The sequence below is a fragment of the Apteryx mantelli genome, unplaced genomic scaffold, assembly GCF_036417845.1.
Source record: "Apteryx mantelli isolate bAptMan1 unplaced genomic scaffold, bAptMan1.hap1 HAP1_SCAFFOLD_49, whole genome shotgun sequence".
In the NCBI taxonomy this organism is placed as follows: Eukaryota; Metazoa; Chordata; class Aves; order Apterygiformes; family Apterygidae; genus Apteryx; species Apteryx mantelli.
In genome coordinates this window covers 855,618-999,796 of record NW_027118784.1, presented here as the reverse complement: position 1 = coordinate 999,796, position 144,179 = coordinate 855,618, and the positions used below count along the sequence as shown (strand labels likewise).

The 144,179-nt window shown below is 44.7% G+C and overlaps 1 protein-coding gene and 1 long non-coding RNA gene across 2 annotated transcripts; one reads left to right on the top strand and one right to left on the bottom strand.

The window, feature by feature from the left end:
* Positions 1-58,900: 58,900 nt before the first annotated feature.
* LOC136996595 (uncharacterized) lies at positions 58,901-65,805 on the bottom strand. The gene is made up of 2 exons (XR_010887608.1): positions 65,043-65,805; positions 58,901-62,066 (listed from the first exon to the last, which is right to left on the bottom strand). It is a non-coding gene; the product is annotated as an uncharacterized lncRNA (long non-coding RNA).
* A 9,479-nt stretch (positions 65,806-75,284) lies between these two features.
* On the top strand, positions 75,285-107,991 carry LOC136996588 (transmembrane protein 164-like). The gene is made up of 7 exons (XM_067317485.1): positions 75,285-75,741; positions 83,242-83,291; positions 85,119-85,185; positions 94,405-94,483; positions 99,765-99,865; positions 100,260-100,606; positions 107,974-107,991. The coding sequence occupies exons 1-6, from the start codon at positions 75,373-75,375 to the stop codon at positions 100,464-100,466; spliced, it is 873 nt and encodes a 290-aa protein (XP_067173586.1). The 5' UTR covers positions 75,285-75,372; the 3' UTR covers positions 100,467-100,606; positions 107,974-107,991.
* Positions 107,992-144,179: the final 36,188 nt, after the last annotated feature.

Below are 144,179 nucleotides of genomic sequence, written 5' to 3'. Positions count from 1 at the left end.
ACTGCATTATCTGCCTTGTAGTGCCCAAGGTGAACACTCTGGCCTTGTCCTTAGTCCATGGAAAGCTATCAGCCATGGAGACAATCCTTCAAAATCCTGGAGGACCAGGATTAAGGAACATATCACAGAGTGCACCTATCTCCGTGCCACCAAAGCCATGGCAGAAGTTTTGTACTGTGGAGAATTAAATAGCCGTTAAAAAAAAATACATGACAGAAACTAAACACTTCATAAGCTTAATACTAATGCTATATCTTTCTTGGTTTGTATCCACTTCTGATGTAGAACTCATTATTAATAATGAAAAAAATGCTGATGAATCATGAGTCTGTCTTTGTTTTCCCAGGTGTGTAAGCTGTATATTGCATATTGGCACCCGACAGATCAACATGGAGAATGTAAGCAGTGTGAAGGAATTCATTCTCCTGGGCCTTTCAAAGAACCAAGGGGTGCAGAAAATATGTTTTGTGGTGTTTTTGTTCTTCTATATTGTTACTGTGGCAGGAAATCTGCTCATCGTTGTCACTGTAATTAGCAGTCAACGTCTGAACTCCCCCATGTATTTCTTTCTCTGCCACCTGTCCATTGCAGATCTTTGCTTCTCTTCTGTCACAGCTCCCAGAATGATTGCTGACTTCCTTGTTGAAAAGAAAACCATTTCCTTTGGGGGTTGCATGGCACAGCTATTCATGGAACATTTCTTTGGCTGCACTGAGATATTCATCCTCACAGTGATGGCCTATGATCGCTACTTTGCCATATGCAGACCCCTCCACTACACCACCCTCATGACCAGGCATGTGTGTGGCTGGATGGCGATGGGTTCATGGGTGGGGGGCTTTGTGCACTCCCTGGTGCAGACCCTCATAACTGTTAGCCTCCCTTTTTGCAGCCCCAACAAAATTGACCACTACTGTTGTGATGTCCACCCCCTACTACAACTGGCCTGTACCGACACCTATGTTGCGGGCATCATTGTCGTTGCCAATAGTGGAATGATTTGTTTGGTCTCTTTCTTCATCCTGGTCACGTCCTACATTGTCATTTTGTTATCCTTGAAAAGGCGAACGTCCGAAGGGCGGTACAAAGCCCTCTCCACCTGTGGGTCCCACATTACTGTGGTGATTCTCTTCTTTGGGCCATCCACATTCATCTACATACGCCCATCCAGTAGTCTCTCGGAGGACAAGAGCGTAGCTGTGTTTTACACTGTCATCACACCCCTGCTGAACCCTCTCATCTACACGCTGAGAAATGAGGAGATGAAAAGTGCCATGAGAAAACTGTGGAATAGAAAAGTTTGGAGTGAAAAGGGTGAAGTCTAGAACTGTGGTAACATTTTCTCAGGAGCTGAGAAAATCAAGTCTCTCTCACTATAATTCCATTTTGGAAAATTCACTGAAAGCTCCCTTTTGAAGAAAAGCTTGGTTTTAGCTGTTGCAGTAATTAGGAAGACACTGAAAGTTCATGTTTTGATTGGAATGGCATTGCAAACTCTGCGACTAGCAGGGATTCCCTTTATGTTCTCTTTTTGAATAGCACAGGCCCAGGGCTGGGGCTTCCAAGCACTGTGGAGACACCAGCAAATAAATAAATGAATGCTATCAAAAATACTAAAATGTGTTCCAGGCAGAGCATCCCGTTAGTCCGAGCTCTCCCGGGTGTAATCTTTCTGTCAGACAAACTCCATCTACTCTGCAGTCTACTCAGCTAGGAAACGATGGCCCAAGGTGTCTGCAAGACCTGGAAGGTCACCTGCTGCTGGAAGCAATTGTGCCAAAGGCTTCCTTCCCCTTTACTTTGGAGTAAATGCCTTCTTAGGAGCACTGCATTGTCATATGCTGAATCCATGGGTTAGCAAGTAAACTGCTGATATTAGATGCTGGCTGGGTCATTTGCTGATGCAGATGATATGAGGAGAAGCTTCTCCCCTTCCCATTCCAGTGCAACTCTCTGCCTTTCTGCAGTAGTTCACCAATCACTAATGCCCTCCTTCCTAACCGTCCCCTCTGCCCTTCATCTCTGCCTCAGATTTTGCATTTTACTGTTTAAAATAATAGAGAATCAAAGATCCGAGTGGAAGATAAATTGCTCACCATAGGAAATTGTCACCACCAAAGAAAGCATTGGGGGGCACAATTTTATGTGTCAGTGAAAAAAAAGAGTTGTTTGGGAATAATTCCTGTACTCAAGGTCTGCACACCTTCTAGCCCAACAGGGCACATTTACAGGCCCAGACAAAGGAAGAAACATGTATTCCAAGGGAATAGCTGGAGCAGCTACTACTGCAGGAGGGAAGAGAAGAAATGTGAAGATGGAAGATTAAATCATCTCAGAGGCAGCCACAGCTGCCACAGGGAGGTTAGTTGTAGCAGCTAAGGTTCTCCACAAGGACGAAGGAGCCACGAGGAGCCACGGGACCCTGACTCCTACCTTGCCAGGAGGAAAAGAGCAAATCAGCTGCGTGAGGGAGAAAGACATCTGTGTAATGCACTCCGAAAGTAACTAAAGCACTTTCTTTTTTCTTCCTTCACTTCACGTTCCCTATAAACACTTGCTTGCACTTGCGTTGCACCTTAACATGGCTTAAGTGTGATTCAAGATAAGAAGGTGTTGCCTGCACAGGAGAGTGGCAGATCTACGGACCAAACCCTGGGACAATGTCGGAAATGCTCTGGTTCCCCGAATGTCCTCTGCTCTATGCAGGGGGTGGCAGAGTGGGTTCCCATTTCACAGGCATGCACCAATACACTGCGGACGTCTCAGTGTCTTCTCCTCACCGTGGTGGGTTATGTGGATGGCAGCCAGCAGGACGGATAAATCCTGATTCTCAAGGCTTAGAGGGATAGTGTCCCTCAGGCCTGGGCCAGCATGTCCCTCACCCAGCATTCACACTCTGTGGACACAGCTAAAGGTGGGACCATCCCCACCTATTTGTAGCAGTCTAAATTCTTCATGCAATGAAGGACAGTTGTCTAGCTCAGCACCATTGTCAACAGAGAGGGACAGGCGCCTTCAGAGGTTGGTCTGTCTCACCGTAGGTGGGGCAGGTAGAAAGACAGATGGGGCCCACTGACCCCCTTCATACTGCAACTGCTGAGGGGTTAGGGCACACAGCCAGTTCAAGCTAAGGCTTATAATTTAAAAACTGTTTGTTTGGGGGTTTTTTTAATGTTTTGGGGAAGAACGCCATGATTCTTCTGATTTCCCTTCCATCTGCCGGATGCTAGCAGGCAACAGTGGGACCATAGTTTATGGAAGGCGTCAACAGCAACAACAACATTTAATTCCTCTACACATTGGCCCAGATTCTTATAATGACTTAATATGAGGACTAACCAGCTGCTTCTGTATTTTGCATTGCCTGAGTAAAAATACCTGGCAAGTAGTGAGGCCTGACCATAAACATTTTTAAAGTCTTGAATTAATTTCCTCGTTTACTTCTTGTTTCAAACTTGTACAGATCAGATGTCTAAGTGATAACAGTCATATAGCACAGTTATGATATTTATTTATGCTGCAAACGTGCAATGGTAAGAGTAAGTTAATAAGAAATAAGAAAGCGTATGTGAAATATTGGCTTAGAAGGGAAAAAATATCTGACACGTGTAAGAGACATCTTTACTCAAAAAATGTTTGATTGCAAGGGCAATGTGAACACAAAATCTTGCAAATGCAAAAGCCATTCTGTGATTCTGTGATTACCCCAGTGGCATCACAGGTGTGTTTATGGGGATTTCCATAGTCCAGAACTTGGCTGAGGTGTACAAAAACCTTACTAACACATCGTTAATGCAGATTATCTCCAGTATTCACCCATGTACTGTAGGAAAGGTGGTCTGAGGAAATACAAGCCTGCTCTTTTGGAGACTGAGGTCGCAACCCAGAAACTCATGAGCAATAACTGGAACCAATCCACACAAGATGTAGCCCAGTACAGCACATATAGGACAATGACTCTCCTGCTTCAGGTTTCCTGGCATCCCTTGAACATGGTCTGATTTCACTTAGGGCGCCTTAAAGACAGTTTGTGCCTAAAGGCACATCTCTGCTAAACAGACATGAGGTAGGTGTCCACTTTACCTCCTCCAGAAGGATCTACACTGATAGTTGAAGTGATGTTAATTAGCCAGCTGCCTTGTGTCATGATGTGAATACTGATGGTTGCACAAAAATGCATGGACATTCTACCAGAGTCAGAGAGCAATAGTAAGGACTAGTTCTGTTGAATTCCTTCAGAGGGTTGAAAAAGAAGGTACGTTCACTGCTTGAGCAGAATTCCTTAGGGCATGACTAACGTGTTGAGACTCAAATGGTAACATGCACTATCCTTCTCAGTCAGTTTTTCATTTCCAAATCAACACTTCAAAAGTGGATGTTTAGGCAACCTAGTGACTAGTCTTCCTTTTTAAAAGGGGCAAAGATCAGAAATACGAATCTGGAGGATATTTCCACCAACTCCCTCAAGCAAATAAACGGAGCTCGCTATTACACACTTCAGTAATACATTCTGAGTTAGACATCAACTGCCACTCCTTGAGAGAAGCATTGACTTTGAAAGGAAACTTTCCCCAAAAGGCATAAAAGGGAATACATTGATATTGAACATACCAGTGATCGATATGGATGTATACTGATAACACTGTGTTTCTAATGCCATCACAGGTGGCTTTATTTTGTGCTTCAGGTCCTGTCTACGTGACCTATATGAAGAACAAAAAAAATGTGACGGAGTTTATCTTCCAGGGACTCACACAAGATGATACATTAGCAAAAGTATGCTTTACATTCTTCTTAGTCTTCTATGCCACTATTATTCTTGGAAACCTGCTTATCATCATCACTATACAGAACAGTCAACAGCTGGACTCTCCCACCCCATACTTCTTCCTGAGCTGCTTCTCCTTTGTAGATATCAGTTACTCTGCTGTCACAGTTCCCAAACTCATTTATGACCTTCTTGCTGAAAAGAAGACCATCTCTTTTGTGGGCTGCATAGCACAGCTCTTTGGGGTCCATCTCAACCATGGGGAGGCAAAGAGAAGTGTTCAGGAGGGACTTTTCAGGAATGTTGTTCTATTTTTAGCGTGGCTGTTCAGAATGGAACTGAAACTAAATTCAAAGTTATCTGTAGCTCTCATCTTTCTTTGGAAATTGTCAGTCAAAAGGATGTGAGGATATTGTCACCAGTTAAACCCGAGCATTTGGGGTGGTATTGTGGCTTTTACCTTTAGACACCTTAGAGCTGTGTAAGTCTCAGTTCCAGGCTTCTCCTGGCATTAGGAGGAATAACTAAGTATTTTGAAAGGTTATGCTTTCCCACTAGCTCCTACGAGCTTCAGAGAGTGGTGTCTGCTCACGTTTCTACACAAAAAAAGTGATGGTGGTGCTAAGCTTCCAAGAGAAAGCAAATCCTTCGGAATGGCACAGCACAAGCAGGTTTCATCTCACATATCTTGGTGTGCTGACATGAGGTGCCTCAACTTGAGAGAGCTGCTGAAGACAGCAATAACCTTTGAGGGGACTGAGATTCATTGCATGGTAAAATAGGAGCATGAGAGGAGCAGGATGCTGTACTAGGTCTCTGCCTTACAGTGAAGGGTGACATACACTGTACTAGGCTTTCCAAGGCTCCCAGGAACACTGATGGACACAGAGGTCGTTCCCTGATGCCAGGCATTAACTCCGATTTTCATCAGTCTGTGCCAACCTGGTGTCTCTGGGAACGCTTCATTTAAAGGAGCTCTGCTAACACCTTTCCAAGGCCTTGACCTTATGTCATAGCTGAGCTTTGTAATCTGTCAGAGCAGCAATCCAAGCACGGTTAAATACCATAGTCAATGTTGGAGCCACAATCCAGATCAATTATCGGGACATTTTTCACCGCTTTATTTAGAGATCGGATGAAGTTTCATACTTTGGCCAGTCATCTGGTGCTTTACACTATAAAAGTCTGAGGAATAGGTATCTCAGTGGAAATATGGGGATCCAATATCTCTCCATACTCCATACGATATAACCTAATTCCTAGCTGAACACTGAAAATTTCCCTAAAATTCTTAACAGTACTGTTCTTGATTCATCGAGTTTTCCTCAACTCTTTGCAGCAGGGAAACCCCCAAATGCCCCTAGGACCTCCTGACTCTGGGCAATGCTGTTCTACCACAAAGAGACTTACTTTAGCATTGCTGTCATGACAAGTGATTCAAGGCAGGGATTTTCCCAAATCTCCTCCTGGAACTGAGATTTGGGGAAGGAAAGAAGAGGAACAGGATTCTGGATGGTGGATCAGAAGGCTTTCTTAGAAAAGCAAACTGTAGATTTGAAGAGACAGCAGCAGCTCTTTAACATTTTAAATTCCCTAATTTTGTCTGGGTTTCTCGAGGTGGAGACTAAGGGATAGGTGAATGCAGGGCTTAGATGAATGCGGGGCTTATGAAAATCTGTTCTTTTTGATGATATTTGTCAGAAAGCATATTTAGGTTTGAGATTGTGATTCTTGATTGAAACATGCTGCCGGTTCTGCTGATGCTTAGCTCTAGATGGCTTTGACCATCTTAAACATCAGCACAGAGAGAGGTGTGCAGACATGACTCATTGCTGTGCAGGGAAGCTCTTTGATGACAACCTACCTGTCTTTTTCTGGAAGAGTAGTATTGTACATTGCTCTTCCCAGAGACCTGTAAACATACACAGTAAAGTAAAATGATGCCTGTGATTTCTTTTCAAGCTATTTCTTTCCTTTGAGCTGGGATTCCACTGAAAAAGACAATTTTGGACACCTCAGAAATCTGGTTTAAAATCTCACTTCTCTGTCCAAGATAAGAACAACACAACATTGATACGTGTAAAAACAGTGAACTTCACATATCTGATGATACTTAATAATCAGAAACAAGAGATAAACCTTGAGCTTCAGGCTCTGCAGCAACAGAAAGATGACAACTAGCAGGACCATAAGGCTACATTTTCACATTCTTTTTCCTGCATTTTAGGACCATCAGGCCAGCGGGATAATAGTGCATATAGTCCAAATGCTTTTACTACCCCGTGCATATTCTAATTTTAGCGTTACTGAGATAAACGGCTTCTGAGATAGTGATGGCCTTTAATCATCACTACTTGATCAAAATTCAGACTATAACATACTGAAGATAAGTTTTCTCCCCAGCCGTGTGTCTTTGGGCAAAAATAATGATGTTTCGCAGTCATATTGCCTCTCTGTAAAATATGCTGGCAGCCGTTTGAAGAAAAGAGACTTGTAAAATCCTTCTTTAGAATCACAGAATCACAGAATCGCTGAGGTTGGAAGGACCTCTGGAGATCATCTAGTCCAACACCCCCTGCTCAAACAGGGTCACCTAGAGCACATTGCACAGGATTGCATCCAGGCGCGTTTTGAATATCTCCAGAAATAGAGACTCCACAACCTCTCTGGGCAACCTGTTCCAGTGCTCTGTCACCCTCACAGTGAAAAAGTTTTTCCTCATGTTCACATGGAAGCGTCTGTGTTTCAGTTTGTGCCCGTTGCCTCGCGTCCTGTCGCTCGGCACCATTGAAAAGAGTCTGGTCCCATCCTCTTGTCACCCTCCCTTCAGATACTTGTACATGTTGATAAGATCTTCTCTCAGCCTTCTCTTCTCCAAGCTAAACAGGCCCAGCTCTCTCAGCCTTTCCTCCTAAGACAGATGCTCCAGTCCCCTAATCATCTTTGTAGCCCTTCGCTGCACTTGCTCCAGTAGTGCCACATCCCTCTTGCACTGGGGAGCCCAGAACTGGACGCAGGACTCCAGGTGTGGCCTCACCAGGGCTGAGGAGAGGGGGAGGATCACCTCCCTCCACCTGCTGGCAACACTCTTCCTGATGCAGCCCAGCATACCATTGGCCTTCTTGGCCACAAGGGCACATTGCTGCCTCATGCTTAACTTGGTGTCCACCAGCACTCCCAGGTCCTTCTCCGCAGAGCTGCTTTCCAGCAGGTCAACCCCCAACCTGTACTGGTGCATGGGGTTATTCCTCCCTAGGTGCAGGACCCTGCACTTGCCTTTGTTGAACTTCAGGAGGTTCCTCTCTGCCCACCTCTCCAGCCTCTCCAGGCCTCTCTGAATGGCAGCACAGCCCTCCGGTGTATCAGCCACTCCTCCCAGTTTTGTATCGTCAGCAAACTTGCTGAGGGTGCACTCTGTCCCTTCATCCAGGTCATTGATGAAGAAGTTGAACAAGACTGGACCCACTACTGACCCCTGGGGGACACCGCTAGCTACAGGCCTTCGACTAGACTCTGCGCCACTGATCACAACTCTGAGCTCTGCCATTCAGCCAGTTCTCAATCCACCTCCCTGTCCACTCATCTAACCCACACTTCCTGAGCTTGTCTATGAGGATGTTATGGGAGACAGTGTCGAAAGCCTTCCTCAAGTCAAGGTAGACAACATCCACTGCTCTCCCCTCGTCTACCCAGCCAGTAGTTCCATCACAGAAGGCTATCAATCAGATTGGTTAGGCATGATTTCCCCTTGGTGAAGCCATGCTGACTACTCCTGATCACCTTCTTGTCCTCCACATGCTTGGAGATGGCCTCCAGCATGAGCTGCTCCATCACCTTTCCAGGGATGCAGGGGAGGCTGACTGGCCTGTAGTTCCCTGGGTCCTCCTTCTGGCCCTTTTTGAAGACTGGGGTGACACTGGCTTTCTTCTAGTCTTCAGGCACCTCTCCTGTTCTCCATAACCTTTCAAAGATGATGGAGAGTGGCTTAGCAATAACGTCCGCCAGCTCCCTCAGCACTCGTGGGTGCATCCCATAGGGGCCCATGGATTTGTGGGTGTCAAGTTTGCTTAAATGATCTCTAACCCGATCCTCCTCCACCAAGGGAAAGTCTTCCTTTCTCCAGACTTTCTCTCTTGTCTCCAGGGTCTGGGGTTCCTGAGGGCCAGCCTGAGCAGTAAAGACCAAAGCAAAGGAGGCATTCAGTAACTCTGCCTTCTCTGCATCCTTCATCAACAGGGCACCCACCCCATCCAGCAAAGGGCCCACATTTTCCCTAGTCTGCCTCTTGCTACCGATGTCTTTGAAAAAGCCCTTCTTGTTGTCCTTGACATCCCTTGCCAGATTTAATTCCAAACGGGCCTTAGCCATCCTCATCGCATCCCTGCATACTCTGACAGTGTTCCTATATTCCTCCCAAGTGGCCTGTCCCCCTTTCCACTTTCTGTAGACTTCCTTCTTCTGGTTGAGTTTTGCCAGGAGCTCCTTGCTCATCCATGCAGGTCTCCTGCCTCCTTTGCTTGACTTCCTACTCATAGGGATGCACCGCTCTTTAGCCTGGAGGAAGTGATGTTTGAATATTAACAAGCTCTCTTGAACACCCCTTCCTTCTAGGGCCCTAACCCATGGGATTCCTCCAAGTAGGTCCCTGAAGAGGCCAAAGTTTGCTCTCCTCAAATCCAGGGTTGCGATCCTACTTAGTGCCCTGCCTCCTCCTCGCAGGATCCTCAACTCCACCATCTCATGGTCACTGCAGCCAAGGCAGCCCCCGACCTTCACATCTCCCACCAGTCCTTCTTTGTTTGTTAGTACGAGGTCCAGCAGCACACCTCTCCTCGTTGGCTCCTCCACCACCTGTGTCAAGACGTTGTCACCAATGCTCTGCAGGAACCTCCAGGACTGTTTGTGCCTAGCTGTGTTGTCTTTCCAGCAGATATCAGGGTGGTTGAAGTCCCCCATGAGAACCAGGGCCTGGGATTGTGAGGCTACTTCCAGCTGTCTGTAGAAGACCTCATCGACTTCCTCTTCCTGATCAGGCGGCCTGTAGTAAACACCCACAACAGTGTCACCCATGCTAGCCTGCCCTTTAAGCCTTACCCATAAGCTCTCGACTCGCTCTTCATCCACCCCTAGGCAAGCTCAATACATTCCAGTGCTCTCTCACATAAAGAGCAACTCCACCACCTCGCTTTCCTGGTCTGTCTTTCCTAAAAAGCATGTAGCCATCCATGACGGCACTCCAGTCATGTGAGCTATCCCACCATGTCTCTGTAATGGCAATGAGATCATGGCCCTGCGACCGCACACACACCTCTAGTTCTTCCTGTTTATTCCCCATGCTGCGTGCATTGGTGTACAGGCATTTCAGAGAGGTGATCAAGCATGCAGGTTTCCCAGGAGGGATACAAGAGGATCCCCCATAGCCACATCCCATGCGCACTTCCCTGGCTGCATTCACCTGCTGGAGGTGTCCCGACTTGAGGTGTGTTTTGCCAACTACCCTGGCACTATAACTCTCCCCTTCCCCCGTCTTTCCTAGTTTAAGGCCCTCCTTACCAGGTTGGCCAACCTGTTGGCAAAGACACATGTGCCCCACTTAGTGAGGTGGATCCCATCTCTCGCCATCAGTTGTCGATCTTCAAACAGGGTCCCATGGTCGTAGAAACCAAAACCCTGTTGCCAACACCAGCGGCGCCAGCCAGTCGTTAACTTGGAAAGTCCGTCTCCTCCTCCTCTCATCCATCCCCCTCACTGGCAGGATTGAGGAGAAGATGACCTGGGCTCCCAGACCCTTGACCACCAAAATGGATGCAGCACAACCCGTTGGGACAAACCTCCCTGCGGGATATAGAGCCACAGCTTCCTTCCTGGGCCCAGGAGTCTCTCCAGCACATGCTCGGTTCTCTCCATTTTTTCCCTGGAGCCTCTCCCAGATTTCTGACTTGCTGATGCTGCTCACTGGTGGCCCTTACTGCTGAGAGGCTGCACTGTAAGCATGACAGTTTCTTGCAGGCCAGCAGGTGGAAATGCCCTCCCTTGGTCCCACCGGGCAGTGAAGATGGACTCCAGAGCCAGGAAACCCTCTTCGCAGCAGCACCAGCAGCACCAGCAGCACAAGCAGCAGCAGGACTTGTTTTCTCTGTCTGTGCCAAGTCTCTGCTACAGCCAGCAACTTGGAAGAGACGGTCAGCAAGGCAGGGCCAGATGTGGAGGAAGCTGTCATGGCATACTCACTTCCAGAGCATCAGAAGCAGGAAAAGAAAAATTATTTTGAAGACACATGGCTTGGAACCCTTCTCTCTCCAGGGCCTGTGCTGAGCCACAAATAGAGGTGCTGAGAGCTTCTTCTTGGTGTGGGACAATTTCATTATGGGGCAGTGGTGGATGCCTTCTGCGGAGGAGGCAAGTGCTTTTGTAGGCCCTTCAGCAAGAGGATTCATCTGTTGCTCGTTCCGAAGGGGAAGGAAACACACAGCCACACCACCAAGTCCATACTTGTCAGTTCCCAGCACACTCTCCTCCCTGAGATGCAGGTGCAAATCCCAGGCTAAGAGGCTTCTGAACCTCTTGAAGCCAAAGAGGGCTGCACTGATGCTCCCGTCGTCCGGGGCAAGTGCACTGCATTGGGTAGCACTGCCCTGCCAGGGAGTGCTGGGCAAGCACCTAGCAAGCAGCAGCCCTACTCGTAGGAGCACTACCATTCGACACCAGTGCTAGCAGCAAGGAGAGAGAGCAGGAGGGAGGGCTTTTCAAGTGAAAGGGTAGAAGATGCAGAGGAGCAGGAGCGCCTGGGCAGCAGCCCTCTCTGAGGGGACACAGTGAGTCAAATGTAAAACCAGATCAGCAAAGGTTGTGCCCCTTGAGGGATGCTCACAGTTTTACAGCTCGGGTGGTTGTTTCCTTCGTAAGCGCTTAGCTGCCTTGGAGCTTCTCCAAAGTCTGGGGTAAAGTGTGTGTGGCACCTTCAGCTGTTCGCTCTCGGCTCTTCCTGCTGCATCGCACAGCACTGCACTGCACAAAGGGGAAGGGCAGGAGCGCTCTCTCCTCCTGATTTTCTTGCCTGCTGTTTGCTTGATTTCTGTTTGCAGCGGGCAGAAGCAGGAAAAGAAAGACGACGCTCCCACGGCCGCTTGCTCTGCGATGGACGTCTGCCAACGGCCATCTGCCAGGGCAGCTTTTGGATCTGCGCTCAGAAGGGCAGGCTGTGACCAGCCTCTGGCAGCTCTCCGTTGGGAAGAAGGCCCATTACCGCTGCCGATCCAGGCAAGCAAGCCTGGCAAGGGAGTTACCATTGCCCCAAGCCGATTTCTTGTGTTACAATGCCAGACGCGAGCCTTTAAAGCAGTGCAACGAACACGCCGGTCGCATCCGTGGCGAGGGCGCTGAGCCTCGGCGGGGCGAGCAGGAGAGCGCTGGGGAAGAGCAGCGCCCTGGGCTGGAGCGCCGCGGCTGCGGGGCGCGCTAGCACAGGCTGCGGCCGGGCGAGGCGGGCCGGGGCAGCGGCGGGGCAGAGCGCGGGCGCCGGGCGGCGAGGCGTCGGGGCGCGGGGCCGCTGCGCGGAGCCGAGAGCGCGACAGGCGCGGCGGGGGCGAGGGTGCGGGGGCAGCCGGCGCCGTGGGCGCTGCAGCCCCGGGCAGGCTCGCAGCCTCGGCGGGGCTCGGGGGCGCTTCCCGCCGCGAGGGCGGCTCCCGGCGCGGAGCGCGGCTGCCGGCGGCCCTGGGGGTCGCGGCGGGTCGCGGCGGGTGGGCGCCGGGTGGGCGCCGGGCGGGCGCTGCGGGCGGGGGTGGGCGCCGGGGGAGCCGGGGGCTGGCGCGGCTCCGCTCGGCTCGGCTCGGCTCGGCTCGGCTCGGCGCGGCTCGGCGCGGCTCGACTCGGCTCGGGACTGCTCGGCTCGGCGCGGCTCGGCTCGGCTCGGCTCGGCTCGGCTCGGCTCGGCGCGGCCGCCCGGGCGGAGAGCTGTGCCGGGAGAGCCGTGCCCGGCGGCGGAGCGGCTGCCGGGGGCGCTGGCGGGCCGAGAAGGGGGCTGGGGCCGAGGCGAGGGGCCGAGAGAGCGCGAGCGCCGCTTGCCGCCGAGCGGGCGGAGGAGAGCTGCTGGGGGGGGGGCGGCGGGCAGCAGGCAGCGCTGCGGGCTGAGACGTGCCCGGGCGCGGGGCGCCCCGAGCACAGCAAAGTGCCGCTGCCTGGGGAAGAGTTTTCCTCCCCGACGCTTGCTGCAGGCTTGTTTTCCTTCTCTGAGAATCCCTGGGGGCGCGAGCAGGTCCGGAGAAGAATGACCTCTGCGCTGCCTTGCAACGTTGCCTAATAGACAACGGCATAGGCAGCAGCACAGGCGGCGCCAGAAAAACTGCCTGTCACCGTTTGGGCAAAGATGGTCGAGTTTTCCATTGCTTTCTTTTGAGAGAGGCACTGAGATTACTGGGAAGACGTCCAGATGTATGTAGGTCAAAGGCACTGAGGACCATTGGTCTCCTAAAAATGCCAGGCACGAGACTTTCAGGCAATGCACATGCGAAAGGAAGGCCAAACACATTGATCTCAACAGATCACGTATGTATACGCAATAGGTATGGAACAACAACAGCAACAAATAGCCAGTAAGAAAGCTTAAAAGGATTTATATGAGCTTTATTGGTATAGCCTCGCTATATTTGGATATATATTCAAACAGATGTCTTTATATTATAACTACAGGCTCTCTTCACTGAATTGTGCACTGAGGACTAAACAGCAAATAATGAAAAAGAATGGCAGAGTAGAAGCACGCTTCCTGTTACTGAGCACGGGAGAAGTTTTCAATTTCTTCCTTCATTTCCTAAAAAAAGATAAAAAAAAGATAAAAAAGGAATAATAATTGCCAACTAAACACAGGCAAACTTGCTATAAGCTGGAATAGAAATGTAAAATCCTGTAGCTAGCTGCTTTGTATGAAATGAAAGTCTGTGTAGATGCCTTCCAGGTGGAAGTCAGCAACTCGTATGTAACACAGACTGCTAAGCAGGAAAGAGAGGAATAGCGAATAAGCAGGATATCCACAGTGCGCAAGGAAGAAGTGCAGAACAGTGACAGGAAGTGCTGTGTAAGCAAAGTACCTCTATCAACTGCGTTTTGTCATCGTCTTGCCGATGGCGGAAAACACACTGGCTGAGCACCAGGTGTAGTTTTTCGAGGTGGCGGATGTTGCAGCCCTTTGTTGCGTCGCCAACGACATTCAGCAGTTGCTGAAGAAAAAAGGGAGACAGTACAAGTTTACGTTAGCACCAGATCATTTGAATAGGCTCTCGATGTGTTCAGACACAAAAGAAAATGGTCCCACACAACTCGCATCCTCCTTCCTTGTATGGCTAAATGAAAAAGGAGTGAAACGCCCAAGAACAGACTAAATATCGCAGCAGATTTCCATGGAGGAAATGAGCTCCTGTGTCCGACTTGTGAGAAAAAGCAAGGCTCCAGTTTCAGCTAGCATTGTGCTGCTCCTCAGGCTATCAGTCACCTCCACGATCCTAACTGCAAGTGAACTTCTCTGAGAACAGCGGGAACTGCCATGGCCCATTTTGTAGCAAAGGACAGCGGCTGCCACAGCAAAGCCCCTCTTGCCTTGGATGAGCTTCTGTGGCTGCAATGCAGGGCCCTGCGAAATGCATCTTTTGAAGAGAGGCCACAGAGCCTCTAGAAAGAGGACTGCCAGCTGGCAGTGGGAGCCTCCTCAGGTGCTTCTGTCTCCCCGTTAGCTGAATGTTGCCCATGCCTGCAGCTCTGCTGGCAGAACGGATAGCTCAAGGGTCGTCAGCAGAGCGGGAAGCAAAGGTGGATCAGTGAGCTCCAGCCTACCCTGAGAGAGAGGCTGGTTTCCTTCTCAGCAGGGGGTGAGCGTTTCCTCCTCTTCTCTGCTAGGCTCTCTGAGGGAGATGCGTTCCTCCTTCGCTTTTGTCTGCAGGCAGCTGCACGGAGATAGGAGAAAAAGCAAGCCAGAGCATTAGCTAAGCAGTTCTGTCTGCAAATTCTAGCACCGTCGTCTTACTCGGTGCACAAGGGAAATGGTGAGAGGGACTGAAGTACCATTGTGCTGGCTCACTACATGCATGTGTTGAGGGAGAGAGGGCAGCAAGTGAAGGGGGTCCAATTGTTATTAGAATTAAAAAGCGCAAGAACTATTAGATTATATCATGCATAAAAGAATGCCCTTGACGATTTTGTGCACAGAGCAGACTGTAGACCGAAGGCATGAGTACAAAGCAGGGTCATAAGCTCAGGTGGCTTCGTCTCTCATCACAGGAAGTAAAAGAGGTGAGAAGCAGAAAAGTCTTTGGAGACAAGCTCTCCTTCCCCTGTGTTCCAAAAGCAGAGGTTGCCTAAGCCTCACAGACAGACGGCAATTACTTGGTGCGGGGGTGGCGGGCAGGAAGGCAAGAGGGAGAGGAAGAGAAAAAGGAAGCAAAAGCAAAGGAAAAATCCTCACTGTTTCCTATTACCATAAGAACTTGTGCAGTGTTCAGCAACTGCTCTAAACAACATGTTACATTTGAGGAGTTAGCCGTTGCGGGGCCATCGAGGCCAGTGTTTTACAGTGTGAGCCAAGCTCTGTGGCTGGGCTTTATTTCATAAGCACGTTGAGTGACTGTCCTGGGGACTGACCTCACATGCTGCACCTAATTTGGAAATGGAATGCCTTTGGCATAAAGCCACCGGCATCACCAAAACCAGGTATGCCATGACAAGAGGGAAGATATCAATGTCATTGGCACCTTATCCAAAAAAGGAAAAAAGAAAAAAGAAAAAAGGAAGAAAGGACTTGCCAGTAGAGAGGGGTGTACTGGACTCTGCAGGCACCGCTGGCCGTGTCTCATCCCCTTGCTCCTCGAGCTGCCTGTCTTCCTCCTCTGTCAGCAGTCGAGGCTCAGGTGGTGATGCCGCAGGCAGGAGGACTTCCCGTGCCTGACAAGCTTCAGTCAACCAGAAAAGGTTAGCCAAGTGATGATACTCAGACACAAGCAGACTAAACCTTCATGCCAGGAAATCTATTACCAAAGCAAATGCCGAATGGCTGCTAAGCTAGAGATAGCAACGCTGTGTTTGTAGAATAGCCTCACCTGCTTTCTTTTGTGGTGCAGCAGGCTTAGCAGCTTGCTGGACAAGCAAGTCCTCGAAAAACTTTCTCCCTTCCTCCTCGCTAGGTGACTGGACATGGAAAACTTCTCCGTAAAGCTCAGAAAATAAAGCTCGTACCTGAGGTGGGAGGAGAAAAGACAGCGCAGCCGTAAGCCCCCCCCAGATTTGTGTTCTGCTCCACAAAGATGAATGCCTTTTCCAGTGAAGCTGAGGAATGCTTTGAATAAGGGAGAGACTAGAACAAGTTTGCTTCTTGGCCTTAAAGGCGAGATTGTAGTGGGTCGGCAGGGCAACTTAGGGCATCTTCTTTAAGGAACACCTCTAGGATTAAAGCTCTGTGAAGCGACCCGAGGTTCCAGTGCTCCAAGGGAGGACACTGAGCATCTCCTAGGTTGCCTGTTTTGGATTTACTTGCCTTGCTGCCCTTCAGGTTGAAGCCTTGTGGCAACTGCAGAGGGAAGAGATGCCAGCAGGGTGCCCTAGTAATGCCGGTGTTGAATGGCTTAGGAGAGCACAGTATTTGGGTGCTTAATGGAGTGATAAATTAACGTGAGACTGAAAGAAGCCGGGAAGGCAGTGAGAGAAATACCTCTGCCGGGAGATCTGCATGGCAAACATCCGACGTAGCGAGCAACAGCACTGGAGCATATGCTGGAATGCCCTCTAGCAATGTTGTGAGCGTAGCTCTCAAGGTGAGTCCAGCAGCCTCCCACCAGGCATGGATACGTGGAATATAAAGGATGCTCGGTGCTGTCCTCTGGGCTTCTCGGATCAACTGGTCAAAAGGAAGTTTGGAGAAGACTGTTGAAGCGGGCAGCAGAGGCTGCTGCTGAACAACAATGTATCAATCAAAATTGCCTGCAAAACGGGAGTGCACAAAGTGTCCAAACAAGCCACCAAGAATAAGGTAACGTTGCTGCTTGGAGCCAGTTCCTTCAGCCTCTCCACAGCGAGAGGCAGGCCTGAATCTCTGCCTGATTTCCAAACTGCTTAGATGTCAGGTAACTCGCCCAGAGCCTCACGCCCGGTGCGAGTGGTAGTGTGCTTGAAAAAACAGGCCCAGCCCTTCAGCAGGGTCCACATCAGCCTGGGGCCACTGCTACACCGCTCGAATGCAACAAGCGTGTTCTTGCCTCTTCCCTGCGGTATGATGAGAGAAGAGGAACCCTTTTCTTCCCCCCTCCCAAGCCTGGGTTGCATTTCAGCGTTATAAAGAGGGAGGCTAGAGAAAGGGCAGGACGTGCAGTCAGGCTGAGGCAGAGGCGCCTCCTGGGAGCTACAGAGCCTGAAGAGGCAAGGGAAACAGCTCTGGAGAGCCCGCTGTCATGAGCAGCAGCTCTTGCCATGCAGAGGGCTTTATCAAGAGCATCTTGGAGCTCCCTGAGCTGCTAGCAACATCCTTACTGTTTAGCCGGGAATGGAAAAGATGCTCATGCACAACGTCCTTCTTCTCCATTGTTCAGCGTACAAGAAAAGTGTTCTTTCAGCGCGAAATAACCACCACAGGAAGCAGAGGAAAGCCAGGCCACCACCATTAACCGCGGGAGGTCTGCCTGCTTCCCCTGAGTCTATTCATCCTGTGAGACTGCAGAGAGAAGAGGTACCTGTGCGCATCTTTCTTCGGGTGAGGTGCTGCTAGCAAAGAGAGCCGGCAGGTCCAGCACGTGAACCGCAAACCTCTCCAGCGCGTGTATTAGTGCAGGCGCCAAGTGGGAACTTTGCCCGTACCCGGGCTCTCCAGCGATTAAGAACCTGGGCCTGTGACATGCTGGCTGGCAACAAACATTGCTAGGAGCGTAACTGCAAAACAAGAAGTTTGCAAAGGAAGTGATCGATCAAGACACAGATGTTAAAAGTATCTTTCTTTGTCCAGCACACACTGGTCTGGATCTCTTCCCCCCAGCCGTGAGGCTCTTATGTTCATTATGTCTTGACTGAGCAGCCTTGAGGCCTCTGCCTTGGTCAAGTTTAGGTGCAGGGTTCCACTGGAAATGGAGAAGGCGGTCAGGAAGGAGCAGAAGAACCTTGTGGGAAAAGAAATGCCGTGGGCTCTGAAAGGCCTTAGCTGTATCTAACAAAGTGCAAAACATTCCTGTGAGTCCATAGAACTGGAGAATATTTATTAGATCCCTTCATTCAGATGGTTTCATCTTTCCTTGTGTGCTCTCTCCTAGATTGCAAATACAACTTTCTCGTGGTTTTTGCTCTGTTATCATGGAATACGTCTGTGAATAGCACTTTTTTTTTTTTTTTTTTTTTTTTTTTTGGCCATCCCAGTACTGCAGGACCTTTTCTGACTCAGGCCAAGGAGCCTAGAGACTGGACCAAGTTCTGTGGGTCAGAAGCCTTCCTGAGCAGCACGGTAAGAGAGAGTGAGAAAAATTACTGATGCAGCTGGGACCCCAAAAGCTAACTTCTCCACTGTGGGACTGAATTATTTTCACATTGCAATATCAAAATATGAATGTAAGCATAGTGGCTTAAAGACAGCAAATGAAGCCTTTTTTGCAGGGTTTTTATTATGCCCTTTTAGCCGGCCATTCCTCAGTTTTCTTGAGTCACTCCTGCATTCCCAATCTGGGAAGCTAGGTGACTCCACAAACCCACGTTGCATTTTTTTAGCTAAGAGGAGAGACAACACATTTCTTTGGCCTTGAATCCTTGAAGAACAGCATGCATGAAATCAGCATGCCCTAATTGTCTGTGGATGTCTTTGGTGGAGGAAAAGGAGGCTGGCTCCTTCCGGATGATCGGCTGGAGCTACTTGCTTTCCTACAACTGTAGCACCTAGTTATATCTCCGTGCTTCCTGCTTGCAGTTTTTGATACCAAAGCACCCTGGACTAACTCTTCTGTCCTCCCTCATCTAACGCCCCTCCCACTTGCAACGGCCACGGCCACGACAGCTTGGAAAGCCCCAGCAATCGGAAGAATTTCAATGAAAGGACACGGCCAGTTACCTGTTACAGTTAAGGAAGGTTTGCTTTTGCTGGCCAGGCCTTGGAGGAAACGGCTCATCTTCAGGACCAGAAGGTGACTCCTCATCACTGTCCATGCAGTCATTTTCTAAGAAATGAGTGGTACCATGAGAAGGCAAGAGAGGCTTGTTAACTTTCCCGAAGAGTCTGCAACCTTCTCTTGCGCTAAGACAGCTTCTAAATGTGAGCTGAAACCCGGGGCCTTGTATTTCTTCGTCTGAGGGGCATATGCTGAATGCCATTTTCCAAAGCCTTCAGTCTCTACAGAGCTCTCCTAAGTGTCTGGATTTGCGCAAGCTATGTTTTGCTAGCGGTGAAAGCTCCTTTTCTCCTTGCAAACGGGAAAGATGATGCTGACAGCCTTCAGAAACTGGATGCTCGAGTGGAGAACATAGAGTTCTGTACTGTGAAGTGGGAGGAGTTCCCGGCTCTGCCCTCTCTACCATTCAGTTTCACCTCATCCTGACTGAAAGGTTTGTTTCTGTTGCTTGCACAAACTAGCAGTGTTTGCTTTGGGAGAGTTTTACGGCGGTGAAGGCAGTGAAGCCCTACCTGGCTGTTGGTCCTGCTGGAGTGCAAGTGCTGCGTGGGGAAATACCCTCTGCACGCCTTTTAGGAGTCTCTGTAGCGTGTTCTGAAGCAGTGGCTTGGAAAGAGGTGGCAGTGGTTGTCCAGGGGAAGCCACAGCCCTCTGTGAAGCTGGTGCAGTCTTCTGCATAGCCACAAGAAAATCTGTTGCTGTGATTTCAATGGCAGCAACATCGATGTGCAGCTTGTGACTGCTTGTGTGGATCTGCGGATAGTGTCGATGCAAAGCACAGAGGGCAGCTTCAGCGCAGAGGGCTTGAATATCGGCCCCGCAGTATCCTGAGCAACAAGAGCAGAATCCAAAGGGATGTCAGTCTCAGGCAGCAGAAGGGAGTCAAGGACAGGCTTTGCAAAGGGACACTCTCAAAGTCTTTGCATGTGGCCCAAAGGGGAAGAGTTTCATGGGCAATGGCAAAAGAGTTCCTGCACTGCAGAGCAGTGCCCTGATGGGGAGCTTGCATTACGGGAGGCCCAGCGCCCTACAGCCTGTGCTTCGGAAGTAGGCCTCTGAGCCAACCTTAGCTCCTGAGGAAGACGCCCCCCAGAGCCTTCCATGTTCTCAGAGGCAAGGGAAGGCAAGGAGACAGAAGCAGCTTGGGTACTGCCTGGCACAAGCTCAGACGCTGTCAGGAGCCAGGCGCAGGCAGGAACCCGGTGTGTTTTTTCGTCTTACCGACGCATTTTTCAGCAAGCTCCTCAAGCAATGCGTCCAGGGGCTTAGGGCTCCAGTCTCTGGTGTGGATCTTGAAAATCTCTTTTCGAGCCTACAAACCAGGTGGTCACGCTGTGGTTTGTCTTAAGCCTCTTTCTCAAAAAGAAAATAAGCAGTGCGCAGTCCCCCTCCCCCCGTCACATTCCCGTAATTGCTTGTCTTCCTCTGCTAAAACTAAGAAATGTTTACATTCTAGTAACACACTGCCTGCTTTTCAAAGCTCGGTACTTTTCAAGTAGATAGGAAGAGTAAGTAGAGTAGCAGGAGCAAGAATTCTGACTCCAGCTGCTATCCTTGAACGAGCAAATGTCAAGCTGTGCCTATGTTCATCGCTGCTCTTTGCCAGAGCTTCAGTGAAGTGTTTCCTGTTTCTGTCCAGTATAGTGTGTTGTGCATTTTTCCTAGCCTTCAATCCAATAACCTTTTTCTCCTTTTCCCCACAAAATGCGAACTAAAGACAAAAGAATCTGGGGTAGGCAGAAAAAAAAAAGAAAAAAGAAAAAGAAAAAGAGCCCGAGCTCCCTGCTAATACCAGTAACAATGTCAGCTCCCTAAATGCTTTTGGGCGGCTCCGAGGATTCCCAGCCCAGCCACGCTCAAGCCCAAGTTTTCCCCCGAGGCTTTCCCAGCTGGAGAACTGAGAACAAGGCGGCAACCTCAGAAGGCAAGAGCCTAGGTGGACTCACTAACTAAGCAAAGAGCAAGCCCTTGGCAAGGAAGAATGTCCATGTGCTCCAGCCGGAGTGAAACTCCTGTTTGCAGCCTTCCTGCCAGTTCTGTGTGGGGAACCGGGAGGTGTGGAGCACGTATGCCACTTGTTTCCTTGCTCGCTCTCGGAGATGCTGTGGGGCAAGCCGGTTTTCTTGTCAAGCAAGGCTTTGTGCCAGTAGCAGGAAGGTTGACGAAACAGCCTTACCTCTTTGTTTGGCAAGGTGAAAAGGAACTCCCTGTCAAAGCGTCCAGGCCTTCGTAAAGCAGGATCCAGGGAGTCTGGCCTGTTGGTGGCTCCAATGACCACGATCTCTCCTCTGCTGTCTAAGCCATCCATAAGCGCCAGGAGCGTTGTGACAATAGAGCTACCAAAAAAATGTTGTTTGGATTCCCTGGGTTAGTAGCTGTTGTTACCTTTGGCACGACTTTCTCCAAAGTCACGTCGCTCAGAAAGGATAAGCTTTTCCGGATGAGCTGTTGTTAGCGAAAGGACTCATGGTAAGACAGAAAAACCGAGGCAAGGTCTCGAGAGAGACCTTGTCCGGACACCAAGCTTAGTGACCTGATTTCAACTCCTGCCTTTAAACTGCTACGAAGCTCTGTGTCATTGTACTCGAGGAGTTCAGAGTGTGGGTGTGCGTGTGCGTCCTATAAAGGGAAGCAGGTGGGTCTTCTTTTCCTAGAGATGAAGCAGATGACATGGAAATGGAAGCGAAAGGAAGTACCTGTGAATCTGGTCTTGGCGACTGGAGCGCACAGGAGCGAGACCGTCGATCTCATCGAAGAAAATAATCGAAGGCCGCATCTCATAGGCCTGGAAGGGAAGTACAGATGCAGGCATACTGACGTATGTGAAACAGAGCACCACGCAGCGAGAACATGCAGGATAGACATTATGGCTGCAAAGGCACTGGCGCTGTGCTGGACCCAACATCTGCAAGATTTCCAGCCCCTCAGGCAAAGCAGCACGGCACGGGAAAAGGAAACACTGATGTTCCCTTTTCAACAGGAGACACTGCCAAACTGCCCAAGAGGCCAAGTCCTCCTGGAAGACGTCCACCCCGGAAAAGTAGAGGTCCAACTCTGACCCAGCCTACTGCACATTTCCTCCTTACCTGCTGAAATAATGCGCGCAGCTGTCGCTCGGATTCTCCCACCCACTGACTGAGGCAGTCGGCACCTTTTCTCATGAAGAACGCTATTCTCTTGTCTCCCTGCCTACATTCATTTGCGAGCGCTCGAGCCACCAGTGTCTTTCCAGTGCCTGGTGGGCCGTAGAACAGACAGCCTCTGCAACATGAAAAAAAGAGATTTACGTAGCTACAACAAAAACATGGAAAAGTGCCCATGACAGCCCCTGTTGTGAAAGCAAAGCGGCCTTCCCTCCTAACCAAAACACTTCCCGTCTTAGACAGATTTGAGAGCAAAGCCTGTCTTTCTCCCTGCCACAGTTGGAGTCTCTTGGACTGTGCCTCCCAGAATTTGTTGGAAGCACTGGGGAGGAAGCCTTCAGCTGGGAGGCCAAAAAAGGTCTTCTGTGTTTCCACACCCTACTTAGAACATCAGCCAGAAAAGGCAATTCCTGTGAACAAAGCAGCAAAGCCTCTGAAGATTTGCACACTTTTAAAGGTATGGAAAGGGAAGGATTTCAAGTCATATTTCAACATCCAGTGTGTCAAGCTTTGTTGGCCAAGAATATATAAAGCTAACCATCACGTCTTGAGATATTGCCCCTCCAAAAAAAAAAGAAAAAAAAAAGGAGAATACTTTTCATGTTGAAAAGCATATTGCAGCAGTTAGCTCTGTAGTTGGAATGCACTGCCCGTTACCTGGGGGGTCGGATTTGGAATCTCTCAAAGAATTCTGGGTAAAGCAGTGGGAACAGGACCATCTCCTTTAAGGCTGAAATGTGGTGAGAGAGACCACCCACACCATCAAAGCATACCTAAAGAGACATGCAACAGAAGACGTGTCAGAGGTCAGAGAAAGCTGCCACCTGGAAAAAAAAGGCTTCCTCCAAATTTTTCCTATGCCAGCACAAAGGAAAGGCTCAGGACGATCTTGAAGTTCCCTGAGAGGAAAGTGTAAAGCCCGGGAGCTGTCGGCAGCACAGCAGGGAAGGTTTTCATGACCCCTGGAAAAGTCCCCACTGACACAATGAGTTACCACTGCTTACCGAACTCTGGATTTGCCCTGGATCAGCTTCCGGCAGGGTGGTTCCGGTTTTCCTTCCATCCACGTGCTTTCCCTTGAATTCGTCTTTCCCAGAGCTTTGGGGAAGACACCAGATGTGAATGGAGGAGAAAGGGAAAGGGGCTTTCTAACTGAACGTGCAGTTAGCGGGATTGCTGTGGTTTTCATGTTGGCAAGCGAGTGCAGAAGCGCTTATACACTGGCATAAACTTCCCAAACCATGAAATATTCCCTAGACTTGATTGGCGCTCACTATGCAAGCGTGAAGAAAGGCAGGTGGGCATTTTTATACTGCACGATGAAATCGTCTAATGACAATTTGTGGAAGGGGATTCTGGCTTCAAGTGCAGAACAGAAGAATTGCAGATCCCCAATCTCAGCCAGGACAATCCACAATCATCTCATCGCTGACCCCCAAATCCTGCCTTTCTAAAAGCTGTGGGCTAATGAAAGTTATCTTCTCTCCCAAAGGAAAAGTCTTGCTTCCTCTAGACCCTCCAGCTGTCCCAGCTACAATGCTGCGATTTTCCCATCACGGCCGTCAATCGGAAAATCTTTTCAAGCATTACTGAGTGATGGGAGTGGCAGCACTATGGATCCCTGAGAACTATCACTATCCGTACACCAACCTGTTTGTTCTTCTGCAGCATGGGCTTTGCGACGGAGCAGCCCTTTGCCTGTCAGGAGAAGACGGCCCTGAAGAAATGAAAAGCAGCACTGAGCATGCACACTGGCCAAGAACTGCAGTGTGCGCAGGATACAGGCATCTCGATCCCAAAGGGAGAGTTTTACCTGCAGAATGAAGGCAAGGAATTTAAATGAAAGGTGTGTGTGTGGAGGGGGGTTGGGTGGGAGGTATATGTCTTTTCATTTAGCAGCCTCTAGCCCACTATCCACAAGAAATCAGCTCTTCCGAGAAACTGTGCGTGGAACCTACTTTCCAGTGGATCCTGGAAGTACGTGATGGTCTTCCTGGGTCGAAGGTTATACTCCTTGCAGGGATCTTTGCCATCTTCCCCTTCTCGGCCTTCACCTTCTTGTGTTGCCCCTATGATTATAGAACCTAGCGAGAACTTCTTATTTGTCTGTGCGCGTATAGCTTTTCATTCAACAACGTGTATGCCACTTCTGCACAAGAAATTAGCCCTTCAGAGAGGCTCTGCATATAGCCTACCTTCCAGTGGGGCTTGAGTGTCTTCAGCAGTTTGCCTAAGGTTAGATGGCTTTGGAGTATCTTCGGCGTCATCCTCTTCCTGCTCTTCATCGTCCTCTGAGGACCCTGTAATTACAGTACCAAGTCATCATTTCTTGTTTGTCTCTGCGTATGCACATTTTCATTCAAGAACTTATACCTCCCACCCTTAAGCACAAGCAATCAGCCCTTCTGACAAACTGTGTGCGTAACCCACATTCCAAAGGCTCTTGATACTGGACAACAGTATTCCTGCGCCGAAGGTTATACTCCTTGCGAGCATCTTGGCCATCTTGCCCTTCTTGGTGTCCACCGGCCTTTGATGGCCCTACAATTACAGAACCTAGACATAGTTTCTGATTGCGCTGTGCGTAGCTACATTTTCATTTAACATCTTCTATCCCCCTTATACAGGAGAGATTAGCCCTTCCGAGAAGCTGTGCCTGTAACCTACTTTCCAGTGGAGCTTGATAGCATACAACAGGCTTCCTTTCTCTCACGCTATAGCGTGCCTATAGGGAGCAAAGATACAGGTTCTTTTAGACTGTGGTACACTTTGGAGGAAGTTCTTCTCAGCTGAGCGAAAAGTGCACTGGCATCACTGTGCTGTGTGAAATCCATTACTTACCGAAAAGGAGTAAGGTAAAGTCATTTTGACTTCTGCAAGGACTCGCTCAGTCTGCCTGAGGTCCATTCTTCCTCAGAACCTGAACTCAAAGAGCATATGAACCACAAATGAACTTTTGTAAGCACGGAAGTAAAGCTCTTTGCTTTTGCAGAAGTTTCTCAGGCAAAGAAAATTGCTGAAGAGGACAAGGTAAATCTCCTGCAAGTGAAGCAAGCGTTTGGTTCACAAGAGAATACATAAATTACTGAGCCCACAGACATGAGGGGCAGAAGTTGGAAGGTGTGGTTGGAAAGATGATCCAAAACTGAAGACAGCAGCAACAGGGAAATACACAGGAGCTGTCTGCAAATTCTTCAGACATGAAGCACCTTTACAAGTCCTCCTCTCATGCACCTTCCCAGTGCTCAAAGACTCCAGTAGCCATGACTGTGCACCTCCAAAACACTCCTGTCAAACCAGGTTGGCTCCACAGTGCCAAGGACCACAGGTGTGACAGCGGCAAAGGAGGAAAGAGTTATTGGAGCGAGGACCAAAGGTCCTATGACCGCAGCTGACAAGGGACTAGTAACACGGGGGTGGACGCGCTGCCGGGGAGCAAAGATTCTAAACGTGCAAGTTCTGCAGCCCTGACAGCGCCATATTATGGAGGGCTCCCGCAGGCAGCAATTCCCAGCAGCACCGAGGACTTCCCTAGGGGCACAGAGGGAATTCCCAGCCTACCGAGTTAGTCCAAAGAGCTCTTGTGGCCAGGAAGAAACGCTCCTCTCCAACGACCTGCTGGGAAGGTCACCAAACAGCGTCTCGCACTGTCCCACCGCCTCCTCTCGCCTTCTCCTGCTCGCTGCACAGCAGCTGCTCCAGAGCAGAGCAGGGCAGGGCAGAGTCGTGGCGAGAGCAGCCCCAAGCACCTGGGCTCAGCTCAGGCTCCCAGGGCCATAGGGGGAGGGCGCAGCTGTTGCTGCGATGCACTGCGTGATGCCCCAGGCCATGTCACAGAGGGGCTGCAGGGTCCCCTTGACCCCCCAGGTGCTGCCAAGGTGGGCCCTGCAAGGGCAAGGGGAGCTGCCTGGGGCGCTTTAGGGAGCTGCCCGCACCTCACTGCCCACTCCCCAAGGACAAGAGGGGGCACGGGGAGCCACAGGAGGGGTCCCCCAGGCTGGGGCTCACCTCAGGCATGCCACTCCCGCAGTGTCCCCAGATCAGGGTTGCGGGGCTACAACTGCTGGCAGGGAGAGGCTCTGCTCAGGAAGGAAGGCCTAAATGAGCAAGTGAATGAATAAAGAGGAAGACTGTGACTGCACTCTCTCAGCCTCTGGGGAGGAAGGGCCAACTCCTAGCTGTTGCTTCCCTAGGCCACAGGCATGGAGATGGCATGGCCTAGCGAAGGAGCAGAGGGGTTTGCTCTCTCACCCTGAAAACTGTGTTAAGGCAAATCCACCATGAATGCCTCCAAACGGTGTCAAAGCCTGGGAAAATCAAGAAAAATAAAAGCGCTTATCGGAAAGGTCATTTCTTTCCCTCGGCACTAAATTCTCTCTGCGTTAGAGACGACGTCTGTGAATCCTGGTCTTGGGGTGGGTTCTAATTGGGGGGGGGGGGGTTGAAGATGTGATCCTAACAGGGCAAAACAAAAAGAAGGGTGGTGCCAGGTGGAGATTATCACTGGAGCCCCAAAAGCCCATTTCCATTCTAAAGTCACTCATTTTGCAGAAGAAAAATGTGATGCTCAGATGGAGCCTGCAACACTCGCAGTGCCATCACACCGCTTGGGTTCCCAGTGGAGGAGACTGAGAGCAGCTTCCCATCTACAGCGTGACAGCGCAGTATCACACACCCGAACGAGGCACGGGAATAATGCCTGCACGCAGTACATTCTGGTGACCCTCTCTGGTTCCTTCTCAGTCTGCCCTGAGGGTGGTCCGAGGAGGGGCCGGCCCTCTGGCCTCTTCGGAAGGAAACGATGCCTGAGGTCTTTGCTTTCTCACCTGCTTGGTAAGCACTGCAGGCTGGGAGACCCCTTGCAGAAGCAGAACAGATAGCTGAGATGGCTGCATGGAAAGCAGAGTGGCTTTACACCGAGTGCCCGAAAGGCATCCCCTGCACACTATTTTCTGCCCTGCAAATCTGAGGGAGCCTCAAAGGAAGCAACGGAGTGAGCGAGACAGTGGGAGCAGAGCTGAGTTCCTACTGACCCCCGCGCCCCAACTCTGCAGCTGCAGAGGTCTGTGGAAGGGGCACGGTGCCTTCGGCAGCAGCACTGCCTGCAGAAGAGAGAAGCTGTAGAGGGGAAGTGAGTGTGAGTGGGGGAAAGGGAGGGGATGCGAGCATGCCGGGAGGTGAATGGAGGGGACGGGAGCACCAAGGGAAGGGGATGGAGGGGCTGAGGGTGCGCGTGGCGAGCAACGGAGGGGATCAGAGGAAGCCTTGGGGGAAATGGAAGGAAGGAGAGTGCTGCGGGCGGGGAAAGCAGGGGGCTCAGGTGCTCACGGAGAGAAACGGAAGGAACCTGAGGATGCAGGGAGAGGACTGGAGGAGACTTTAGCAGGTGTGAGGGGACCAGAGCATCAGAGCATGCATGGAGAAGGGATCTAAGGTCGCACAAAGGAGCCTGGAGTGTGCCAAGGAGGCGATCGAGGTGGTTGCAAGGCACACGACTGCACGCCCCTGGAAAGCAGACAGTGACGCACTGGCTGCACAGAGCCCATGGCTTTAAGCTGGCAGGAAGGCAGCGCCCTCAGGCTGCCAGCACCTCGGCTCCGCCACACCAGGGCCGGGCTGGCGGCAGCCACCCTCCCAGCATGCCCTGGGGCATCCCCACGGCCTGCTGGGAGCAGGGCTGCTATGGGGCACCACGGCTCCGCCCGGGGAGACGCGGCCCCTGCCCCCGTGGAGCCCCGGGGCCAGCTCTTCCCCCTGCCCCACAGCCCCAGCCCAGACCTCCTGCCCCACGGCCCCAGCTCGAACCTCCACAGCAGGGGCCCACAGGGGCAGTGACTGTGGCAGATTTCGAGCACCGTGCGCTCTGGCCTCCGTTGCCGAGACTCTGCCAGGGGATTGCCAGCACGGCCCCCAAGAAAGCAGCCTCCACGTCAGCCCCTGCTGTTCCTCTCTGCAGAGGAGGCAGCACCTTCTGCCTGAAGCACTGGCTGGGGCCCCGGGAGCTGCAGATGCTCTGCGGTGCGAAGGAGGTGCCTGGGCAGGAAGAAGCTGGCGGAGGAGGAATTGTGCCCCAAAAGCAGGAATTCCCTCATCCTCCTCTGGCCCTCCGACACGTGCGTTGACACTTGCTGGTGAGTCGTGGGGACGTGTCACGTGGCAGGGCTGGACGCCATGGCACAGTGCTCAGGCTTCATGCTTGTCGGGAACGGCAGGCTCCAGGCCGGGGGTGGGAAGTGGAAGGAGAGGCACCCCTCGGTTTTCAGGCATGCCCACGTTGCCTGCTGCATTGCCACCGTGGCCTCTGTGAAAAGCCTGTGCAGAGAGTGTGCAGCGTGACATGAGCAAGGGCAGGTTTGCAGGGGGGAGTGGGACTGAGAGGTGAGCATGCAGACAGCTGGGACCAGATGGCGCCAGTGTGCAGGGGTGCACTTCTGTGTCCTTCAGCCCCCGGTCAAAGTGATGACCTGTGCTCTCCAAAACCAGCAGACTGGCTTTCACCTGGCAGCCTTTACACCCGTTTGAGCACCAGCCAGCACTGTTCCTCTTAGCAGTTCATCGCTCCTGAATAGCAGGCAAGGAGTGTTGTGGGCAAAGGGGGCCGCCCATATGAAATCTGGAGAGCCGCAGTGTTCACAGCAGAGCTTGTCCGTTCATGGGTATCCCCAGAGCTCTGGAGATGCAGGAGCCAAAGGCAGTCCTGGGAGGATGCCTTTTGGCTTAACGAAGCTTTGTGTCAGGCAGCCCCTGCCTCGTTTCATCCTAGCTTTGGATCTCAAAGCAAATAGAAAGCTCGGAAGGAGAGGAGAAGTCTTTTTATGCATGCCATACTGCTGTTGAGATTTGTTTAGGCCTCTTCTTTGCACTGTGCATGCTACTGCATTGTGTAACCCTGCAGACTGGTGCTTCCACCGAGGGTCGTCGGCCTTATAGCTGAGGAGCCGTCACCGTGGGGTTTATGTAGGCAGCAGTGGGGCAAGTGTTTGTCTGGAGAAGGGCTTTGTTCAGCCCTCTCATGCCACACCAGGACTATGTTCCTGGAGTAATGCGATCAAAGCAATCTGATTTTGACTAATAGTGGGATTAATGAGCTTTGTCAGGTCTTGAGCTGTCCAACTAAGGATGCTCGTTATGACCCCAGGCCAATTACAGACTTAGCTGCTGCCTTCAGCCATGGGGCTGAGAACGAGCCTTTTTTCTTTCGTGGCCATTTGTGTTTCAGACATAGAGACAAGATGCTCTGAGGTAGTTCTGTTGCAAGGGAATAATCCCTCACTGCAGCTCACATTGCAGGTGGGCTCCATCCTCCCTGCTAGGCTTCCTCAGAATGTTCTTTATTCTAAAACTAAATTAAAAATTGGGTTTCTAAGTAATGGCAGCAAAATTGCCAAGACCCCAACAGAGCAGAACCCTGGAAAATTTCAGTGGAGCATAAATGGAGGTGGTCACTGAAGGAGTGGGGCAGGGAAGGAAGAACAGCCCCCTCCCCAAAGTGGCACTTGTGTCCTTGTTTTTTGCTGTATCCTTAGCAGCGGGTAGTAAATTCCAGCTCTTCAGGGCTGTCCCTGCACAACTCTGTGGCCTCCTTTGCAAGGCCATGGCTGAAGAAGGTAGAGTCCAGGGGGTGGGGGAACCTGGATGTGTTGGTGGCCGGACAGGCTACAGCCAACACCGAGGGGGTCTGTGAAGTAAGTGCCAAGGTCTGGCTGAGCTCCTGGAGCAAGGGACTCAGCTGAGGAAGACTCCAGGGGCTGTTTGGGGAAAGAATGGTCCCGCTGTGGTGGCCTGGTTAGGTTGTGCGTGAGGACACTGACTCTGGATGGAGGGAAGGCAGAGGAAGGGAGGAGAGGACTAAAAGGAGACATGGCTCAGCCTAGCAGGAGGAGAAGAAATGAGTAATTGGAGCAAGTGACAGAAGCGAGCGTGAGAAGTGCAGTTCAGGGCACTACCTAGATAGCTCAAGCAGCTGGAAGTCCAGACTGGCACTCAACCTAGCCTCCACAGGCAATGACACAGACTGTGAATGCTCGTAATGGCAGAACTGAGCTGAGGCCAGGGTTTACCTTGTTTCAAGCAATGACAGGCTGTGAGGCGATCAGAAATTGCAAAAAAGTCATTTGTGCATCCTCTGCAGACATGTCCCTCGTTTGTAGCTGGCTAACTCTGCTCCTAAATTCACTGTTTCCACCATTCTTTTATTTCTCCCTGAAGTCCAGCTGAGCCCCTTCACTTTTGGGCCATAGCCACCTGCTGCTATTTCAGTCTGCCCTCACCCCCATGCATATCTGAAGACCTCTTTCCCAAAAGCTGTTCCTGTGAGGTAATTACATACTCAGTTATTTCCAGCTGATAAACCTCGTGTGCTTAGAGATGCATGCGATGGACACACATGCGGAATTACCACTACCTTAATAGCCCCGGTATTCCTCCACGCATCCCACAGTGCCTCCATCTTCCCACAGGTTGCCTTCCCGCTTCCAGCACAACATCTCCCAAGGAAAAAAAAAATAGATAAATAAATAAATAACTCATCTCTGTAAGTGCTCCTATTCCCAGGTTTTTAGCACTTCCTTTTAAACCAACTGCCCAGCTAGTCAGCTCGTATAGTTTGACTTTGATCCATCGTTACATTTGAAATGGAGAAGCACTTCCAGTTTCCAAAGCATTTTTCATACCTACTTTCTTGTCTGGTTTCATTTAATTCAAAACACACTCTGTTATTACATACTATATGACTGTATCGCAATGTCTATGGTATACATTCTGAAATATCTAATAATTTCTTTATTGAAATTAAATGATTCAAAATGATCAAAGTGAAGCATTTTGATTTTTCTCAATTGAAATTTAGCATAATTGACCCAGAAGACATTTCAATGTTTCAACATTGCTCTCTCATGCAAAAGGAAGATTAGAGAAGTAGGAATTCACCATTGAAGAGAAACACTATTTGCCCAAAGATGGGAGATCTTTGGAGAGCAGCCTCCACCAGGAATATCAATGACTCCCCCGCTGCTTCTGACCTTCCTTCTCTTTCTGCAGGTGTGGGAGTGAGGGCAAATTTAAGATAGCATTTAAAATACCAACAGGAAATTAGTGGAAATGGAAAATGTCCCACTTCCCTGTAAGATGAGTTTGCAAGAGAGAGATGATGAATTATCTTCTTGAACAGCCTGTCTCCTTCCTTTACTACAAAGGCAGTTTAGACAAGAAGATTAGATTTAGTCACCTAACTTTTAAATAGCTTAACTGCGGGGAGATGAATCCCATCTGCTGTATAGACATGTGGCATGTGCTCAAGATCCATGATGGGTCCGGATCTACTGCACAGCTATGTCCAGGAGATGCATTTCACATTCTCTGAAATATTACACTGAGCTGCACTGTGTGCTGTTCTGACTGTCTTTATGTGCACAGTAAACTATGCACATCCCAAAATCTGGGATGCATGGAGCCTAATCAACATGACATGGAGAAAGCATGTGTGAAATTGCACGTGCATGTGTAAAAAAACAAAACCAAAAATCCTGCCCTGGAAATCCACCAGCCTTACCCTCCCAAGCCTGCAGTTCTGCGCCATGCCATCACACCATATTTCCATACCACAGCAATGCAGGAGGCCAGGCTCCATGATTACTCTTTCAAATGCTCATAGGTGTGAAACACTTGGGGAAAACATACAGGAAGACTTCCTTACTGAGCTTTAGCTGTATGCAAGTGACCTATTTAAAGCTAATCAGGCTTCCTCTGTGTTCATCAGAGAGAAAGAAGTTAGCATCTTCACAGAGCGCTTCTTCCTTAGGACAAGTTGAATCATCTCCAGGAGCTGCCTGTCTCTCTCCGTTGAGTACAGAGGGGGTTTAGATGACTAGATTAGATTCAGACAAAGCTTTTACGTGCTTCCTGGTGGATGACATGAGCGTTTTCACCCACAGTCCTCCCTAATTTCTCCCTTTTATCTCTACTGAGAGATCTCCAACCACCCAGGCACTAGCATGAGGTACTTCAGTAGGATGCCTGAATTTAGGTGAGATGAACTGAATCCTAAGAGTCAGTTAGTCTAACACAAACAGATAATGTAACTCCCTGTATTTCTCTTGTTGGCAGATGTTGAACTTTTGACGTATTTGGTGACATAATTAATACATTCATAATGGATAATTTGCTGAAGGAGCACAGTAACTTAATTACTGCAAGGTGGAAGTTTCACAGTTATTCAGTTCACCTCACAGAAGAAAATCCTCTTGTCTTCCCTTTACTCTGCTTCCCAAAATACTTGTGCTGCCTCCCCAGCTATAATACTGGATTGTGTCACTTCCTCCTTTACCTATGGATGTCCTCTTGTATGATTTTTCATAATTAACTTGTGCAGGAGAATTATGACGATTTTCAGAAAAGTTTTTTAAAATATAGCGCCCTACTATGGCTAAAGAAAATCCAACAAATAAAATAGCCATCTTCAACTTACCGGAAAACATCAGCACCAGTGAATACACATTTATATACACTCAGGTTTGTGCCTTCGCCATCTGGTGGCAAAGCACGATCATAGCGTGTCCACAGAGCTGAGAAAGTTTTTGGACCCTATCTATTTGTTTGAAAATGGGGATTCTAAATAAGCAAGATGGTTGAGAAAGTTTCCATTTTTCAGCGTTTATTGATAATATCATCAGTTATATATATACATCATTTGGAGATCTTCTATTCTGTAAATTTGTGATACTTATTGTTTACTGCTGCTACTTGTTTTAATGTATTATCTTGTATTGTATTGTACTGACCAACATTGCATTGCATCATATCTGAGTGTTGTGGCACAAAAATATCCGACATGCTCTTTTCAGATAGTTGACTATGCATCTAGTCATAGGCTTGAGCAAAAGGCTGTCCCGGCTTATTCCAGTCATAGGTGGGCACATCATTGATTTATCTTACCCAAATTTAAACCTCTGCAGCAGATTTGAGTCCATCTGACCTCACCAATCTAATCTTCCTTTAAGGTTAATTAAAAAAAAAAAAAAAAAAAAAAAGCACTTCTTGGGCACCGTTCATCTTTTCTTAGAAGAGACGTCTTCATAGCCCGGGATCCATGAATCTTCTTTGTAAACTATGAAGAACAGGAGATGCAGAGCTTAGGTGAAGGCCATTACTTCTGAGACCATATATCTTACATCATAGACAGCCAAAGCACAGACAGCAAAAACCTCACATCTTGTCCTTCCAACTGGGCAATCCAAGTCAGTGAGTGTAATTATAACCCGGTTACTTTCTCATGTATCCTGAAATATTGGAGCTGAGAAAGATATCTGAGCCATATTACATACTAAGATCAAATTTAAAAAAAAAAGTACTTCTCTTTTTCTTTTTTCTAACTCTTACATTGCATAGGAGGGAATTTACTAGTTGCACTGGATAGTATGAAATTTGCATTTTCCTGGCCTTAGAAATTAGTGGTTGAAAGATCTATTTCCCATCTCTAGTTTCTTTGCTATGAAGGATGGCCATTCATTTTCTTACACCCACTGCTTAATCCTGCCTGCTACAACACTGGATTTCAACACAGGTGGAGTTGCTTGCTTTCTCAACTGGGAAGTAACATCTGTGTTCACTTTGGAAGTTCTTGTATGATCCAAGCATAAGTTGCTATGTAATTGCTTGCAAGTCTTCTTTTTTTTTTTTTTTCCCCCCCAGTAAGGACTGGATTATTTACCAGATTTGCTTATAGACCCTTGATCTCCAGATGTCTGTACACACATATGGAAGCTCCATCGTTAACCAGATAGATAAAAGCCTGTTCTCCTTATTTTTCAGAGTGCTGGGTATTAGCAAGAGTGGAATAAATCCAAATCTTCTCAACATTTTGGAAAGAGACCATCTCTGTTATACAAAACAGAAATAACAGAGATAAAGTCTGTTTCTATTTAAAAGTAGACTGAAATTTAGCAAAACATCATTTCAGGACAATGTGGAACTAGAATGTTACAGTCTAGGAATCCTAGAATAGCCTCATTTTCACACGTGTTCTTTGTGGCTTGTATGTCCAATTTATTGATAGAATTGATACAGCAGCAGCAGATTGTAGTGATGTATTCTTCCGTGCAAACAAATTGCAGTTACTTACCTTTGGTTTAATAAAGACATGATAAGTGAAAATGGATATGAATTTAACTCTTTTCATAGTCGTGGAGTTTAAGTGCAGCTGACATCTACTCTGGAATATCATTGTAATCCCATGCAGACAAATGCATTTGAAACCTTATTGTCCCCAAAGATGCTGACCATCCATTTCTGTCTTCCCAGGTAACTCTGTATATCCTGCACACCTTCAAAAGTCAGCTCATGAATTCATACGCCCATTTACCTACTAGTCAGACAGTCAGTTTGTTATGAGAGTGAATGGAGCTTGGTTTGGTGCAGGAATGAGCAGAATTAATCAAAGAGTGTTTTCTATCAGACATTTGTCTAGTAGAATGCTATCAAGTTGACTGGAAACAGTTGGAATCCAACCAGTGGACTTTAATATCCTTTTCTGAATAAAAAAAAAATTAGTATCACAGTTATAAATACGGCACTGAAGGAATATTTGGTTTATTTGTAATAAATCTGGAGTAGCTCTACATGCATATGCCTGCTTATGGAATTCATCTCACCTAGAGATATACCTTTAAGCATGCCTTCGTTTCTGTCTTCCATCTTAGTTTCTTCTCAATAGGGAGGCAGAGAAAAAAAGAAGTAACAGGTATTTTTACAGAATGGTTCATGTGAGTATCTTAGACATCTGCTACATGATGAGATGAGTGATGCCATAGAAGTGCCCATTTTTTCCTTCCTTTTCCCTATTCAGGATGTGTAGAATGATAAGCTCAGGAGGCTGCAGCCAGGGCCTGTCCCTCTGGCCCTGAGCCAGGTGGGCAGAGAAGACCTAGAGATGGTAGCCGAGTTCAGCCAAGAGTCCGGATGACCAGGAGAGTTCATGGTGATGAAGCAGGTATGAGGTCAAGCTGAGAAGTCAGCCTGCGGGTCAGAGTCAGGATCAGGCCTGGTGAGGGTAACCAGGGACAGAGACAGTCCAGTGCCTACTGGGCAGGCCCAAAGTGACAAGATAGGTCCAGGGTCAAGCTGGGAAGTCAGTCCACAGGGCAGGGTCCAGAGCAATGGAGTCTGCACGCTGAGCTGAGCTGAGCTGAGCTGAGCTGGAGATCAGTGCTCCTCTAGGGTAGCTCAGAGAGAAACTGAAGGCCCAGGGTTGAGCTTAAATGGGGCTCCTGGGCCCATGGGCAGGAGGTGCAAGTGGCTGCCTCAGGCGAGGATGATCAGGCCCATTAAGGCCTATTAGTGCCCTCAGACCCTGGAAACAGTAGTAATTGAAATGCTCACTAGCATATGTAATTTTGATTTAAGAATTCAAAGAACTGGGAAATGTTACTACCTCTTTAAGATCTGTCAGAGACTATTTCTTCTGTTTCCAGTCTCATTTAGCCTACTTGCCACTAACAGCTCTTGAACATTGATACCTATGTATTTCCCATTATTAGACTGTGACTTGGTGGCATTCATAGTGCTCCAGCTTCACACTGGAACAATCTAGGTAGATAATGTATGTTACAGCTGGTTTGGGATAACACAGACAAGTGATTACATTTCAGAATGGCATGTTGGATGAAATCAGTACTGTCCTCGTTGACCAAAGGAAGTAAGCTGTTCACCGCTAGCGGGAGCATATGATCATGATCGGTTTTTGCCAGTTGTTCTCCAGAGCGTATCAAGACAAGATTGCTTACCTAATGTGAACAAATATCTGAGCAAAACGGCAGGAGAAAATTACACCACAGTAGCTGAGTTCCTCCTCCCAGAGGTCTAGATCTAATCAACAAGGCAGAAGCACAGCCCACTCTCATTGTAATGCTTTTAATTATTTACCTGATGACTGTAGTTGGAAGTCTGGGCTTGATCGCATTAATAAGGATTGTCTCCCCAAACCACCCTCCCAAATAGCTTTTCCTTAGCCATTTGGCAGTCTTAGAGCTCTGCTGCTCAGGCATCACCCCCAGGACGGTGGCCAGTCTCTTAGCAGAGAGCAAAGCTGTCTCGTTTGGTGGCTGTGCTGCCCAGATGTACTGTTTCTCTACATTTTGCACCAACGAATGTTTCATTCTGGCTGTGATGGCATATGACCAGCTGCAAACCACTGCTATACAAAGCTGTCATGTCATGAAGCCTCAGCATCCAGCTGTGACTTGGTTCTTACTTTTGTGGGTCTCTAATCTCAATGATACACAGCAGCTGTGCCTTTTGGGTGTCCTTCTGCCATTCCAGCATCACCAGTCGCTTCTGTGGTGTGGTACCCCTGATGAGCCTCTCCTGCTCTGACATCGGGGTTAACAAGATCATCCTCGCAGCATTTTGCATCTTAGGTGACATCTTCGTCATACTGCAGGTACGCATTTTGCTTCATCTACATCATTTCTGCCATCCTGGAGTGTCACTTCAGCAAGGGAAGGCACAAAGCCTTCTCCACCTGTGCATCCTGTGCACTTGATAGTTTTTGCCATATCCTTTGGCACTCCAGCTACACACCCCACAGCTCTGGCTCCTTGCTTGACCAAGACCAGGTGATATCTGTGTTTTATACAATGGTAAGCCCCACAGTCTACAGCTTGAGGACCAAGGAGGTCCTCAAAATGAGGCACTGAACAGACTGTTACATGGAGAAAATTGTTTGTCAGTCAATAAAACCTCCAAAGGAGTTGGAACAGGTGCTTAAAAAATTAAAATGATGAGTACAGCTGTTCATGGATGAATTTATTCTGAAATAATTGCTCGTTATGCAACAGAAATAGGAGAAAAGTGAATGCAGAAGTGAAGAAAGAAATAACTACTATTAAAGACTTTTCTATAAGAGCAAGAGCTACAGCTTTACTGTGAGAAAGTACAATTGTGACCCTTTTGAAGGCAATTAGTTTCACCTAAGTTTTTACTTTCAAGTTGGATGCCTTGAAGATATCCCAGCTTTGTTTTCAACTGTTGCTAACTAGTACCAGTTCAGCAGTATCGCTTCCATGTTCTGTTTCCATTCCCTTACCTCATACATCCTTGTAGTCTTTTTTTTCCTGACTCCCAGTCTGAAGGTGATCATTAACCTTTTAGCAAAAGTGGGTCACATTCATCAGGCACCTTAAACTGTTTACAGTATTAGTGATGTGGGCGACTCAAGTCTTCGATGCAAGAACAAAGTTACCACACAGCAGGTGGTCCTGAGGGACAGCCTACCCTCTTTTGTGGTGGGTGAATATCCTTGAACCAATTCACATGCATCGCAGGCTAAAAATGTGCACACAGAAGAATTTTTTACAAATGCTGAGGCTGGGATTCATCTTACCTAAGTTTAGACTTCTGTTAATGAGCTGCCAAAGCATAAACCAAACTTGTAGGCTCTTTCTATAGCTCACGAAGGCAAATAAAAGTCTGTTTGCCTCCATAGTTTTGGAAGAGAGATTGATCACACCTGTCTCTGTCTCCCTTGAAAGGTCTATATTTATATCTATGAATTACAGGAAGAGTGTAGAGTGACCAGCTCGGGTTTATGGAATTATTTCAAGTCCACGTTAATGCAGCTTAATGCTGCCCTGAGTTCTGGTTTTGGATCACATTCCATCTGACTCAGGGAGCTGGCTCGTAGAGAACAAAAAGCCACTGGCTTCAGTAGAGAAAGACTTCAGTCACATGGCCATGGAAGTAGCACAGAGAAGGAAACGGAACCTGCTGTAACACTGCCTCAATACACAGAGTTATTAGACAAATGGGTGTAAGACCATTTTTCCCTATCCTTCGGAAGGACTGCAAGTAAAGGTGCCATAAAAAGCTACACTCCCTCTCACTGGGGGTCATCACTCAGAGCACCCCATTCTGCCCATCCTGAACCACTTAGAGCCCTTAATGTGTAAACGTAGTGTCTGAGGAAGAAATATGTTCCACTCTTCCATATCCATAGCTTTATCATTAAGACTGACAGGTGTTATTAAACAATAACCAGTCAGTTCCCAGAGCAACTCTGGCAGCATCTAGAAGTACAAATTTTCTGCAAGCAAATGTTTTCATGCTTCCTAGAATACCGTGGAGGTTTCAGATATTCCTGACTAAACTGTGAGAGAGGACTACAGCAAAGAAAGATAAATAACCCAGACAAGCAATACCTGTTGATCCACTTTTAACCCAGCTATCTCCTGAACACCACGGCTTTCACGTAGTCTAGACGAGAACTCCGGAAGCCATTACATTGCCAGTCTAATCCAGTCTGGAAGAGGACTCGGTCCAATGCAAATACATTGCAGACCTCATGGTGCAGCCCAAAGAGACGAGCTTCCCTCACTCATCATCTTACACATGGCACTGCACATTCATTGTCCCAGGAGTCGCCCCCACTCCACAACACGAGCAGCCACTGTAAGCACAGTCTAACTAAGGCTGCGTTACCTGGGACATTTCTGCCTGCCTAAGCCCCACTGATGACTTTCCCTGCTAGGGACAGTCAGAGCAGATCACTCTTCAGCCGAGTAACCCAATTCAGCTCTCTGCTCTGAAGGCCAACAGTTTGTCAAACAACCTCTAAGCCCTCGAAGTAGCACAAGTAAGCTAGCTTTTCTGGCAGGTAGAGATGTCCTTAAACTCACGCCAGAATCAGGGGAAGGGTCTTTGTTCATATGTCTCAAAGGCTCCTCAGCTTCCCAGAACAGCTTTCTTCATCATCTTATCGTAAAGTAATTTCAATAAGTGTCCAGTGATATTGCAAGAACAGAGAGAGGTTAATGGCAAACTGTTTACTAAAGCATGATATCTATGTCAACCTCTTCCAATAGACCATTATTTTTCTTTTCTTCAAAAGAGTTAATTATTCAAGGACCTTAGAAGAAAAATATATGTGGGATTGGGTGCAAGTGCAAAGGCAGTGTTAAGGCAGAGGCACCAGAACTCTAAGCAAATCACCAGCGATTACCTACTTGAAGAATTTTCTATCTGCATTTGAAGAAAAATCTATCCTGATGGATAGACACATAATCTGAGCCTGGATGGTCCACAGATGAACAGGTTATCACAGCAAAATATATGCTCCACCGGTGAGCAGGCTGCCTGAAACTAGATGGTCCATGAGACAAAGAGGTTATCTAACAAAAGGACACGAGTCCAAGGGTGGATGTGTTATTAGAGACAACAGGAGTCTTCTGTGGAAAAACCAGCTAACTGTGTATCAGGACTGTGCATTTTAATGAGAGGAAGAATTATCAAGTTTGATCATAATTAATAACAGAGGTGGATTCACATTCAGATGGCATACTTAAACTCCACGGAGTTGCACTGCAGCTCTTCAGAATCAGATGAGCAGAACTGATTACTCTGATATCTTACACTGTACTGCTATTTACGTGAATATGGTCTTGTTATTATTAAAAGAATTTATATTAAAGTTTGCAGTCTAAAGCTTTGTTAAGCTTTGTTCGTGAGTTGATAGGGACAGACATGACCAGGGTTCACTGAATTTGCTAGGATACTTATGTCATCAGTTTCACTAGTAAAAAGTACTAAGGGCAGGGAATGAGACGGGCATGTCCTATAATCAATGACAACAAAGACACCCTTAGAGGATGATTCCTTCTGCTTATCACACTTATCTTAAGATGGGATGAATTGTCCTCTGAAGGTGATATTGCTTCCTTTGTCTATAGGGGGAGCCCAGAATAGATGTTGACTAGACCCCTAACCAAGGGTAGGGGAAATTAATTCACAGAAAGATTCTTCATTACAGTGCATCTGCTGAGACTCCTAATTAAGGCCTGGTGTCTTGCAGGAGATCTAATTTACAGACATTAAACTGCATCGAGAGTCATAAATACACCAAGTACTTCAGTAACACCATTTTTCTGAAGAAAGAATTCCAAAGCGGCAAGCTGAGTGTTAGAATATCACATTTCATATTGAAGTTGTTTCTCAGCGTGTCACTCCACTAATGTTTCACAACGCCCAGGCTGCAGGTCAGCTGCAACATATAGGGAAAAGAAGGAGCTGTTGCTCCAAAGGCAGTACTGAATTGCGTAGTTCTGCAAACATCGAAGCAAAGAACATTTATCTGGGCAGGTGGAGCAGGGAGGGGCTCTACTGCAAGTTTGAAGTCCTAAAGTTTTTCTATTTAGATAAATCTTCTGATTTGTTTCAGTAAGATGTCTTTGAAGTGAACAAGGAAGCTACTCACTATTATGAAGGTACATGAAATGTTTGTAGCTTTTGAAATAAGAGTTTATTTCTGGGGTCAATATGGCCTAAAATATCTCGCACCTTCATGCAAGGAAGGTAGGCCTATTTCTTCATTTTAGAGATAAAAGAGATCATTTTCAATCTGCAGATGGAATCATAGAATAATTTAGGTTGGGAAGGATTTCTGGAGGTCATCAAGTCCAAACTCCTCCTCAAAGTGCTGAGTTACGAGTGCTGAGGGAGCTGGTGGACGTTATTGCTAAGCCACTCTCCATCATCTTTGAAAGGTCATGGAGAACAGGAGAGGTGCCTGAAGACTAGAAGAAAGCCAGTGTCACCCCAGTCTTCAAAAAGGGCAAGAAGGAGGACCCAGGGAACTTCAGGCCAGTCAGCCTCACCTGCATCCCTGGAAAGGTGATGGAGCAGCTCATGCTGGAGGCCATCTCCAAGCATGTGGAGGACAAGAAGGTGATCAGGAGTAGTCAGCATGGCTTCACCAAGGGGAAATCATGCTTAACCACTCTGATAGCCTTCTGTGATGGAATGACTGGCTGGGTAGATGAGGGGAGAGCAGTGGATGTTGTCTACCTTGACTTGAGGAAGGCTTTCGACACTGTCTCCCATAACATCCTCATAGACAAGCTCAGGAAGTGTGGGTTAGATGAGTGGACAGGGAGGTGGATTGAGAACTGGCTGAATGGCAGAGCTCAGAGGGTTGTGATCAGTGGCGCAGAGTCTAGTTGGAGGCCTGTAGCTAGCGGTGTCCCCCAGGGGTCAGTCCTGGGTCCAGTCTTGTTCAACTTCTTCATCAGTGACCTGGATGAAGGCACAGAGTGCACCCTCAGCAAGTTTGCTGACGATACAAAACTGGGAGGAGTGGCCGATGCACCAGAGGGCTGTGCTGCCATTCCGAGAGACCTGGAGAGGCTGGAGAGGTGGGAAGAGAGGCAAGTGCAGGGTCCTGCACCTAGGGAGGAATAACCCCATGCACCAGTACAGGTTGGGGGTTGACCTGCTGGAAAGCAGCTCTGCGGAGAAGGACCTGGGAGTGCTGGTGGACACCAAGTTAAGCATGAGGCAGCAATGTGCCCTTGTGGCCAAGAAGGCCAATGGTATGCTGGGCTGCATCAGGAAGAGTGTTGCCAGCAGGTGGAGGGAGGTGATCCTCCCCCTCTCCTCAGCCCTGGTGAGGCCACACCTGGAGTCCTGCGTCCAGTTCTGGGCTCCCCAGTGCAAGAGGGATGTGGCACTACTGGAGCAAGTGCAGCGAAGGGCTACAAAGATGATTAGGGGACTGGAGCATCTCTCTTATGAGGAAAGGCTGAGAGAGCTGGGCCTGTTTAGCTTGGAGAAGAGAAGGCTGAGAGGAGATCTTATCAATGTGTACAAGTATCTGAAGGGAGGGTGACAAGAGGATGCAGCCAGACTCTTTTCAGTGGTGCCCAGCGACAGGACGCGAGGCAGCGGGCACAAACTGAAACACAGGCAGGTCCATCTGAACATGAGGAGAAACTTCTTCCCTGTGAGGGTGACACAGAGCACTGGCACAGGTTGCCCAGAGAGGTTGTGGAGTCTCTATTTCTGGAGATATTCAAAACGCGCCTGGATGCAATCCTGTGCAATGTGCTCTAGGTGACTCTGTTTGAGCAGGGGGTGTTGGACTAGATGATCTCCAGAGGTCCCTTCCAACCTCAGCGATTCTGTGATTCTGTGATTCTAAAGAAGGATTTTACAAGTCTCTTTTCTTCAAACGGCTGCCAGCATATTTTACAGAGAGGCAATATGACTGCGAAACATCATTATTTTTGCCCAAAGACACACGGCTGGGGAGAAAACTTATCTTCAGTATGTTATAGTCTGAATTTTGATCAAGTAGTGATGATTAAAGGCCATCACTATCTCAGAAGCCGTTTATCTCAGCAACGCTAAAATTAGAATATGCACGGGGTAGTAAAAGCATTTGGACTATATGCACTATTATCCCGCTGGCCTGATGGTCCTAAAATGCAGGAAAAAGAATGTGAAAATGTAGCCTTATGGTCCTGCTAGTTGTCATCTTTCTGTTGCTGCAGAGCCTGAAGCTCAAGGTTTATCTCTTGTTTCTGATTATTAAGTATCATCAGATATGTGAAGTTCACTGTTTTTACACGTATCAATGTTGTGTTGTTCTTATCTTGGACAGAGAAGTGAGATTTTAAACCAGATTTCTGAGGTGTCCAAAATTGTCTTTTTCAGTGGAATCCCAGCTCAAAGGAAAGAAATAGCTTGAAAAGAAATCACAGGCATCATTTTACTTTACTGTGTATGTTTACAGGTCTCTGGGAAGAGCAATGTACAATACTACTCTTCCAGAAAAAGACAGGTAGGTTGTCATCAAAGAGCTTCCCTGCACAGCAATGAGTCATGTCTGCACACCTCTCTCTGTGCTGATGTTTAAGATGGTCAAAGCCATCTAGAGCTAAGCATCAGCAGAACCGGCAGCATGTTTCAATCAAGAATCACAATCTCAAACCTAAATATGCTTTCTGACAAATATCATCAAAAAGAACAGATTTTCATAAGCCCCGCATTCATCTAAGCCCTGCATTCACCTATCCCTTAGTCTCCACCTCGAGAAACCCAGACAAAATTAGGGAATTTAAAATGTTAAAGAGCTGCTGCTGTCTCTTCAAATCTACAGTTTGCTTTTCTAAGAAAGCCTTCTGATCCACCATCCAGAATCCTGTTCCTCTTCTTTCCTTCCCCAAATCTCAGTTCCAGGAGGAGATTTGGGAAAATCCCTGCCTTGAATCACTTGTCATGACAGCAATGCTAAAGTAAGTCTCTTTGTGGTAGAACAGCATTGCCCAGAGTCAGGAGGTCCTAGGGGCATTTGGGGGTTTCCCTGCTGCAAAGAGTTGAGGAAAACTCGATGAATCAAGAACAGTACTGTTAAGAATTTTAGGGAAATTTTCAGTGTTCAGCTAGGAATTAGGTTATATCGTATGGAGTATGGAGAGATATTGGATCCCCATATTTCCACTGAGATACCTATTCCTCAGACTTTTATAGTGTAAAGCACCAGATGACTGGCCAAAGTATGAAACTTCATCCGATCTCTAAATAAAGCGGTGAAAAATGTCCCGATAATTGATCTGGATTGTGGCTCCAACATTGACTATGGTATTTAACCGTGCTTGGATTGCTGCTCTGACAGATTACAAAGCTCAGCTATGACATAAGGTCAAGGCCTTGGAAAGGTGTTAGCAGAGCTCCTTTAAATGAAGCGTTCCCAGAGACACCAGGTTGGCACAGACTGATGAAAATCGGAGTTAATGCCTGGCATCGGGGAACGACCTCTGTGTCCATCAGTGTTCCTGGGAGCCTTGGAAAGCCTAGTACAGTGTATGTCACCCTTCACTGTAAGGCAGAGACCTAGTACAGCATCCTGCTCCTCTCATGCTCCTATTTTACCATGCAATGAATCTCAGTCCCCTCAAAGGTTATTGCTGTCTTCAGCAGCTCTCTCAAGTTGAGGCACCTCATGTCAGCACACCAAGATATGTGAGATGAAACCTGCTTGTGCTGTGCCATTCCGAAGGATTTGCTTTCTCTTGGAAGCTTAGCACCACCATCACTTTTTTTGTGTAGAAACGTGAGCAGACACCACTCTCTGAAGCTCGTAGGAGCTAGTGGGAAAGCATAACCTTTCAAAATACTTAGTTATTCCTCCTAATGCCAGGAGAAGCCTGGAACTGAGACTTACACAGCTCTAAGGTGTCTAAAGGTAAAAGCCACAATACCACCCCAAATGCTCGGGTCTGACTGGTGACAATATCCTCACATCCTTTTGACTGACAATTTCCAAAGAAAGATGAGAGCTACATGTAACTTTGAATTTAGTTTCAGTTCCATTCTGAACAGCCACGCTAAAAATAGAACAACATTCCTGAAAAGTCCCTCCTGAACACTTCTCTTTGCCTCCCCATGGTTGAGATGGACCCCAAAGAGCTGTGCTATGCAGCCCACAAAAGAGATGGTCTTCTTTTCAGCAAGAAGGTCATAAATGAGTTTGGGAACTGTGACAGCAGAGTAGCTGATATCTACAAAGGACAAGTAGCTCAGGAAGAAGTACATGGGAGAGTCCAGCTGTTGACTGTTCTGTATAGTGATGATGATAAGCAGGTTTCCAAGAATAATAGTGGCATAGAAGACTAAGAAGAATGTAAAGCATACTTTTGCTAATGTATCATCTTGTGTGAGTCCCTGGAAGATAAACTCCGTCACATTTTTTTTGTTCTTCATATAGGTCACGTAGACAGGACCTGAAGCACAAAATAAAGCCACCTGTGATGGCATTAGAAACACAGTGTTATCAGTATACATCCATATCGATCACTGGTATGTTCAATATCAATGTATTCCCTTTTATGCCTTTTGGGGAAAGTTTCCTTTCAAAGTCAATGCTTCTCTCAAGGAGTGACAGTTGATATCTAACTCAGAATGTATTACTGAAGTGTGTAATAGCGAGCTCCGTTTATTTGCTTGAGGGAGTTGGTGGAAATATCCTCCAGATTCGTATTTCTGATCTTTGCCCCTTTTAAAAAGGAAGACTAGTCACTAGGTTGCCTAAACATCCACTTTTGAAGTGTTGATTTGGAAATGAAAAACTGACTGAGAAGGATAGTGCATGTTACCATTTGAGTCTCAACACGTTAGTCATGCCCTAAGGAATTCTGCTCAAGCAGTGAACGTACCTTCTTTTTCAACCCTCTGAAGGAATTCAACAGAACTAGTCCTTACTATTGCTCTCTGACTCTGGTAGAATGTCCATGCATTTTTGTGCAACCATCAGTATTCACATCATGACACAAGGCAGCTGGCTAATTAACATCACTTCAACTATCAGTGTAGATCCTTCTGGAGGAGGTAAAGTGGACACCTACCTCATGTCTGTTTAGCAGAGATGTGCCTTTAGGCACAAACTGTCTTTAAGGCGCCCTAAGTGAAATCAGACCATGTTCAAGGGATGCCAGGAAACCTGAAGCAGGAGAGTCATTGTCCTATATGTGCTGTACTGGGCTACATCTTGTGTGGATTGGTTCCAGTTATTGCTCATGAGTTTCTGGGTTGCGACCTCAGTCTCCAAAAGAGCAGGCTTGTATTTCCTCAGACCACCTTTCCTACAGTACATGGGTGAATACTGGAGATAATCTGCATTAACGATGTGTTAGTAAGGTTTTTGTACACCTCAGCCAAGTTCTGGACTATGGAAATCCCCATAAACACACCTGTGATGCCACTGGGGTAATCACAGAATCACAGAATGGCTTTTGCATTTGCAAGATTTTGTGTTCACATTGCCCTTGCAATCAAACATTTTTTGAGTAAAGATGTCTCTTACACGTGTCAGATATTTTTTCCCTTCTAAGCCAATATTTCACATACGCTTTCTTATTTCTTATTAACTTACTCTTACCATTGCACGTTTGCAGCATAAATAAATATCATAACTGTTCTATATGACTGTTATCACTTAGACATCTGATCTGTACAAGTTTGAAACAAGAAGTAAACGAGGAAATTAATTCAAGACTTTAAAAATGTTTATGGTCAGGCCTCACTACTTGCCAGGTATTTTTACTCAGGCAATGCAAAATACAGAAGCAGCTGGTTAGTCCTCATATTAAGTCATTATAAGAATCTGGGCCAATGTGTAGAGGAATTAAATGTTGTTGTTGCTGTTGACGCCTTCCATAAACTATGGTCCCACTGTTGCCTGCTAGCATCCGGCAGATGGAAGAGAAATCAGAAAAATCATGGCGTTCTTCCCCAAAACATTAAAAAAACCCCAAACAAACAGTTTTTAAATTATAAGCCTTAGCTTGAACTGGCCGTGTGCCCTAACCCCTCAGCAGTTTCAGTATGAAGGGGGTCAGTGGGCCCCATCTGTCTTTCTACCTGCCCCACCTACGGTGAGACAGACCAACCTCTGAAGGCGCCTGTCCCTCTCTGTTGACAATGGTGCTGAGCTAGACAACTGTCCTTCATTGCATGAAGAATTTAGACTGCTACAAATAGGTGGGGATGGTCCCACCTTTAGCTGTGTCCACAGAGTGTGAATGCTGGGTGAGGGACATGCTGGCCCAGGCCTGAGGGACACTATCCCTCTAAGCCTTGAGAATCAGGATTTATCCCAGTTCCGTCCTGCTGGCTGCCATCCACATAACCCACCATGGTGAGGAGAAGACACTGAGACTTCTGCAGTGTACTGGTGCATGCCTGTGAAATGGGAACCCACTCTGCCACCCCCTGCATAGAGCAGAGGACATTCGGGGAAGCAGAGCATTTCCGACATTGTCCCAGGGTTTGGTCCGTAGATCTGCCGCTCTCCTGTGCAGGCAACACCTTCTTATCTTGAATCACACTTAAGCCGTGTTAAGGTGCAACACAAGTGCAAGCAAGTGTTTATAGGGAACTTGAAGTGAAGGAAGAAAAAAGAAAGTGCTTTAGTTACTTCCGGAGTGCATTACACAGATGTCTTTCTCCCTCACGCAGCTGATTTGCTCTTTTCCTCCTGGCAAGGTAGGAGTCAGGGTCCCGTGGCTCCTCGTGGCTCCTTCGTCCTTGTGGAGAACCTTAGCTGCTACAACTAACCTCCCTGTGGCAGCTGTGGCTGCCTCTGAGATGATTTAATCTTCCATCTTCACATTTCTTCTCTTCCCTCCTGCAGTAGTAGCTGCTCCAGCTATTCCCTTGGAATACATGTTTCTTCCTTTGCCTGGGCCTGTAAATGTGCCCTGTTGGGCTAGGAGGCGTACAGACCTTGAGTACAGGAATTATTCCCAAACAACCCTTTTTTTTCACTGACACATAAAATTGTGCCCCCCAATGTTTTCTTTGGTAGCAACAATTTCCTATGGTGAGCAATTTATCTTTCACTTGGATCTTTGATTCTCTATTAGTCTAAACAGTAAAATGCAAAATCTGAGGCAGAGATGAAGGGCAGAGGGGATGGTTAGGAAGGAGGGCATTAGCGATAGGTGAACTACTGCAGAAAGGGAGAGAGTTGCACTGGAATGGGAAGGGGAGAAGCTTCTCCTCATATCATCTGCATCAGCAAATGACCCAGCCAGCATCTAATATCAGCAGTTTACTTGCTAACCCATGGATTCAGCATATGACAATGCAGTGCTCATAAGAAAGCATTTACTCCAAAGTAAAGGGGAAGGAAGCCTTTGGCACAATTGCTTCCAGCAGCAGGTGACCTTCCAGGTCTTGCAGACACCTTGGGCCATCGTTTCCTAGCGAGTAGACTGCAGAGTAGATGGAGTTTGTCTGACAGAAAGATTACACCCGGGAGAGCTCGGACTAACGGGATGCTCTGCCTGGAACACATTTTAGTATTTTTGATAGCATTCATTTATTTATTTGCTGGTGTCTCCACAGTGCTTGGAAGCCCCAGCCCTGGGCCTGTGCTATTCAAAAAGAGAACATAAAGGGAATCCCTGCTAGTCGCAGAGTTTGCAATGCCATTCCAATCAAAACATGAACTTTCAGTGTCTTCCTAATTACTGCAACAGCTAAAACCAAGCTTTTCTTCAAAAGGGAGCTTTCAGTGAATTTTCCAAAATGGAATTATAGTGAGAGAGACTTATTTTCTCAGCTCCTGAGAAAATGTTACCACAGTTCTACAGCTCACCCTTTTCACTCCAGACTTTTCTATTCCACAGTTTTCTCATGGCACTTTTCATCTCCTCATTTCTCAGCGTGTAGGTGAGAGGGTTCAGCATGGGCGTGATGACAGTGTAAAACACAGCTACCCTCTTGTCCTCTGAGAGATTGCTGGATGGGCATACGTAGATGAATGTGGATGGCCCAAAGAAGAGAGTCACCACAGTAATGTGGGACCCACAGGTGGAGAGGGCTTTGTACCGCCCTTCGGACGTTTGCCTTTTCAAGGATAACAAAATGACAATGTAGGATGTGACCAGGATGAAGAAAGAGACCAAACAAATCATTCCACTATTGGCAACGACAATGATGCCCGCAACATAGGTGTCGGTACAGGCCAGTTGTAGTAGGGGGTGGACATCACAACAGTAGTGGTCAATTTTGTTGGGGCCGCAAAAAGGGAGGCTAACGGTTATGAGGGTCTGCACCAGGGAGTGCACAAAGCCCCCCACCCATGAACCCATCGCCATCCAGCCACACACATGCCTGGTCATGAGGGTGGTGTAGTGGAGGGGTCTGCATATGGCAAAGTAGCGATCATAGGCCATCACTGTGAGGATGAATATCTCAGTGCAGCCAAAGAAATGTTCCATGAATAGCTGTGCCATGCAACCCCCAAAGGAAATGGTTTTCTTTTCAACAAGGAAGTCAGCAATCATTCTGGGAGCTGTGACAGAAGAGAAGCAAAGATCTGCAATGGACAGGTGGCAGAGAAAGAAATACATGGGGGAGTTCAGATGTTGACTGCTAATTACAGTGACAACGATGAGCAGATTTCCTGCCACAGTAACAATATAGAAGAACAAAAACACCACAAAACATATTTTCTGCACCCCTTGGTTCTTTGAAAGGCCCAGGAGAATGAATTCCTTCACACTGCTTACATTCTCCATGTTGATCAGTCAGGTGCCAATATGCAATATACAGCTTACACACCTGGGAAAACAAAGACAGACACATGATTCATCAGCATTTTTTTCATTATTAATAATGAGTTCTACATCAGAAGTGGATACAAACCAAGAAAGATATAGCATTAGTATTAAGCTTATGAAGTGTTTAGTTTCTGTCATGTATTTTTTTTTAATGGCTATTTAATTCTCCACAGTACAAAACTTCTGCCATGGCTTTGGTGGCACGGAGACAGGTGCACTCTGTGATATGTTCCTTAATCCTGGTCCTCCAGGATTTTGAAGGATTGTCTCCATGGCTGGTAGCCTTCCATGCACTAAGGACAAGGCCAGAGTGTTCACCTTGGGCACTACAAGGCAGATAATGCAGCATGTTTGCCCTCAGGGTAGACAAAGTCCCTGACAGCAATCTTTGTAAAATGGGTGTCTTTAAGAATACCTGGAAATATTGCTCAGAATGATGATTTCTTTTATAAGTACACATGATCTTTGAATTCTTGTTTAGAAGGGAAACGTACCCACATGCAGAGAAAAGAACTCTCTTGTGTATATACATTTTGAAACGTAAATATGAAATGTCACGGGCTGAAAAATGAGTTCTGGGAAGGTTATCTATCATGGAGGGGGAAAAAATTGCACATATGACTTAATGTAGTATTTCACATTGTTCTAAATCTCAGCATTGCTTCTATCAGAGGAAGGAAGAATGAAAGAGTCTTGTGAGATCTTCTGTCCCAGCATTGTACTGATTTTACCTAGTGTGATTTTTGATACGCTCTGCGTGATGCTTTCAAGGGTTAACTTAGCTTAATGAAGCTAATCTAACTAAACTCCTTCAACAGCCAGTATAAGTCTCTCTATAGGCTGATTCAGAAAGACTAAATTAGGGTCCATTGCAGAACCCTTTTTTCCCCCATTCACTATGAGGAGCTTAAGTAAATTAGCACCACCAGGTTAGAATGAACTTTAGAGAATAATCCCTTTTGGTCCCTGAAAGTAGCTCAGAGCTTTTTGTAATGCCATCCACCTGTTTTAGGTTATGGCTGAGCTCCTTGTCCCTAGGCATTTCTACATCCATACAGTTTCTCACTCGAGACAAGGTCACATTCCAGCATAAACATGGGACTTCTTTGGTGCACCCTGTATTCCAGCTACAACCCATCGAGCATTACATGTCACTAATAAATGAGTAGCCTACATCTTTAGAAAGAGTGTAACGTCTCTAGCTTGCCATTATGCACCCAGACCACATCATGGCTCTGAACTCTACTGTGTATTTGTAGCTTATGCCTCACGGATGTTAGTAAAGACATAAGGACATAAGGCGAGGTAAGTTTTGCAGCTTCTCTGGCTTCTCGCTTTGCTTTGCTTTGTTTTACTTTGCTTTCCTCTTCCTTTTCCTTTTCCTTTCTTCTTGCACAAATGTGAAAATACAGAAAGAAACTTCCACTGAAGTTATCAACTGTCTCTAGTTATCTTTGGCTAGAATCACATACAGAGCTAGTTCTACAGCCCCAGATTAGATTGCTTCGATATTATTCTTTTGTTTCCCATAACCACCTGAGATTTTAGGGAAGAATGCATGCAGTAAGGAGATGGTGCAATTTCTCACCCTTTTTGAGATGTTAAGAGTACACATGAGACTCATTTTATTTTGCAGCTTGATTGCATTATGTCATATTCCTCAGGTCTACCCCTGCAAAGGCACTAAGAGATAAGCCATAACTGGTGGGAATCCTCTACTGCATTAGTCATTCTAGTAATCCTCTTGGAGTCAACAGTAAGAAACGGGTACCGGCAGCACATGATTCATCACATCTACAAGTAGACTGGTCAGGTGTAATATGCCTAGCTTAGGTACAGATGCCTACATGACTTAAGTCAATGAGATGAGATCAGACAGATGGGTAGTTTGTTAAATGCAGTTTGGTGGTGATGGAAAGCAAGATACATGGTCGAGCTGTCTGAATTGTGAATCGGTCCTTTTGTAGATGCACACCTTGTTTTTAGCTCAGGAATTTGCCACCTGCTGGTATTCAGGCATATAGTTTCCCCTGACCATTTCTCTCTTGGTCACTCCTTTCCAGCTGCCTAAATATGGCCCTGGGATTGCTGTGGTATGCTTCCAGTCATGCTCTGGCTTGGATGGAGCCCAGCTATTTCTTTTGGACTGGGTACTGCACAGCCATAAAGGTGTGCCCATTTCATCCCTGTCATTTATTTTGTTGAGAAGTCTACGTCATTGCTCAGTAGAAGGAAGAGGGGTAGAAAGGATCACGACTTGGTAAGACGAGGGAGAAACTGACCTCACGTTGTTCTTACTGATCCTTCTCCTTGTAGAAATATCTGAAAGGGAACCATCCGTGTAAATTTTACCCTTCTGCTTGAAAAACTTTCATCTAGTGTAAGTACAACTGTAAGCATAGGAAAAGTCCCTAACTTTCCCCACTTCCTCTCTCGGCTTCACTTTGTGGGTTTGAAAGTAATCTTGGGTTTTCTCAGTTTCAGTGTTTCCTGTGGATGCTTGATCACTTTGTGCCTGCACGAGAATTTCTGATTATGCTGCAGATTGAAGTAGTTGGTAGATAACTTGGCTTAACTGAATCATTCCACAGATTTGCTCACAGATCACCAACACAAATGAGAAGACCTGGCTGTGATGTAATTCTGCAGGACTACATTACAAACAGTTTCTGCTAATCTCTTTTTCCCTGTTTCTGCTGTTAAGTAATGCTTTGCTGTAAGAAAGTAATTTGGGTTCTTCTTTTCACCATTAGTCATAGTTTCTAAAGGGAAAAATCAGTTACTGAGTCCGGTATGACCCACTGGGTAAAATGCCTGTACTGAGTACCATAGCCTTGGGCCCATATCCTGGCAGGAAGACAAGACTGTGCTACAGAGAAAGGAAGACTCAAGGTTGAGAATGTGGAAAAAGTCTTCCTAGCAATCAACCAGAGGAGAAAACAAAAATCAATTAGCTCTGAAGCATGACACATACCATCAATCAAACGCTCACGTGTACCTGATCCTTGAGCCCTGATACATTTGGAGAGCTCTACGGCAAATATTTCCTGGACTCATGAAACAGACTGAATGAAACTAAAAGGAACTGAGCTATCTAGGAATCACAGCCCAGCAGGACTGAAAAAAGAAAAATCCCTTCTATTAATGAAAACTGTTAGCAAACATCCATTGCTGTAGTATGAATACAGGAACCACTGACTACAGGATTCATCTGAATCCTGAGACAGGGAATATAGGCAGAGATACTAAATCTGCATCAGAATCATATTCTCTTGTTTCCTTCAAACACTATGCGCTCCATAGGCCTAAGCAAAACATCTTACATTTTCATGACAACTCCTTTCCAAAAATGCAATCCTTACACATTTTAAGAAAACTTAATCCAAATTATTTATCACTGAATTTCAGTCTGGTGACTGCTGCTGTTTAGAGCTGGATCCTTCTTACCCCACCTCATTAGAGAAATACTGAATCTATTTCCCTCTTCTATTTCTAACAGAGGAGGGAATGCAATTTCTTGTCCCCTCCTTCCTCTCCTTGCTGCAGAACCTCTGCCACTGTCACTTTCATTACCTGATTTCTTTTATTTTGCCTTTTTTACACACCCCTTTGTTCCAGGGATTCAGTCTTGCCCTTCCCTCCTGCCATCCCCTATTTCTCCTTCATCTGCGGATGTGAGGTTAGGAAATCGAGTTTAGTTCCTATTCCTTCCCTGCAGGACCCTCTGTAGCTGGATAGCTAGAGTACTCAGATGCAAAACAAGGCTCTATCCATGTCTCCCATGACAGAATTCTTCGCAAAGTGACCTATTCAGAATTATCCGACAAAATGCTGTCTGCCTGGCCTTTCTCAAGCAGTTGCTTACCCTGAACTGTGGCAGTGTCAGCTCAAGTCCACTCTACAAGGCAAGAAATGAGAATGAACATTGACACAACTTTTTCTAGCATTTGTTCTATCAGTACATGAAGTACTAAAAAATGCTTGATGAGTTTAGGCCCCTGCCAAGCTCCTAGTGACCAAATGCCACTGCCATTAGCGGAACCAAAAAAAAAATTTCTTTTTTTTTTTGGATTCCTGCCTCTTTGGATACGTCTGCCACTCAAAGCATGATTGGAAAGAGCAAAGACCACCAGGCTGCCCCATCAGAAGCTCCCTGGATTTTAACTCATTAATATGAAAGCAAGGATATGAGCTTTCTCTATAATAAAAACTTTGCAGAATCAGACATCTATTCTTGCTTTTAAAGCAAAACTCTCCTTAGAGAAGAGTATTATGTATCATGCAGGCGTAATTCTGAATCTGCTTTCTACTGGTACTTCTTTCAGGCCTTAAAAAGAAGCAGCCCAGCTCTTACTATTCCATTTCCTAGGTGTATAAGAGTAGTGGTAACAACATCCCAAGAGTTAAAGCAACAAAAATCATGCTGCTACTGAAAAAGAAAGGAGGGTTTTCTTTTTTTGTATTAGTTAAATCAAGAGCGTTACAATGAGTATTTAAGAGGGTCAACAGCCACTAGAGGGCTCATTATTCCATCTAGTCTTTTTAACAAAATGGTTAAATAAAACCATCAATAGCAAACAGTAAAGAACTTAAACATGACCTCTGTCTTGTGTGGTGTTCCTGTGACTTTATGAAACACATAAACTTGCATGGAAAAACTGAGCATACCCATCTTTCTCCATAACTTACTAAAATAAACTCTAAAGAGATGACATTCTACAGAATAATAAATATGCATTTATAAATGCATATCTTCAGTGAGTCAATGCTAGAAAATATTGGCAAAGCTGAAAGCAGTTCTAGACTACAAATAAGAACTATAGCATATTAAGCATAAAAGTCAGAATTCATTGTGTGATGAACCATGTGGTTTTCAACATGGTGTACACTAGAAGAGGAGCCATTTGGTATTTTACAGAATCTGCTTTTGTGGATTAGTAAAAAATGAATTCAACATATTAAAATAACGCTTAATATTACTTACATTCAACAGAAAGGTTAAAAGTGCAATTCCAATATCTTTATAGGTCAATAAAAGATACAAGTATCTAACAGAACTTTAAATATTTCACCTTTTCAGAGAAACCCTGATTCAAACCTGAGACGATAAAAGGTAAGAGTTACTACTCACCTGAGCAAAGCTTGTGTGATTTGGCCTAATCCTGTTGTCTGCTCCGTTCATCAACTGTAAAAGAATTGAAAGAACTAAATACTCTGGTTGGTCTGGTCCCAAAGTTGGCATATTTTCCTAATGGTATTGATCTATTCTTTCCTTCTTCTCTGATATAATGGTGTAAGAAAAAAAACCAGCTGTGCCTCTTTGCACACACATATTACAATACCAGTAGCCCGATGATTAAAAACCAATAATTCACTTTCCCCCAAACCAAAACACGCCAAATAATAAATCTGGGTATCTCTTTTTGCGGTCTAATTCTTGAATGATTAAGCTTCACATTTTCAAGACAGTTGTTGCAAGCATGTTTGGATTGGAAACCTTTAAGTAAAACGTGTGCTGAGTTCCTGATATATCACTGTAAAAGCTGAGACACTAAACACCTCCTTTCCTAAATATCACAAGACATGAAAATACATAGTGATAATACTATAGTATGACATAATTGGTCTCATCACATACTATTCCACAATGGAATGGAGTAGTACAAATTTTATAAAACTTATTTGACCAGGGATCAGATAATCTAATAGTTCTCCTTCCTACCTTTTTTCTTGTTTCTGAGACTGGAATTACCTTTTGTTATATATTACAACATTTCACTGCAGTATTCATAATAAAGGCAAACTACACACAGAAATTTAGGGAAGATGCAAGTGTTCAGAATCTCTCAGGCTGAGATTTATAAGTAGTAATAGAGTGTCTCATAATCAGAAATAAGATTTCAGAATTTAAGACAGAACTCAGTCTTGAGTTGCTGATAAAAGAAGCATCAAATTCTTTTATCTGCAGATGAAAGTCAGGGGCCGCAACTTGGTTTCACAGGTACTATCTAAAGTTCTCTTCTCTTGCATCACAGTCACCTTTAAACACATATGGACTGTGGCATTATAGTCACCACTCTCTCACAATGCTTTCAAATTCTACAAGATTATTATTTTGTACTAGTCTCTGATTGGCCAAGAGACATTCACCATGTCACTGTCATCCCCATATGCAAACACTATGTTTCATTTTGATCATGGATTTATTATTACTCAAGCACTTAACACCCACCCCTTCTCATGCTTGGCAATTTGAATTACTACTGAAATGACAAAACTAATATAAACACTCTGCTTTCGTTTAATGAGGTGTTCATCTAAAATTAACTCTTTCCTAGTCATACTAGAAAAACTTCAGTTACTTGACCTTACAATTTTAGAAATGTATCCTTTTCATGTGCGGGGGAAAAAGAAAGTTTTAACCTAGTACTTTGATTATACTTCACTTAACTTTTTGGAGTATGCATTACCTAATCTCCATAGACCCATTCAAGGTGTTGATTTTCACCTTTAAAGATGTGGAAAATTTGAATCCTGATTTGCTTACAAATCAACTTTCCCCCTATGTATTACTACAATAGTTGATGGTTGGGTTTTTTTCCCCTGTATTAATAACCAGTGATGGTACCACTGTACAAAAGTAAAGGTCTGTATTTTAGACTGATATTCCTTTTACCGATTTCAGCTTGCTCTGGTTACTGAAGTTTTCCTCCCGAGTCTGGTGGCCTGGAAAGCCTCTATTGCAGGCAAGGTGTTTTTTTAACTGATGTTGCATAAGCCGCTATGTCAGTGCTTGCTACTGTACCTGTGCTACTCAGACTCTTCATGGGTGATTTTTAAATCTGAAATGAAATTCAGGGAAATAACTCGTATTTTTTAAAACTGATCTTCATTCAGAATGAATCGACATCTGTATCTTTTGATTTTTTAAATCTTTTGCTTGTTAACCATGTTATGCGCTGCTTTTGATCTAAGCTGAAGAACAATGAGGCTGTTTGCACACAATTACCAGGTAATCTTCTTAAACAGCAAACTTTAAAATTGTAAATTTTGTAACATATTTTTAAACCCCTAAAATTCATATACAAATTTTTCATGAACACTTAGTCTCCTGCTTTAGCATTTAAAATCTGAAGTGTCAGAAAAATTTCACAACACAAAACACATTAAAACAAAAGAAAGAATACACGTCCCTTCCACTAATTTGTTACACTGATTACTGTCCTCCATCTCTGATTGACAGGTGATGACAGATTTCATAAGCAAAAACTAAAAGAATTTCTAATAAGGTTTGATAGAACAAAACTGGAAAGCACAAATTCTTCTCGTTGCATTTCTGTGTAGACTTACAGAATCATATAAGTCCTGTGTATACCAGCAATGGGTAAAGTTAAACTCTACCAAACATGAATTAACTAACAATTCTTGTAAATTCAATTTGACAATCAAATTCATCACTGATTTGGTTCTTCTTTTTCTGAGACAACAGTATGAGAAGTATCTTGTAGTCTACCTATAGGTAAGTCAGAGATCACCTCCCATCTGGGTGCAGCCAGTTGAAAGACTAGTTAAATATTGTTAACAAGTCTATTTAATTATTGTGGTTGTAAACATCTGTAAGCGTGCATTATATTAATATTGTAATATTTTGACTTGGGAGGAAAGAGTGAAAAAAGTGCTCTTAAGACTGAGCTTCCAGAAAAAGAGTTTGGGTGGTTTGTGAAATTCCTTTTATTATATTAACAATAAAATGGTGCTGGCGCTGGACATGAAATAAAGCAAATGCCTTGAAAATACAATGAAAATTGAAAAATAGCTAAACAGCACAGGACACAGCCTCAGAAGGGGGTGAATGTCATCAAGCACTTTAAGGCATAAGATGTTTAGTTACTGGTGTGTGAAAAGAGCAGTTTTGTTCTTCTTTCAGTTAGTTCTCAAGATACTTCAAGCTTAGGAAGAATACATAAATAACATCTGGATGGACACTTTAATTTTCTTACAGAAACATTTTATTTATTTTATATCAGACTCTTTTTTCACACTCATCTTAAAAAAATATTTTCCCCAAGTTCCAAATATTTTCAGAGAATTCCTTTACTCATTTAAGATATGAACCTAAAATGAAATGTATCACCATTTCTCACATACTCAGCCTCCAGATGCAGAACTGTTAGCCATAATCTTCTGTATCTCAAAGCAAATCGCACACACTAATGATATTTCTTTTTCTCTTTGCTTTTACATCCAACTGTTTCTGTGTCTATTAATACTGCAGCTTTTTACGTAAGGGAAAAAATAAGTCAGATACTTCAAACAAATGACAGGAATGTGATTCAACAAAAAGCTGGTTCACCCGGTTGTCATCTAACAAGTTTCCATCGGTACTTTATAATTATTTTCAGTCCTTCAGATTAAAAAACATGAAAATATGATATGCTTTCTAAGCTTCTATTTTGAATGTTTCAAGTTGACATTTAGTTTTTTTCAGTATTGTCTAGCGTATGTTCTAGCTAAATTAGCTGACAGGGAGAGAGATATGACAAACACAACAGCCTTTCATCTTTCTCTGAAGAAAAACCCTTGAGAGGAAATCAGCAATTACAGTACCACAAGCCTTTCTTCAAATTCATAAAAAATATAGGTGAGCAACTGACTAAATGGAAGAAAGTCAGCATAACTAATGGCAGAATTTCTATTAAACCAGATTTGTAGTAATCAGAAACAAAGCTGTACTGAGTACAGCTTACCAGACTGAATTTTTCCATGTGGTTGCCCTGTAGGCACTTCTGATTGCAAAGGTAATTTTCAAAATGTGAACTAAATGTTCAGCGATGCAGTCATATCAGATACTGTAGATAATTCAACACGAAAAATTGTAATATCTATAAGCATGTCCATTTTTGAGGGGGTTAAATATTAACCCAGGGGACTAATGACAATATAACTACTGGCTCTTAATTATTTCACTTGTTGATATCAGCATGCAAGAGGAAAGACTTGTTTACTGATTTGCTGGGAGGCGTCTTGTTCTGGTGCCCCTGGAGGGTAAATGCTTTTTTTTTTTTTTTTTTTTTGCCAAAATGTGAGAGAGAACCATCAACGGTTATTCTGTATGCGACCATTTATAACAGTTATATATGAAAGAACTGGAAGAGAAAAAAAAACCATTTCTGAATTAGCATCTTATGCTCAAACTGTTTTGTGAAGAGAAATACATTTATCAAAACTAGCACTGAAGGAAATAATCTTGGTTAGACGTTTTTTCCCAAATTAAACAGTTTTGAAGACTAGATTCAATAGTCCCTTGCCCATGTCCCTTACACTGAAGTACAACAGAAGTGTTTAAAAATGGAAATCAAAACTGATCAATCTATTTCCCTTGTTCATACTGAATAAAATAAAACGAGTAAACAAACAGCATTTACCATGGGCAGCACAGCACTGTTTGTAGGTCCACTGCTTTTGCCAGTGATCAAGGTTTTGGTTACTTTTTAAGAGATGGAAAATAAGGGAAGAATTTTCTTAAGACTAGATGAAAATTTCAGGACTTAGTAGAACTCAGCTTGGGGTACCAAAGCCATCCTAACAACAGAAAAAACATGGAAAATGAGAGAGAGAGAGAGAGAGAGAGAGAGAGAGAGGGAAAAATATGTAGGTACATTTCTGCAGAATTATCTAGGTTATAGAATCAATTTTCCTAATTTTTGAAAGGAAAGTACATTTGATTTAATTCCCGGGTTCCAAGGAGCACAGCAGGAAGGCCAGGTGCAAAGTGGAAAGAATTAGGATGTCACTAGAAAGCCAAAGACACTCCAGCTTCTATTTTTTACAGAAACAAGCCTTCTGGCTTACAGGCCTAAGCAGTAGAAAAGTTGTTGCTTTCTGTGGGCATGACTTGAATACATTCATGCCCCAAGTCTGTTAACTACTGGCACTGTTACAGGTAAACGCGACAAATTGACAACCACTCGGGCCGGGTTGCATAAATTCCAATTTAATAAAATAATTGAGCAAGTTACAAGTAAGCAAAACAGCGCTGGGCGGCCGGGGGAATCTCCTGCTCCACCAACGGCGCGCGCAATCCCCCCCTCACAGTCTCCTTATATGCAATTCCAGCTCCAGGTACATGTGGCACTTCCTGTAACTTCTGCGGTTGCGCCGGCTGTTGCTAGGGGGTCTTCTTCAGCCCTCTGCATTGTGAGGGGTGACCCTCAGGTCACGCATATATTTTACAACTTTCGAAGTCGTGCTATATTTCACAGTTGTGTGACAACGCCATCACCATATTAGGCTATCTAAACTAACATTGCCGCTTTGCTATCTCAACTCCCTTATCTCAGGCAGGGTACATGCCCCCACCACAGGATGTAGGATGTTCCCACAGATGTTTCCAAGGCTGTTTCTTACTTTGATGTAACCAATTAGCACACATCACAGTCCAGGCTGTTTCAAGGCTGTTTCTCAATTTGATGTAACAAATTAGCACATATCACAATCCCCCCTTTTTGTTTTGGTCCCTTCTAATTTGTTCATCAAATCGAGCAACAACCTCCTGTGCCAGGGAGAGCATAGGGTTATGCTTACTCTCATCTTCATTTAGTTGTTCATATTGACTTCTTATCAACAGTAGGTGGGCAGCTTCGAGTCTGCTTTTTGCTAAGTTAATTATTTTATTTACTATACACGGTCCAAAGGTCAACACTAGTACTAGTAAAGCCAATGGGCCCGCGATGGTAGACAATAAGGTTGTTAGCCAGGGAGAATGACTGAACCATGACTCATACCACCCTTGCTGGGCTTCTCTTTCCTTTTTACGTTTTTCAAGGCCTTCTCTCAATTTCGCCATAGTATCCCTGACAACTCCTGTATGATCCGCGTAAAAACAACATTCTTCTTCTAGGGCTGCACACAATCCTCCCTGTTGCAAAAATAAGAGGTCCATCCCTCTTCTGTTCTGTAAAACTACTTCTGATAGTGATGTCGACGATTTTTCTAAGGCTGTAATGGATTTTTCTATTCGTTCTAAGTCCTCATCCACTGCTGCTCGTAGGGTGCTAAGGCTCTGCTGCTGCACCACTAAGGAGGAGATTCCAGTTCCCGCTCCTACTGCCCCTAGGCCCAGTAAGGTGGCTATGGTAATTGCGGTGATTGGTTCTCTCTTTACTCGGACCGGATGAGGGGTGTCCCAATGGTCGTACATCACATTTTCTGGGTGGTACAAGATCCTGGGAACTACCTCTATTTGTATACAATATTCTTGGGACTCACCAAGTACCCTTAGGGAGACACAGGGAGTTAGGCCCGTTTTTGAACATATCCACCTAGCTCTTTGGGTGGGAATAATCCATCCAATTTCGGAGGTGTAGGTTTGCAGTGTCACAGACCCACACAGCTTTTTCTTTGATTTTGGTATTTTACCAATACACATTCCCATTCCCGTAACTTGCTCCATGGTCAACCCCTTCTTCTTATCTTCCCATTGACACTGTGAGCCGGGATCATTGCTCACAGTATATGTCATATTTACTCCTATTGCTTCATAAAAAGGGGTCTTATGTTGTAGCATAACCAGCAATGGGTGGTTATACTAGGGGTTGTAGCATTTAATACTTTGCAGGTTGCCTGTACAATCTTCCACAGAGGATTGTCTACCCCCTCTGTGGCTTTACTTTCTGAGATTACAACAGTATCTTTCGGGGTGGGGTGGCTCATAGGAATACTTGTCAAATTCATTATCGCAGCCATTGGTTTGATTCTTAATTTTGCTCCTTTAACGGCTAGATTCGGCCCTATTGCTTGAGGAGCAGGTTGCACACTTTCTTTCTTTATGAAAATCAATCCACCCCTATCGGTCCCGGGCTCCCAGTACCGGACTCCCCAGGTCTTTCCCAAAAACCACCCTGGATCTTCAGGACGGGTGATATTTATCATTAAATGTTTACAGTCTGAATGGGAGGACGGACGCGTACCTCCAGAAGAGTCTCGTTTGGGGGGTGTACAACCATAGGGTCCCCACTGGGTCTGAATAAACTTATCTGATCCTGCGCCGGCTGTCCAATCAGAGGCTATAGTTTCACATCCCCAATAAGCACAATAATAAGAGTTTGGGTAGTTACAGTATCCTCGCCCAGGATTAGAACTAGGGCAAAAGTAAAACCCCTTTAGATTTAAACATGGCTCAATGGGTACCAATTCACACAAGGTAGGTGTGAATGTAGGGTTCCCGGGTACGCTTCGTACTTGGATCACTGTTTGATCTTCCCATCTCATTAATGACCATTTAAAGGGTTGGTGTACATTATGTTCCCCTTGGATTCGTCTTCCTAATAAGCCCAGCACAATCATCTTCCAGAGGAGTAGTGGACCCATGGCTTGGTCAACGGATATTTTACGAACCCTTAATGCCTTGGAGGGGCGGTCCGTGATGCCAAGTGTCTCTGGGACTTTAAAGAGTCTGGGTCTTACAATTTTGGGTATTCCTGCTTAGGAGGTGGCTTATCGGCCTCGATCCCCACAAGTTCTATACGTCTCTGCCTCCCCTGCCTACTCTTTTGCTTCAGAGCAGCAGGGTGTACCGTCTTCTCGGCAGCAGCCGTATTCTTCAGGGGAACCTCCTGTATGAGCCTTTTAGATTTTTTTAAAGGCTTCCCAGTTCCCAAGAGTGACACTCAACATACGGCGCGGTCCGCCTATAATTGGTGTTTTCAATTTTAGCCTTATGTGATTTGGGGTGGTTGGCGTGGGTACAACCTTTCTCTGGTTGTACTCCTTTTAACAAAGGCTTCCCACCGTTCTACCGATCTTTTCTTAAGATCTTTTAATGTCCAATAAGTCAATTTTGTCGTAACAAGGGCGGCAAATGCCGTTAGGGAGATACCCGTACTAACAATGAGTCCACTACTTCCCTTTACAAACCCTACATGCATAACACACAAAGGGATAACAAATACAATGTGGGGTTATAACAAATACTATGTTAGGTTTTACAAAAGGTGGTCTCACTTATCGAGGTTTCCAGGTTTCTTCTTAAAGGTTACTTTTAAATTGTCCGGGTTTCCAAAGGCTTCCCACGATGATTCTGAAATCGGTCCTTTAATTCTGCTAGCATGTGTCCATCCTCGCTCTGCGGTACGAATAGCAGTGTCTGTGGTAAGCAAAACAAGGAAAGGTCCCTCCCAGCGGGGAGTCAAGGATGAGTTTTTCCAGGTTTTAATTAAAACCTTGTCTCCAGGGTTAACTCGGTGAATGGCTACATCTAGTGGAGGTCTCTGTGCTATTAGTCCTTTCTTTATCAATTCTTGTCTTCTCTTCATAAGCTCTGTAATATATTTCTGTAATAATCTCTCTTCTACTTTAGGATGTTCTTTTGGTATTTCTAAATCATATGGCATCCCATATAACATTTCAAAAGGGGAGACTCCTGTGTCAGTTCTGGGCTGAGTTCGTATATTCAACAAAGCTAAGGGTTAACACTTGATCCAATTCATCTGGGTTTCCATCATTAGCTTTGTTAACTGTTTTTTTATTTCCCCATTCATCCTTTCTACCTTTCCTGAACTTTGAGGATGCCAGGGAGTGTGATACTCCCACTTGATTCCTAAAGGATCTAATGTTTCTTTAATGACCTTGGATGTAAAATGTGGCCCCCTGTCCGAGTCTATGACCAATACATTCCCATACCGGGGTATGATATTTTCTAACAATATCTTGGTTACCGATTTCGCAGTTGCTCGGGCTACGGGAAAAGCTTCTACAAAGTAAGTTAAATGATCTACTATAACTAATAGGTATTTATACCTGCCCACTTCTGGGAGTTCTGTAAAGTCAACCTGTATTTTCTCAAATGGTCTCCTGGCTATGGATCGTCCCCCTGGGACCTTTTTTCTGAGGTGCTGCTTGTTAACCTTCTGACAGGTCAAACATTCTCCCACTAGTTTTTTTTGCTATGTCATATATTCCAATGCACATATATTTAGTTCCAAACTGGTCTACTAATGCTTGCACTCCCCAGTGAGTCTGTCGGTGGAATTCTTTCATGATTCTCCAAGCTACGCCTTTGGATACAATTTCTCTATCATCGGGCAGCACCCATTTACCTTCTTTTTCTATGGCTCCTATTTGTCGTAATTTATCTATTTCCTGTTTAGTAAAACTCATCCTGGTATCTAGTTTATCTTGGCCCTCTTTTCCTTCAGACAATAGGTGTAAAGCTGCTTTTTTTGCTTCTTCATCTGCTAGATTATTTCCCCTTATGTGGTAAAATGTGCCTTTTTGATGGCCCCTAACATGTACTACTGCGATTCTCCGAGGTCCCCTCAGAGCTTCTAAAGTTTTTCTGATTAATTTTTCGTGCACTAAATTCTTCCCTTGTGAATTAATCAGTCCCCTTTCTTCCCACATTTTCCCAAATGTGTGTACTACTCCATAAGCATATTTAGAGTCGGTGTATATAGTCCCTATTTTGCCCTTTAAAATTTCTAAGGCTCTAAAAACTGCATACAATTCACAAGCCTGGGCCGACCAAGTTTTGTGTAGGGGCCCTGATTCTATTAACTCTAGAGACTTTCCATCTACAATAGCATACCCTGATCTGCGTTTCCCTTCAACTACGCGAGAGGATCCGTCCACAAAGAATTTAGTCCCCTCTGGTCTAACTTCTCTAGCTTTCTTCTAATATCTGGAAAGGCCTTTGCTACAAACTGTGTTTTCAATAGAGCCTGTCCCACAGGGGTACTGGGGTCTACCCCAGAATAAAGTTGCAGATTTTTTTCTAAGTCTCTCGAGCCACTCTGTTGGTGTCTCATCCTTCTTTTGTTGTTCCATGAAGGCCTTATTAATATTTTGCCCCCTGGGAACAGATTCCCTGATTCCCTGAACTATTATGGCTCTCAGATCGGACATATGTGTCCAATGCTCAGCATTCTGATTGTCCCAGTCCGGCCGTTGGGTGGGCCATTTAATATCTGCAGCGGGACCTTGTTGGTGTTGTTGATCCCAAATCCGCATCCCAGCCCTACGGATCATTTCCCTTTCTTCCGCTGTAAATAATATGCTTAAGATGGATTGTAATTCCTCCCATGTATAAAGGCTTGGACCTAAAAACTGATCTAATTTCTCAGCCACCCCTAAAGTGTCTTCTAATAAATTCCCCATTTCTTTCTTAAAATCCCGTACGTCCCCTGAACTCAGGGGCACAGACACAAATCCCATCCCCGGCTGCGGTCCTCCCATGGGGAGTTCTCGCAAGGGGTACAGCTGATCAGGTCGCCCACCTCCCCTCGTTTGACTCCTCGTGACCCTTCGGGTTTCTTCTGGGGAACTAGGAGGGTCTAGATCCCGGTCTGGGGTCGTCGGAGAGGGGCTATGAGGAGGGGCTGGTGTTGGGTTTTGAGCCGGAGCTGAGGGAATATAGGGGGGAGGAGAAACGGGAAGTTCCTCCAGTGTTTTGCTTTTCTTCCTCGAACCCTTCTCTTTCAAGGTAAATATCATGGTCCGAGTATCTGGTCTTATCCATAAACTAGCATACTCACTTTCTTCTGGACTAAAGGGCTCCTTTGAATTCACATATATAGTTAGAGCCTGACATATCCAATTTTCAAAAGACCCGTATACTGGCCAATAAAGGTGGTCTCCTCTAATCTGCTTCCCACCCCATACTTGCATACAGTAATGTACCATTTTTTTTTTCTCGACTTTTGCCTTTTCTGAAGGGCCTATCGTTCCAATACTTAATCATTAATCCTAAAGGGCTATCGGGCGGTATATCTGGTAACTGTACCGTAGAGCCCTCTATGGGATCAGAAGACTTGCTCTTTTTCTGTCCCATCTTCCGGAGCACCCACCCCAGTCACTCTCTTTCTTTCCGCAGGGGACCGCACTCACACCACCCGAGTCTTTAACTGCTAGGACGGTTGTCCCTTCGCAGCGGGCGGCCCAGTCGGCCGACGGGTGCCCCGTTTCGGTCCCCTGTTACACAATCACCCTCATGGAGGGTCCGCACTCACTCCGTCCCCTGTTACAAAAGGACCCCCTCTCCTGGAGGGTCCGCACTCCCCTGGGGACTTCTCACGTGCTCCGGGTATCCCACCCCAACCGAACGGAACCGCATACATATACTCACTCAGTCCTGAGTCTTCGTTCGGATCTTCGTGCACAAAGTTTACGGGGTACTGCAGTTCTTTTGCTTACTTGTCCTGATTTAGGGTTCGGAAATACAGGTTCTGGTAGGGGAACTACCCACTCAGGGGCCATCCGAAGATGGGATGGGGCGCCTCCCCTGAGTCAGAGTCCCGAAACCAGGGAAGCCTGTATCCGAGTCACGGCACCAAATTGTTACAGGTAAACGCGACAAATTGACAACCACTCGGGCCGGGTTGCATAAATTCCAATTTAATAAAATAATTGAGCAAGTTACAAGTAAGCAAAACAGCGCTGGGCGGCCGGGGGAATCTCCTGCTCCACCAACGGCGCGCGCAATCCCCCCCTCACAGTCTCCTTATATGCAATTCCAGCTCCAGGTACATGTGGCACTTCCTGTAACTTCTGCGGTTGCGCCGGCTGTTGCTAGGGGGTCTTCTTCAGCCCTCTGCATTGTGAGTGGTGACCCTCAGGTCACGCATATATTTTACAACTTTCGAAGTCGTGCTATATTTCACAGTTGTGTGACAACGCCATCACCATATTAGGCTATCTAAACTAACATTGCCGCTTTGCTATCTCAACTCCCTTATCTCAGGCAGGGTACATGCCCCCACCACAGGATGTAGGATGTTCCCACAGATGTTTCCAAGGCTGTTTCTTACTTTGATGTAACCAATTAGCACACATCACAGTCCAGGCTGTTTCAAGGCTGTTTCTCAATTTGATGTAACAAATTAGCACATATCACAGCACTGTGGCTATTCCAAGTCTCATTCTGACTGCTCAAAGCATACTCCAGACGGCAATACTGTGCCAAATACCATCCTTCAGACAAGAAATGACAGCTAAAGGGGAGTCTCAACCCAGCTTCCATTTTAAGCATATATGAATGATAAATTTGCTGCCGAGTCTAACTCTGACTCCATATGCACCTCCAAAGATCATCAGACCATCAAAGATCCTGCACATAATGTTTATGTTCTTTTAATAAAAATCCCTCTAAATAAACAGCAGTACTTTAATAGGCATCTGATCACAACTTTTTGCAAAACTTGTCCTCATTACTGCTTTTTCTTTCAATCCAGCTGCACTCTTTCCTTCCTATCTCAGTTAAGCAATTCCCCTTTCTTTCTGAGTATCTATGTTTGTACCAGTAGGAATTCAAAACTCCTCACTATTCAGATCAAGCACATGAAACTACAAAAATGCTAAGTTCCGGGCTGAGGGAACAAAACAAACCTTTGTCTCCAGTGCATGGTCAATGTTGCAAGACTGTAACACTCATGGCTGACCAAGAAATGCTTATTAAAGGTGGGAGAAGAACAGACAAAGGAAGAGTGGAGAAAATGAAACAGAGTTACCGATACAATGAAGTGGGAAGGTTTTTTGGTTCAGTTAGAACTCCTGATTGCCCCAGGCTTCTTATATGAACTTAGAACTATAAGACACAATCGCATTGCACTTCATGTCTCTTTCGTCAAATAGGAATAAATACCACCTTTTTTACGAGGCTTTGAAGAGATGCATCAGCTCCAATATAATGGATTGGTATCAGTGGACAGCAAGGCCTGGCTGCTCTGCAAGGGATGGAGAGCCAGGACCTGAGCGTGCTAACAAGGTAGGCAGCAGTGACCTCATCTCTAAGGAGTTCGGTGCTGAGCCAGCAAGTTCAGGTCAGGATCAGCTCTGGAGACAGTGACCAGGGTCAGTCGTAGCCCAGCGATCACCCAGCAAGTCACAGACGAGACGGGTCTGAGGTCAAGCCAGGAAGCCAAGCCAGTGAGTTCGGATCAGGGCCAGAACCAAGGAGGTAAGAGACTGGGCACAGACATAGCTGCTGCACAGCTAGGATGTAGCACAGCCGAGGGCCAGTGATAAAGCTTCAGCTTAAACAGCAGCTCACAAAAGAAAGACGGTGCAGGCCCCTGCATCTAGCTTTCTTCACAACAGCTCTTAGCAGTGAAGGAGCAGCTAGCTAAACTCCTCAACTTGGCCAACAAAACTGGAAGGGAGGAATGTGCTCAGAGCCCTGTCAGTTGGGGCCAGCTCCAACCATTACGAAAATGGCAGTCCCTCTCAGATTATTGTTTTTAAAAGTCTTAACATTAGTACACACAATTTAATGGATTTTTTCCTAAAGCTGTGGTCATCTGTTTTTCCATTTTGTATGAGACATCATGGATTATATATAAAGGATTAAACATTCATCCTGACACTTCAAATAATCTAGTTTCCCATCGGCTCAAAGAATCTAATAAACAACTAAACATCAGAATTTTATTACATTGTGCAAAAAACTTTCATGGTAAATTATAGATTCACTGTTAATGTAACTTTGCTGATGTATTCACCTATAACTGTAAGTATAATTATTTGTGAGGAACATTACTCCTCACCATTTCAAGGCTTAAAATATTATTTTATTTTGTTGGGTTTAAAAAAAAAATTTTTTTTTTACATGACAAGAAGGATGCACAGTTTCTAGTAAACCTATAGGTGTAACTACATACTGATGTATAGAATCAAATTTCTAAAGTATAGAAACATAGCTAGATGTTGACAGAGGAAAGCTCTTAACTTATGTACTTAAATTCAGAGAATTTAAGGACAGACTGAAAATAAGTCTGTGCTTAAATGCTCTACTGAATAAGAATTAAGGAAAATATCCTTTAGCCTTTCAGTTCTTCTGCTTTGAAGTTCAACTTCTGATGGTTATTGACTGTTATCTACCATGTGCAAGACTTCAGGCTTTGCCTTTACCTCTGTACTTAGGAAAGTTAGTGGGAATTTGCAAGTGATGTATTAGGAATAGAAAAGAACATACAGCTTTATTTTGGAGTGGAAGCAATTTCACATAAATTGACTTTTAATCTTTTTATTGTCAGCAAGAGTGGGGCTGCTCTACGACGGGAAGCAATCCAGGAGCCAAGGGTGACCATGCACAGAGAGGGGCAGTGACCTTGCCAACAGGGGTGCAGTCCCACAGCACCGAGGCAGGCAAGCAGAACAGGGCTGGCGACAGTGACAGGTTCTGTTGACAGTCCAGTGATCATCAGAGAAACGAGAGGTGACAAGTCAGGTCCATGGTCAGTCAGGGAAGTCCAGTCAACAACTGGGGGACAGGGCTGAGCACGGGTTCAGGGCTGCCCACAACGTAGGTGAGGACTGGGGGCACAGGCCAGAGCTTAAATAGAGCTCCCTGGTAGAGGTCCCAGACAAAGCTGCTCAGGGTAGTTAAGGCCTACTGGTGCACACAGGGCCCTGGCATTTCTTGATGGATTAACATTAGATTTCACTACTTTGATATTTTAAGAATTCACAGAAAGAAAAATAAATCTCATGTTAGATACAAGAACAAGCCTCAGGCTCTTGTGCAAACATCCTAGTCACAGGAATTTATTGCTTTTAGACAACCATTTCTATTGACATATGCGATATATATGTTTACAAAGGATCTTAGAAAGAACGTAAATTACTTAGTGAAAGGAAGAGAAGAAATGGTTAACAAACAGGAAAGAGCAATGGCTTAGTGTTCTGTCAACAATTCTTTTTCACAGATTTCAAAGTGCTTCTCAAAGAAGCTGAAGAAACTGAAACAGAGCAAATCAAGGAACTGTGACTAAGCCACCCAGTAGATCAAGATCAGAGAACACAGATCTCTTGAATTTACAGTGGATCACAATCTGAACAAGAATCAACAATATTGTGCTGTTGCCAAAAAAAAAAAAATCATATTGGTATGTCAATTTTATATCAAATATACCCCTTCTTTTTAATGAGGGGATAATCACAGAAAAACAGGGCTGTTAAGACATCTAGCAAGGTCACCTCATCCATCGCCGTAACCCAAAGTAGGATCAAATAGATCAGGTAAGTGCTCCAGATTACAGTTAACTCCGAGATGATAATTGTAGTGTGAATCAGTTTTCTCATACAGACAACCACATAGCCCCAGAAAAGCTTATGCTAGCATAAGGTGGTGTGAGAGAAAATGAGTAGCAAGGGGAAGAGGAAAGGCAGTGATGGTTTATACCAGCTGACTTATACGAGTATGAAGTGCTGAACTAGGATGCAACTTGTTCTTATTGAATATGTTCCTTGTTATTTTCTTAAACAGCATTTTTCAAAATTGTAAAGACTATTTTAAAATTTAATTCTGTTACCCTCAGCTTTGTGTCACCTACAAGATTAATAACCATATTCTCGATTCCATCATCTACATTGTTAATAAAAAATACCAACCAGAACCAGACTAAACACAAACTCTAGGAATCCAGCAATATAGTCTTCCTTTCTGAGGGTGAACTACTGCTGGCTATCCAGCCAGTTCTGTATAGCCCTTATAATAGATTTATCTAGACCATATTTCTTTAATGTTTTAATGAAAATGTCAGTTTAATTAGTTTTTTGACACTCACATGGACAACAGGTCATCTGCTTCTGTCCTTTCCCTAAATTCTCTTCTTTATTGGAGGAAAAAAATCAAGTTATCTGGCACGATTTATGACATGTCCACGCTGATTGCTCTCGTTCCCTGGTTATCACCTAGGTGCTAATAATAGTTTCTATGATTAATTGTTCCAGAATTTTTCTGGGGATTGAAGTTAATTAAATTGACCAATCTGTATTTCTCAGCTCCTGCCTCCCTCTTTAATAAGAGCAATTTACAGCTGCTTCTTCTGTTTTTCAGCATCTCATTCATCCTACTAGAGCTATTAGATATAATTGTTTATGGTTCTGATATTAATTCAGTCAATTCTTTAATTATCCTTGGATCATATTGATCAGACTCAGATAAATCAGATGTTTTCAAATGGTCTGAGTGCTCCTAATCTGTTCTTTCCCCATTCTGGGCTAAGATTTTGGCATCACCTGTCCTAACTATCTGCTTGCAGGTGATCTTTTTATGAAGTCTGATAAAACAAAGGCAACAATTACTTAGCTTTCTTTATCATTTGTTGACAGATTTTCTTCTCTATTGAGTAGGGTATTAATCCTCTCCTCTGTCTTTCTCTTACTACTAATACAGAATAATTCTTGTTATCTTTGATGTCTCCTGACAGTTTAATCCTCTCATGACATCTTTTTAGTCTTTTAGTCTTTATACTTAGTAGTCTGACCCATCTTGATTTATATTTTCTTCTCATGCTTAATGTCAATAGTGAGCTCATGTCATGGTCAAGCTAACCTTACTATTATCCCTATTCTACTCAAAATTGGGATAAATGTGCCCTTAGAATTATTTTTCTGAGGAACTGTCCCTCTTCTTAGCTCCTTATTTCCTAAGACTTCCTTCCTATGAGATCTTAGCCATTAATTCCCTAAGTTTTTTGAAGCTTTCCTGAAGTCTAACTGGTTTTTTTTTAGCTGTCATCTTTCCTTCCTTTTCTATGGACAACAAACTCTCTCATTTGCAAATGCTCTCACACAAAACACTGCCCACTTTCACATTCTCAGCCGGTTCTTCCTCACTGGTTAGAACTGAACTAAGAGCCTTATTTCTAGTTGTTTTCTGCATTCTCTGTAACAAAACCAAACAAATTGACCAATTCGCCGTATTCTTGTGGCTAGTCCATGCTCTTTTCCCAATAGATGTCCAAGTAGTTAAAATGCCTTATTACTACTAAGTTTTTCATTTCAGCTAGTTGATCTTAAAATAACCATCCACCTTGTTATCTTGGGTTTCATGGTCTGACTGTAAGCTCACCTTGCTGTGATGTGCTTCTCTCCTTTCATTATTATCATGTATATTGTCGCAAGTCTAATTTACGACATATTCTGCACCCCAAAACAATGTATGTTTTCTTGCTATACAAAGCAAAACAAAACATCCTCCCTTTTCCTATCCTTATTTGAATAAGGATATATTAATATCCTCATATTAATATTCTAGTTTTCGGTTAAATTATACATTAATTATATGGAACTATTCATGCTAATGAAGTCATCATTTTGATCTTATTTTAAGACTTCCAATGTCTCTTATTCTCCCTGAATTAGTACACCAATATCTAAAAGAATTAGTTCCTTGTCTTGCCTATTATTCTATTATTAATAACTATTTTTTTAGTTTTTATGCCTTGTTACATAAGAATGTGCATTCATCCACAGAACAAAATCCTCTGGTTTGTTAACAAAGCATCATGCATATCAATGGTAGAGAGATTCAAAGCTCTTTTGAAGCTGAGGAAGCAGAATAGAGCTATCATACTCTAAGATTCTGAAACTTGACAATGTTTGTGTGCTTTCAAAGGAGGCCATGTTCAGTTAACTAGTGAACTTACTACATTATATTTTTAAATGTTAATATTTATTTTGGGAGACCATCAACTTGCTGACTACACACTTTAACTGAAACCCAACTGGTGTTTCTGTGTATTCAGGTAGAAATAATCCATACAGTGATAAATCCTTCTGGCAACACACTTGCTGAAATCATCTATGTCTAGAAAAGACTCTTGGTTTTAGGAAGCCTCTTATGTATCCTTATGGATACAGTGTAAGACAAGCCCTTAGCAAACTCAAAGTTTGGCTGATAGAACTAAATTCATTATTATTATAAAATCCTCTTTATACCTGTTAAGAAACATAGGCTATTTTGCCACTGCTGTTAAATTTTCACTTATTAAATTTTGAAAGAGGCTATAGCAGTCTCTTGTAGTTTCACTTTCCTGTTCTAATGGATTCCTCATTAATCCACTGGTAAGATTAAGATCTAAGCTATTCTCATCTAAATGACAATAACAAATTGAGTGATCAATAATTAAGTGGATCGGTCTTGAACATTTGAATGTGTTTCAGCTGCTTCTTATGTGCTGTGATTGTAATTTGTTTCCTTTCTTTACTTTATGATTTTGAATATTATATAAAAGTAAAAATGTTATTTATATATTAAATATATATTCTTTCTCCAAAGATTTATTGCAACCTTTATTGCAAGGTTTCTATATTTAACAATAGTAACAAGATCCCCCCCCACAAGAAATAGCACTAACACCAATAGTTTGGCAGTTCTTTTCTTTCCCTATTTCTAAAACATAACAATACTGCTTATAAAGACAAGCACAGATTATTTTCCCTCGTGGGCTCTACCAACTGGATCATCTGCTGCTCTGGACAACCTGGAACAGATCCATCTCTTTCCACTTCCTTAACCCCATACAGTAGAACAGCTACTGCTGCTAAAAGCCATGGCAGACAGACTTGTATCTTGCGTCTGTGTGTCATCTTGTCTCTCACCTTTTGCAGCCTCTGTGGTCTGCTTCTGGGAATTCTCATCTCCTGAACTCCTCTTCTGTGAGGTGAAAGTGACCTGTAATCAGAAGAGCAATACATTGTCAGGCAGTCTTACCTCAGATGCAGCAATTTCCTTAGATTGCTTTCACAAGGAAATGAGTCCTATGCACTCAGGCTCTACCAACCCTGTTCCTCATAATTGGGTATATGCAAGAGATCTAAATGTGTGAGCAAGTGAGGAAAAGGCCAGAACATGAGCACAACAATGATCTGTTTTGATGGGCTAGTGACAAGCCCATGGGTGCATTTGTATTTTTGAACTAGCCTGAGCTGGAATGCTGGTTTGGAGTAGCCAGTAGTTTCTCAAACACACAGAAGTATGAGGTGTTGTTATCCCCTACACTGCTGAGCTACTAGACCTCTTCACTTTTGAGAGGGGTCTGGTAAGAAAACTTAAAATTTAGAAAGCCCCTGCAGACAGGAAGGAAGCTTGGAGGCAGGGGATTGTTGGGACATTCCTTAGGCTTTGAGGCCTCCGATGCTGATAACGCTTAGAGGTACAAAAAGGAATCAGGCAGGAGTTGGGGTTGTGTGGGGAGAAGTGTGGATAAGGTGGGAGTTGGGGCTGTGTGGGGAGAATCAGGGAACTGCGAATATTGAGGTAGGAGAATGTAGAATATATATCTGTAGGAAAAAATGAGTTTTGCTGCTCATAAACGTTCTTTTCCTTCAGACACGAATTTCACTTCTCATATCATCCTCGCAACATAGGCATTATTATCACCATTTGACAATTGTGACATTTTGGCAAGAAATTGGATTACTTGCCTACACGCAATAAAAATCATAGTCAGTGCTGAAATTCAAGAGTCCGTATAATATAAATGTCTCTGGAATAGAAACTGTTCCAGAAGATATATCAGTGTAGTATCAGTGTAGTTAGTGTAGACAGTCCTCAGAATATCCTTGACAACTGATAGTATAACAATAACCGGAAACATACAATAGCTATAGTCTTTGAAACATGGTCTATTTTTTCATTAAATCTATGTAAAGAAGTCTGTCTGATTTCCCCGCTTGTAATAATGCAAGCTCCCAAAATAAAATGCATGCGCTTCTGATAAACTGAGCACTCTAGATTCACTGTTGCACTATAATAATTGTCATGCACAGGCTGTAATGAAACAGTAATACAAACTGTTCCCAGTACAACACGCATTATACAGTACCCTACCGAACATGAAATGACCAGTTGCACCCAGGCAATGGGCAGACTCTCTGAAGCAAAATCTATAAAGTGAGACAGCTGTCAGGGTGTATTCACTTACAGTTCTAACTACCTTGACAATATCTCTTTTATCCACTATTCTACCTACATCTCCATCTGCCTTTGTCCTTCAGATAGAAACAGAACTGCATATTTGCAGTATAATTACTTCACAAAAACATAAACCAGTCAACTCTAAGAACCAAACCTGGCCTCTGTTTGCAAAGACTCAGTTTTGCAGGTATGTGTGTAAATCACTTATGCATGCATATAAGCGGTGTCTCTACTGTACATATTGCATGACCACAATTTCCACATATAACTGACTGCATATACTTACCATGCGTGCAGACAGGGACTAAGCTGAGGCCCCTCTGAAGTTTGCCCTTCCATGGTGTGCCGGAAGGAAGCAGACCACTGCAATTTCTTGGCTGACTAATGCTGCAATAGCACTTGCAAAACTTGTTTATCAAGTTAATGCTGCTTGTTGAATCAGTTCAGCAAACAGCACTGTGATGATGAGCACCCAGCTCCACAAAAGGCAGCAGCGCAGCAGCCAGAGCCCGAGGAGCACAGAAAGAACTATTCTTGGCTCCTTTACTTCCTCTCTGCCGAGTGTAGAGGGGAGCCGGGTCGAGGGAGGACCCAGAACAACCCTCGGGTGTCTCATGGAGGCTGGTTTCGAGAGGGAGGAGGAGGAAAGGGAGGCAGCTAAGGGAGAGCAGAGGAAGGAGAAAACAAGAGAGAAAGGCGAGCGAGAGGCACCTAGCAGAGGACGAAGAGGAAGAAGTAGCAGCGAAGGAGAGCGGCGGGGGAGGCAGCCGCGAGAGGCGGGAGCAGCCGCGGCGGAGGGAGGAGCGGGCGGGCGAGCGCAGCCAATCCCGGGGGCTCGTCCATTTTTCGGTGCGAGTCAGGCACGTCAGCGGGGTGATGCTACGGCACTGGGAAGGGGCTGGGAGAGCCGCGGGACGCGGTAGCGGTGGGCACAGCCCGGCCGCTCGGGCTTGTAGGCGCCGCCGCTGAGGGGAACACTGCTTCCTCCTTCCCCGCCCGCCAGGGCCAGCCCCGTGGCGGGGGGCGCCGGGCCTGCCTCTGAGCCGCGCTCGCTAACGGAGCCGCTATCCGCCCCCGCTGCCGCTGCCCTGAGGGCGCCGACCGCGGCGCGCGGGCGAGGGGCCGTTGGGCGCGCGGGCAGCGGCCGTTGGGCGCGCGGGCGAGGGGCCGCTCGGCGTCCAATCAGCGGGCGCTCGGCGGACAATCGCGGGCGCTCGGCGTCCAGTCAGCGGCCGCCGCTGGCCGCGCAGGGCTGCCGAGGGGCGGGGGGCGCAGGTGGGGGAGGCCGAGGCCGAGGCCGAGGGGAGCGAGCCGAGCAGGACGGCGTTGGGCCGGGTAAGGGGAGAGAGGCGGCCGCGGGGCGGGGCGCGTGGTGGTGCCGGCCGGGGAGAAGGGCAGTCCTGTAACGTTCAGGCGGGGGAGAGCGAGGGGCGTTAGCGGGGGTGGGAGGGTAGTGGGTCTGGGGGCGAGGGGCTGGCGGCGCCGTTCAGTGACCCCCTTCACCTGTAACTCCTCTCCCCTTGCAGGCTGTTGCTTGCAGTTACCGTCCTGGCGTCAAGAGGAAACCCCCAAATTTAGCCCTGCTCTGAGCTGGGCTGCTGGCTTCTCCTGAAGCTCGGGAGGGAAGGAGTTTACAGAGGGGACGTCCTTACCTTTCGTGTTTCGTCAGCCCGACAGCATTTTGGCTTTGATTCCATCTTGCTCCTACCTGTTGCCAGATAGTGACGGGGAGGAGAAGAGGCGCTATCCCACCATGTCCCGTTACAGCCTCCGTAACCTCCTGGACTGGCTGTACGGGGGGGTGGACCCCAACTTTGCTGGCAATGGAGGGCCAGAGTGTGCTGCCTTTCTCTCCGGGCAGCAGCGTCTGCTGGAGAGCTTGGTCTTCCTCAGTGTGGGTTTTGTGGAGATCCTTCTGTCCTTGTGGAAGCTGAGGCAGCTGCATTTCAGGGAGCTGGAGGGTCATCTGCTACAGCAGCCCCAGGCTAAGCAGGAGAGCTTGGGCAAAAGCCTGCTACTGGTGGCTCTCTGTCTTGTCTTTGGGCTGGAGGTGGGGTTCAGGTTTGCTACCAAGACTGTCATTTACCTGCTGAATCCATGTCACGTGGTCACTATGATGCAGGTAAGGCCCATGTGTGATTACCAGGAAGTTTGCTTTAGCTTTATACTTGCAAAGCAGTATTTTTATATAGTCAGTTGTGGACCAAAAGTGCATAGCAAGGGTACAAATGTCAAGAATTGTTATAAACATTTTAATACTGATTTAGTTTTTAACTGGCTGAACTGAAATCTATGAAGAAACAAAAGTCAAATGAAAATACTAATGTCAGACTTCCTGCTTGGAAAGGCAAAAGATAAAAACTCTCATTAGTTACCTTTACCTGATTATTGCTTCAAAAATAGAAAATGCTGTTTCCAGTGACAGTAGTGGTAAAATTTACCAATTTACCAATTCACCAAACTTAATGAAAGCAGGCTATTGCTAAAGGACCTATGTAGTTCACAGGTAAGTTTTTCAGGTAAGCTTTTTTCAGGGATGCAAATGTGTTTTGTGAAGTTGTTGAAGAAATGAATTACTGCTTGTGCAGAATTTTGATTTTGACTTTCTAATTTTAAAAGCCGAATGGTAAGGAAATCAGTGTTACCTGTGTCACATTTGTCTGTGGGATGAAATAACCGGGCTGGCTGAATGCCTGTGGATACACTGTGTAACTTAATGACTTGTGTCTAGCTTGCAGATGCACTTTAATCTACAGTTTGTGTAGCTGTTGGAATAATGGAAATACTCATAAACAATTATTGAACTGTGATATCTGTGATACGAGCTATATTTTCCAATAGTCCTGTACATGTATCTAGAAGTCACCTTCACTGAGACTAATTATTTTTGACATCTCCCAAACTCCTTTATTATTCTGTTTAATTTCTCTAATGCTCTAGCCTCAACACTGGACAATTTACAAAATTTAAGCTCAAAAATTAATAAAAGAATGTCAAAAAGACTTTCATAAAAGCTGCCATAATAAAAACATCTGTCTAATAGCAATAACAAATAAAAATCAAACCAATGTAGTTCTTACTCTCAGTCTCCCTTTGCAGAAGGCAAAGGATCTGAGGCAACTGATCTAGGCTATATCAGATCAAGCTAGTTCTTACTTTCACTCCTGGAGAGTATTTCCTGAAAAAGGAACGGTAACATTTTTTCTTGTTGTACCAGAGGTCTAAGGAAGATGGGTATCCTTTTAAGAGGGGAAAACCAAGCTCCTTACAGAAATATTCAAGGCATTTACAGCGATTAACTTGCTGTTCCAGAACTTAATTAGTAGGGTATGTAAATTCCTTAACAGTGATGCAACGTTAGCTCATAGGACTATAGGACACTTGCTGCCCATAAGGTGGTAACAATAGCTGTGCAATCAATTAGTCAGTATTGGTAATGAAGTGGATGTTAGAGAATATTGGACTGAAGCTGTCTAGAATTAATTGCTTAGCATAACTTGCTTAGCATTAGTAGCTAAATTTGCTGAAGCCTTAGGCCTCGGGCTGTGAATTTTTACCTAGATAAGTAAAAGGGGGCCCCAGAGCCGGTTCAAGCTGGAGGGATAAAGAAGTTACATGGACAGCAGGAGTAGCCAACCTTGAAGATAAGAAAAGAAACAGCCTGCCTAGAGACAATGAAGGGGCCCAAGGAAGAAGGGGAAGAACCCAGACCTAACTATTACTATTGGTCCAAACTCTCGCTTAAGGGGTGGGGAATTTAGATTGTAAGGGTATAATTGCCTGGGGATTTCTTTGTTCGGGGTCCCTCTTCAGAGGCCCCCAGCTCGAGCTGTAATTACCACACGTGTATCACTAAATTTTATTTTTCTCCAGTCTGACTTCGAACTTCTGCCTCAGCAGGAACCTAGGGTCGGACCCTGTTATGGAGGCCAGTGAGCCTAATAGTTTCCATAACATGGAAAACATAAGTTATGCAAGAGCTGCAGAAATAAAGTAGTAAATTTTAGCTACTCTAGGTAGTAGCCCGGCAACGTATTGGGACATTTACATCTTGAAGTTTGAGTTTCTCTCAACATCTGAGTATGCTGGGGTTGTAATAATGCTGATTTAGGAAAATCTGCTTGCATCATGGCCTTTTTTTTTCCCCTCCACCAAAAGTGATTCATAGCAAATGTACTAAAGAGGCACCGCTGGATTAAAAAACAAACAAACAAACAAATAACCTCCCCCCCGCCCCCCAATTCCTTTCCTTTCTTACCATGTCCAATCTGGCAATACAGTTAAATGGGAAATAGAAAACTAGGTGTGTCTGACTGTGTTCTTCACCTCTTTCCAACTCATACTGGTGCGCTTGCGCATTGCTGAAGTCTAGATTTGCAAACTGTGAAAGATTGTTTGAATAAAATTATTTCTGTATCAACTGGAAAAATCAAATAATGGAAACCTCTGATATCTCAAAATTGATCTGATAATTGCAGCATAAGTAATGCTTTAAAGTGCAAGAAGTGAAAATACTATTGGGGTTACCATAGTGCATGCAGATTAGAAAATTAGTTCGTATTAAGTGAGCCATCAGGTTAATGTTAACATAGTTCATTGTGGTTTCATAAAGTTGCAGTCTTCTGTGAATTTTAGGTGTTTGTTCCAATATTAGATTTTTTTTTTCACACTTCTGAGATGTGGATGCATTTTAATATTTTTGCCCCTAGGAAAACTGATATAATCAATCAAAGCCCCTAAACCTGCTGCAAAATACCACTTTATTTCAGTGGATATCTAGCCTTTTTTCCATGAATGTTATTTTTGACTTCTACCTAGAGATATTATTGCAATGTCAAGGAGTAATTTTTTTGTAAATTCTGACTTCTAAAAATGAATTTATAAAACAAAATACCTGTTTTTCCCAGTTCCTTATTTCCTTTGAGTGGTTATGCTTGCTTCCAGTGATTAAAAGGGAAGGAACTTAGCAGGAATTTGTGGAGGGCAAATGTAATACTTTGTGATAGCTACATATCACTATCTTGTCAATGCTGCCAGGAAATTAAAGGTAGGGAAGGCATACTTTGCAAAATATTCCTTTTGGATTAGTTGACAAATGAAGAGTTGAAAGTAATTTTGAAGTCCTACAGAATGCCTCCTCTCATACATTACCATAGGAATAGTGAAGACTGCCTTTCATCTCTCTGTGCTTTTTGCATGGGAGGAGAGGATTGATACACAAGGGAAAGAAATGTTCCATTGACCTCACTTAACAGTGGTGTGAATCCTTATAGACTTTGTTCTGTTTACTTCGTAGAGAGAACAGTGCATCTAAGTCCAAAGGAAGAAACGTTTTGCTCTAGGTCATGATGTTTCTGTCTTTTGATCCCTGTGCAGCTCTGTAGTCTCTCACGTGATCCTGTTTGTGATTACAGGAGTTTTCCTGAATGAACTCATGCAATATTATCTTGATATGGTCTTCAGAATAGTCCTTTTACATACAGGCTCTACTACCTACCACAGTAATGCAGATGACTAATAAATTAGATTTAAGAAAATAATGATCTCTGATGTTTAAGGAACTCAGACATGGTATTTCTTGGAAACTCCATCAAATACTGAATGACTGGATCACGTACATGTTCACTCTAGAAAATTTTTAAGCATATTAGTGCAGGGGGGAAAATATCCTTTTCCTTCTTTGCAGTCTGTCCCAGACCTACAGCTATCACTTGGAGCTTTCTCCTCTTTCTTGGTGCATGGCTCAAGAAATGGAATGTGGAATAGGCTGATTCTTGGGTTGGTTCAATGCAACCATGAGTTTAGTCTCTTTCAGGTCTCCTCTCAGTAGACGAATAGTTAGGCAGTGCAATCTGCCTCTTCCTTACAGTCTACAACTTATAACAGCCCTGCTGACCCATCATGTGTTCTGGTGTGACCTTTGTATTTGGGCTTGTGTAGAGGGAGTGCTGGTCGTGCAGTTCTTCATGCCAGAAATATTTCCCATGGGGATGGACGATATTTATGGCCTTGCAGAGCAACTAGGAATTTGACTGGCTTTCTGACTTCTGTTTTATTCTGGGTCCTCAGGCTTGAAGTGAACTTCAGTTTGCAGATTTACCAGTGTTTTGAATTTCTTTGTAGTTTATTACTTGAAAAGAATCTCCGAATCTCCTGATCCTGTGCTGGTGAAAGATTGAAACGCTGCTTTCTGTCTCTCAAGCATCCTGACTCGCAGTGCTGTGCCCAGAATTCAGCATGTCAAACAATGGATGTTTTATAGCTTATTTTTCCTCTCTAAAATGTTACTTTGTACATTTTGGGCTTCCAGTTAATTCTTTTGTCCTTCTTTTCCTTTGTAACATGCGAAAATGTAATGGGTAACACATCTGGCAAAATGAGGAGGGATATTGAGGTTGTTTCTTTAGCTTTTTTCTAAATTGAAAGTTTAGCTATTCTGCCTTGAATGTATGCAGTGATGATCAGATAAAAACGTGTGTGGAAGAGCCTCCTTCAGTGTACTTTCAAAGAGATGTTGTCTTGTGTCTGCAACGTATCAGCTAGGATGGGGGCTATTGTCTCTGCTAGTCTGAGCAAGTAAAACCTTCAGAGTTTCACCAGGAAAACAGAAGCTGGGTACTCTTCACAGCCATGTCACTAACTTAATATGATATTGTTCAGTTTATAAGACTTGGCTGTTTTCTACCTAAAGGCTAAGGATGGTGTTTCCAGTATGAAAGTGAAACGTAATATTATTACGGGATGAGTATGTGAACACTCAGTATGTTAGAGCTTATGAGTGTCTGCTGTGAACGAGATATTTTCAGGCTGCTGATTACTATGTGAGCTGAATGATAATGCTCTCTGATGTTTAAATGTACTCTGTGAAATAATCTTTTGTAAATCTGATACAAGGGGTCTGTAAAGCATTCCTTTTAAGAGGTGGTGAGGTTTATTTATCATGGAAAGTAGGTATTTAGAGAGAGAGTGCTTGATATTAAATTGCTAAAGCTGAAACATTTGAAGATCTATTCCACTGTCTTTAAGTTTTAACATAAACATTCTAGTTAAATTCCCTGCTATCCTTTCCAAAAATGGAAGTCAAGCACATTTTTCTGAAAGATCCCTCATAACAGAGGGACTTGCATGCTCAAAATAGTAAATATTTCTTTTGCCATCACAAATCCTGAAACTGTGTGTGTTGCTGTAGAGCTGACCTGAAAATGAGCAGCTGTGAATCCTTTTCTCTTTTTTGCCTGTCTCTGAGGCAGTAAAGTATTTTTGATTAGGCTGATGTGTTCGTCTCAATCTGTGTAACTATTACGACCATACTTTTTAAATACTTGCTATTGTTTCACCACAATGGTGAGATTCAGCTGGTACACTAAGATTCAGCTGGTACATAGAGTTGTACTCTAGTTTTTCCTCTGCTGTTCAGTAATTGGAGCGCTCTGCAGTCAGAAAAATAAATGACTGGTGTGATTAAGACACATTTCTGTTTTGATTATTTTGTGTACACAGAGAAAAAAAAATATATATATTTTAAGATGTAGGAGATAAAAAGAAAAAATAAAATATGCACTGGAGGAGTAGAATTTTCTTCATTTAAGTATGAACAATGCTTCTAATGTAACACCTCTCTTCTGTCATACTTATGAATGTAAGGAAATCATAAGATACCTGAATTTAAAGCTTCAAATAAACTAGTAGGACTCTAAGTGCCTTATCTCATGGAATGTTTAAAAAGTTTGACTAATATATACAAAGAGCATGGGAAAAACTAGGTATTATAAAAGACCTGCAGAAAACTTTTATGGTCCCCACAGAAGGGAAAATTTTATGGTCCACCACAGAAGGGATATACTCCACAGCTGAAGGAACTTTAGTCTAGTTAGTAGACAGTCTGTTGCAAAAATATCAAACGATGGAATAATGAAATGTAATTAGTAAGTGCTGGACACTTTTCCCAGAAGCCATATGGGCCTTAATGTGTAAGGTGATATATAGACCTCACATAAGATTTTGTGGTATATACTTTTTTTTTTTTGCCTTTGCAAAGAAAGCCTCAACTAGCAGATTGTCATCATGCATCCATTGTGTTTGCTTACTCTTTAACCTTCCTTGATGAGTTGAAATGCCTTGCTTTTTAAATAGAAGACTGTAGAGTTCTGTACGACTAAGGAAAAAGATTTTTTTTTTTCCTGTGAGTGTGTGTACATTCTAAACTGTTATTGAGCCTGATGGACTTGAATTAAAACATACAAGTTGATTAGAGAAATAAATGGCTGTATATTAGGAACCTGCACTGGAAATAAAATATTTGAAATGTGCACATTTATTCATATGGTAATAACAGGCCCCTTTAGACACAAGGGCTGAATAGAATGATCCAGGCTTCAACCTTTCTATTGTTGCTGTAGCAAGTACATGACCTGAGAGTAATTAATTTGAACATCTATCAGTTACCTGGCCAGGTAGGCCCTGTAGCACTTCAAAGAAATATGTTTGTTGAATTTATCCAACTTGTCCCCAAAGCAGATATGTTCTTCAGATATTCTCACTTGAAGGGATTTAATGATTTGACTAGTAGCCTGACAATGAAATAATCTATTGTGCACTTCTTTTAGAAACAAAGAAAAAAGCATGATCCATTTTTCACTGAAATACTTTCTCTCACAGAGCAGACTAAACTAGGTAGGATTTTCCCCCCCACCCTTTCCTCCCAGTAGTGGGCAATATTAAAGAAAAATGGTGGGGGGAGGGGGGGAGGATTTAGCACTGAACACTTGCACATTTTTTTTCTTTGTATTCTGAGTAAAACTTGCTGATATGAAGTGTTTTAAGTTGCTGTGAGAGGTTTGGACAACAGTATCAAAGGATGACGGTTATCCTTGAAAGCTGGATGGGAGACTGTTGCTAATCAACAATATTTTATTACATAAAGATTTAAACCAGGTTGTATTTATGACAGGAGTCTGGCCTATAAAAAGAAACAGATATATGCTGCTCACACTGCATTATGTTACTTTTCATCTTAGGAAATAGCTAGTTAATTACTGGTGAAATTTAAACAGTACTTCAAAAATACTCTATGGAAATAAGGCAACAGGCGTATTTAAAGATGACTACTAAGGTTATCCATAGAACGGATACTGAGATATCCTCCGGTCATGATAAGGTCCCTGCTGTGCTGAATACCAAGCATTTATGATGACAAAGCTCTCCTTTGCCTCAGCAGTGCAGGACCCAGCTCTTGAAGATCTAAGTGATTGGTAATACAGTAATCTGCTTTACAAAAAGCCCTGAGAGAGAGTTAGATATATCTATATCTAAATATATATATATATATTTAATAATGACAGAATTTCAAATGGACTAGAGTTTGACTTGCTTCTTAGGAACTGGCAGAAGCTGAATCCTAGATGCTGCTCATACTGCTTAAATCCTTGTATATGTAGGTAATGTTAGACCTTTTAATTTGTTCATGATTTTTAGTCTTTTGCAGCTCTGCTGTAAAACAGTCCTTCTAGTTAGAAATGATCTGTGACATACAAAACTGGGGAAGAAAGATGTACAAAATAGAGTTTAAATAAGATTGTATCATTAATTTCTTTCTTTTTTTTTTTTTTTCCTAATGTTTCAGATTTTTTTTCTTGCCTGTCCTCCGTGCCGGGTTGCAATGATTCTTCTCAGGTAATGCCTTGTCCTTGCTACATTTCTGTCTACTTGCATGATGTGCTTTAGAAGTTGATCATGGCTTAAGTCATAAAATATTAAGATATGCATCCATCCCTTAGTTAGAAAGACATACTGGTTGGACTGAAAGATGAGACCTTGAAAAGGATCATGGCTTCAATTGTGGGTGCTGAGTCCACTTACCCTTGTTTCTTTTGTACTGGTGGTGGCTTTGGTCTCACTAACAACATCCATTAGTTGATGAGAGCACAGGTGTCCTTCTGCAGATTAACCTATGGGCTTGTTTAATTTATGTCATGTGCCTTGTACTTTCTGATTATCTTCACTGAAAACTAGTAGCTGATCTTCATGGAAGGCCATATGTACAGTATGGGTCTATTTTTTAAAATGTGGAGATAAGTTAAATAGTTAAAGCAAATTCTTACTGATTTGGCTATTTCTCAAATGTGTGCAATCTTTTCTATAATATTGCTTATCGTTACTAATTTTAGGAAGTGGTCTAATGGACTAGTGCAGTAGAGTCCAGTAAACAGCCCATACTTTTAACAGGTTTGTGCCTATAGGGTCTTAGAGTTCTTGTTCTCAAAGGCGCTCTCTCACGTGCATTGCATGATAGGGGTACCACTAGTCATGTTGTGGGGAGGGTCATGGGACTTCCCAGACAGAATGATAATCAGGAATGGCTGTAGTTGCCACCATGACAGTTCACTCATCTCTTTCTTGTCTTGGTCTAGGCAGTGACTGGAAAATATGATGCTGGGGGCATGCCTCATGAATTGTTTTGGAGGTGCTACTGTCTGGCTGCAACGTTTCCCTGCTGCTCCTTATTTGGGCAGGGAGTAGGCTGAATACAGAGATACAGTACTAGTGCCTCTTCATCTCAGAGAGCGTGCAAAGTAAGTCTGGTGTCTAGGAAATCCTGGAGTTACTATGCATTTGCAAAGGCCTGGTTGCAGGGCAGAGGCTGCAGTATTTGTTCTTCTTCAGAATGAGCCTTTCTGTTTTCTGAGGTCCTGACGTATAAATGACATTTGAAGAACTGTTTTGGAATTGTAATACCTTTTTTCTTCCCCCCCCCAAGTTACTTACAAACTTTGTAATTTTTAATAGAGTTTATGACAGGCAGTGGTTGTATAATGAATTTTATGCCTTACTTTATCTCTTATATAAAGTAAACTTAAACAGTTCTGACCTTACTTCTGTGTGCACCTGATGCAACAGTGGTTCAGGGAGAGAGGACTGAAAGCTGTACGAAATACAGCACTGTAAGTTAAATACTACTTTCTTTCCTTGTTCTTCTCTTGGGATTCACTGTTGCATCTTGACAAATATAATTCTTCTTTTATTTAAGTGACTCAAAAATCAGACTTCTTCCAAATTCCTGAAGCTTTAGTTTGATGTCACGTACGTTTATGGAGTTGGATGGAAGTAAAAACTTCATCAAATATCTATTTTAAGCTCTGAAAGCAAAATGAACAGCACAATTTCAACCATTTAGCAGCCTGGACCATGAACAGGATTAATATGAACAGGCAGTCCAAACCTTCTAGGAATCCAAAGTTCATTCTAGAAAGCAGTCCTACTTCAGGAAATTATTTAAATGTTTATTTAAAGAGAGTTTTTATCCTGGTTATTGCAGTTAACAGTGGCTTTATTCAAATTCAAGCCAGCAGAATTTTCTCAGATCTCTTGCTACCGTTTATGAAAGACATACTACATAAAATACTACATAACTATACATAACATATACATATGACATACTACATAAAAAAGTTTGCATTTCATTTCCAATCTGTGAAAATAATGTCTCATCTCTCTTCTAAGGTTACAGATGCATATGTTAAATGGGGCCCTCTTGGCATTGCTGTTTCCTGTTGTTAACACGCGTCTGGTGAGTGTACTATACCTTTCCTTCTCTTGTGTGTGTTTCTACAATGCTTTCTCTAGAAACGTGCTTGACCCTTGCTTGAGCTGTCTTTAGAGGTGGCTAAATGACACAGATTTGGTTTAGGAGGTATACTTCTAAAATACTAAGCAAGTTCTGACAGTTAAAATTTCTTGCTGCATGTAAATTCACTGGCCATGGAAAACTTCTTTATTCCCATATCTTTGTTTCTGCAAATATTTCCTCCCTCTTAATTAAATTCAGCAGGATACATACTGTTTGCATAATGAATCTGAGTGATCTATAAATACCTGCTGGATTTGTGTATTGAAGAGATATCTAAGACACTGAGAAAATGATGGGATGAGAGTGTTTCACTCAAAGCAGGTAAGTTAGCTCTTTTGCTACGATCTTTCTGAAGTACTAGATTATCACTGAGTTGCTTCTTTTACTATGAAGAACTTGCCACTTTGAATATGGTAGTCAGATTACTAACACTTGCAAGTAGCTGCCTTTCTTCATCGCAGTCCTTTTTGTAAAGCTATCTAAAAGGTGTTTCTTCTACATTGCTGGAGCAAACAAACTGCTTTCTGAAATGCAGTTTTTTCTTTGTAAGTATTTTGACGGTGTTTGAGACAACGGTATTGAATGCTTGAAACTGAAGAACTAGTTTCTTTTCAAGCAGGTGCATGTAAAACTATAAATAAAATTTAAGTGTAAAAAGAAGGTTAGACTGTAGAATGGCTAAGTTGTGAGATGGAGCTGTCGAGCGTGACTTCTTTTGGAGGTCGGTTGCTACACTGCCCTACCTTTTGTGCTTGTGTTTTACAGGGTAAATTGATTATGGGGGAAAAAAAGTTAATGAAAAAAAGTAGTTTATATCTTTCACATGATTAGGTTAATTCAAAAGTCTAAGCTCTTTTGTAGGGTGGCAGCAGTGCATTCAGGAACGTAGCCGTGGCATCGTATCGTAACCAGGGTAGGTTTAATCTAGGAAACTTTGGCAAGCAAGACCAGTGAAGATGTGGCAATGCAGTTTGTGTAGGCTGCTAATACAAGGGCATATTCAGGGTTCGAGTTGTATAGTTGGTGCTGAAATCTCTGCTGCCAAAGTTTTGATATTATTGGTACTGAAGCAGGCTAGATTGTTAGTAGATGTATGCCTGTCAGCATCGTTTAAGCCTTGGAATATGCTATAGATATGGTCTTTATTTCAGCCTGGTGGGAGCTATTAGTCCTACAGATTATAGTTTGAATTAGATTTTTTGCTTCAAGTTATTTACCTCAATCAATAAGCTTTTTTCCTGAGTGAAGTCACATAACAGCCCTCCTACGATCAAAGTGAATGCTAAGTAAATATATTTGGTTTTAGGAAAATTCACAGTCCACTTTACCAGCCTGTAAATTCCTGGTACAGGTCACTAGAATGGATCCAAAATACTAGTCTTGGAATTTTTTGTGATTGTGCTTATAAATCAATGTGGAGAGTTAATAACGTGGAGAGTGGAAGTGTGGAACAAAGTTCTTTGTCGGTTCCACCTTGATCTTTAAACTGACAGTGAACATGATGGCTTTGAAAGCAGCTTCAAGGAAAGCATGTGGCCCATGGTTAAAATGCTGTAGTGGGAGACTAAAACAACTAGAAATGGGTACACGTGAGTATGGGAGATTCCTCAGGCCTGGAAAATGCCCAGTGTTGTTGGTGTCTGTCACCTGCTCTCCCCCCAAATTAGGCACAGCAGGGTTTCTTCCTCCAAGTTTTCAAAACTGCCACAAAATTCCTGTCTTCTGGAAGAAAAATTAGCCTGTTGGTGTCCTTAGTAATACTCAAACCTATCAAGAATTAATGCTAAGAGAAGTTGTCCTGAATCTGAGCCGGATAAAATATTTCTAAGGATTATTTTTAAGAGCTGTTATGCATGCACATATGGGTACGTATGTATGTATGTACACATGCTTGCTCATTTTTTTTCAAGTAAAGATACCTTTGACTTCTTTGCAAGAATTTTTTTTGTTGCAGTTATTTAAATGTTTCTTCTAAGATAGTGTTCACTCTTAACTTTACCTGCTTACATATATATGGTGTCTGGATAAAATGTTCATATCTGTATCTGTATAGCATATGAATTAATTATATTATTAGCAAGATTATTACTTATCTATATTACTCGAGTCTGAAGTTGCCATTGCAGATCTTACAAGTGGGTGTCCATTTGCAAATCTTGACAGTCTTAGTAGGATTAAGTATAAAAGTCTGCTTCCGTATTGAATTTTATGGATGATATGTTGATTGGCCACACTGGTAGCTAGGAGACCTGAAAACTGAAGATTTTATTATGGATTTGTACATGGTCTCTTCCTTCCCTTCTTTAAGACTATGAAACTTTGCACTGAGACATGGTTTAGTTACCAGAGAAAGGATATTAATGGCATTCATCTGTAGGCTTTTGCACGTTAGAAATAATCTTCCATACAGCATAAGACACACATGCACAGAAGGCTTGATCATCATTCTCAGATTTCAGTGTATTCAGTAGCGTAAACCTAGAGTTTCTTCAAGATTTAGGTTGTCCTTCCTAATCTGGTAACTACACATATTCTTTTTCATACTAGAAATGCTTATTTTCAGTTTGCAATTGTTTTTACTAAAACTAGTTACTGCTGAATAGAAAGGGCATTAAATGAAAAATTCAAATATGATTTCTTGATAATCTAATACTTCTCATTTCATATTTCAAATTAGGTAGCTTTCTGATTTCTATCGGATTTTTAGGAGTAACCTTTTAAGGTTAAAATACTAATGTTGAAATGTTTTAATAAATCATTAGCTTGTATTTTCTCTGATATTATAGTAGATCTCATTTATATTTGGGCAGTAGTGATTGAACAGGAAAAATACAGACTACTTATATAAAATTCTGCCCTTAACTAGAGGTAGAGGAGCCAAAGGACTATGTCCAAGAGAAAATATTTTTGGAATAAATACAGCTCTAAGATATTTTTGGCTTAACAGCTGCTTGCTAGGCCGGTCTCTTTTCTGTGTGTCTTCTGGCACAAGATAATATGGGTGATGTTTTATAGCACTGCAGCTTTGGCCCAAATTATCTCTTGGTAGACACGCATTCTGCTCTATAACTGTCATTGCAATTGTCTGCAATGACATTTTCCTGAAAGCACTGAATAACTCTTAACACTTAGTCGGAAGTTCGAAAAAAAGTGCAATAAATTTGTCCATGCTCTCTGCTCCTCTGCTCTGATTTGTAATGCCTTCCTGAAAAGCTTTTGACTCAGTCAGGAATGGTCATCATTTTATGCCTCAACTTTTTATTTCAGTTTTGTGATATTTTAAGACATATATTTTACTGTATACATGGTTGATATAAAAACTTTGTATAGCTAGTTACATCTGTAAAGAGTTGTAATAGATAGTGTCTGGCAGAAAGTAAGAGCATGAGAAGCTGGACACCTGACCCAACTACTCATTTAAAAGTGGGGGAGGGAGATCATGCTTCTGGGCAGGTAGGTGGGAGAGAGTTCTGAGATCAGTGAGATCAAGGAAACAGGAGACTGTTGCTTCCCATCACCTTGAGAGATTGTACCAAACTGACATCTTCTATCTTGGACTCAGTTCTACAGATGCCTGATTGTGTCCCTAGAGTCATTACATGTAAGCTGGTTTGTACGATCAGATTGAGTGACCAGGAGACTGGGATGCCTTTTTATGAGATACAATAAACATCAAATCTAGCACTGGTCAAATAAGGAAAACACTAATAAAAGTTAAAATAAATGCATACCGTTGAGCTCAGCAGTGCATTGAACAACTGCATTTTCCTAACTTTCTTGGTCAGCTTCATCCTCTGTAGTGACAGGCCAAGAAAAAAATTCCCTCTCAAGTTAGCAGCGTTTGGGTATGTCATGAGTTGGAATCCTGGGGGTTTGCCCTAGCTGGATTTTCTGGCATTTGTATACTAGTAAAAATATAGTTGTTGTTCTTGTTTTGTTATGTTTCTGATCCCCTCCATCCCTGTAGCAAGGTGTTATTCCTAGTCCTGTGTTCCACCATGTCTTAACTCTACTAATCTTCAGCACAAACAGATTCTCTTTATAAATCTCATGACTGTGCTTGTGCGTGCTAACACTTCCCTTTGGTAGCAGATGCAGATTCTGATTCTCTCCCTCTGTGTATATATGCCCACCCTCATAGGATTAATTGAAAATGAGAACTAGATAAAACTGGATAGAACTGATCAATTAATGCTACCTTAAGGGATTATATTATAATTCTCTCTACTGACTGGATTGTGTAGACGATGGCAGATGCCTACTTGAAATTGAGATTAGGGTTTTTTGGGTGGGGGGGATGACACTCGTCAATATGTATTTGTATCAGTTACAGACAAGCAGGTGTATGGCAGGAAATCTGAATGCAACAAGCTGCCCCTAAAATATCAGAAAAGGAATTGTTGCAAATAAAATCTGGGGAAACTGGTTGAGACCTTAGCACAGATGTCACACGGATGGGTGCCTGATACTTAGCTACAGCCCTGTTACTCACTTATTTTAAGTGGCTTTGCTGTTGACATTAATGCCAACATTAGCATATCTTTATTTTTGCCTCACTCAGGTATGTGGGAATCCCTTATCTCATCTATGCCAGGTGGACAAACTGGTGCCTGAGCTGTAAATTGGCTGAATAGTGTAACAGTAACTTGAGCCCTGGTCAACTTCTTGGCTACTTGCCAGTTTGGATGTCTGCTTGAGAAATGAGTCCTAGCAGGACTGGAAATAATCTGTTTTCTGAAGGCCACTTGTGTTTTTGTTTTGGATTTTTTTTTTCTTTTTAAAGACTTCCACGTCTGTCCTTAGACCATTCTCCTAAACTTCTCTGGCAGCTGTCTCTCCTCTGCCAAGTAAGTTATTTGCTATCCTGAGTATGTTGAGAAGTAACCAACATCTGTTACATGGGCCTAGTAGCTGTTTGCCCCATGATTTCTGCATTGTACAGCTATACACACACACACACACACACACACACACACGTGCGCGCGCACCCCCCCCCCCCCCCCCATCTCCCATTTCCCATATACTGTGGTTTGCTTTTCAGGTTAAATTTAAAAATCTGCTTGTGGTTTATTTGTGGATTACTGACCCTGTCTAGGAAACTAGTCCTTAATTATAAGTTATGAATCTGGGTTACTGACTGTGTCTAGGAAAGCTACTGGTACAGAATGCCAGTTGATGTTTCCTGCAGACACCTAGCCTTCCTGCTGGGTGTGCTATAGAAAAGGGCAGAGTTGAATGACTTTTGTCCCTTTTTCTGTCATACCCTGCAGTCTTTGTAGGGGATGGTGGAGGGAGAGTTCTTGCACAACACGGTGCTTGAGCTGTTGTTGCAAATATAAAACCAAGGAATAAATAATTAACAGAGGGAGGAGTACTGCTTTCAGAAAATAGAGCAAAGTAGCAACCTCCTATTCCACTGAAAACCAACTGCTGAGTTGAAGTGGGTTTACACTAGTTGCCACACTTTGCAGGGCAGGGAGGAACTCGCATCTAAATATCAGCACTTCGAATAGAGTTCAGCCCAGAAGCCTATAGTTTTGAAGAGCTTTTTCTAAATCTTAGTGCAGTCAATGGAAAGACCTAATTGTTTCCTTAGGGCAATAGCTGGTTTAAGTTAGGGCATCCGTTACGTGCTCAGAGGACTGCTGTTGATGGCTGTGACTTTTCTTGCTCAGAGGCGAGTTCTAATCCTTCATCACATAGTTTCTCTTTTCTGCAGTCTCACAAGCAGTAGAAGTGGCTGCTAAGAGTTTAGCTAGACCGCTGAACGTAACTTACCTGTTCCTGGGATGAAAACTTACTGCCTGCTCACTATTTATTCTTGGTACGTCTCCAGTGAGCCCTTAGCAAGTCTCCTGGGAACGTGGCACTTTTGAATCTGCACCATACTGGGCTGATGTGGGGGCAAGCAGCAGATGTGGCTACTTTGAGCTGAACTCTTCCTGGAAAAACAAAACACCGTATATATCTTCTAACAAAAATTTCATCAGAAAATGTAAAAACTGAATAGTCTGAATGTTTATTTCAAAATATGCTAACATAGTACTCTGGATATGGTATGCCTGTTTGAAGAATTGTGTATGTCAGTATTAGGTTGTGTTTTGAACATAGCACGATTTTATACCAATGTTAAAACCAGTGACTGGACAATGAACAGATTTTTCTTCGAGTAGGAACCTTTAAAGGAAAAGAACCTATTATCTTGAGTAACAGGGCAGCCTGTACTCTGTGTTCATTTAGACTGTTAAGAGCCTAGAATATGAGTTAGTAGAAGAAATGGATGATTTGTCATTTTGTCTTGTACCTTTATTTGTTTTAATGCCCTGAGAAGGGAAACAAGGTGAAATGCAGGAAGAGTGATGCTAGCAGCCTGCAAGGGAGAGAGGAGTTTAGGGCAAACAGTCAGCAAACAGATTGAAAATTAATATACAGATTTCAGAGTGGTCCATCTTGGTAGTGAACATTCAGTGTTTCTGAATGTGGGGACGGATGTGGATAAAGAAATATACCATCAAGACATTGGTCTGTTACTAGGGAATTCCTTGTTGCTCTTGAGAGTGGCTGCTGTGTTCCACCAAAGGCATCTGATGGGAGAAGACACGTCTGTTGGGGCCTGTGGCAAGGGTCTACTTTAGTTTGTTGGAGTCTGGATTTAGATCCTCATGGCCTTTGCAGCTGCATACCATCAAATGAATTGATGATGAATTAACTCAGGAGGCAATATTCTGAGCTCCTTTGTGTTCTGTGAATAAGTGTTGCTTTGATTTTTGGATATCTCAAACTTGATCACATTCTAAACTGCTGATTTGTTTTCATGAAGAGGTTTTTAAAATCCTGGATTGATGGGTGATCCTTTCTGTGTTGTCTCCACTTGCAGATTCTTGTTGCACATTCAAGATACCTATCTGCTATCTGTGAATGAGTGTTTATTGATAAAACAATTTACACACCAGACCTTTAGAGCCGGATGAGTCAGTTGTTCTGTACCACTTTACAGTTAATCTTTTGTGTTTGTTCTTTTCTCTTTATTGTAGCCTGGCTGTACAGCTTGAGTGCCTGGCTGTACAGAGAAGTCTGCGTTGTCAGTTCCATACCAGGAAATGCACTTGCATAATTAGCCGGGCTTCAGAACAATCAATCTTTCACAGCAAAAAAATGTAGTTTTGTTTTACACAAAAAATTACTGTCCACACTACTGCGGCAAAATAACTGTTACTCTGTTCTCAGAAGTGTCCTGAGTGTGATGTTTGTGTAACTGACCCTCACAACTCGGCGACTGCAGAAGCCCTTATGAAACCACAGGATACTAGAGAAGGCTCCTTGGCAGGGACTGAGTGCGTCGTGTTGTATTGTTTCTATTAGGAGTTACTGTTTCTGAAGTGTGCGTATTCCAGCTGGGAGAGGTACAGGGATTTTTTTCCATTACTAAAGCTGCGTTAGCCTCTTTTCAAATCTTCTTGTTTGATTTCCTTATTTTGCCCTAGGTGTCTTTCAACAGGTAATACAGGAGACAAAAGGAAGATTAATATTGAAGAAACTTCAGAATCTCTGTGAAGTTCTTGCTTTTGCATACTATTATCTTGGTTGGTTTTATGTTTTGATACAGAATACTTGGAGCAAGTTAACCCAACAGCTTGTATGGAAGATCCTTTCAGCCAACTCTTGGGAGAGTAAGCTAACATGTTGGAGTTTGCAGTCAGGACACTGATAGTGTTTAAAGTATTCAGCTGAGGGATGCCAGGACTAATGGAATCCAGCTGTTGGGTTTAACAGCTTTTACATTCAAAATTGGATTAAAAAAAATTGTAGACTTTAAAACATCACTGTAGTATTTACCTGCTCTTTATTGACTTATTTAGGAAGAAAATTGGACTGTTTCAATCTCTGACTTCTGCTGATGCAGATTTTTTTTTTGTGTTTTTTTTTTTTTTGTGTTTTTTTTTTTTTTTTTTTGAACAGACAAGCCATGATAGTAATACTTGCATCCGGAGTCACTTTAGCATTTTAGCATTTAAAATGAGCCTGCGTTTAAGCCAAAGCTAATGATTTGGCTTTGCATTATTCCTGTGAGATTTCAGACTCAAGTAAGGGTATTGTCCAATTTTCACATCTGAAATATATTAGAAAAGTATGTCTTTTCAGCCTTTTAAGTGAACTGCAACAACAACTTGGATTCTGAAGTTTGAATTTGAATTTTTCCTGCCATTGTTCAATTTTAAATGTGTTATGGTCTAGTTTGAGCCTTTTTTTTTTTTTCTAACAAATGGATATAGACAAAAACACTTACAGGAGATGGGAATAGCTTTCAGATGTAGTGTATTACTTTTTCTAACTCGTGCAGAGCTAGAATTAGAATTAGTTGGGCTCTGGTTCAGGTTAATTTTAGAACAGTATTATTTTAGCACAGTCTGTCTGACCTCTCCTGTGAGAGGAAACATGAATTCAACTAAACAGACAAATGTCTAACAGTAATTTCTCAAAAGTTGTTAGTGGTAAATCAGGTATTGCTCATCTGCTAACAGGTAACTTGTTTATATGCATTCTTCTGCAGCTTGAAGATTGACTGGTATTCATCTATTTTGAATTTTATTGGTTTTAAGAGAAGCGCAGTAGTTTTGCACATGTGTGCAGTTTGCTAAATCAGGTCTTTTGAAAATTTTTGCACAGGCTCTCTCAGCAATAACTTATTTTTCATTACAATGATTTTAAAATACCTGCTTTATAGCCTTCTATCACTTGCAAGCTAGCAGTTAACTTTTTTTGTAAATAGGCTGCTGCCATGTGGGGGGTGTTTGATTACTTTGCTTTTTTGCATTGTTGTTGGTAATTTATGCTAACTAGGAAAAGGAAGAGAGCAAGCTTATGTTATCTTATGTTATTCCTCCTTTATTGTGCTGCTGGCTAATTTTGCGAATTCTCTGCTAGAAGCACTGTATTGTGTTAGCGGCAAGGAGGATGGGACGGGTACAGATAGCTGCGTTTTCAAAGCACTGACCATTAATGTCTGTCATCACTTTGTTAATATACACAGTGACAGAAGAACTTAAATGAAGGGATTCTTGTGGGGCATGAGGAGCAGTTTTCCTTCTTAAAAATGGTTCCTTGTGACTCAGGTGTTAATAATGAAAAATATTTACAAATGTTTTCCTTATTCCTCAGCTCCCATTTGAAATGGAAATTTACTACATCCAGCATGTGATGCTCTATGTTGTGCCCATCTATCTGCTGCGGAAAGGCGGTAGGTTGGCACTTTGCCCTTTGTATGTTGAATTCGTCCCACCCAATGGAACAAGATGTGCCTAATGGCTACCACAAATTTTGCTCTTTTTCTTAAAGTATATATTACTCTTTTGTATGTTGTTGCTTAATAGCTTCTGGTGATATGTTGGAGTTCCATCCTGGATAACAGCGTCAGGCCCTGAATTAGGGGAATAAAAAGATGGTCTTTTGCCCAAAGGCTTATGTTGTTTTCAAGACTTTTGCCTTCTTGGATGTTTCTTGGGAAGTACTGCACCTTAAACTGAGCTGAAAAGATCTCTTTTTATCATTAGATCCCAGGTAAATATTAATCAGCTAGTTAGATAATTTTTTGGAATTCTGAAGCTCTAATGAATTGTAGTGGCACACATTAGTAAAATAGGCTAGCTTGCTTGTTGTCTGCTCAAACAGGATTACTATCTTGCATTCACTTTACTGCACTGTTGCAGTAAGTGTGGGAATCCTAAACCATTGCGCCGACAGGGGGTTTTCTAATCATCACCCCTGAGAAGGTAATGTAGAACGTGTTCCTCAAGCGCGATGCTTTGTCCCCCTCTAGTGTTGATGTGCCCTCAGCCACATTGTCCAGCAGAGCTGCATTGTTTCGTTTAGGAAATAGAAGCTCATAATGTATGGTCTGGATGTTCAGTAGCTTCAATTGACAACCTAGGGATGTGATGCCAAGCAGTGGGATACAATTTAGCACATGCTCAGAACAAACTCAGCCTGTTTCATTCTGGTGAATCTCTTGTGTTTTACAGCAGCAGCCGCCACTTATAATCCTTTGCGCTTACTATACTATAAGTTTGTAACCTTCTTTTTGTTCTTGACTATTGAGTGAAGTGAAGTAAAAAATGATCCAAAGAAAAAGTGAAGTACGGTAATTCAGAGATCATTCTGTTTGTCTCTTGTTAGTGAAATATGCCAGCCACATATTTGTGCTGTGAGCAAATGGTATCATTCCACAATGGTATGGAATAAGAGTTAATATGTGGCTACTCCTTAGCAGTAGAGTTCAGGTGATAATCCTTCTTACAGTTTGAGATCTCCAGCATATGGAGCAATCTGATGTGTGAACAGATGTACCTGAAGTTCCAGGAATATCCTTTATGCTTAATCAGAGGCCTCTGTATCAGTGTCACTTCAGTGTCAAACAGCGTCGTTGTATGGTTCAGACATATTAGACTGCAGGGGGAGCTAAGTCTCCAGCATCCTCTTTGTTAAGATGGGTGTGCAAAATTCACAATTCAAACCCAGGTTGTCCACACTGTGGAGAGAGTAAACTGATTTGGTTGTATTTTGGGCAGGGGAAAAAAATAAATCTCCGCTTGCAATCAAAAGAAGAGTAATTTTCTACTACCTTATGCTTAGATGGAAATACAAAAGAGTATTAGTTTCTGTTAAATTCTGTAAAGATTCTCACAAGCCTATTTTTTGAGAAGTTTGAATAAAAATAAATAATTAGTAAGGACACTAGAACTAGCACAAGACTTCATGGGGGGAAAAAGTATAAAAGAAATGTAGTCTCTGTTCCTTGTTGATCTTTAGATTTTAAAGCCACACTTCCATTGCCTAGATGACAGAATTAACTATTTGACTTGTCCAAGGTCACATGAGTTCTTATTGCAGAAGCAGATGATGAACCCAAATCTCCTGAATCCATATTAAGTCCTTCCCAACAGCGCTACTGAAATAATAAAGTTTAAACTGAAATATCCATTACCATGCTATTTCAACACAAGAGCAAATATACAGCCTACTTGGATGCCCCTGATCTGGAATGGTCTCAACTGTCTGGGGCATGAGCGTTTCTGAGAATGAGATTAGTGCCAGACTGGCAGTCGGATTAAACTTTTTTGAATGTGCTTAACATACCGTATAAGAACTGCCTGTGATTCGTAGTGAATAGAGAGATGGTGAAGCTCACCGCTACATATCGAAATTGATTTCCCATGTGAGCAGCAAATAGCTTGTGACAAACCCACCGCAGGCCGTTCAAACAACCTCTCAGTTGGATCTCAGTTTTCCTTTTTGTATGCCGTTGTTAACAGACTGTGTGCTAAGGAAAGTAGATCACCCTGGCCTGTTAAACAGTCATCTGTTGAATAGCACTGTTGCAGAGAGGTAGAATCTGTAGCGATTATTTATCTAATGAGAAATGTTCACAAAATATCCCAGATATGAATTTAAAATTAGTATCCCAAAACACATGTGGGAATCCAGATCGCTCTGAAATGTTTCTGTGTGGAGGTCGTTGTTTCCTTTTTGTCCCTCGATGTCTGGATAATGACACTACTGAATATCATACTATTGTTTTCAGGATTGTGAAGTCTAGCAAGCGAGGGGGATTTTCTATTATTTGGTGAGATCAGAAGTCTGTGGAGTGTGAGAGTAACTTTTTTTTTTTTTTAATTTTGCAAGGAAAAAAAAGAGGATGTAGTAGTGCAAAATTCTTAGCTGGAAGAACCTGAACAGCTCTCCTAAGTGTCTGCTGAAACATGATTCTCTGACTAGATTGTTCGAGCTGGATACGAGAAACATGGGTTCAAAGCCAAACTATGCCATTGCTCTGCTTTGTAATCTTGGGCAATTTACTTAATCTCTTAAAGACTGCATCCTTCCTCCAAGCCTGTTTCATAGCTAGGACCACTTGTCTATTTTAGAGTTTTACACATTGCCTAGTGAAACAATGTAGGCCCCTAAGTTGTCCCCCAAATATCAAGGTCTCTGAATCCTAGCTTTTCTGAATGTTTACCTCTTTAGTCTAGTACCATCTGTTCTCAGGCTTTATAGAATACTTCTGAAATAACATAAGTAAATGTCAACCAGGTGAGTTCATGTGAAAACAAATATGGTATAGCACTACTCTGCCAGTTCCTGGGAGCTGTTTTAGATAGCTTAACTTATTTAAGTATTATTTTGTATATTGCATCTAGGTTAAAAATGCACCTAAAACTGCAAAGACAACACTAAAAACTTTGCAAGTCAAATGACGTTTTCTTTACAGCTGGGGAGGCAGCACAAAAGTTTATGTATAGCTTGACCAGGTCACTTAAAGTTGGTACTTTGGTAATAGAGCTGTGGTCGCTTAAGCTCTGACACCAAAGCTACTTGCTTCCTCTCTCACTATCTATCATGAAAAACCATACGTCAGGTGGTATCATGTATCTGCCATCTTACCGACGTTTTCAGGTAGCAGAGTTTAATTAATATCATTGCTATTTAAGTAAAGCTTTCTGTACTGGTTTGTAAACAGGATACCCCCCAGCTCTTAGATCATACTTGCTAAGTATGTTAGAAGTATTAGACGAGTCTGAATTTTCTCCCTTTAACTACAGAGGACTCCGTTATTCATATCAAGTTCACTTTTAACTTTGGATTTTGCTTGTAGTTCAGACACTTCCTCTGACCTTCATCCGCCCGCTGGAAAAGAACTCTTATAAGCTGCCTTACGCTTTCAAAGTAGCTTCCCTGCTCCTCTTTGTCATGGCTGCATCAAATCACAGGTTGCTTACTAACACATGGTATGCAATTGTATTTTGGGTAAAATTACAGTAATGTTGTTGTTTATTAAAGTCACAGTGAGAGCGATTGATATATGGGGTGCATACGTGTGCTGTCATTCAAGTATACAACCAACTTCTTGCTCTTTCCTGACTAGGAACGGAGCCGCTATGTTATTTTCAGTGGACAATGGATAGCTCTACTGCTTTAGAATGTAAAGTGTAGGTAATTTTGGGAAGAATATCGTAACTTTCAGAAATTTCTCTTTAAATTACATTGATTTTGCTGTAGCTACCTGGCATGACAGCCAAAATTACAGAAAAATAAATGCAGGAAAGGATTGTAAAAGGTCAATAAGGATGGAGAAAGCAGTCCTCTGGTGGTTTTAAAACAGAGAGCATGCATGACTGAATGGTGGTGCGGTGAAGCAGGGAAAAGGAGTTATTTGCCTTTTCCTTCATAAGATACCGTACATAGGCATACTCATACCAGCTTTAGTGTAGTGAGTAGTCATAGCTACCTACACATGTGCATAGTTATTCTCAGTCCCCAGTAGGCTTGTACAGCCTATGCTGAAGTCTATTGAATCTTTATGGTTATTGCGGAATGTGCTAGCTAGTGAAGGGTAATATGAATATGCCCGTCTCTGCCACAAGGCATCCTTTGAGTGATGAATATACGTGTCAACATTTGATAATATCTAACAGGGCAGAGAGCAGGCAAAGGCAGATAAAAATGACAGTGTATTTTTATAGTTGTCTGAAAGTCTACAGCTTTTTACAGAGTCTGAACAGCATGACAGTGTGCATGTTTTTTGTGTGTGTGTCCCTAGGTTATTAAAGTCATAAGGAAAGTAATATTTTCCCCACATCTTATTAACGTGTCTGTTAGTAAGACTGACAACTCTGTAAGCTGTTTCTGTTCTCGCTATATGTGTGACTATTTAATTCTAAAAATAGTCTTGCATCTGAAGGTACTTTTATTAGAGTATTCTTACTTCTTTGGTAAACTCTAGATCATGTGACATTGTGTTTTTTTCACTAAATTGCCAAAACTCATTTTCAGGAGGAGAGGCCCAAAATACTGTGGTACCTGCTGCTTCATTTGAGGGGGACAAATACTTTACAGCATCTGTGATATCTACTGAACATAAAATTGTTTATAGGGTATATTTGAGAGTATCTCCACAGCAATTTTCACTTAAGAGCATGGTCTGTCACTAATGGATTGACTACTTTATAAAGGTTTTCTGTTCCTATGCATTATTGGTGCAAATTACTTGAATAGATGTCAACCAACAATAAAATAGGAAATGGCTATCAAGCCACGCTCCAGTACAGGACTGCGCAGTAATTGCCACTACCTGGGTTAGTTCTGTGCATGCTAAAGTCATAGCTCCCATAACGAGCAGGTGTCTGAGTACGATTAACAACCTGCTTTTAGATACATTTAGTACTTCTGTGTTAGAAGGAAAAATTAGGTAAATGAGGTGAAAATCACTGGTGTTGGTGGAAAATAGGCAAGCTTAATGAGCTAATACACTGTACGTTTTAATGTTGGAGCAGAAGGAGGGAAGAAACTGATCCAGATGCTCCAGGTAAGAAGTAAGGTTCTCAAATATTAATTACTATAACAGTAGTCACTAGGTTATCAGCTAAAACCAGATACCCCAACATCTAGAGGAGAAAAGAGGATTTTCCATGAGTGTTTGGACACAGTAATTCAGCTGAATACTAATGTATTCCTTTCTTTTCAAGGCATCTACACTCCAGAACCACTCTCCAATTTCTGGTGGGCTCTTCTGTCTACTGGGCTTATGTTCGTATATCATTTTAGCATCTTGCAGATTCTGGGATTGGTAAGTAAATGTGCATTAGTACATGGATAGTTTGCAGGTACATTCAAAGTAAAAACACTCACTAGTTTTTCAAAGTGTTCAGATTCCCATGGATAAAATTACTTGAATACAAATTTTTAATTGCACATCCTAATGGCCATTTGTATCTCATGTTTCACAAGTAGTGGCAAAACCTTGTATAAATCAGCTATGCACGTGTATAAATCCATCTCTTAAATGCACAACTGCCTTCAGATCTGCTTTCCTTCTGAAAGCTGGCCTACTGATGGTGAACAAAGGATTGCCAGCTAAACACTTTTGATTACTCTGGTAATTTGAAAATTACCATTTTAGGTGTCTGAATCAGTGCAACACAAAATGTTACTAATTTATAAATCTGTTGTCCATTTCCTAGGTCACAGAAGTGAATTTGAACAACATGTTATGCCCAGCCATCTCGGACCCTTTTTATGGGCGCTGGTATCGAATCTGGGCATCTGGACATCAGACTGTCATGACTGTGACTCATGGGAAACTTGTAATCCTACTGTTTTACAGCGCCGTCCCCATCTTTAAATGTAGCGTGGACTTGTTTAGATTCCCCACTAAGAAAACAGACTGAAATTTCTCCTCAGGGAATAGGTACATACAGGAAGCAGAGACACCTATACTCCTACTGGAAAAGAAAGAGGAGGGATGAGAGGACTGTGTGTTTATACTTCTTCCCACAGTTTATTGCCTCAAAAACACCTCTGTAATCAAGTGAGTGTTTTTCCTTTAACTGCTGTTTCTCACTGTTAATTGCCAATGGCAAAATTAGTGGCCTTATTCTGGAAATGGTCCGTGTTTTATACATTTTGTGTAGATTACAGTAGAATCTTGCGAAGCCACCCTTTAAAATTAGGCCCAGGATCTGTCCACATTCCAGCAAAGAGAGTGTCAGTGCTGCCTCGTTTTATGACTTTTTTTCTACTAAATATCAGTACACTTACATCCCGGAATAGGAGATAAAGCTGAATTATAACTCATCACTGATAAGAACAGAGCATATCTTGAAGTACATCATCCTAGCTTAACTCTTAGTGCTTGAATGTTGTCAAATGGTCACAGTGAAGAAATGTACACTGAATCTCCCAGTGACAAGTGTGAAACAATGAGGTTCTACTGTATTTTCATTAAGCTGGTTGAAAATATGGGAGAATAACAACAATAACTTGTTGCAACAATATTTGTAACAACAAAAATTGTTGCAAACAAAAACTATGTTTTAATCGGCTACTTTATTTATAAGCTGCTGTAGATTAATATCCAACTAGGTCCCATTTGTCTTAAAGCTTTGGAGATGTTTTTGAGTGACTGGAAAAACACCAGGTTGAAACTATTTCAAAAAGCCGTGTAACATCTAGGCTGAAATAGGTATTTCATCCACTGTTCCGACCTGCCTTTGAACAAGATGGTTATTGACATTTAGCTTAGATTGGAGCGGGAGTAGAGATACAAAGTGCAATGTGAACATCCAATTTTTTTTTTTAAACTTACTAGCTTTTGAAACATTCCTGCTCTGTGCTCTGCACTGACCTCAGTAGAGTGGTTAGTGAGGGAACAAAATTAAATTATTTTCTCTCTACAGCTCTGATATGCTCTGTATACAGATTTAGAAGTATAGGTATAAAAAGCAGAGTTAAATCAGTCCACCCTCTACTGGAGAGGCAGTGTTCCAGTTTACTAGTATGATTGCATTTATATGAAGAGATAGCACTAAATTTCTTGTTGACACGTTTTGGAGTAGAATGGGATGCAAGTAGAGAGCATTATAAACAGTCAGCTGGTGAACCTCTTCAGCTCTGCCACGTCCAGAGGGGGAAAGGGCTGCGCGGCAAGATGGGAACTCGTGACCTGTAGCTATTCCGATAGTTAGTTTTAAGGCCATTGTTTGTGCAGACTGTTGTATTTCAGGGCTGCAGGAATTTTGTTGTACAGACGTTTGTTGCAATTTATAGATTCTTTTCATTGCATTGTCATGGCTGTGACTTGTAAGATAAAACAAAACCACCATACCTCCTCCTTCAGCTCAGTCACCTGAAGATATATTCTGGAGTTAAGGTACAGTCACGCATACCTCAAGAAGAAAAGTAAGAATGATAAGCGTGGTGGTTTTTTTTTCTTTCCTGTTTTAAAAGAGCAAAATTTTCATTGGAGAGAGAGCAAATGGCTTCTCCAAATATTTTAACTCCACTTGATTTAAAAAAAAAACAAAACCCCCCCAAACTTGAATCGGGAGTGCTTTGCCCCATGTTCTAATTTACAAACTGCTTTCTGGCTTGCTTCCGTGCCTGGCTGTAAAATACAGGCACACACACACACACTCTGCCCTCCCCCCAGCTACTGTTAAGTTTATCTTGTTTTATTTATTTACTTAAGAAATTTGCAAAATGCCTTGAATTGGATTAAATCCGGTTTAGGAAGAATGTTTGGTGTTGCATCAAATTTTGCAGCATTGGCATTTATTGATTTTTTTTTTTTTTTTTTTTAATTTTAGTTACTATTATTTGAAGAACCATTCCTGTTTCCTCATCTGTTCTAAAAAATACTGTAGCTACTGGAAAAATTTGAGCAACAAAAAGAGAAGCGGCCTCCCCCCCTTCGCCTCTCCCCCCCTCTACTGCCTCCCCCCTTCCCTCCTTTCTTCCCTTTCTTCCCTTCTTTCCTTTCTTCCCTCCTTTCTTCCCTTTCTTCCCTTCTTTCCTTTCTTCCCTCCTTTCTTCCCTTTCTTCCCTTCTTTCCTTTCTTCCCTCCTTTCTTCCCTTTCTTCCCTTCTTCCCCCCTTCTTCCCCCCTTCTTCCCTTTCTTCCCTTCTTCCCCCCTTCTTCCCCCCTTCTTCCCCCCTTCTTCCCCCCTTCTTCCCCCCTTCTTCCCCCCTTCTTCCCCCCTTCTTCCCCCCTTCTTCCCCCCTTCTTCCCCCCTTCTTCCCCCCTTCTTCCCCCCTTCTTCCCCCCTTCTTCCCCCCTTCTTCCCCCCCTCCCTTCTTCCCCCCACACACACACCCTCTTTCTTGCGCGCGGGCCATTGCTCTCTCGCGCACGCACGCCGGCTCTTGCCCCCTCTCTCGCTCTCTCGCGCGCCCCTGCTCTTGCCCCCTCTCTCTCTCTCTCGCGCGCCCCGGCTCTTGCCCCCTCTCTCTCTCTCTCGCGCGCGCCGGCTCTTGCCCCCTCTCTCGCTCTCGCGCGCGCCGGCTCTTGCCCCCTCTCTCGCGCGCCGGCTCTTGCCCCCCCTCTCTCTCTCTCTCATGCGCCGGCTCTTGCCCCCCCTCTCTCTCTCTCTCATGCGCCGGCTCTTGCCCCCCCCCCTCTCTCTCATGCGCCGGCTCTTGCCCCCTCTCTCTCTCTCTCGCGCACCTCGGCTCTTGCCCCCTCTCTCTCTCTCGCGCACCTCGGCTCTTGCCCCCTCTCTCTCTCTCGCGCGCGCCCCGGCTCTTGCCCCCTCTCTCTCTCTCTCGCGCACCTCGGCTCTTGCCCCCTCTCTCTCTCTCGCGTGTGCGCCCCGGCTCTTGCACCCTCTCTCTCTCTCTCTCATGCGCCGGCTCTTGCCCCCCCCCCCCCTCTCATGCGCCGGCTCTTGCCCCCTCTCTCTCTCTCGCGCGCGCCCCGGCTCTTGCCCCCTCTCTCTCTCTCACGCGCGCGCCGGCTCTTGCCCCCTCTCTCTCTCTCTCTCATGCGCCGGCTCTTGCCCCCCCCCTCTCTCTCATGCGCCGGCTCTTGCCCCCTCTCTCTCTCTCGCGCACCTCGGCTCTTGCCCCCTCTCTCTCTCTCGCGCACCTCGGCTCTTGCCCCCTCTCTCTCTCTCGCACGTGCCCCGGCTCTTGCCCCCTCTCTCTCTCTCGCGTGTGCGCCCCGGCTCTTGCCCCCTCTCTCTCTCTCTCTCATGCGCCGGCTCTTGCCCCCCCCTCTCTCTCATGCGCCGGCTCTTGCCCCCTCTCTCTCTCTCGCGCACCTCGGCTCTTGCCCCCTCTCTCTCTCTCTCTCATGCGCCGGCTCTTGCCCCCTCTCTCTCTCTCGCGCGCCCCGGCTCTTGCCCCCTCTCTCTCTCTCGCGCGCGCCCCGGCTCTTGCCCCCTCTCTCTCTCTCACGCACCTCGGCTCTTGCCCCCTCTCTCTCTCTCGCGCGCGCCCCGGCTCTTGCCCCCTCTCTCTCTCTCGCGCACCTCGGCTCTTGCCCCCTCTCTCTCTCTCGCGTGTGCGCCCCGGCTCTTGCCCCCTCTCTCTCTCTCTCTCATGTGCTGGCTCTTGCCCCCCCCCCCCTCTCATGCGCCGGCTCTTGCCCCCTCTCTCTCTCGCGCACGCCGGCTCTTGCCCCCTCTCTCTCTCTCGCACGCCCCGGCTCTTGCCCCCTCTCTCTCTCTCGCGCGCCCCGGCTCTTGCCCCCTCTCTCTCGCACGCGCGCCCCGGCTCTTGCCCCCTCTCTCTCGCACGCGCGCCCCGGCTCTTGCCCCCTCTCTCTCTCTCGCGCGCGCACCGGCTCTTGCCCCCTCTCTCTCTCTCTCGTGCCAGGGCTCTTGCCCCCTCTCTCTCTCTCGCACACCCCAGCTCTTGCCCCCTCTCTCTCTCTCGCGCGCGCGCCGGCTCTTGCCCCCTCTCTCTCTCTCGCGCACCTCGGCTCTTGCCCCCTCTCTCTCTCGCGCACCTCGGCTCTTGCCCCCTCTCTCTCTCTCGCGCGCGTGCCGGCTCTTGCCCCCTCTCTCTCTCTCGCGCACCTCGGCTCTTGCCCCCTCTCTCTCTCTCGCGTGTGCGCCCCGGCTCTTGCCCCCTCTCTCTCTCTCGTGCGCCCTGGCTCTTGCCCCCTCTCTCTCTCTCGCGCGCCGGCTCTTGCCCCCTCTCTCTCTCTCTCGCGCACCTCGGCTCTTGCCCCCTCTCTCTCTCTCGCGCACCTCGGCTCTTGCCCCCTCTCTCTCTCTCGCGCACCTCGGCTCTTGCCCCCTCTCTCTCTCTCGCGCACCTTGGCTCTTGCCCCCTCTCTCTCTCTCGCGCGCGCCCCGGCTCTTGCCCCCTCTCTCTCTCTCGCGCACCTCGCCTCTTACCCCCTCTCTCTCTCTCTCGTGCGCGCGCCGGCTCTTGCCCCCTCTCTCTCTCTCTCGCGCGCTGGCTCTTGCCCCCTCTCTCTCTCTCACGCGCCCCGGCTCTTGCCCCCCCCCTCTCTCTCTCTCTCGCGCGTGCCGGCTCTTGCCCCCTCTCTCTCTAACGCGCGCCCCGGCTCTTACCCCCTCTCTCTCTCGCGTGCGCGCCCCGGCTCTTGCCCCCTCTCTCTTTCTTGCGCGCGCCGGCTCTTGCCCCCTCCTTTCTCACACGCGCGCCTTCCTTCTCTCTCTCTTTCTCGCGCACGGGCTCTTGCCCCCCCTCTCTCTCCCACACATGCCCTCTCTTGCCCCCTCACCCTCTCGCATGCGCCCTCTCTCGTGCGCTCACTTTCTCGCATGCGTTCTCTCTCGTGCACTCACTCTCTCCCTCCCCCTTTCTCCCTCCCCCTTTCTCCCTCCCCCTTTCTCCCTCCCCCTTTCTCCCTCCCCCTTTCTCCCTCCCCCTTTCTCCCTCCCCCTTTCTCCCTCCCCCTTTCTCCCTCCCCCTTTCTCCCTCCCCCTTTCTCCCTCCCCCTTTCTCCCTCCCCCTTTCTCCCTCCCCCTTTCTCCCTCTCCCCCCTCTCCCTCCCCTTTTCTCCCTCTCCCCCCTCCCTCCCCTTTTCCCCCTCTCCCCCTCCCTCCCCTTTTTTCCCTCCCCCTCCTCCCCCTCCTCCCCCTCCTCCCCCTCCTCCCCCTCCTCCCCCTCCTCCCCCTCCTCCCCCTCCTCCCCCTCCTCCCCCTCCTCCCCCTCCTCCCCCTCCTCCCCCTCTCCCCTCCCCCTCTCCCCTCCCCCTCTCCCCTCCCCCTCTCCCCTCCCCCTCTCCCCTCCCCCTTCCCTTCTTCCTTTCTTTTCTTTCTTTCGCACACACGCACGCACGCACACCCTCTTTCTCGTGCGCGGGCCCTTGCTCTCTCTCTCGCGCGCGTGCCCCGGCTCTTGCCCCCTCTCTCTCTCTCTCTCGCGCGCCGGGTGTTGCCCCCTCTCTCTCTCGCGCGCGCCGGCTCTTGCCCCCTCTCTCTCGCGCGCGCGCCGGCTCTTGCCCCCTCTCTCTCGCGCGCGCCCCGGCTCTTGCCCCCTCTCTCTCTCTCGCGCGCCGGCTCTTGCCCCCCCTCTCTCTTGCGCGCGTGACGGCTCTTCCCCCTCTCTCTCTCTCTCTCTCGCGCGCGGGCTCTTGCCCCCCCTCTCTCTCCCACACATGCCCTCTCTTGCCCCCTCACCCTCTCGCATGCGCCCTCTCTCGTGTGCTCACTTTCTTGCATGCGTTCTCTCTCATGCACTCACTCTCTCTCCATCTCTCTCTCTTCCTCTCTCTCTGTCCCTCCCCCTTTCTCCCTCCCCTTTTCTCCCTCTCCCCCCTCTCCCTCCCCTTTTCTCCCTCTCCCTCCTCCCTCCCCTTTTCTCCCTCTCCCTCCTCCCTCCCCATTTTTCCCTCCCCCCTCCCCCTTCTCCCCCTTGTCCCCCTTCTCCCCCTTGTCCCCCTTCTCGCCCTCCCCCCTCCCCCTCTCCTCTCTCCCCCTCTCCTCTCTCCCCCTCTCCTCTCTCCCCCTCTCCTCTCTCCCCCTCTCCTCTCTCCCCTTTCCCCCTCCCCCCCTTTCCCCTCCCCCTTTCCCCTCCCCCTTTCCCCTCCCCCTTTCCCCTCCCCCTTTCCCCTCCCCCTTTCCCCTCCCCCTTCCCCTCCCCCTTTCCCCTCCCCCTTTCCCCTCCCCCTTCCCCCTCCCCCTTCCCCCTCCCCCTTCCCCCTCCCCCTTCCCCCTTTCCCCTCCCCCTTCCCCCTTTCCCCTCCCCCTTCCCCTTTTCCCCTCCCTTTTCCCCTCCCTTTTCCCCTCCCTTTTCCCCTCCCTTTTCCCCTCCCTTTTCCCCTCCCTTTTCCCCTCCCTTTTCCCCTCCCTTTTCCCCTCCCTTTTCCCCTCCCTTTTCCCCTCCCTTTTCCCCTCCCTTTTCCCCTCCCTTTTCCCCTCCCTTTTCCCCTCCCTTTTCCCCTCCCTTTTCCCCTCCCCCTTTCCCCTCCCCCTTTCCCCTCCCCCTTTCCCCTCCCCCTTTCCCCTCCCCCTTTCCCCTCCCCCTTTCCCCTCCCCCTTTCCCCTCCCCCTTTCCCCTCCCCCTTTCCCCTCCCCCTTTCCCCTCCCCCTTTCCCCTCCCCCCTTTCCCCTCCCCCCTTTCCCCTCCCCCCTTTCCCCCCTTTCCCCCCTTTCCCCCCTTTCCCCCCTTTCCCCCCTTTCCCCCCTTTCCCCCCTTTCCCCCCTTTCCCCCCTTTCCCCCCTTTCCCCCCTTTCCCCTCCCCCCTTTCCCCTCCCCCTTCCCCTCCCCCTTCCCCTCCCCCTTCCCCCTTCCCCTCCCCCTTCCCCCTTCCCCTCCCCCTTTCCCCTCCCCGCTCTCCCCTCCCCCTCTCCCCTCCCCCTCTCCCCTTCCCCCTCTCTCCCCTCCCCCCTCCCACCTTTCCCCTCCCACCTTTCCCCTCCCACCTTTCCCCTCCCCCTTCCCCTCCCCCCTCTGCCATCTGCCCTCCCCCTTTCCCCTCCCCCTTTCCCCTCCCCCTTTCCCCTCCCCCTTTCCCCTCCTCCTCTCCCCTCCCCCTTGCTCCTCCCCCTCTCTCCCCTCCCCTCTCCCCCTCCCCTCTCCTCTCTCCTTTTCTTTCCTCCTTTCCTCCTTTCCTCCTTTCCTCCTTTCCTCCTTTCCTCCTTTCCTCCTTTCCTCCTTTCCTCCTTTCCTCCTTTCCTCCTTTCCTCCTTTCCTTTCTTTCCTTTCTTTCCTTTCTCCTTTTTCTCTCTCTCCCTTCCACTACCCCATTTCCCCCTCTGCACTTGTGCTTCCAGGCACTGCAAACCTCTCGACAACAGCCGCTGTCTCTCTGCCCCCATTGCCTTCCTCCGGCCTCCTGGCCCGCCCTGCCTCCCTCTGCGGGAGCTGCAGTATCTCCCCCCCCCCTTTGAAGGGTAGTTTTCAACTTCCAAGTTAAAGCAAGGTGGTTTTAAAATTGATTTTATTTTTCTTCAGGGTCAATTTCGTACTTTTTTTAAAGATCATTTCTGCATTTACCATGTCATTATCTCAGTGCTGCAGAGGACGTAGCAGGCAGAGCAGTGAGCGTGCCCCCACCGCTCTCGCCAACCGGCCTGTGCCAGGGAGCTGGCGCTGCTCGTGCACTGGGCTGAGGCACAACGCTGTCTTCGGAAACTGGCAGTTCCTCTTGCCCAGCTCTCTCGTTCAAGCATCACGTTATGCAGGCACAGGATGGAATGGCAGCGACAAGGGTTGGTGTGGGGAGGCTGAACTGCCGCATGTGCTGTTAGTTCTGAATAATCTGTAAGAGTGTTCTACATTTAGTAAACTTTGTAATGTGCTAAAACTTGGTTATGAGGTAACATTTGCAAAGAAGGGGTAATCTGTGTATTTGTTTTTGTAATTATTTGGTCCAGTTGTTTTTTGTTGCGCCCTAAGTCCAGCTCACTGGGCAAATAATTGTTAAATCTTTATATTAAAACAAATAAATGCATTTTAAGGGATACTGTACAGTTTGTTTCATTCTAGACATACCAGACACTGTGTCTTGCTTATGACTTTTTAAAACTAGGTATGAAAACTGAACTTGGCTTTCCACTTCAAGTTGTAATACTAACAGATTCCTAGAGGGCCTTGAATATTTGACAGCTAATCATCAATCCAAAAGATGGATTTGGATTTGGTACCGCTACCAAATCTGTAAAATGCTAAAATGACAAGGTAAGCTATTTACTTGAGGAGCTTTTCTCTGCAGAGTTAATTTTTATTTTCCACATCGAGGCTTCAAGCAAGCGGAGTAATGTCTGTATCAGTCCTCGACATCTAAAGGTTACGTGGATTTTTTAGTTATTTATTTTTGAGGAATTTGCATCTATGGACAGGAGACACAAGTCTTAGATTAGTCAAAGACAAAAACACTTGCAGAGGCATGTTAAAAATTTCTTGCTTTGTCTCAATAATTATCCTACAGAGGGAGTATGTTCCCTTTCACTCATACGCAATAGAAAATGCCTCTCAGCGCAATAGGCATTTAATTCAGGAAACACGGCTTTAAAAGTCAGTTTTACCTCTGTCTGGGACTGTGTTTTGTCATCAGCACAGCGGGATGGGGGCTTTGTTGCCTTGCAGGGACACACGCCTTCCCCGCTCCTCAAACGAACATCCCTTCCCTTCCCTTCCCTTCCCTTCCCTTCCCTTCCCTTCCCTTCCCTTCCCTTCCCTTCCCTTCCCTTCCCTTCCCTTCCCTTCCCTTCGGCAGGAGCCCAGCCGCCACCGGGGAAGGTGCGCCCAGCCTTCCTCCCCTCCTGCCGGGCGCCCCAGCAAGCTCTGCCCCCAAGCCCCTTGCTGCTGCGGGGACACCGAAAGCCCCTGCTGAGAGTTACAGCTGTTGAACTCTAGTGGTTCTGGTACGCTGTTCTCACTGGCTCTCCTTCCCAGGTTAAAACTTAAAAAGGGCCATACTGCTTTAGACTAAGAGTTTTGGGGTGAAATAAACCACTCATGGCAATGCAAACCTTGATATTCTTTAAAATTACACCTTCTACTGTGAGAGTAATATAAAGAAAGTATACTGAAATTATTTACTTGAAGATATTATTTGATATAAGTTTTGCTGCATGAATTCATTTTTCAACTTAACACTATTTATCCTGTTGAATAATGTTCCTGTTGTACTGCAGGGAAGCGTGTTGGTCACACCAGTATAACTGGTTCTGCAGCCAAGCCGTGTTTTAAAAAAGTTCCGAGAGAGTAAAAGGCCCAATGCTGGACACAATTCAGTGCTTCAAGTTAGACGTAAAAAGTACAGAACTGGACCTGAAATGCGGATATAAGTTGGAGTGTTCAGTGACTCACTTCTGAATTAGACTGCAAGCTGCACCTGTCCAATTTGTTCCTACAGTAGGCAAAATGAAGACTGAGTTAATCACAGGGAAATATTTCCTAACATCATTAGCATCTAGAATTAGCATTAATTTTAAATGTTCCAATAAAAAAAAACAAAAAAAACCTGACCAAGCCACACAATTAAGGAGAGAAACATAAAAAGAAATGGTGATTCTTCTTCCATATTTTATTGGATAAATGATTTAAAAGGTAATGACGATAGTGTTAAAACTACTACAATATCTTTCCACAGCCATATCTCACAGACCCACAGATAACCTTCTATGTAATTTTTTTTGCTTTTCCTCATTTTTATCTTTTTAAGCCATACTTATATTAAAATGCCCATTTCAACAGTTTCTTCACATTAATAGCAATTAAATGTGGAAGGAAGGAGGATCTAGTTATAAAGGAAGGGGTTTCGGGTAATCTGTGATATTACTGTAATCAATCAAGTTACTAAGGAAGGAAGGAAAAGAGAGAGGCCTTACAAGCTACTCCAGGTAGCTTTGAGCCTACTGTGTCACCATTGCATTACAGATAACTCAAGATGCTGGTGAACAATTCAAAGTAATTTTCTGAAACATATAAAACACTCAAATAACTTAGAAACTAGATCCAAATATTTTGAAAAGAATCAACTTTGATATACAAAAACAGTCATAAGTTGTTACAAAAGTTTCAAACAAAAGTTTGTTTTCTCAGTGCGTTTATGTACCAGCGCAATTACTGGGTCCAGAGCAAAGAAAGAGGTTTTTATTCTTTATTTTTTTCTTTAACAGTAATAAAAAAAGAGGAAAACATATCTTTGTATATAAAGAATCATTGCTGGTCTTAAGAATAAATGTAACCAGAAACCCTTAAATCTGAGAGGCACACTTTGGGTTTCCTTTTCTTTTCTTTTTTTTTTTTCCCCCAACATAAAAGGAAAGTCACCAGTTTATTTAAATGGAGTAGATACTCAGACCTCCCCAAATAAACTTAATTCAATTAACATCACTAGCAAAAATCAGTTAGAAACTGTACAAAAATAAAAAAGTTAATACATTTAATCCTGCAGGGATTTTGCAAGGACTGGAAGGCAGGCTTTAGGAGCAGCATTTGGGCACGGCTGGAGGCTTCTTTGGTTCGATCTAACACACGCAAGAGATGTAACCTACTCCAGACAACAATTTTAAAAACCCGCACATTTGAAGACAAGTAAGGAGGTCCATATGCAAACGCCAGGGTGTGCCAGTGGATTTGACTCTTGGTTAAATAGTAGCATATCCGAGGTCGGAGTGCGAGCGGGCCCTCGCCCCGCCACGAGCAGCGCTGGGGTGAGGTGGTGAAGCGGCCGTGCTACAGCAGCCTGGGCGGCAGGAAGGCCGCTCGAAGCACGACCGAGCAAGAGCTGCACGTCAGCTCTAGGGGTCTGCCGTCTAACTCGGTTTATAGAACGTGGGTTTTAGGAACGTTAAGCAAAAGAACTGAAAGAAAACCCTTTCAATAGAATAAGGCAAACTGATTAGTTCTCAGTGGAAGTTAGCGTTCCAGCGTAAAAACAGTGAAACGGGCTACTTGGTTGTACCTTAACTACTTACTCATAAAGTACCCCAAATAATAAAAAAAAGTCTGCATCTAAAACCAGCAATATATCTGAAAGGGCAATAAACATAATTACGAGGGAATGACATTTATGAAAGTGTTTCTTGATCAGATTTAAGCAAACAGACCTATTCTGTCCCAGTGCATGTCCCAGTGAACTGCACATTTTGTACAAATAAATCCACAATTACACAGAAACAATCTGTAGCATTCTCAGCACTTGCATGCTGAGGAGGTAGGTGCCCTAGAAACACTGTAGATAGACTGATTATTCTAAGCATTTTTATAAAATATCATACAAATCTGATTGACCATAGACTTTGTAACAGTTTTTTAATTAGTGATACAAAACTCTGGTCCAGAAGGGTCTGGCATTAACTCATTTTAAAAGCACACCTTTACAGTTTGTATAACACCCTTTGAACTATATTTTTAAGCAGCAGCTACTGAGAGATAGACAAAAATGCGTTGTGCATGATGCTGTATACAAAAAGGAGACAAAACTATCCTTTTTTCCCCCCAAGCCATGGTGGGAAGTATTGCTGACCTTGTCCTTAAAAACCTGCAGGATTGTTTATTCATCAGTATATCATTATTACACTGGTAAGAAATTCTGTATAACATTTGCATATATCGAAGATTTTTTAAAAAATCTGATATGATTTTAGATCCGCATGACCAGTCACGTGACCTGCTTGAGGTTGATTAGCACCTTTCAATACATATATATTTTTATATATAATAGATCTTTTTAAAAAACTTCTAACAATGAGCTCATACAGAAGCATGAGCTTGCTGTAACGAGATGACAGATAAAGATGGGGTTGGATGACTTTTTTTGCAGCAGACAATATGATTCAGTTTGTGCTCTGTTTCCCTAGAAGGGCAAGGAAAAAAAAACAACAAAAAACAAACAAACCTCTGTCAGGTAGCCACTTGTTCACAATTTCCACTTGAAGACTAATCCATTTAAAAATGTTCCCCAAGTAGAAACACAACAGTATCATCCAAAATAGCCTCTATATAAACATCTATTAATTTTTGCAGCGTCTGCCTGGCACCTCTTGGCTCCTGAATTTTCAGGCCCTCTGTTTACTTATAAATTAAGGCATCACAACTGAAAATGTTAATATTTGGACATCAAATGCTGTGGATGAAGGAATACCGAAGACCTTCTATAAGAACCTCTATAAAAATTAAGTAGCAAAGCTAATCTCACATAAGGGATGAGCATAATTTATCCAAATCTTTTTGAAACATTGAAACATTTTACAATTAGTCTGACATTTGTTACATCTTAACTCAGTTTATCTATTTGAATTATATATATATATTTATATTTTTTTTTAACAAACATTTGTTATTTGAAATATCTGTAATTTCTGCTTACTGTAGTTTACTCATCCATATTAGAAAGGTCTTTTCTATAATAGATGGGATGTGTTGTCCCTTAGAATACGCACTGAACTATATCAGGTATTAGTGGTAGTTCTGCAGGCACACGAGCAAGGAGCTAGCTCCCAGCATGTCCTGGGCTTGCGGCTATACCACACATACCTCTTACTAAATCCTATTTTTACAGCTGTAAAAAGTTCCAATTGGTTTTCTTTCTTCTAACTTGTGGAGAGTTATCAGAATTATCACACAGTACTTAGAGCTCTCAAGTACTATTCCTGCAATACATGAAGACATGTAAAATTATGGCATACTTGTCCTGTGCTCTTTCATAACACAATCATATATTTTTTAAAAGACAGTAGTTAACTTTTATCTAACTATGACTTGATATAACTCAGTAAGTCCGAAAGAAAAATGAACAAAATGGGGGGGAGGGGGGGAGGAGAGGGGAGGTGTCTTTTCCAAAACAGGCTTGCTCAAAACAAACAAACTAAATATCCCCCACCACTTAAAAAAAAAAAAGAAAAAAAAAGAAAAAAAAAAGAAACCCAATGCCAGATCAGCAGAGAACTCAATATATTTTGCTAGAACATCTGGCACATTTGCTATATTTTTTCTATGAATTTGATATATAAGTATATAGTTATGTCATAGTCAAAGGCACCAAAATCTAAATCTATTTTCTTCCTAATATGACATCTGCTACTCACCAACCTGTTTTTACAAACCAAAGTGACTCCTAATTTGAGATCATGAGAAAGGCATCGTCCCATTATAAATGCATTACTATGACTAGTCCTGACAGGGCTAAAGCGCCCTCGGCTCCCAGAGTGGAACGGGAGACAAAGGTGTCTAGCAGCCTGATGGATTTTGTCATGCCTTAGCAGTTAGACCACTTGATTCTGAAAATGCATCCATATTAACATTACCTCTCGCTGTAGATACAACAGCTTCTCTTCATCCAAAATAAAGCTTTTTATATGTCATCCTTCAAATTTTGGCTGTATGTGCTGGGTCTGAAGATCATGTATATAGCTACATGAAATCTTTACTGCAGGGATGAGATAGCGTACACATGACACTATCAAGAAGGTAATGAAGATGCAATTCATTGTCTAGTTTAATACCTGAATCTGATATGTTTCATTCCCTGCTACAGCTATTAATGTAAAAGCCATAAATGCCTTTTTTTCTGAACAAAGAATGCCTAACTGTAACCCTTAAACTCTTTCCTTCCATCCACAGTCACAGAAAGTCTTGATTGATATAATTCAATGTTAATGAAGTAGAAATTTAAAATTTCATAAAAAACCCAAGGGCTATATATGCTGCAAAAAAATCTGCAGTGACTCAATAAAAAAAAGGTATGGGATCTTTGTAACAATGCAGTTTTCCCACCCCTTGCCACGATGAGCTTAACTGACTAAGGAGAAGCCTCAACATGGCAACGGAAACTATCATCATAAAATGGGACAGTAATAGAGATAGCTAGACCAAGAAGGGGCAGGGTCTCCTGGGAAGAGGTCTGCAGAGAGGTCCAGTGACTGGTCATGCGGCTCAGTGTCAGGAATAATGGTTGCACGGTGGAAGGGGGTGCCCAATGCCATTTTGGAAGTGATGATGCTGACGATGGGCAAGGTACTCTGTGTAGCTCATGGTCATCTTCTCACTACGGTACCTAGAAAGGAGCAAAGAAGCGAATTCAAGTTTTACCAGGAAGCTACGAGTAGCAGTAGAAGTATAGCACTAGTTGTATGTTTAACAATGATAACAACTTTGTACTTCTCATGTTAGGGATAAGACTAACCTCAGTTGCACAAGGGTGGGGAGATCACCACTGGTTTTCAGGGTAGTTATTCTTGAATCATACTTAGACAAATCATAACCTAAGTGCTCATATAAAGATATTTAAAAATACAGAACTCTTATAAATGGTTACCTACAACATTACTTGAGGTAGAAGGAATAGAAACTGATGGTGACTTATTGAGAATGTCCCATAACCTCAGCCAACTCTCTACACAAAGCCTAGGAGAAAAAACCCTGGAAAAAACACCACAAATCTCTGGACTCTTAAAATAATAAATATCAATTGTCTACCAAATTCTGCTTTTAAAATAATCACAGCTACATCAAGTGGACTTGCATCCTCTTTAGACTATATGCGACTAAATCAGAAACCTGGTCCCAACAACAAATATTTTGGTTAAACTTAGCATCAGTACTTTCAACAGCGTGGAACATATTGCCACATCTACACTCATCTGTAAAACTGTAAATCATGTATCTACACAAAACAATGCTATTCTGTATTTCCACAAATATCACCTAGAAAGACCTTGCATAAGAGATTTGACAGATGTGGTGAATCCAGCTACAGCAGTTCAAAATGTTGCCACCTCCCGTTTATTGTATGTCTTTTCTGGAGTCGTTCCCATCGTCTCCTCCCCTTTCAGGGCTGAAAAAATACAACAGATGCCTCCACCACTTGCACTCGCAACCCAACACAAAAGTTTAAACTACTGTTGGGTTACCAGTTGCAGCAGCTGAGGTGGCAAACACATTTGCTTCCGCTGCCTCTGCTAGGGGAAACCATCTTTGTCAGCAGAACAGAGCAAAGCACCTTAGGCAGATGCAGCCTTTTGCTTTGGTGCATGCGTTCCCGAGCACCAGGGAGCCTACGCTTACTTGATACAACAGTGTTTGTTCATAAGGTACTAATTTAACAAATGGCCAGTGGCTCTGGCTGAGAGTTTAGCTTCAGCTCCTCTTGAGCTGATATGAATGGAGCGGGGCACTCACTGCACTCGATGCGTAAGCTGGTCTGTGCATGAAATCCCCTGCCACTATCAAACTAAACCGTAAGCTTGGCAGTTAATGAAGCTGGGTGTAAATGGGTCAAAGCAGGCCAAGGGCAGCCTGACCAGAATCACAGCTGCTCACTTAAGGAGATGGGAAAGAAAATGCAGTTATCCTAGACCTTAGGTATTCTGCACATTTCTTTCAGCTCTGTTATTTGCATTTATTTTAGCTCTGTTCTTCAAAACATGGCCAGAACTACTGGCCATCAACTTGAAGTGAGGAAAATTAGCAACAGAGTAGTTTTCATCAACTGAAAGCTTTATTCATACACAGGACAGTTCTTGACAAGTGAAGGAGCTAGAAAGAACCAAAAATCTCAGATCTTTGCCCTATAACAGTGAGCAAACAATCAGGAGAATGCAAATATTTTTAAATCTCTAAAGTGAATTGGATTGGGTTTTAATTATGGACCAGGAAGTCAAGTCTGGCTTACACCTAGCTGCACTGAGAAGGAAAGAATTCCCAAGGAAATCAGGACACAGAAGAAAAGGCAATATATATAAAAAAAATTAAAAATAATCTTGTGATCCTATGAGCCCCTAAAAACTGATGAAACATAGGACAAAGCATTCTAACTACTAAGTTTGTTATCTGTATTAATAGTACGTCAAGTGCGGCCTCCCTGAAGAGATAAAAGGAACACGATGGGTGAAGAGTTAATACTTCCTTATGACATAAGATTTATAAAATTCTTAGTTCTCCAAGAATGGAATAGATTACAGTATAAAATGACTGAGCTCTAGTTTTCTCATAAAAATACGTATTTTTAGAGGCTTTCTTATAGGCACCTACTCCTCCATCCTTCACCACAACTTTATGGGCAGGGTATCTGCCAGTAATTCTAAAATATTTTAGCCCTCACCCACCAAGAAGCCTTCAAGAACATATTTGATTAAACCAACACTACAACCAGCACTGCAAATCAAAGCACGCTAGTGTGCGAGAGCGAGAGTATGAAAGCAAGTACTGGATCCATGGCTTTGCTACTGAGAATACGCTGCCACAGCCAAACGGGCCCCCTGACTGTCAGATGGGGCACCTCGCCGGCGCACCTAGCGCTGGTATAGCAGCCAGGTATAGCTCTATAGAGGCATACCTATAGGTGTAGCTGTTCTAGCTGGGATAGCAGGGGAAGCCGCTGCGCCACAAGGGCTAAAAAGAGGCGATGCTTTCTCAGGGACCAGACTGCTGGTACCGAGGGGCCGCCGGGACCTCACAGCAGTGGGCCCACAGTGCACCGTACGCTCAGATACGGGCTGACAACAGCAAGGGATCCCTGTTAACCACAGCCCGCGGAGATCCATCACAGCCAACAGACAAACTGGAAAAACCAAGATCTAAGGCACTGCTAAGATTTTTCAAAGTTGTGATGTTAAAGCGATAGTATGAAACGAAACATGCAGGCAGCCTGACGCATCTGCAGCCTGATATTTAATGGCAGCCTGTTCTCTTCCTTGTTTAGCGCCAGTAACCCCTGTTAGGCTTAATGCAAGACACAGATATTCTCAGAAATCCACACTGCTATTGCGGAAAGAAAGAAATTAATATAAACAAGAATGCTTACCGTTAATGTCCGAAACAGCCACCTACCACAAATGAACATATCACGGTATTACAAAAACAATTTATCTGTAGTACCCTGTGATACATACCTGGTTAGCTTTATGGTTTTCCTGAATTCATTAGTAATTGGAGCTTTGTAGCCTCCTTTTCTCAGTAAGGAATCTATGGTCTGAATGTGGTCCCATCCTGTTGAATTTTATAGCAATAAAAGTTAGTGAAAAATATAGTGATAAAAGTAGATGCTGCAAAAATACAGTACAGCATGTAAGTGCTTGGTTGAAGTTTACTATAAAACATCTCCATTTAAGAAAAGACAGTTGAAGGAAATATGATGCATAGGATTTCTTTCTACATTAAGTTTGCTGTACAAACACACACCTTTCTTTTGCAGTTGAAATATTTTAAAAATGGACCCGCTATAACCCAGGTTTCCTGGATTGGGGGTTACATACAAAATTACACTCTTCTGAAATGTTAAGTTATGATCATGTATCACTCTCACTTTATTATACATTATAAATGGATACAACAGTATGAAAAGTTAAATTTCTATCTGAAATACAATTTAAAAGATTAGCTAAACATGTGCAAAGGACTTAGAGATTGGACTCCGCCATAAATATTGCTGTCAACTTTGCAATGATACTTCTCATTTCAGAACTACTATATCATGTTATGGGTGTCTGGTTAATAAAAATGATAGATTAAAAATCCAGATAGAATTTAGGTTCATTATTGCTCTCAAAGTCTTTTTGCTATTCAAAATTCTTATGTATTGATTTAAGAAAGCCTAATATTTCAAGGGAGCGGTTAGACATGTTATTTCCAAAGGCACACTATGCTTAGATTAGTCATATCATTGCATTAAAAAGAAAGAAAAGAAAAAAACAGAAGAGTTTTGGGTGCCATGAAGAATCAGATCATTATGTATGGTCTATTAAGAATATTTAGAAATTTTTACCTAAATAAACTCCTGAATTTCATGAAACCTCCTGTAAGTGATCATCAAGGGTCTTGAAAAAACACTTCTCTAACTGGCAGATCTTTAATTACCAAAAAAAAAAAAAAAAAGCCTTGGCAATCTAAACTTTTAAGTGACTGGTTAGAGACAGAATTATTTATTAAAGATGATCTTTAGTGAAGGTTTCATTGTATTCTTTAGTACACCAAATCTGAACATAAAGAGGTGAAATTAAAAAAAAAAACAACCACCAAACACCAACAATGCAAAATTTAAAAGACTGAGACATCCTGTCAAGCCTGGAAGAGAAAAACCATTAGTGAGTAGTCCGAGTTAGCTGCTTAGCACAACAGACTGCTATCCAACAAAACTACCGTACGTAGTTCTTTCAATTCACAGACTTCAGTCTGTGCCTCTGTTATAAGGGACACTTTTACAATGACATTATCTGGGCTTTCATTATGAAACCAATTCCCTTCTATCTATCCAAAAATCCCCAGGAAGCCAGTGCTTTTAAAAGGGATTAAATACCAGCAGTGAGTAGTACATAACTGAAGAAAACTTTAGCACTGCAAGTTTAGGGATAAATCAGCTGTTAAAATCTCTGACCAGACATCCCATCGCTTAATTAGGAGAGTTTCTGCAAGCCACCGATAGCACAACATGACAAACGTGAAAGTCGGTAGCTTTTACAAACTGTAAAGATGGTCAATAGCACTGTACCACCCACTCCATATTTCATTCCACATATAGCTATACTGCATTTAGGACTTGCTTAAAAAACAAAACAGAAACAAAACACTGCTACAATTTACTGAAATCCCTATAAGGGGATCAATTTTATACAGACATGTAATTTGCATTTTAGAGAAGAGTCTTTTCTTACAATTAAATATTGCTCCATCATCTGACATCAGTGCAAGGTCAAATATTGCATTTTAGATTTATATGTATGTTTAAATTCTTCACCAGATCATATGAAATAAAGTGCAACAATGACCTTGCTCCTTTGCAACCTCCGGTAAGTAGGTAGCGGTGCGTTTTGATCCTTTTTCATTGATGAATTCTATTCTAATGCCATGTACACCCACCTGCAAGAAATTGGCAGTTTTATTAGTACATTAAAAGGAAGGAAAAAAAAAAAGAAAAGAAAAGAAAAAGAAATTTCTAATGCAATAAAGCCCAGAACGCGAACCTTTCAGTGGTTAATCCCCTCTTAGGATAATAGTTTCAAAGGACAGTACGGAGGTGAATTTAGTCCAACCGACAGCTTTCAAGGTCACCCGCCGCACAAGCCTCCTCGCCACCCGCCCCAGGGAGCCCCAGTTCTGGCCCGAGGGGGGCGGCCGCGGGGCTCCTGCGCCCCCCACCCTGGCAGCAGCACTGCTGCTCACAAGACCCCCCCCGGCCACCAGAGTGACTTGAGACCACAAGCTGTCTCGCAGGCCACCCAACAGCCGGCAAATCTAACGATGCTTCAATTATGAGCCACAGTCTCATCCAAAGTGAAAGACCGGTCACGCCGCCAGCCCGACCTGGAGCCCTCAAAATTTCTGCACACGTGCAAAGAGGAGCAGGAGGTGTTTCAAAGCATCAGCAAGACAGTCACCTTCAAATTCCTACTGCCGTAGCAGTAAGTACTTGAGAATGACACAAACCGTCAATACGGGACCCAAAGTACCTGATCCCACGGAGTGAAATGGATGCGAAGCCTAACTGCCAAAAGGAAAGAGGCCGGGCACCCCTTCCAGGCAGCGTTCAAGGGCTCCAGTGCAAAGGCACAAGGAGGCTGCTGCGAGCACCCGTGCGGGCTTCAAGCACGCCATGGAAGATCTTCCACTGACAGGCAATCTGCAACTGCTTTCGAGTGATGTGCATAAATACATTAGTAGACTCACATTTTTATTCTCAAGGCCACATAACTCAGATTTTATTTCTATTTAAATCCTGAAGTTCCCAAGTGCATGTGGAAATGAATCACTTATGTTTAAAAGAGTATAATGTTATTTAGTTATGGCACTTGTTTTTGAGCACAAATTTAATTGATTGCCTCAAAAATGCTGTAATAATTTTTCCATTGACAGCCTGTTTTACCATAACTGCATGACAGTCGGAAAGCAGGTAAGGCATGTTTACAAAGCTCTACACAACCACTTGCTCAGTTGTCATAATTGTTTATATTAAGATTTTTTTTTTTTAATTAAAACTTCGCAATCTTCCAAATGATGAGAGCATGGCGAAATGGGAGGAAGTCTCTCTGGTGGCCATGACCTTGACAGTTCTCCCCCGGAACCTAATATTTCTCAAAGAGAAAAAGTTACTTAGAGACTGAGATATTTGATTCACTGCTAATATTCCTAATACTCACCTAATACTGCTAAATCTAACTGTCAAGACATGAATATATAACCACTATAGAGATCAAATCTATACGCTCAGATGATGTGCTTACAAACCTAAAGGGCCTGAAACTAGAAAAAAAATAGTGTTAGAAGCTGCAATGAGCCTGCCTAGTTTATTCCTAGAATAAGGACAGGATGCTTTTGGAGCTCAAAGAACACTGCAAATGAAGATCAGAACTTAAGACCCAAATATCTCACATTAACAATATTCCTTTGCACGTGTTTGCTCATGTGAATTTTACAAGGCTTTATCAGAACACAGAAAAAGAAGTACAGACGGAATTAAAGGAACATCGTAACTTCAGACTGCCCTAAAATATAGCTTTCCTCCAACTTACCTACGTATATGAAGTACATTCTGTTTTTATTTTCCTAAAAAGTATCAGTCAGTCCTCCAAAGCTCACCAGCTTCTGGGTCTGGCATACTGTGAAGTGTGAATAGGTGAGAGCTGGGGCATCCTGATGTATAAGATCGGTACTGCTGGGAATAGCTCGGAGCCTAATTTAAGCAGCAAGCACTAAGCAGCAGAAAGGGGAAAGATCCAGTAGTGGTTACGAAGGTAAGACATAGTTAAATAGGCTAGCTAATGTATGCTTTATTATTCTATTCTATTTTAGATCTCACCAAAAACCAAAAAAAACCAACAACATAAAAACTGTGTCTACTTACAAATTCTAGAAATAATTTAATGTAGCCTTTTCATAGGAGCATTTTCAGGCTATTAAGCTTTTATAGATTTCCAATCTGCTTCTATTAAGTAATTCTCAGAAAGCCACCCATTTTTGTTAAGGCAACATCCTATGAGAATACTGACATTTTGGTTTGCAAACTGTCAGAATGACAACACTTCATTGATTTTACCCCCTTCCCTGAACAAAAGAAGATGTAGAAGAAAAAGATTCATCAGTAAGTCCAGCAATTTGGTGGTGGACCAAAACACTTTCCATCAACACTGAAACTCATTCTTCTATTACCATGCACCGGGGGCGGAGGGAGATCTGACAGGGTGTAATTGAAACCTATCAACTAATGCACAAATCACTAAGTTTATATATAAATTTTGTAGGTAAAGTAGGTTATGCTGCACTGAAAAAAATATTACTGTAGGTAACGGTTGGAAAATTGAATTTACTTGGAAAAATGAAAAACTGAATTTGTTATTCTTGTGACAGCAACATCACATCGAGTTGTTATGTATTTGCTAATTTTGTAACTATGTACATTCAACTACCTAAGCACTAAAACTGAATACTTAGTCCTTGCACATCTTCAAGTCCTGTGAAGTATTAAAGATTCTAACTTCCTGCACAAGATTTTTTGCATAATAGCGCCCACATAGTATTCATGAGAAATTAAGCAGGGGCACCACTCATGTATTAAACATGATGCAGCTTTCGGGCTGTAGGTAATTGCATTGCACTAGATGTTTCCCATTCACCATTTTAACAGCCTTGTCCATGCAAGAAAAAGATTTAGAGCAGAACAAGTAAGGCAGCACGATCGCACCCACAATTTCTCTGCATTGGGGAAGTTTCACAGCATTCTGCGGAGCACAAATTCCAGCAGCTTAGCTAAGCATGACTCTTAGTCCAGTCCAAATGGCTTTTCCTTGTTTAGCTCCAGTTAAACGAAAACAGGCCTAAATTAAACTAAAGGGAGCCACAGATAAGCAAAATAAGAATGGTCCACACTAGGATTGGCATGGGCTCAGTTACAGCAATTTAAATGTACTTATTTGGACTTCCTCAAGAGCCCCGCTTTCCTGCATAGACTCCTGTGAAATTCCCAACAATATTCCCCTCTCCGGCAGGAAGTGCGGGGTGGTGACATGTTCAAAAGGCATCACCTGGACTGGAACTGGCCTGCCTGCCAGGCTTCACCCAGAACTTAACCTACGCAAAGCCTGTGGCGTGCTTCTCAAATTAAATAAAATTATTGATTTAGTATGTACTGCACGTCAGACAAGTCTGTGTGGAATAACAACGTCTGTGCAGGGCAGCAAAACAAGCCAGACAATATTCCTCTGCGGACGGAGTTTCAGTTCTACCTTGTCCGTTACCATCCAGTGGGGAAACGACCACTCGGAGACCCTGCTGCACTGCAGGGTACAGTACAGCTGTAAGAGCCATATACGTTTTCTGGTATCCGCCTCCCAAACGAACAGGGCATCTGTTTCCAGGAGCTGGCTATCGGGAGAGGGAAGTCAAACAAGGAGAGTGACCTGAAAAGGCATCAGCCAGCCTGTTCCGACAGAAATATCTCTGCACGGTTTTATAGTATGGAGTAATACTGTTGGATATAAACTTCTTGTCCTGGTGCGTAAGTAGCCAGAGTCTACTTAAAACTAGGTCCAGAGACTACAGTGAATTCGAACACACAGACCTTTCACTAAATCTGAGGATTGTATGAAACTATGTTTTTTATTTTACTTCTGAAGTGACCTCAACAGAACTTCAGATTTTGCTTTGTATTAAAACAGATAAAGTGCAGGATAATACAGGACTGAAAATTTCCATACTGATCAAGTATTTAGCATTTTTACTTAGCCATTTCTTAAAACTGTTTACAAAAACATTAACACAGACAATTTGATATCAAACACAAAGTTAGCTATTGGCACAGCATGAGGACAGGACCTAAAAATCTAGCGTGTACTATTTTGCCTCAGGATGGGGAAAAGAAACACACCACATATTTACTGTTTTGCCAACAGCTGATGGATTATTGCTGATAATACGTATCGGGTGGGCCAATAGCAAATTATTCCAAAATCCACGCTGGGACCAAAGTTCAGAAACGCTCCAGCTGTCGAGTGCCTGGTTCTGACTCAAAGCTCCAAGCAGAGTTTACAAACCGGCTCCCCAGCTGGACCCGGAGGAAGAAATCACACTGGTCTCACTAGACTGTCACCTAGGAATTTGAATAAGCATCTAAAACATCAAGCCTTGCTGAAATTTAAGCTTCCAATCCACTGCGAAGTAAATTACTATCAAATAAACATTCTGTTCAGTTTTATCTACTGCACTGAGATCTTTTAAGACACTGGCATATAATTATCACTAATGAGCTTGTAGGACAAATTAATTGTAAACACTCTTTCAGAAATACCCGAAGGCAGACAACAACGGGTCCGTTACAAAGGCCCCGATGTGGAATACCAGCCCAGCGCTCCCTGCACTTCCAAATACGTGTCTTCCTGCTCTAAGCTCACTGGGGATTTGCCTTCGCTCAAGCCCAGCAACGCGGCCCAACTCGCGGTGCCGGCACGCTGCTCATGCGGCTTCACCCGCGCAGGCGGGGGGTAGACGCACCGTGAACCAGCCCCGCGTGCTCTGGGTTAAAGCTAATCCTTTTGCTGACTTACCATTTACAAGCTCAGTTTTTGAACAGCAGCAAGCTGTAAAGATTTCCAAGCAAATAAATTAGTCTGTAACATGTACAGAATTCCTCATGATAACACATGAAATATTATCCTTCCCTTTTATTTACTTCCACTAGTACTATGGAAATAGTGGTACAGAAACTTATCTGGAAATGGAACATTTCAGATTACATGAATATTACTACACATTAGAAGCTGATCCCACTTTTTATTAGCTGAAGTCTGCAGCTTTTTAGCATCGAATTTGTAACAAAGAGGCTGGCTTCATTCTGATCATCTTCAAGAGAGCTTAAATACTTGATTTAATAATGGATGCAAGTGGCTGCTCAAGAAAGATGCTCCCCAATTCATGACACCTGTTTTTTTTTCTTAAATGAATCATTTATTTACATATATGGAATCACAGAATACTGCCCAAAGAGTATAAAATACTGAGATCAAGACTATTTCTTCTCTATAAAAGAGAAGAAGCAGTAAAAGTTGCTGCTGCCATTGCACTCATTTTTGGGAGTGGAAGAAGGAAACAAAGTCCCACAACTCTTAAATGTCAACCGTTGTCTGCAACAAAAACAAAAAGCCACCTTTCAGTAAACGTTATTGGCTACAACTATCTAAGCTAATGTTTAAACCAGTGCATACAGGCTAAGGGCCTTTCGTACCACCAGAGTAAGCATGTACAATTTGGTAGATTTATTTTACTGAAGAAAAGCAACTTCAGGGCAAACAGCTCTTTCAAGGTATTTTAAGAAGCAGCAGCTGATCAATTCTAGTTATTTATTACCCCACTGGAATTACAATCATGTTTTCTGAAATGTTTCCTCTTACACTGCCATACAATCGTAATGTTTTATGACACTGTAATAAGAAAATTGGGGGGGCGGGGGGGGGGTGTCTGAATCAGCAAGGCAGGCTTTACCTGGCAGCGAAAAAGCATAGGTTCTTAGTGAAATGAGGGAGAAAAGCGATAAAATAGTAACAGGCGCTCATTTACGATAATATGAGCTCAAGCTAGACAGAGAAATCAAAGCAGCACTTTGCTTTGCTTCGGTATTTCTAGAAAAGCGACCGGCAGAGGTACAACGGCACGAATTTGCCCCGCGAGGGTAGGAGCCTCCCGCCGCCCGCCCTCTCGCTCGCCGGGCCTGGAGCCCCGAGGCGGCGCCGCGCCGCCCAGCGGCACGTCAGCACGGCGCCTGCGCCCTTCCGGGAGGCCCGGCCGCTTCTGGCACCCGCACGCGCAGCCCGGCGCTCCTGCTTACCGCCTCGGCCGCCCGCGCTGCGGACCCGAGCTTCGCTAACCAGGCCCAAGTTGGCCTAAAGGACCCGGAGCCATCAAACTTCGCAGCGGCCTACGCGAACGTTTCCACACGCCTTCCTTCTCCGGCTGCCGCTAACCACCCGCGCGGCAACCGCCGCGACACGGGCTGCAAGCGTACCCGCGCGGGGAACCGACGGCGAAGCCGGAGGGCCCTGGAGGAAGGAATCCTAATTTGTGCAGGAAAGGGAAGGCTTGGTGGAAGGGCGGAGACCGAGCGAGGAGCTTAAGGAGCCTGCGAGGGCGGCTGAGGCCGCGCTCGCGCGGGAACGGACGGCCGCAGGATCGCCGCGGCGGGACACGCGGAGCCTCGGCCCCGACCTGGACACCTGGCGGCTCGTAACGGAGCAGTCCTGTCAAAGCCGCACGCCAGCCCGTCTCTGTGTGGCGGGAAGGCTGTGACGCCCCGCACCAGCCGCAGCCAGAGCGCGGCAAAACGACGTCGCGGTTGTGTTTGGCAGCGACGAGCAAACGGCTCGTTCGCCCCCGGGCCGTCTCCCACGGGGCAGCGGCTGCAGCACGGAGCAAGCCATACACAGGCACAGGCAAATCCGGATCCTCGGTTGCGTTTTAGGAAGCGTCTTCCTGAACCACTGCACTCAAACGGTCTTTTGAAAGCAACTAGGAGAAAATACAAACCTTTATAAAAGGTGAAAACAGCAGCAATTTGAAAAATCGTATGGGAGCTAATGGCAGTCAGTTCACTCATGCCCCCTTCTACCTGGCTGCTGTGTCTGCTGCAAAGGATCCCTCACTGCTGGTTACAGCTGAAATACCCATTTCTTCGGTTTGGGCAAACAGTTAATCAGAGAAAGGAAGATCTCAGTGCTGCAGGACACAGGAGCCACTCCTGAGCCATGCCTTCAAACGATCTTGTCTCTAAGCCGCCAGAGCGCTACCTGTTGTCTGAATCCGTAATTTTGAATTATTCTGACCTCCGTCAGCAAATTGCTGAATTAGCTCCCACAAGATCAGCAGCAGCATACCTACAGAAGTAAGGTCCCCTAACCAGGCTGATGTTTTTCAGGATGATTTGGAAATTAGCATTATACCAGACGGCAGACGAAGAATCTCTCTTTACGCCATATTCTAGCCATCCTGAAATGTCTTTTTGCCATTAACATTGCATAACTGCAGCTCCCTCAAAAGAAACGTGGGTGACATAAGCTCTCTCACTGAGAGGGGCACATCCAGTGGTGAATCATTCTTTTAAGGACTAACAATGACAAATTCTCTCTCTCATATTTACTTATTCCCCCACCTCCCCCTTTTGCATGGAAAACCTGCGCATTATCTATATATGATACAATCTATATATGATACAATCACTTCAGAAGCATCTTTAATCTGTAGGAAGAAAAAAGAAAGAAAGAAAAATAACCATGAAAAAGCAACCTCTGCCCCCAACATGGGACGTATATTGTAATCACTTCTTAAAATTCCTAGCAATTTGCTAAAGGCTTTAAAAGACTAGTAATAAAAAGCTTTAAATGAAATAGGAGAGAGTGACCAAGCAAATGGATAACACCGACTATTTTTGATCCCTCCATTCTCCCCCAGTAAGTTTGGCCTCTCCAGTAAGAACAATCATGAGATACCAGAAGGTGACTTTTGCAGAAGTTAACTGAGCAAAACTATGCTTCTATATTAAGCTCCAGAGACTAAAGTTTCAATTTTTATAAAAACTTGTTTCCTCTGTTGTTGAATTCTGAAGAATTCTGCCATAAGATATAGAAGGTAAAATCCTCTGTTTCCTACAAACATTAAAGTCATGAACTAGGAGAAGGTCTCCAAGGAGCAAAGCTAAGGTCCAGTCTTTTCAAGTGAGAGAGGATTTTCTGAGCTCAGATTTTGGTTTCAGATTTTTAAGGATGAATATTTTGGTCATCTTAAAAGTTTATTATTGAGAGAATAAAATAGCATCTAATAATAATTTTAGTCCATAGCATGGAAATAGCTAGATATTACTTGGCACATCACACTTCTACAGAGACATTTTCTGAGTGTATGCATAGCCTAATTTTTAATAAATTTAATTAAATGGTTACATCCAAAACATCACTAAGTACCAAAAGTTAACCTAGTAAACCAGGAAAAATTCTACCAGTTAAAATTTTGACTTCTAGTCTTTAAGTTTAATATTAAAGTCAAACCGTGTTTTGAAGTATTCAAAACTGTAATAAAACATAAAGATACTTTTAGGACCCAGAGACAAGATAAATTACTCCCCTGAAGAAAAGCTACTTCTTGTTTAGAACGCACACAAAGTTTCAGCTAAGACTTATGCTTTTGTCTGACATTAAGTAAAGAGTAATTTTGTTTATGGTGAAAATGCTGATTAATCGCAAAGGAAACATATATTCATCGTATTCTGCAGGAGGCATCGGAAGATAGGAAGCCTCTGTCAGGAGTTGAACAGGAAATGCATTTTTATTAGATTTTTCAACTACTGTAGAATTTATACTGCTGAGGTTACGGCTGGAGACCACCACAGTAGGGCCCCTTACCATTTTAACAGTGAACAAAATTTCTATTCAATATGCTTTTGTTGTTGTGTATGCTCAACACCCTAAATATTTAGTAGGACTAAGTCATTATTAAAGGGGAATATTGGAACTTGTGTGGTGTCTCTGGTATTATAACATGCCCTTGCTGTCATATATGACAATTTCAAAAAATTTTTTTACATCTACTCTAATATAGACTAAGAGTAACGCAACAGTTATACTGGCTGAGATAAAAGGTTCATCCAAAGCCCAGTAACTTGTTTTTTTTGCAAGCATTTAAAAACAAATCAGAGGGAAAGAGCATAAGAATAGAGAATAACACTTCAGTACACTTTCCCAGAAGTAAGTCTAAAAGCAGCATTTGCTTCTTCATCTCTGACTTTTATGCTGCTGTCCCAAGAGAACGCATGCAGGTTTCCTAGAACCAAGCAAGTAAAATAGATTCTGCTCCATGTGTAATTAGCAAACAAAAATTAGAGCAATGATTTATTGGCCTCGCTCTGTAAGGGGTTTGTGGGGGTCTGTGCAGGCCAGTCACTCTGAAAGCACAGGCTTTGGGAAGGATAAATAGCTCACTCCTACAAGCTAGATGAGATAGCTTGGTTAGGGATTTCTTTTTTTGCAGTGCACGTTTCCAGAAGCATACATCAGGCTATCAGCTTTCATACCGGTATATCCTCTTTCCAGACTCAAGGGACTGAGCTCTGAGCTCTGAGCTACTTTCAGGGACCAAAAGGAATATTCTCTAAAGTTCATTCTAACCTGGTGGTGCTAATTTGCTTAAGCTCCTCATAGTGAATGGAGGAAAAAAGGGTTCTGCAAAGGACCCTAATTTAGTCATTCCGAATCAGCCTATAGAGAGACTTATACTGGCTGTTGAAGGAGTTTAGTTAGATTAGCTTCATTAAGCTAAGTTAACCCTTGAAAGCATCACGCAGAGCGCATCAAAAATCATACTAGGTAAAATCAGTACAATGCTGGGACAGAAGATCTCACAAGAGTCTTTCATTCTTCCTTCCTCTGATAGAAGCAATGCTGAGATTTAGAACAATGTGAAATACTACATTAAGTCATATGTGCAATTTTTTCCCCCTCCATGATAGATAACCTTCCCAGAACTCATTTTTAAGCCCGTGACATTTCATATTTACGTTTCAAAATGTATATACACAAGAGAGTTCTTTTCTCTGCATGTGGTTACATTTCCCTTCTAAACAAGAATTCAAAGATCATGTGTACTTATAAAAGAAATCATCATTCTGAGCAATATTTCCAGGTATTCTTAAAGACACCCATTTTACAAAGATTGCTGTCAGGGACTTTGTCTACCCTGAGGGCAAACATGCTGCATTATCTGCCTTGTAGTGCCCAAGGTGAACACTCCGGCCTTGTCCTTAGTCCATGGAAGGCTACCAGCCGTGGAGACAATCCTTCAAAATCCTGGAGGATCAGGATTAAGGAATATATCACAGAGTGCACCTATCTCCATGCAACCAAAGCCATGGCAGAAGCTTTGTACTGTGGAGAATTAAATAGCTGTGAAAAAATACATGACAGAAACTAAACACTTCATAAGCTTAATACTAATCCTATATCTTTCTTGGTTTGTATCCACTTCTGATATAGAACTCATTATTAATAATGAAAAAAATGCTGATGAATCATGTGTCTGTCTTTGTTTTCCCAGGTGTGTAAGCTGTATATTGCATATTGGCACCCGACTGATCAACATGGAGAATGTAAGCAGTGTGAAGGAATTCATTCTCCTGGGCCTTTCAAAGAACCAAGGGGTGCAGAAAATATGTTTTGTGGTGTTTTTGTTCTTCTATATTGTTACTGTGGCAGGAAATCTGCTCATCGTTGTCACTGTAATTAGCAGTCAACGTCTGAACTCCCCCATGTATTTCTTTCTCTGCCACCTGTCCATTGCAGATCTTTGCTTCTCTTCTGTCACAGCTCCCAAAATGATTGCTGACTTCCTTGTTGAAAAGAAAACCATTTCCTTTGGGGGTTGCATGGCACAGTTATTTGGGTTACATTTCTTTGGCGGCGCTGAAATCTTCATCCTCACAGTGATGGCCTATGATCGCTACTTTGCCATATGCAGACCCCTCCACTACACCACCCTCATGACCAGGCGTGTGTGTGGCTGGATGGCGATGGGTTCATGGGTGGGGGTCTTTGTGCACTCCCTGGTGCAGACCCTCATAACCGTTAGCCTCCCTTTTTGCGGCCCCAACAAAATTGACCACTACTTCTGTGATGTCCATCCCCTACTACAACTGGCCTGTACCGACACCTATGTTGCGGGCATCATTGTCGTTGCCAATAGTGGAATGATTGCTTTGGTTTCTTTCTTCATCCTGGTCATTTCCTACATTGTCATTTTGTTATCCTTGAAAAGGCGAACATCCGAAGGGCGGTACAAAGCCCTCTCCACCTGTGGGTCCCACATTACTGTGGTGACTCTCTTCTTTGGGCCATCCACATTCACCTACATACGCCCATCCAGCTGTCTCTAGGAGGACAAGAGGGTAGCTGTGTTTTACACTGTCATCACACCCCTGCTGAACCCACTCATCTACACGCTGAGAAATGAGGAGATGAAAAGTGCCATGAGAAAACTGTGGAATAGAAAAGTCTGGAGTGAAAAGGGTGAGGTGGAGAACTGTGGTAACATTTTCTCAGGAGCTGAGAAAATCAAGTCTCTCTCACTATAATTCCATTTTGGAAAATTCACTGAAAGCTCCCTTTTGAAGAAAAGCTTGGTTTTAGCTGTTGCAGTAATTAGGAAGACACTGAAAGTTCATGTTTTGATTGGAATGGCATTGCAAACTCTGCGACTAGCAGGGATTCCCTTTATGTTCTCTTTTTGAATAGCACAGGCCCAGGACTGGGGCTTCCAAGCACTGCTGAGACACCAGCAAATAAATAAATGAATGCTATCAAAAATACTAAAATGTGTTCCAGGCAGAGCATCCCGTTAGTCTGAGCTCTCCCGGGTGTAATCTTTCTGTCAGACAAACTCCATCTACTCTGCAGTCTACTCGCTAGGAAACGATGGCCCAAGGTGTCTGCAAGACCTGGAAGGTCACCTGCTGCTGGAAGCAATTGTGCCAAAGGCTTCCTTCCCCTTTACTTTGGAGTAAATGCCTTCTTAGGAGCACTGCATTGTCATATGCTGAATCCATGGGTTAGCAAGTAAACTGCTGATATTAGATGCTGGCTGGGTCATTTGCTGATGCAGATGATATGAGGAGAAGCTTCTCCCCTTTCCATTCCAGTGCAACTCTCTGCCTTTCTGCAGTAGTTCACCTATCGCTAATGCCCTCCTTCCTAACCGTCCCCTCTGCCCTTCATCTCTGCCTCAGATTTTGCATTTTACTGTTTAGACTAATAGAGAATCAAAGATCCAAGTGGAAGATAAATTGCTCACCGTAGGAAATTGTTGCCACCAAAGAAAGCATTGGGGGGCACAATTTTATGTGTCAATGAAAAAAAAGAGTTATTTGGGAATAATTCCTATACGCAAGATAACTCCTAGCCCAACAGGGCACATTTACAGGCCCAGGCAAAGGAAGAAACGTATTCCAAGGGAATAGCTGGAGCAGCTACTACTGCAGGAGGGAAGAGAAGAAATGTGAAGATGGAAGATTAAATCATCTCAGAGCCAGCCAAAGCTGCCACAGGGAGGTTAATTGTAGCAGCTAAGGTTCTCCACAAGGACGAAGGAGCCACGAGGAGCCACGGGACCCTGACTCCTACCTTGCCAGGAGGAAAAGAGCAAACCAGCTGCGTGAGGGAGAAAGACATCTGTGTAATGCACTCCGAAAGTAACTAAAGCACTTTCTTTTTTCTTCCTTCACTTCACGTTCCCTATAAACACTTGCTTGCACTTGTGTTGCACCTTAACGTGGCTTAAGTGTGATTCAAGATAAGAAGGTGTTCCCTGCACAGGAGAGCGGCAGATCTACAGACCAAACCCTGGGACAATGTCGGAAATGCTCTGCTTCCCCGAATGTCCTCTGCTCTATGCAGGGGGTGGCAGAGTGGGTTCCCATTTCACAGGCATGCACCAGTACACTGCAGAAGTCTCAGTGTCTTCTCCTCACCATGGTGGGTTATGTGGATGGCAGCCAGCAGGACGGAACTGGGATAAATCCTGATTCTCAAGGCTTAGAGGGATAGTGTCCCTCAGGCCTGGGCCAGCATGTCCCTCACCCAGCATTCACACTCTGTGGACACAGCTAAAGGTGGGACCATCCCCACCTATTTGTAGCAGTCTAAATTCTTCATGCAATGAAGGACAGTTGTCTAGCTCAGCACCATTGTCAACAGAGAGGGACAGGCGCCTTCAGAGGTTGGTCTGTCTCACCGTAGGTGGGGCAGGTAGAAAGACAGATGGGGCCCACTGACCCCCTTCATACTGAAACTGCTGAGGGGTTAGGGCACACGGCCAGTTCAAGCTAAGGCTTATAATTTAAAAACTGTTTGTTTGGGGTTTTTTTAATGTTTTGGGGAAGAACGCCATGATTTTTCTGATTTCTCTTCCATCTGCCGGATGCTAGCAGGCAACAGTGGGACCATAGTTTATGAAAGGCGTCAACAGCAACAACAACATTTGATTCCTCTACACATTGGCCCAGATTCTTATAATGACTCACTATTAGGACTAACCAGCTGCTTCTGTATTTTGCATTGCCTGAGTAAAAATACCTGGCAAGTAGTGAGGCCTGACCATAAACATTTTTAAAGTCTTGAATTAATTTCCTCGTTTACTTCTTGTTTCAAATGTGTACAGATCAGATGTCTAAGTGATAACAGTCATATAGAACAGTTATGATATTTATTTATGCTGCAAACGTGCAATGGTAAGAGCAAGTTAATAAGAAATAAGAAAGCATATGTGAAATATTGGCTTAGAAGGGAAAAAATATCTGACACGTGTAAGAGTCATTACTCAAAAAATGTTTGATTGCAAGGGCAATGTGAACACAAAATCTTGAAAATGGTCAGCCATGACATTGATTTTAAATAGAAGTGTTTCCAAAAGAAGCACATAGCTAATACTAAATGAAGTCCATTTATCTGGACAGCATTGGAAAGCAAGCAAGAAAGCAAGCAAACCCCCACACAATGTGACAAGGCCTAGGTGGTCATGCTCCAGAGTCACCCTATAGAGATTACTCTAATAGCTGTCCAAAATATATATTTTAGCTCCCCGTCCACTGATTCTTTCTGACAAAGAAAACTTCACATGCCTCTGGGATCTCATTGCTTCTGGTAAGCTTGTGCTTCTGCTGTGCAATTTACTTGAAATATTTCTGCCACAACTTCCCCATCTGGAGAGAGAGAGAGAGAGAGTTGTTCTTGCAGATGCTCTTGGAAGTTGCTTTTGCAGAATGAGAAATGGAGCTAGACATTCAGGCTGTCCGTTTCATCCTCTGTAGTTTTCAGCCCTGGCAGAGATGTGGACTGCTCTTGTGACACATAAGAAGCAGCTTGGAGCTGAGAGGTTTTGATGAAACTGCCTGAAGTGGTCCGAGAGGTCATCAGAGGAGAATAGCAGGCAAACTGTTGGAGACTAGCAAATATAAACTGTGTAAGTTTTCTGATCTTGCTTCTTTGTTTTATTCAAGCATGACTATGAAATCCTGCCTTTGAAAAGAGGCATTACTGTTGAGTGACTTTTGTGAGGTGCATTTTATGAAGCAGAAAGAACTCCATTTTTTTTACCCTTTGTTTTAATTGGTGTCTTCTTTGCTTATTTTTCAGTTATATGCCATTTCCAGAAACATCTGTCAAAAGGAAGTTTCTGGTGTTACAGAGTCAAGGAGTCAATAGGTAGCTGCAGCACTTCCTATGTACTCAATCTTAACTTGTCCCCTCTAGCTGTACACATCGTGGCAACAATGCTCTTAAAACACACGCTTTGGGCCTCCCCACACTGCTTTCCCTCTGCCCATGGAGTGGCATGGAGATAGGGACGGAGACACGAAAGAATATTTCCTCTGCTGCTAAAGTTGGAGGGTGGAAGAGGCAGAGATCTCGTGAGAAAGAACTGATTGACCTGTGATTGTGGAACAGGATTAAGAGCCCAAAGGACTTGCCAGTATTGTGGACACTGTTATGCAGCTCTTGCCGTCTATCTTTTCAGTGTAGAAACTGAACACTAGTGATACTTGCATACTGCACTAGAGTGCAGCAAAGGTGAATACAAGGGTGTTGGTGAGTAATGGAGATTCAGCAGTGGTGTATTTATTACCTGGGGTGCATCAGGAAGAGTGTTGCCAGCAGGTGGAGGGAGGTGATCCTCCCCCTCTACTCAGCCCTGCTGAGGCCACATCTGGAGTACTGCGTCCAGTTCTGGGCTCCCCAGTACAAGAGGGATGTGGCACTACTGGAGCAAGTGCAGTGAAGGGCTACAAAGATGATTAGGGGACTGGAGCATCTCTCTCAGGAGGAAAGGCTGAGAGAGCTGGGCCTGTTTAGCCTGGAGAAGAGAAGGCTGAGAGGAGATCTTATCAATGTGTACAAGTATCTGAAGGGAGGGTGTTGAGAGGATGGGACCAGACTCTTTTCAGTGGTGCCGAGCGACAGGACATGAGGCTACAGGCACAAACTGAAAAACAGACAATTCCATTTGAACATGAGGAAATACTTTTTCACTGTGAGGGTGACAGAGCACTGGAACAGGTTGCCCAGAGAGGTTGTGGAGTCTCTATTTCTGGAGATATTCAAAACACGCCTGGACGTAATCCTGTGAAACATGCTCTAGGTGACCCTGCTTAAGCAGGGGGTGTTGGACTAGATGATCTCCAGAGGCCCCTTCCAACCTCAGCGATTCTGTGATTACCCCAGTGGCATCACAGGTGTGTTTATGGGGATTTCCATAGTCCAGAACTTGGCTGAGGTGTACAAAAACTTTACTAACACATCGTTAATGCAGATTATCTCCAGTATTCACCCACGTACTGTAGGAAAGATGGTCTGAGGAAATACAAGCCTGCTCTTTTGGAGACTGAGGTCGCAACCCAGAAACTCATGAGCAATAACTGGAACCAATCCACATAAGATGTAGCCCAGTACAGCACATATAGGACAATGACTCTCCTGCTTCAGGTTTCCTGGCATCCCTTGAACATGGTCTTGTCGGAGTGGGGGGAACGGGCCCGGAGTAACGATGAGTCTCAATATGAGTATGGTCGTTCTCTCCTTTATTAGAGCTTACACAAAGTATATATATCGACAAGCAATACGCATGCGCTAGCAATAGTTACATGATTGGTTACAGTTTCTGTCCATACGTATAAAGCGGATACATGATTGATGCAAGGTTGCTGTCCACGCTCCATCGACATTTATGGAACCTAGTTCCGTCCAGACTTGTTTACCAGTTTTGTGAATACCTTCTTTTGTAGTGCTCAAGGCCGCTGCAAGGCTTGCTCGGCCGCTGCAAGGCTCGCTCGCCTTGGCCTACATTCCTTCCCTTACCCTGAGAATAGGATTGCTCATCCCAATCAGATCATGCCCTCTCTCGCTTAACCATTCCTCCACATGGTCTGATTTCACTTAGGGCGCCTTAAAGACAGTTTGTGCCTAAAGGCACATCTCTGCTAAACAGACATGAGGTAGGTGTCCACTTTACCTCCTCCAGAAGGATCTACACTGATAGTTGAAGTGATGTTAATTAGCCAGCTGCCTTGTGTCATGATGTGAATACTGATGGTTGCACAAAAATGCATGGACATTCTACCAGAGTCAGAGAGCAATAGTAAGGACTAGTTCTGTTGAATTCCTTCAGAGGGTTGAAAAAGAAGGTACGTTCACTGCTTGAGCAGAATTCCTTAGGGCATGACTAACGTGTTGAGACTCAAATGGTAACATGCACTATCCTTCTCAGTCAGTTTTTCATTTCCAAATCAACACTTCAAAAGTGGATGTTTAGGCAACCTAGTGACTAGTCTTCCTTTTTAAAAGGGGCAAAGATCAGAAATACGAATCTGGAGGATATTTCCACCAACTCCCTCAAGCAAATAAACGGAGCTCGCTATTACACACTTCAGTAATACATTCTGAGTTAGATATCAACTGTCACTCCTTGAGAGAAGCATTGACTTTGAAAGGAAACTTTCCCCAAAAGGCATAAAAGGGAATACATTGATATTGAACATACCAGTGATCGATATGGATGTATACTGATAACACTGTGTTTCTAATGCCATCACAGGTGGCTTTATTTTGTGCTTCAGGTCCTGTCTACGTGACCTATATGAAGAACAAAAAAAATGTGACGGAGTTTATCTTCCAGGGACTCACACAAGATGATACATTAGCAAAAGTATGCTTTACATTCTTCTTAGTCTTCTATGCCACTATTATTCTTGGAAACCTGCTTATCATCATCACTATACAGAACAGTCAACAGCTGGACTCTCCCATGTACTTCTTCCTGAGCTACTTGTCCTTTGTAGATATCAGCTACTCTGCTGTCACAGTTCCCAAACTCATTTATGACCTTCTTGCTGAAAAGAAGACCATCTCTTTTGTGGGCTGCATAGCACAGCTCTTTGGGGTCCATCTCAACCATGGGGAGGCAAAGAGAAGTGTTCAGGAGGGACTTTTCAGGAATGTTGTTCTATTTTTAGCGTGGCTGTTCAGAATGGAACTGAAACTAAATTCAAAGTTACATGTAGCTCTCATCTTTCTTTGGAAATTGTCAGTCAAAAGGATGTGAGGATATTGTCACCAGTTAAACCCGAGCATTTGGGGTGGTATTGTGGCTTTTACCTTTAGACACCTTAGAGCTGTGTAAGTCTCAGTTCCAGGCTTCTCCTGGCATTAGGAGGAATAACTAAGTATTTTGAAAGGTTATGCTTTCCCACTAGCTCCTACGAGCTTCAGAGAGTGGTGTCTGCTCACGTTTCTACACAAAAAAAGTGATGGTGGTGCTAAGCTTCCAAGAGAAAGCAAATCCTTCGGAATGGCACAGCACAAGCAGGTTTCATCTCACATATCTTGGTGTGCTGACATGAGGTGCCTCAACTTGAGAGAGCTGCTGAAGACAGCAATAACCTTTGAGGGGACTGAGATTCATTGCATGGTAAAATAGGAGCATGAGAGGAGCAGGATGCTGTACTAGGTCTCTGCCTTACAGTGAAGGGTGACATACACTGTACTAGGCTTTCCAAGGCTCCCAGGAACACTGATGGACACAGAGGTCGTTCCCTGATGCCAGGCATTAACTCCGATTTTCATCAGTCTGTGCCAACCTGGTGTCTCTGGGAACGCTTCATTTAAAGGAGCTCTGCTAACACCTTTCCAAGGCCTTGACCTTATGTCATAGCTGAGCTTTGTAATCTGTCAGAGCAGCAATCCAAGCACGGTTAAATACCATAGTCAATGTTGGAGCCACAATCCAGATCAATTATCGGGACATTTTTCACCGCTTTATTTAGAGATCGGATGAAGTTTCATACTTTGGCCAGTCATCTGGTGCTTTACACTATAAAAGTCTGAGGAATAGGTATCTCAGTGGAAATATGGGGATCCAATATCTCTCCATACTCCATACGATATAACCTAATTCCTAGCTGAACACTGAAAATTTCCCTAAAATTCTTAACAGTACTGTTCTTGATTCATCGAGTTTTCCTCAACTCTTTGCAGCAGGGAAACCCCCAAATGCCCCTAGGACCTCCTGACTCTGGGCAATGCTGTTCTACCACAAAGAGACTTACTTTAGCATTGCTGTCATGACAAGTGATTCAAGGCAGGGATTTTCCCAAATCTCCTCCTGGAACTGAGATTTGGGGAAGGAAAGAAGAGGAACAGGATTCTGGATGGTGGATCAGAAGGCTTTCTTAGAAAAGCAAACTGTAGATTTGAAGAGACAGCAGCAGCTCTTTAACATTTTAAATTCCCTAATTTTGTCTGGGTTTCTCGAGGTGGAGACTAAGGGATAGGTGAATGCAGGGCTTAGATGAATGCGGGGCTTATGAAAATCTGTTCTTTTTGATGATATTTGTCAGAAAGCATATTTAGGTTTGAGATTGTGATTCTTGATTGAAACATGCTGCCGGTTCTGCTGATGCTTAGCTCTAGATGGCTTTGACCATCTTAAACATCAGCACAGAGAGAGGTGTGCAGACATGACTCATTGCTGTGCAGGGAAGCTCTTTGATGACAACCTACCTGTCTTTTTCTGGAAGAGTAGTATTGTACATTGCTCTTCCCAGAGACCTGTAAACATACACAGTAAAGTAAAATGATGCCTGTGATTTCTTTTCAAGCTATTTCTTTCCTTTGAGCTGGGATTCCACTGAAAAAGACAATTTTGGACACCTCAGAAATCTGGTTTAAAATCTCACTTCTCTGTCCAAGATAAGAACAACACAACATTGATACGTGTAAAAACAGTGAACTTCACATATCTGATGATACTTAATAATCAGAAACAAGAGATAAACCTTGAGCTTCAGGCTCTGCAGCAACAGAAAGATGACAACTAGCAGGACCATAAGGCTACATTTTCACATTCTTTTTCCTGCATTTTAGGACCATCAGGCCAGCGGGATAATAGTGCATATAGTCCAAATGCTTTTACTACCCCGTGCATATTCTAATTTTAGCGTTACTGAGATAAACGGCTTCTGAGATAGTGATGGCCTTTAATCATCACTACTTGATCAAAATTCAGACTATAACATACTGAAGATAAGTTTTCTCCCCAGCCGTGTGTCTTTGGGCAAAAATAATGATGTTTCGCAGTCATATTGCCTCTCTGTAAAATATGCTGGCAGCCGTTTGAAGAAAAGAGACTTGTAAAATCCTTCTTTAGAATCACAGAATCACAGAATCGCTGAGGTTGGAAGGACCTCTGGAGATCATCTAGTCCAACACCCCCTGCTCAAACAGGGTCACCTAGAGCACATTGCACAGGATTACGTCCAGGCGTGTTTTGAATATCTCCAGAAATAGAGACTCCACAACCTCTCTGGGCAACCTGTTCCAGTGCTCTGTCACCCTCACAGTGAAAAAGTATTTCCTCATGTTCAAATGGAATTGTCTGTTTTTCAGTTTGTGCCTGTAGCCTCATGTCCTGTCGCTCGGCACCACTGAAAAGAGTCTGGTCCCATCCTCTCGACACCCTCCCTTCAGATACTTGTACACATTGATAAGATCTCCTCTCAGCCTTCTCTTCTCCAGGCTAAACAGGCCCAGCTCTCTCAGCCTTTCCTCCTGAGAGAGATGCTCCAGTCCCCTAATCATCTTTGTAGCCCTTCACTGCACTTGCTCCAGTAGTGCCACATCCCTCTTGTACTGGGGAGCCCAGAACTGGACGCAGTACTCCAGATGTGGCCTCAGCAGGGCTGAGTAGAGGGGGAGGATCACCTCCCTCCACCTGCTGGCAACACTCTTCCTGATGCAGCCCAGGATACCATTGGCCTTCTTGGCCACAAGGGCACATTGCTGCCTCATGCTTAACTTGGTGTCCACCAGCACTCCCAGGTCCTTCTCCGCAGAGCTGCTTTCCAGCAGGTCAACCCCCAACCTGTACTGGTGCATGGGGTTATTCCTCCCTAGGTGCAGGACCCTGCACTTGCCTTTGTTGAACTTCAGGAGGTTCCTCTCTGCCCACCTCTCCAGCCTCTCCAGGCCTCTCTGAATGGCAGCACAGCCCTCCGGTGTATCAGCCACTCCTCCCAGTTTTGTATCGTCAGCAAACTTGCTGAGGGTGCACTCTGTCCCTTCATCCAGGTCATTGATGAAGAAGTTGAACAAGACTGGACCCACTACTGACCCCTGGGGGACACCGCTAGCTACAGGCCTTCGACTAGACTCTGCGCCACTGATCACAACTCTGAGCTCTGCCATTCAGCCAGTTCTCAATCCACCTCCCTGTCCACTCATCTAACCCACACTTCCTGAGCTTGTCTATGAGGATGTTATGGGAGACAGTGTCGAAAGCCTTCCTCAAGTCAAGGTAGACAACATCCACTGCTCTCCCCTCGTCTACCCAGCCAGTAGTTCCATCACAGAAGGCTATCAATCAGATTGGTTAGGCATGATTTCCCCTTGGTGAAGCCATGCTGACTACTCCTGATCACCTTCTTGTCCTCCACATGCTTGGAGATGGCCTCCAGCATGAGCTGCTCCATCACCTTTCCAGGGATGCAGGGGAGGCTGACTGGCCTGTAGTTCCCTGGGTCCTCCTTCTGGCCCTTTTTGAAGACTGGGGTGACACTGGCTTTCTTCTAGTCTTCAGGCACCTCTCCTGTTCTCCATAACCTTTCAAAGATGATGGAGAGTGGCTTAGCAATAACGTCCGCCAGCTCCCTCAGCACTCGTGGGTGCATCCCATAGGGGCCCATGGATTTGTGGGTGTCAAGTTTGCTTAAATGATCTCTAACCCGATCCTCCTCCACCAAGGGAAAGTCTTCCTTTCTCCAGACTTTCTCTCTTGTCTCCAGGGTCTGGGGTTCCTGAGGGCCAGCCTGAGCAGTAAAGACCAAAGCAAAGGAGGCATTCAGTAACTCTGCCTTCTCTGCATCCTTCGTCACCAGGGCACCCACCCCATCCAGCAAAGGGCCCACATTTTCCCTAGTCTGCCTCTTGCTACCGATGTCTTTGAAAAAGCCCTTCTTGTTGTCCTTGACATCCCTTGCCAGATTTAATTCCAAACGGGCCTTAGCCATCCTCATCGCATCCCTGCATACTCTGACAGTGTTCCTATATTCCTCCCAAGTGGCCTGTCCCCCTTTCCACTTTCTGTAGACTTCCTTCTTCTGGTTGAGTTTTGCCAGGAGCTCCTTGCTCATCCATGCAGGTCTCCTGCCTCCTTTGCTTGACTTCCTACTCATAGGGATGCACCGCTCTTTAGCCTGGAGGAAGTGATGTTTGAATATTAACAAGCTCTCTTGAACACCCCTTCCTTCTAGGGCCCTAACCCATGGGATTCCTCCAAGTAGGTCCCTGAAGAGGCCAAAGTTTGCTCTCCTCAAATCCAGGGTTGCGATCCTACTTAGTGCCCTGCCTCCTCCTCGCAGGATCCTCAACTCCACCATCTCATGGTCACTGCAGCCAAGGCAGCCCCCGACCTTCACATCTCCCACCAGTCCTTCTTTGTTTGTTAGTACGAGGTCCAGCAGCACACCTCTCCTCGTTGGCTCCTCCACCACCTGTGTCAAGACGTTGTCACCAATGCTCTGCAGGAACCTCCAGGACTGTTTGTGCCTAGCTGTGTTGTCTTTCCAGCAGATATCAGGGTGGTTGAAGTCCCCCATGAGAACCAGGGCCTGGGATTGTGAGGCTACTTCCAGCTGTCTGTAGAAGACCTCATCGACTTCCTCTTCCTGATCAGGCGGCCTGTAGTAAACACCCACAACAGTGTCACCCATGCTAGCCTGCCCTTTAAGCCTTACCCATAAGCTCTCGACTCGCTCTTCATCCACCCCTAGGCAAGCTCAATACATTCCAGTGCTCTCTCACATAAAGAGCAACTCCACCACCTCGCTTTCCTGGTCTGTCTTTCCTAAAAAGCATGTAGCCATCCATGACGGCACTCCAGTCATGTGAGCTATCCCACCATGTCTCTGTAATGGCAATGAGATCATGGCCCTGCGACCGCACACACACCTCTAGTTCTTCCTGTTTATTCCCCATGCTGCGTGCATTGGTGTACAGGCATTTCAGAGAGGTGATCAAGCATGCAGGTTTCCCAGGAGGGATACAAGAGGATCCCCCATAGCCACATCCCATGCGCACTTCCCTGGCTGCATTCACCTGCTGGAGGTGTCCCGACTTGAGGTGTGTTTTGCCAACTACCCTGGCACTATAACTCTCCCCTTCCCCCGTCTTTCCTAGTTTAAGGCCCTCCTTACCAGGTTGGCCAACCTGTTGGCAAAGACACATGTGCCCCACTTAGTGAGGTGGATCCCATCTCTCGCCATCAGTTGTCGATCTTCAAACAGGGTCCCATGGTCGTAGAAACCAAAACCCTGTTGCCAACACCAGCGGCGCCAGCCAGTCGTTAACTTGGAAAGTCCGTCTCCTCCTCCTCTCATCCATCCCCCTCACTGGCAGGATTGAGGAGAAGATGACCTGGGCTCCCAGACCCTTGACCACCAAAATGGATGCAGCACAACCCGTTGGGACAAACCTCCCTGCGGGATATAGAGCCACAGCTTCCTTCCTGGGCCCAGGAGTCTCTCCAGCACATGCTCGGTTCTCTCCATTTTTTCCCTGGAGCCTCTCCCAGATTTCTGACTTGCTGATGCTGCTCACTGGTGGCCCTTACTGCTGAGAGGCTGCACTGTAAGCATGACAGTTTCTTGCAGGCCAGCAGGTGGAAATGCCCTCCCTTGGTCCCACCGGGCAGTGAAGATGGACTCCAGAGCCAGGAAACCCTCTTCGCAGCAGCACCAGCAGCACCAGCAGCACAAGCAGCAGCAGGACTTGTTTTCTCTGTCTGTGCCAAGTCTCTGCTACAGCCAGCAACTTGGAAGAGACGGTCAGCAAGGCAGGGCCAGATGTGGAGGAAGCTGTCATGGCATACTCACTTCCAGAGCATCAGAAGCAGGAAAAGAAAAATTATTTTGAAGACACATGGCTTGGAACCCTTCTCTCTCCAGGGCCTGTGCTGAGCCACAAATAGAGGTGCTGAGAGCTTCTTCTTGGTGTGGGACAATTTCATTATGGGGCAGTGGTGGATGCCTTCTGCGGAGGAGGCAAGTGCTTTTGTAGGCCCTTCAGCAAGAGGATTCATCTGTTGCTCGTTCCGAAGGGGAAGGAAACACACAGCCACACCACCAAGTCCATACTTGTCAGTTCCCAGCACACTCTCCTCCCTGAGATGCAGGTGCAAATCCCAGGCTAAGAGGCTTCTGAACCTCTTGAAGCCAAAGAGGGCTGCACTGATGCTCCCGTCGTCCGGGGCAAGTGCACTGCATTGGGTAGCACTGCCCTGCCAGGGAGTGCTGGGCAAGCACCTAGCAAGCAGCAGCCCTACTCGTAGGAGCACTACCATTCGACACCAGTGCTAGCAGCAAGGAGAGAGAGCAGGAGGGAGGGCTTTTCAAGTGAAAGGGTAGAAGATGCAGAGGAGCAGGAGCGCCTGGGCAGCAGCCCTCTCTGAGGGGACACAGTGAGTCAAATGTAAAACCAGATCAGCAAAGGTTGTGCCCCTTGAGGGATGCTCACAGTTTTACAGCTCGGGTGGTTGTTTCCTTCGTAAGCGCTTAGCTGCCTTGGAGCTTCTCCAAAGTCTGGGGTAAAGTGTGTGTGGCACCTTCAGCTGTTCGCTCTCGGCTCTTCCTGCTGCATCGCACAGCACTGCACTGCACAAAGGGGAAGGGCAGGAGCGCTCTCTCCTCCTGATTTTCTTGCCTGCTGTTTGCTTGATTTCTGTTTGCAGCGGGCAGAAGCAGGAAAAGAAAGACGACGCTCCCACGGCCGCTTGCTCTGCGATGGACGTCTGCCAACGGCCATCTGCCAGGGCAGCTTTTGGATCTGCGCTCAGAAGGGCAGGCTGTGACCAGCCTCTGGCAGCTCTCCGTTGGGAAGAAGGCCCATTACCGCTGCCGATCCAGGCAAGCAAGCCTGGCAAGGGAGTTACCATTGCCCCAAGCCGATTTCTTGTGTTACAATGCCAGACGCGAGCCTTTAAAGCAGTGCAACGAACACGCCGGTCGCATCCGTGGCGAGGGCGCTGAGCCTCGGCGGGGCGAGCAGGAGAGCGCTGGGGAAGAGCAGCGCCCTGGGCTGGAGCGCCGCGGCTGCGGGGCGCGCTAGCACAGGCTGCGGCCGGGCGAGGCGGGCCGGGGCAGCGGCGGGGCAGAGCGCGGGCGCCGGGCGGCGAGGCGTCGGGGCGCGGGGCCGCTGCGCGGAGCCGAGAGCGCAACAGGCACGGCGGGGGCGAGGGTGCGGGGGCAGCCGGCGCCGTGGGCGCTGCAGCCCCGGGCAGGCTCGCAGCCTCGGCGGGGCTCGGGGGCGCTTCCCGCCGCGAGGGCGGCTCCCGGCGCGGAGCGCGGCTGCCGGCGGCGCTGGGGGTCGCGGCGGGTCGCGGCGGGTGGGCGCCGGGTGGGCGCCGGGCGGGCGCTGCGGGCGGGGGTGGGCGCCGGGGGAGCCGGGGGCTGGCGCGGCTCCGCTCGGCTCGGCTCGGCTCGGCTCGGCGCGGCTCGGCGCGGCTCGACTCGGCTCGGGACTGCTCGGCTCGGCGCGGCTCGGCTCGGCTCGGCTCGGCTCGGCTCGGCGCGGCCGCCCGGGCGGAGAGCTGTGCCGGGAGAGCCGTGCCCGGCGGCGGAGCGGCTGCCGGGGGCGCTGGCGGGCCGAGAAGGGGGCTGGAGCCGAGGCGAGGGGCCGA

What these genes read in the sequence shown, in the direction of transcription:
- LOC136996588 (XM_067317485.1), top strand. Translation starts at nt 75,373, where the DNA reads ATGTCCCGTTACAGCCTCCGTAACCTCCTGGACTGGCTGTACGGGGGG. An exon ending in GTTGCAATGATTCTTCTCAG is followed by an intron (nt 83,292 to 85,118) that starts GTAATGCCTTGT and finishes CTCTCTTCTAAG; the next exon opens with GTTACAGATGCATATGTTAA. An exon ending in CTATCTGCTGCGGAAAGGCG is followed by an intron (nt 94,484 to 99,764) that starts GTAGGTTGGCAC and finishes TTTCTTTTCAAG; the next exon opens with GCATCTACACTCCAGAACCA.